At 38.0% G+C, this 112,826-nt stretch overlaps 2 protein-coding genes across 8 annotated transcripts; both read left to right on the top strand.

Annotated features, from left to right (window-relative positions):
* The first annotated feature begins 12,770 nt into the window (after positions 1–12,770).
* RC3H1 (ring finger and CCCH-type domains 1) lies at positions 12,771–87,794 on the top strand. Of its 7 annotated transcripts, none has more exons than XM_055582691.1 (21): positions 12,772–13,100; positions 26,587–26,680; positions 46,056–46,424; positions 48,592–48,712; positions 49,435–49,674; positions 50,155–50,330; positions 51,414–51,614; positions 55,767–55,899; positions 60,540–60,658; positions 61,994–62,106; positions 65,455–65,736; positions 66,074–66,288; positions 67,865–68,235; positions 68,790–68,957; positions 73,354–73,506; positions 75,515–75,728; positions 76,188–76,278; positions 76,406–76,538; positions 78,317–78,490; positions 79,760–79,875; positions 81,122–87,794. In XM_055582691.1, exons 3-21 carry the CDS (start codon positions 46,194–46,196, stop codon positions 81,270–81,272), a joined length of 3,402 nt encoding a protein of 1,133 aa, XP_055438666.1. In that variant the 5' UTR covers positions 12,772–13,100; positions 26,587–26,680; positions 46,056–46,193; the 3' UTR covers positions 81,273–87,794. The 7 variants fall into 7 exon arrangements, with proteins under 7 accessions (XP_055438672.1, XP_055438666.1, XP_055438670.1 ...); XM_055582694.1 differs by having other exon boundaries at positions 12,781–12,934; XM_055582695.1 differs by lacking the exon at positions 26,587–26,680 and having other exon boundaries at positions 55,773–55,899.
* Positions 87,795–87,948: 154 nt separating this feature from the next.
* Positions 87,949–111,815, top strand: SERPINC1 (serpin family C member 1). The gene is made up of 8 exons (XM_055582708.1): positions 87,949–90,387; positions 101,130–101,272; positions 103,248–103,617; positions 104,276–104,491; positions 105,315–105,452; positions 107,527–107,917; positions 108,850–108,914; positions 111,577–111,815. The coding sequence occupies exons 2-8, from the start codon at positions 101,232–101,234 to the stop codon at positions 111,751–111,753; spliced, it is 1,398 nt and encodes a 465-aa protein (XP_055438683.1). The 5' UTR covers positions 87,949–90,387; positions 101,130–101,231; the 3' UTR covers positions 111,754–111,815.
* Positions 111,816–112,826: the final 1,011 nt, after the last annotated feature.

Below are 112,826 nucleotides of genomic sequence, written 5' to 3'. Positions count from 1 at the left end.
AACTTGTACAACACAGCCAGTAAGTAATGGGACAAGGGTTTGCACTAGGTCTTTCTACCTCTCCAAGACTGACAACAGAAGAAAAATATACAGGTGGAAAGAGATACTGATTCTTATCCCCTGAGATGTGCATTTTCTCTGGGGGAGCTGTAGTATTTCCTGTTACTAATGCGACACGGACCTCCACAAGAATGCTATGCTATGCTATGCTAAGTCACTTCAGTCGTGTCCGACTCTGTGTGACCCCATAGACGGCAGCCCACCAGGCTCCCCTGTCCCTGGGATTCTCCAGGCAAGAACACTGGAGTGGGTTGCCATTTCCTTCTCCAATGCATGAAAGTGAAAAGAGAAAGTGAAGTCGTTCAGTCGTGTCCGACTCTTAGCGACCCCATGGGCTGCAGCCCACCAGGCTCCTCCATCCATGGGATTTTCCAGGCAAGAGTACTGGAGTGGGGTGCCATTGCCTTCTCCGCCCATGAGAATGGTTGGCCTAAGTATGACTTAGGCCTAGGTATAACTGCTGAACTCTCCCGTTAAAAGAAGGTACCACGTCTGAGAAAACACTGGAACATTCAAATAAGATGTTATTCAAATCTAGAGGAAAACAAAAGGGAAATAAATTTATGGAGTAACATAAGGGTGAAAACTCATCTTCAATGAGGAGTATGCCACAGGGACATCTGGTTCATGACCTGTCTCCCACTGGTAGAGCTCAACTTTAATCCCTAACCTCTTAGAACATCATAGAGAACTCTAAAGACTCACCTAAGCCCAGATCTTAGAAATTAAGGCATGGAGCAAAAGGAAGTTTCCTCTCCATCTTGCTTATAGCACAACTTTCAAATGCTGGTTTCCTGAATGATTTACATATCAATGTCAGACTTTTTTTTAACTGGTTACTTATAACAAGGTAAATCTAATAAGGCCTAAGAAATATTGAACATACATCTTTTGCTAGATGATATAATTTGGTTACAGAATGTATTTAACCTCAATATATCAGAGCAACTAAAGAGCCTCTTGACGAAGGTGAAAGAGGAGAATGAAAAAGCTGGCTTAAAACTCAGCATTCAAAAACTAAGATCACAGCATCTAGTCCCATCAACTCATGGCAAATAGATGTGGAAAAATGGAAAACAGTGACTGGCTTTATTTCCGTAGGTTTCAAAATCACTGTGGATGGTGACTGCAGCCATAAAATTAAAAGACACTTGCTCATTGGAAGAAAAGCTATGACAAACCCAGATGGCATATTAAAAAGCAAAGACATTGCTTTGCCAATAAAGGCCCATCTAGTCAAAGCTATGGTTTTTACAGTAGTTAAGTACAGATGTGAGAGTTGGACCATAAAGAAGGCTGAGTGCTGAAGAACTGATGTTTTTGAACTGTGGTGCTGGAGAAGACTCTTGAGAGTCCCTTGGACAGCAAGAAGATCAAACCAATCAATCCTAAAGGAAATCAACCCTGAATATTCATTGGAATGACTGATGGTGAAGCTCCAATACTTTGGACACCTGATGGGAACTGACTCACTGGAAAAGACCCTGATACTGGGAAAGATTGAGGGCAGGAGGAGAAGGGGTCAAGAGAGGATGAGATGGTTGGATGGCATTATTGACTCAATGGACATGAATTGGAGAAAACTCCAGGAGACAGTGAAGGAGAGGGAAGCCTGGCATCCTGCTCCAGGGGTCACAGAGTCAACTGAGCGACTGAACAACAGCAACAACATCTATAATTACTTATTTAGGCAGAGCTCTAAATGCTGTTCAAATCATTAGCTTGATAAAAATGTTTAATCCAGTCATACTAATCTTGGGTCTATTCAATTTCAAGTATCTGTCTTCTGCTAACTCTCATTGTGCTGTGACTTAGATAATTTTGATAATTTGGTTTTTATAATTCTAGTATCCTATTTACTGTTGCTAATTTATGCCTCCCAAAGCATTGATATTTTATAGTGCAAGGAGTAATTAGAAAAAGAAAAGTAGCTTCAGATTTCACTGGGTAGATTTAAAATTGTACTTTCACTAGGGTGCCTTTTACTTTGCCGGGAGAAATATCAATAACCTCAGATATGCAGGTGACACCACCCTTATGGCAGAAAGTGAAGAGGAACTAAAAAGCCTCTTGTTGAAGGTGAAAGTGGAGAGTGAAAAAGTTGGCTTAAAGCTCAACATTCAGAAAACGAAGATCATGGCATCCAGTCCCATCACTTCATGGGAAATAGATGGGGAAACAGTGGAAACAGTGTCAGATTTTATTTTGGGGGGCTCCAAAATCAGTGCAGATGGTGACTGCAGCCATGAAATTAAAAGACGCTTACTCCTTGGAAGCAAAGTTATGACCAACCTAGACAGCATATTCAAAAGCAGAGACATTACTTTGCCAACAAAGGTCCGTCTAGTCAAGCCTATGGTTTTTCCGGTGGTCATGTATGGATGTGAGAGTTGGACTGTGAAGAAGGCTGAGCACCGAAGAATTGATGCTTTTGAACTGTGGTGTTGGAGAAGACTCTTGAGAGTCCCTTGGACTGCAAGGAGATCCAACCAGTCCATTCTGAAGATCAGCCCTGAGATTTCTTTGGAAGAAATGATGCTAAAGCTGAAACTCCAGTACTTTGGCCACCTCATGCGAAGAGTTGACTCATTGGAAAAGACTCTGATGCTGGGAGGGATTGGGAGCAAGAGGAGAAGGGGACGAGAGAGGATGAGATGGCTGGATGGCATCACTGACTCGACGGACGTGAGTCTGAGTGAACTCCAGGAGTTGGTGATGGACAGGGAGGCCTGGCGTGCTGTGATTCATGGGGTCGCAAAGAGTCGGACACGACTGAGCGACTGATCTGATCTGATCTGATGATAATCTAAAAATGAGCATTTATTATTGTTATGGGCTGAACTGTGTCTATCCATCTCTCTTGCTCCCACCAAAGTCACATGTTATAGCCCTAACTTCGAGTACCTCAGAACATGACTGAATTTGGAGATAGGGCCTTTGGAAAGATAATTAAGGTAAAATAAGGTTATAGAGGTAGGCCTTAATCTAACATACCTACTGCCCCTATAAGAAGAGGAGATAGTACACAGATAGACATGATGGTGAAGACCATGTGAAGACAGAGGGAGAAGATGGCTGTCTACAAGCCAAAGAGCAAGGCCTTGGAAAAAACCAAGCCTGCCTACACCTTGATTTTGGACTCCTAGCCTCCAGAATTTTGAGAAAATATCTGTTGTTTAAGCTATCCGATCTGTGCTATTTGTTACCACAGCCCTAGCAAACTAACACAATAATGAAAACCAACAACATTCCAATGAGTTTTGCCCAATTTAAAAGTGGAGCTACTTTCTCCTATAACACTGTTTAAAGTATTATAGAACCTAGAATTCACCTCTCTGCCTCAAGTCGTCTGATGTTTCTTTCATAAAGGGGTGCGGTTTACTATCACCCTGGAATAGGTCTCAGGAGATCAGTTGATGTTCAGATATTCTTAATTCATAGGTGGTTCAGTTCAGTTCAGTGGCTCAGTCATGTCTGACTCTTTGCGACCCCATGAATCGCAGCACACCAGGCCTCCCTGTCCATCACCAACTCCCGGAGTTCACCCAAACTCACGTGCATTGAGTCGGTGATGCCATCCAGCCATCTCATCATCTGTCGTCCCCTTCTCCTCCTGCCCCCAATCCCTCCCAGCATCAGAGTCTTTTCCAATGAGTCAACTCTTCGCATGAGGTGGCCAAAGTACTGGAGTTTCAGCTTTAGCATCATTTCTTCCAAAGAAATCCCAGGGCTGATCTCCTTCAGAATGGACTGGTTGGATCTCCTTGCAGTCCAAGGGACTCTCAAGAGTCTTCTTCAACACCACAGTTCAAAAGCATCAAAAAGCATCATTCTTCAGCGCTCAGCTTTCTTCACAGTTCAACTCTCACATTCGTACATGACTACTGGAAAAACCATAGCCTTGACTAGATGGACCTTTGTTGGCAAAGTAATGTCTCTGCTTTTGAATATGCTATCTAGGTTGGTCATAACTTTGCTTCCAAGGAGTAAGCGTCTTAATTTCATGGCTGCAGTCACCATCTGCACTGATTTTGGAGCCCCCCAAAATAAAGTCTGACACTGTTTCCACTGTTTCCCCATCTATTTCCCATGAAGTGATGGGACCAGATGCCATGATCTTCATTTTCTGAATGTTGAGTTTTAAGCCAACTTTTTCACTCTCCACTTTCACCTTCAACAAGAGGCTTTTTAGTTCCTCTTCACTTTCTGCCATAAGGGTGGTGTCATCTGCATATCTGAGGTTATTGATATTACTCCAGCAATCTTGATTCCAGCTTGTGCTTCTTCCAGCCCAGCGTTTCTCATGATGTACTCGGCATATAAGTTAAATAAGCAGAGTGACAATATACCGCCTTGACATACTCCTTTTCCTATTTGGAACCAGTCTGCTGACCTGCATATAGGTTTCTCAAGAGGCAGGTCAGGTGGTCTGGTATTCCAATCTCTTGCAGAATTTTCCACAGTTTATTGTGATCCACACAGTCAAAGGCTTTGGCATAGTCAATAAAGCAGAAATAGATGTTTTTCTGGAACTCTTTTGCTTTTTCTATGATCCAGCGGATGTTGGCAATTTGGTCTCTGGTTCCTCTGCCTTTTCTAAAACCAGCTTGAACATCTGGAAGTTCACTGTTCACGTATTGCTGAAGCCTGGCTTGGAGAATTTTGAGCATTACTTTACTAGCATGTGAGATGAGTGCAATTGTGCAGTAGTTTGCATTCTTTGGCATTGCCTTTCTTTGGGATTGGAATGAAAACTGACCTTTTCCAGTCCTGTGGCCACTGCTGAGTTTTCCAAACTTGCTAGCATATTGAGTACAGCACTTTCACAGCATCATCTTTCAGGATTTGAAATAGCTCAACTGGAATTCCACCCCCTTCACTAGCTTTGTTTGTAGTGATGCTTTCTAAGGCCCACTTGACTTCACATTCCAGGATGTCTGGCTCTAGGTCAGTGATCACACCATCGTGATTATCTGGGTCGTGAAGATCTTTTTTGTACAATTCTTCTGTGTATTCTTTCCACCTCTTCTTAATATCTTCTGCTTCTGTTAGGTCCGTACCATTTCTGTCCTTTATCGAGCCCATCTTTGCATGAAATGTTCCCTTGGTATCTCTAATTTCCTTGAAGAGATCTCTAGTCTTTCCAATTCTGTTGTTTTCCTCTATTTCTTTGCATCGATCCCTGAGGAAGGCTTTCTTATCTCTTCTTGCTATTCTTTGGAACTCTGCATTCAGATGCTTATATCTTTCATTCCCTCCTTTGCTTTTCGCTTCTCTTCTTTTCACAGCTATTTGTAAGGCCTCCCCAGACAGCCATTTTGTTTTTTTGCATTTCTTTTCCATGGGGATGGTCTTGATCCCTGTCTCCTGTACAACCTCACGAACCTCAGTCCATAGTTCATCAGGCACTCTATCAGATCTAGTCCTTTAAATCTATTACTCACTTCCACTGTATAATCATAAGGGATTTGATTTAGGTCATACCTGAATGGTCTAGTGGTTTTCCCTACTTTCTTCAATTTCAGTCTGAATTTGGCAATAAGGTGGTAGGCCAGTTCAAAAGCAATTAAAGGCAGGACTCAGAAACATCATTTTATTTAGCTCTTTTGGAATCAAGTCTACAGGAATCTAGTTCCAGAAATCCCAGAACTAACTTGGCTACATCTTCCATGATCATTTTGGATTGTTAGCCTGGATCTAAGGCAACCTTTAGGTTTAGTTTGCAGTTACTACCTCAGGTCTCTCTTGAGATTGGACTGTAAAGATTAAGGGCAGGTCAGAAACTATTGATTTCCTATTTCCATGGGACACCTTCCTCTATTTCTTATCCAACACATTTATCTTAATGAACACTGGTAAAGAAGTGTAGATTGGGGGGAAATGTAGACTATGCGGAATCTATATACAAGGAAAGGAGGGTGATAAAGAGAGGCCTAACTTGGCCTCCCATAGTTAATTTACCGAAAGCAACTCAGAAAATCCAAATGACTCAGCTCCAGTACCCTGTATTTTGTGCATGTGTTCATTTTTGAGGCTGTCATTTCCTCTGCATACATAAATAATTTACACTGGAGAGGTCTCAGGACCTAGCTGTACTTTCAGTTCAGTTCAGTCACTTAGTCATGTCTGACTCTTTGAGACCCCATGGACTGCAGCATGCCAAGCTTCCCTGTCCATCACCAACTCCTGCAGCTTACTCAAACTCACGTCCATCATGTCGGTGATGCCATCCAACCACCTCACCCTCTGTTGTCCCCTTCTCCTCCTGCCTTCAATCTTTCCCCAAATCAGGGTCTTTTCCAACAAGTTGGTTCTTCCCATTAGGTGGCCAAAGTATTGAAGATTCAGCTTCAGCATCAGTCCTTCCAATGAATATTCAGGACTGATATCCTTTAGGATGGACTGGTTGGATCTCCTTGCAGTCCAAGGGACTCTCATCTTCAACACCACAGTTCAAAAGCATCAATTCTTCGGTGCTCGGCTTTCTTTATAGTCCAACTCTCACATCCATACATAACCACTGGAAAAGCCTTATCTTTGACTAGAAGGACCTTTGTTCGCAAAGTAATGCCTCTGCTTTTGAATATGCTGTCTAGGTTAGTCATAGCTTTTCTTCCAAGGAGTAAGCATCTTTTAATTTCATGGCTGCAGTCACCATCTGCACTTATTTTGGAGCCCCAAAAAATAAAGTCTGACACTGTTTTCATTGTTTCCCCATCGATTTGCCATGAAGTGATGGGACCAGATGCCATGATCTTCGTTTTCTGAATGTTGAGTTTTAAGCCAACTTTTTCACTCTCTTCTTTCACTTTCATCAAGAGGCTCTTTTGTTCTTCTTTGCTTTTTGCCATGAGGGTGGTGTCATCTGCATATCTGAGGTTATTGATATTTCTCCTGGCAATACTGATTCCTGCTTGTGCTTCATCCAGCCCAGCATTTTGCATGATGTACTCTGCATATAAGTTAAATAAACAGAGTGACAATATACAGCCTTGACATACTCCTTTCCCAATTTGGAACCAGTCTGTTGTTCCATGTCCAGTTCTAACTGTTGCTTCTTGACCAGCATACAAATGTCTCAGGAGATGTGTCAGGTCAGGTAGTCTGGTATTTGCATCTCTTTTAGAATTTTCCACAGTTTGTTGTGACCCACATAGTCAAAGGCTTTAGCATAGTCTATAAAGCAGAAGTAGATGTTTCTTTGGAACTCTCTTGCTTTTTCGATGCTCCAACAGATGCTGGCAATCTGATCTCTGGTTCCTCTGCCTTTTCTAAATCCAGCTTCAACATCTGGAAGTTCACGGTTCATGTACTGTTGAAGCCTGGCTTGGAGAATTTTGAGCATTACTTTGCTAGTGTGTGAGATGAGCTCAATTGTGCGGTAGTTTTAACATTCTTTGGCATTGTCTTTCTTTGGGATTGGAATGAAAACTGACTTTCCCAGTCCTGTGGCCACTGCTGAGTTTTCCAAATTTGCTGGCATATTGAGTGCAGCACTTTCAAAGCATCATCTTTTAGGCTTTGAAATAACTCAACTGAAATTCCATCACCTCCACTAGCTTTGCTTGTAGTGATGCTTCCTAAGACCCATTTGATGTCTCCTGTGGAGGTATGGGTCAGCAGTGGCCTGCTGCAGGGGCTCTGGGTGCAGCAGACCTGGGTATAGCATAAACCTTCTTGGAGGAGGTCACCATTAACCCCACCATTGAGCCACCAGAACTTACACAGGACCGAGGAAACAGACTCTTGGAGGGTACAAACAAAACCTTTTGTGCACCAGGACCCAGGAGAAAGGAGTAGTGACCCCACAAGAAACTGACCTAGGCATGCCCATGAGTGTCCAGGAGTCTCCAGCAGAGGTGTGGATTGGCAGTGGCCAGCTGGAGGGTCAGAGGCAATGTGCAGCAGTGCCTGTATGGGACCTTTCAAAGGAGGTTGCCATTGTCTTCATTACCTCCACCATAATTTGGCCTCAGGTGAAGTAACTGGGAGGGAACACAGCCCCACCCATCAACAAAATTGGATTAAAGGTTTACTAAACACAGCCCCACCCATCAGAATAAGACCCAGTTTCCCCCTCAGTTTGTCTCTCCCTCAGGAAGCTTCCATAAGCCTCTTATCCTTATCCATCAGAGGGCAGACACACTGAAAACCACAATCACAGAAAACTAACCAAACTGATCCCATGGACCACAGGCTTGAATAGCTCGGTGAAACTATGAGCCATACCATGTAGGGCCACCTAAGACGGATTGGTCATGGTGGAGAGTTCTGACAAAACGTGGTCCACTGGAGAAGAGAATTGCAAACCACTTCAATATTCTTGCCTTGAGAATCCCATGAACAATTCAGTTCAGTTCAGTTCAGTCGCTCAGTTGTGTCTGACTCTTTGTGACCCCATGAATCACAGCACACCAGGCCTCCCTGTCCATCATCAACTCCCAGAGTTCACCCAAACTCAAGTGCATCGAGTCGGTGATGTCATCCAGCCATCTTATCCTCTGTCATCCCCTTCTCCTCCTGCTTCCAATCCCTCCCAGTATCAGGGTCTTTTCCAATGAGTCAACTCTTCGCGTGAGGTGGCAAAAGTATTGGAGTTTCGGCCTCAGCATCACTTCTTCCAATGAACATCCAGGACTGATCTCCTTTAGGATGGACTGGTTGGATCTCCTTGCAGTCCAAGGGACTTGCAAGGGTGTTCTCCAGCACCACAGTTCAAAAGCATCAATTCCTCAGCACTCAGCTTTCTTCACAGTCCAACTCTCACATCCATACATGACCACTGGTAAAACCATAGCCTTGACTAGACGGACCTTTGTTGGCAAAGTAATATCTCTGCTTTTTAATATGCTAGGTTGGTCATAACTTTACTTCCAAGGAGTAAGCATCTTTTAATTTCATGGCTGCAGTCACCATCTGCAGTGATTTTAAAGGGATGACACTGAAAGATGAACTCCCCAGGTCGGTAGGTGCCCAGTTTGCTACTGGAGAAGAGTGGAGAAATAACTACAGAAAGAATGAAGAGACAGAGCCAAAGCAAAAACAACACCCAGTTGTGGATGTGACAGGTGATGGTCACATGCTGTAGTTAGTCTGATGCTGTAAAAAGTAGTATTGCATAGGAACCTGGAATGTTGGGTCCATGATTCAAGGTAAAGTGGTCAAACAGGAGATGGCAAGAGTGAGTGTTGACATTCTAGGAATCAGTGAACTAAAATGGACTGGAATGGGTGAATTTAACTCAGATGACCACTCTATTTACTACTGTGGGCCAGAATCCCTTCGAAGAAATGCAGTAGCCCTCATAGTCAACAAAAGGGTCTGAAATGCAGTACTTGGATGCAATCTCAAAAATGACAGAATGATCTTTGTTCATTTCCAAGGCAAATCATTCAATATCTCGGAAATCCAAGTCTATGCCCTGACCAGTAATACTGAAGAAGCTGAAGTTGAACAGTTCTATGAAGACCTACAAGACTTTCTAGAACTAACACCCAAAAGAGATGTCCTTTTCATTATAGGGGACTGGAATGCAAAAGTAGGAAGTATCAAATGATATCAGGTATATCAAATGATATACCTGATATCAAATGATACCTGGTATATCAAATGATATCAAATGATACCTGGAGTAACAGGCAGATTTGGCCTTGGAGTACAAAACGAAGCAGGTCATCAAAGGCTAACAGAGTTTTGCCAGGAGAATGCACTGGTCACAGCAAACACTCTCTTCCAACAACACAAGAGAAGACTCTACACGTGGACATCACCAGATGGTCAATACCGAAATCAGCTGTACTTTAATAGATCTAATTCAAACTTCATTTTCATATCCTCCAATCAGGCATCTATTGAAAGCTGATTGTATTTATATGCCTCTACATACAGATCTAATGCACAGTATTGACATCTGTCAAAAGGTAGGTTCTATGACATAAGAATGACAATTCCCACTAGTTTTTCCTTTTAACTTTCACAAAATTCTATATTTTTATGCAAGAATCATCTATTTTATACTCTAGCTGTTGACAAGTACTTCTCATTGTATTCTTCCCACTAGATTATTACATTTCTTTAAGGCAGGGACACATGATTCGTTTATCTTTGAATTTTTTCCTCCTCTTCCAGTCCGTCCCACTCTCTAGCCTCCCTACTCAATAACATGGCACTTATCTGTAACAAAGAGTTGAGTATATATGTCACCTACCTAACTTATAGTAGTCTCTGTTTCAGCTGTCGCAGTGAGTTGGTTTGCAGTAAGTAAGGTTTTTTCCTAGTCCTAATACAATAAGCAGTGCTTTAAGTTGACAATTACACATTCCAGATCAATTTTAAAGCATATGGTAACTTAGAAAATCACTTAGCATAAACTAAAAAGCATAGCCTATTCTAAATAAATAATCAAAAGAAAAACATTATGTAGGCATATCAGAAAACACATTTAAAAGATTTACAAGGCCTTATTCTAACTGATTTGTGTGTGACATTAAAAAACAGCACTAAAAATTTTTAGGGTTCATTCTAAGAGCAAAATTGTATTTGGTTACTGTCATCCTTATTTGACTGATCAAGAAACTAAAGACTATAATGATATATATCTAAAATGGAAAAGAACATTTGTATACCTTTTGTGTGCCATGTGCTGTTCTAAGCCCTTTACATGAAAATTTGCATATAAATTTCACTGGATTAAAACAAATAATATAATTTAAGCATTTAGAAGCTTAAATATAATTTAAATTTCAACATAATTATTTAATCTTATTCATATTAACTCTCAACACCCTAAAAATGGTTACTATTACTTAACAATAACATAGCAAAAATTTTAAACAGCAGCATCAGGGGAAAAAAGTGCTGAATTCACTAGCTAGAATTCTTACAGAGTTAATTTGGGAATAAAATCCAGGATATCTTTTTTCTTTCCACTGAATAACCATATTATCTGCTAAACAGACTTAGTCTAATGGGATAAATTATTCGCTGCACTTTATACGTCTACCCTATCTGGTGCGTTCAAAGCATATAAACTACTTTTTGTAGATTAGTTTTTATTGCAAACACTTCTTTTCTTCAAAGCTGGTCTTTTTTTTTTTTTTTTGCCAAATGTTTGCTTAATTATATCATTAAAATGAATTTTGGGAAGCCCCTGCATTTAAAACTTATTTTTAACCAAAATAAAAATAAATTTAACTTAAAAATCTTACTTTTTAAGGGAACCTTGAAGTGGGTCTACCTGTTGAGGTGTAACTATTAACAGTTCAAATAAATTACATTATCTAGGTTGACTGTAATGAAAGTTGGCTTACTTGCTTCACCTAAACAGGGAAGTTGGCATGTTTGCCTAGCAACAGCCGCTGAAACCTTCTGTTGTGGAAGGTTCCCTAGGAGTGAGAAGGGAGGAGGAGGAAAAACTGGAGGAACAGATTAATCTTTTTTTCCCAGCAGGAGACGGGAGGCCTGGCTGAGGAGGGAAATGGTATCCAAAAGATAGCCTTTAGATTAGCACACACCCACCTAATCCCTCCATGGTAGCTAGAAATTTGCCCTTGTCAGGACTGGGGTTACTATTTACTGGGTTGAAGAGATGGTTACTGATTCAGCCCACTTCAAAGAGACTTAATTCCAATCAGTATAAAGGCATCAATAGGTCTTCTAGAAAGAAGCTGAAATTTGACTAGCAGGACGGTGTTAGCAACTAAAAAGAACTGTTCTCTGCTCAGAATTTAGGAAGGTGTGTGATATATTATTTACAAATAATATAAAAACATTGGCTGTTACAGTAATTGAATTTATCAGCTTAAAAACAGAAGCTTCTCTAAATATAGTACTTCTCTTGGTGTTGGGGATGTATGCAGGGAAGAAAGGACAGGACAGCAAAATCTCTTCTCTTGGCCAGACCTGAGGAAAAAACAAAGGGATGATAATGCAGAAGAGTATTAATTGCGTGCTTATTTGAGGACCGTCTCTCTCTATTCTAGCTGATTTATTTTGAAATTAGGACTGTATGGTATAAGAAGAATCGCCATTTCTCTCCTTTCTTAAAAGCAAATGTTTGGTTAAACTGAATTGTCTTGAAGGGGTCTCCCATGACCCCAAATGAAAATGACTTCTTTTCCATAAGGGAGAAGAGACTTTCAATAACCACAAGGTTAGCTTTGAGATCCGAGTTTTTTTTTCTAAGAGCCAGTTCTTTTCCTGTCCTCCCTCAGACAGCTGTTAATTGGTCACATAGGCCTGGAGAGACGTTTTGAGGCAGTCGAGTGTCCAGGCCTTTGGACTGTTCAGCCCTGTTGGGAGGCTTAATTCTTCAGAGACTCTGTAAAAGGAGTGACTAGGGCAAAGCTGATGTGATCAAGAACCAGGATAAAACGAGATAAGAACAAATTCTTCTGAAGTGTAGGAGGAGAGACGTGAAAAAGAAACAAGAGTAGAGGGACGGGTTGAGATAGCCAAGGGACTAGAGGTGAGCGCCGGACCGGTTGGAAATGTCAGAAATTTTCCAATTCACCCTCGCCGTCTGGCCACTTGCCCGCGGGACGCCGAGGCGCTGGGGGGGCCAGTTCTTCGGCTCAGGGCGTGGGTGCGCGCCGGGTCCAGACGGGGAGCGACGCCGCCCTCCCTCCACGGCGTTGGTGGCGGGTGACTCAGAGCTTTGCTCCCGCGCCCGCCCCGCCCCCTCCGCATGACCCGCCCCCGGAAGGAGGAGCCTCGCCCTCGTCTCCGCCCCAGTCTCTGGGGCGGGCCGGAGCCCGAGGAAGAGGAAGGGGACGAGGACAACGAGCGACGGGGCGGAGGAAGAGGAGGAGGAGGAGGAGGAAGAGGAGGCAGACCAACAAGATGGCCCCTGCTGCAGGAGCAGCCTCAGCAGCAGGTGGGGGGCCGGAGGCGGCGCTGGTGGTGGCGGCGGCGGCCGTGGCCCGGCGGCCTGGGACAGAGTCAGAGTCGACGGTGGCAGCGGCGGCAGCGGTGGCTGCCCCGGCGGTGGCGACAGCCGCGGGGACTCGGAGCTGAGAGGAGCTACTGCTCGGACCAGCGCGGTGAGCGAGCGGCAGGCGGCGGCGGCGGCGGCGGCGGCGTGGGGAGCCGGGCGGCCGCGGCCTGGCCTCCGTCGGGAACAATAGGCGGCCGCGGCGGGGCAGGGTCTGTCCTCGGCCGCCCTCGGCTCCTCGGCCGTGGCGTCCGCCCGCCCGGTTTCGGACCTCGCCGGTGGTCCAGGGGCTTGTCAGTGGCCGGCGTCCTTTAGGCCTCAGGCCTCCGCATGCCGCCGGGAGGGCCTGCAGGGGTGGGTAGGCCGTGGGAAGGTACAGACGCCGCCCTGGACGAGGGGAGGGCGAGGGAGGCTTTGGCCATAGGGAGGGGGCCACCAGGCTGCCCAGCCCCTCTGTTAGTCCGAGGACCTCGGCGGGTGCAGAGAGCGCCCAGGGGATGTTTTTTGGACCCTCAGGCTGCGGGGGTGGAGGAGGTGAAGGCGTCTGTAAACAGGCGCCGCCTCTGCCTCCCTGCACCTCAAGGCTGCTCCTTCTCCCCTACCCCTTACGCGCTCCCCTTCCTTGGCCAAGTGGGTTTTACGAAGTCTGTTTGCCTGGAGCTACTGCAGAGCGAGCCCGTTAGTCTTTTTTTCTTCCCGGCGGCGCTAGGGCGGTTATGTTTGCAGGTGTTTAAAAAAAAAAATTAAGTGCACAACACCAAGAAATCTACCAGGTAAAATGTGATTATCGACAAAGGATGGAGAGAGAGAGAGAGCTAAAGGCTGTTCCTCTTTAAACATCTCTAGGCATCGGTTCTCTGTAAACATCAATTGTGTTCGCGTCCAGGGTGAGAGTGAAACAAGGGCTCTTTTGGAACGGTAAATAATATAACTCTTGACATCCCAGAATAGTCCCAGAAACTGGAAACAAAGCCGCTTACTGGCAACGCGGAGACAAATTGTAATGTTTGAATAGAACTTTTCTTCAAAGGAACCGTTTTAAATTATTAGTGTGCCTCATAAGAAGCAATATTAACTAGATAAAATAGACCGAATGAAGCATTTCTTCAGGAGACAGAAGAGGTTCATCGCCAGGCTAGAACTTGTCTTTTTTTTTTTTTTTTTTTTTAACAATTTTCAAAAAGTAGAAACAACTGTTCTCTGTTGAATGTTTAGGCTTATCAAGACGCATTATAGTTGCCCTGTGTAGTGATTTCTGAAACGTCAACAATTAACTACTATTTCTCCTAAACTTAATTTCTCAAGGAGGAAATTATCCAAGTTATTTCTATTTCCGTTTCTACGGCGGTATGGAGAAATTTATATTAAAAATGTTTGAATGCGTCCGAAAGACTGCTTTGCACTATTTAACATTCACTCTCATGGTCCAACTGGTTTGCGTTCTTCACAGGACCTGTGCTGTGCAGAGAATATGCCAGTTAATATCTTTTACACAGTTTTAGGGTGAACTTCTAGTTAGAATTGTCCATGTCTGTTGTAATTTAGAGCATTTTCAGGTTATATGAAGTTTATTGAGAGGCACTGGTCCTTGGTTCTTCCACAAAAACTCACGGTAAATAGACTAGCAATTGAATAAACGTAGAGGTTGGACTATTTTATTGTTGTTTAGAATTGAAGTATAATAGATGAATATGAATGACTTTCATTTTATGTCTAGTATAAATAACGTTGCGGATGTTTTGACTTTTTAGGTAGTAGGGAAAGAACAACTTTCACATGGCTCCTGCTGATGTGAATTTTCTGGGAATACATTTCAAAAGGGACATTTTTAAAGTGTTCAAAGTTATAATTTAATCAGTCAGTCTTTTTTTTTTTTTGCTGAATTTTGTTAGATTGATACAGAGTGCAAGTAATCTCTTATCATGATACTTAAATTTATCTGTGACTGATACTTGAATTTATCTGTGACTCTAAACCCATTAGAGCAATTGTTACTACAAAAACTCATGATTTTGTAAATTTTAAGTGGTCAGTGTGCTTTGTTGTGAAAACAGATCTTGTATTAAGGACTAATTTGCCTCATCATCTTCCTGAAAACAAAGATTTTTAAGTGTTGATGGTTTTGTGTTTGAAATTAGATGCTGACCCAACAAGCATTGAGGCTAGGTCCCAATTTCTATTCGATATTGAAAAAGCTCTTGGAGAATTGTGCTTTTGTTTGTGTCAAACTATTTTAAGATGTGATCCCTCAATTGTCATGTCCTCAATATTAATGTTTATTCCCATTATGTCAGTTCAGATTTTCTCAAGTGATAATTTAAGAATTTCCTCTAAGAAGTTTTGGGACCACAGCTTAAGAATTAGATTTGTATTTTTGAGGTAATATTAAAAGTTACTATATGTTTGATTCATTTGAAGAAATTTGAAAGGCTTTTTTTAATACATTAAAAATCTAAAATGACAGTTTTTCAAAGCATATTTATAAAATGAATAAAAATATTTGCATTTATTTCTCCTAATTCGTCTGTAGTATTGGTGGTATTCTCATTTTATATAGGAAGAGTCTCAGTCTAAGGAGAAGCTACTATAACTGGCAAAAAGACCACTTAATTAATAGATGAAAAAGCTTACTCAAATCCAAGTCTTGTGACATAACTTATTAATAGATCTTTTACTACTGCTACTCCTGCCATATGTCCCAAGGTTAAATTTGCATCTCCTTTATGACGGATTTCTTTTTTTTAAACTATGAACTATGTTTTGTAATATTGAGCTTGCCTTTTGTGCTAATATCCTTTCTATTTTCATTATTTGTACCCTGCCAGTATTCACTTACAAGTTTGAGAAAGTATTTACTCATGTAAATTACAGAAAAAACCCTCATTTTTGGTTTTATTACATCTGAATGCCATACATATAGAAACTCATACTGTTTACATAGAACAAATTTGTGGTAATGTTGTAATTGTTTCATGGCTTTAATTTGTTAACTAAATTGTACCTTTGAAATAAATACGAAGATTTTTAAATGATTTTAGTAACTTTCAATGATGTTAAGGTCAGGTCAGCTTACATTTGAAGCTCTTCATTTATAATTTTTTAAAGCCATAGACCATTTACAATTCTGCAGCATTTTTTAATCTCCAGATATTAGAGCTTGAAATGGAGTTTGGTGGGGCCTAATGAGTCTTTTCTTGCATATATCTTGGATGTGGTTGGTATCCAGTAAAGTAAAGAATAAACTGATAAATGATCCTTGTTTGGTGGACACTTCGGAGCAGGATGTTCCTTGGCAGGGTATGCTGACCTGGTTTAGCTTTGGCCCTGTATGTGCTCAGGAGCTCAGGTATTCTTTGGGGTTGGATTCAAGTGCATTTAAATTCTCAGGTTGACCTGTATCAAGATAGTCACAGATTTCAAAATCAGCCTGCTATTAGGATCTACTTTAAGATTACCGTCTCTTTTGTTTAATCCTCAAGTCTAGACTGTATTTGGACTAGCCTCTGAGGGTATAGCATAATGTTAATTTTGTCAATCATGTATATAAAAGAATTTTTCTTATTCCAAAGTTTCTTAATGTTGAGTTTATACATTTTCATGTGTGAAGTTTACTCAATCTGAAGTGATATTGCACTACATCCTCAAGACAGTTAGCTTTAGCATGTTTATTTATATCCAGTGTTGGTCAGATTTGTGCTTGTTTACTTCTTATATTCTTGTTTACTCTTTATGTAATATTAGACATTTCTCATCAGTTCACAGTATTTCTGATTGAGGTTTGAGAGAAAAATTTTAGTAATAATTTTGAGTTCACCTTAACATGCACAGTTGAGCTGACTAAAATTGTGTTCTGTCCTAGAGGATTAAATATTGCAAGGTTCATTTATATATTTTTTTGAGATTATTTACAAAGTATATCAGCAATATTTTGATGTTTCTCAGGCATTTTAGCACTGATATCAATACACACCTATTACTGTACATATATGGTGATAATTTAGCTGGTAATGCTTTTTTTCTAAATATCTCCAAGATCTAAACGCATTTGAATATGGTAACAATGTTTTTGAAGGACTCTAAAATGGTCTATATATTGTAACATAAATTTTTTTAAATGGAGGTTTAAATCGCATAATATAAAATTAATTGTATTTAACAGTTCAGTGACAATACATTCACAATGTTGTACAATCACCACCTCTGTCTAATTCCAAAACATTTTATCACCTCAAAAGGAAGCTTTTGTACCTATTGAGCAGTTACTCCCCATGCCCCCTCCCCCAGTCCCTGGCAACCCACCATGCTACTTTCTGTCTCTGTGAATTTAACATAAAATCATTTTGAGCCATGATTGAGCACGGGTGCTGTGTATAATTGAAATTGCAAGAAAAGACTTTGTGATGTGATTGTTAGGAATCAAAAACCACCTCATTCTTTGTGTTCTTCTCTAAGTACAGTAGGCATGCTGCCAGGGATTCTTTATGGGAGAAAAGTTGGAAGTCACAGTATTTTGACGTTTTTGTTTTGATTACTCCAGAGAAGTTGTACTTAAACTCTCTGATTCATTAGGGTTGTGAGAATGAACTAAATTTTAATGTTCTCTACAATTGTGAGCAATGAATACTTAGTCTGTTGTCTGCAACTTGTTTGCCTTTTGTTTTTTCTTAATATATAGAATAAACTTGGAATATTAATAAACAAGAACTTATTTGAAGTTACAGTAGAAAATGTTTGTTAGATTGAAGGTCTTTTATCTTTATGAGTGTAACTTTATGACTTTTATTCAGCTAACATTTGAGGCTGTTTGGATTTGCTTGTTGACTAAATCTTCAAAACCTTGGTCTTGACTCTATACCTGCTGCTGCTGCTGCTAAGTCGCTTCAGTCATGTCCGACTCTGTGCGACCCCATAGACGGCAGCCCACCAGTCTCCCCCGTCCCTGGGATTCTCCAGGCAAGAACACTGGAGTGGGGTGCCATTGCCTTCTCCAATGCATGAAAGTGAAAAGTGAAAGTGAAGTCACTCAGTTGTGCCCGGCTCTTGGTGACCTCATGGACTGCAGCCTACCAGGCTCCTCCGCCCATGGAATTTTCCAGGCAAGAGTACTGGAGTGGGGTGCCATTGCCTTCTCCGAACTCTATACCTGCTGCTACTGCTGCTAAATAGCTTCAGTCGTGTCCGACTCTGTGCGACCCCATAGACGGCAGCCCCCCAGGCTCCCCCGTCCCTGGGATTCTCCAGGCAAGAACACTGGAGTGGGTTGCCATTTCCTCCTCCAATGCATGAAAGTGAAAAGTCAAAGTGAAGTTGCTCAGTCGTGTCCAACTCCTAGCGACCCCGTGGACTGCAGCCTACCAGGCTCCTCCACCCATGGGATTTTCCAGGCAAGAGTACTGGAGTGGGGTGCCATTGCCTTCCCCAACTCTATACCTAATTCCCTCCAAAAGCATGGACACTGTTAAACAGAAGCAATTGGTTTGTAAATGTTTGTTGGTCGATTGAGGGAGAAAATAAACAGACTCTTTTTTCTTTCTGGAATAAAGTATGATAAAGTTGGACTTTTGTAAATTTAGAATTACTGCTGAATTTAAAGCTTCAATTTTGGGCTTTGAAAATACTCTTTTATTCTTTTCCAAAATTCAAAATTAGATACTTCCCCTAATTAAATTTAAATTTTAATGTTTATTGTGAGAAGTGAAATACAGATTTTATATTATCTGTTAAAGATTTATAATACTTTACAGATACAAAAGCTCTAAGCAGGGAAGAGAAATTTAAATTTTGATGCTAATTTCCTCTCTTTTAGGGAAAATTTATTAAGTGTTTTAAGAGCAATTTGAAAAGTGATTAAAAAATAATTATATAGATATATTTAGAATTCAATGCAGTAAAATTCCTGCTTTCTCTTCTTCTCTCTCTTTTTTTTTTTTTTTAATATTTATTTATTTGGCTGCACCTGGTCTAAGTTGCAGGTGTGGGATATGGTTCCCTGACCAGGGATCAAACTCAGGTCCCCTGCGTTGGGAGCATGGAGTCTTAGCCACTGGACCACCAGTGAAGTCCCCTTCTTTTTTTTTTAACTAGTGACTTTTTTCAGGAAAATGTCAACTCTCTTTGTAAATATTTATGTTTACATATACCTCATTTATGTTTGATAACATAATTATTAGAACATTTAATTATTAGAATTATTAGTAACATTTATTAGAAAGCTAGTGTGCTAAATTAATACATTTAATCATAAAAGAACATCTTTAAATGAGGTTATGTTTAGAGATTATGCTTGAAAATATGGTTTAGTGTAAGATTTGTGAATGAAACAGGATCATTATATTCTTAGCTTTATTATAAAACAGTGTATATCATCTGGCCAGATCCCAATTTAGAATAAGATATAGCCAAAAAGCCTTCATTAAATATTAATGAACTAAATCATGTATATGAAGGCAACTGGCTTAGAACCTCTCTTGCACTGTGTATAATTCTAAGAAGTTTGATATAATTTCACAGCAGATTAAAAATGCAAATTAGATGTGGGAGTAGAGGCACTCTAGGTAAGATGGACAGCAGGAAGAGTAGTAAGATAAAAAATCACCTTTGTTGTTGTTCAGTCTCTAAGTTGTGTCCGACTGTTTGCAATCCCATGGACTACAGCATGCCAGGCTTCCCTGTACTTCACTGTCTCCCAGAGTTTGCTCAAACTCATGTCCATTGCATCAGTGATGCTATCTAACCATCTCATCCTCTGCCACCCTCTTCTTCTTTTGCCATCAGTCTTTCCCAGCATCAAGGTCTTTTCCAATGAGTCAGCTGTTCCTATTGGAGCTTCAGCATCAGTCCTTCCAATGAATATTCAGGGTTGATTTCCTTTAGGATTGTCTGGTTTGGTCTCCTGCAGTCCAAAAGACACTCAAGAATCTTCTCCAGCACCATGATTTGAAGGCATCAGTTCTTCAGCGCTCAAGCTTCTTGATGATCCAACTCTCACATCCATACATGGCTACTGGAAGAACCATAGCTTTGACTGTACGGACCTTTATCAGCAAAGTGATGTCTCTGCTTTATAGTATGCTGTCTAGGTTGGTCATAACTTTCCTTCTAAGGAGCAAACGTTTCTTAATTTCATGGCTGCAGTCACCATCTGCAGTAATTTTGGAGCCCACTGTTTCCACTTTTCCGCCTTCTATTTGACATGAAGTGATGGGACTTTGTGCCATGATCTTTGTTTTTTTAATGTTGAGTTTTAAGCCAGCTTTTTCACTCTCCTTTTTCACCCTCATCAAGAGGCTCTTTAGTTCCTCTTCACTTTGCTGTTAGACTGGTATCATCTGCATATTTGTTGATATTTCTCCCAGCAGTATTGATTCCAGTTTGTATTCATCCAGTCCTGCATTATCACATTAGCTTGGGACAATGAAATACAAAGACACTTTAGACTTCTGAGTATATCATTAATTAATTAATTATTGTATTTTGTAGTATGACCTGTTGTTCTTCATGATAGATTCATTTTGGGAAAATTCACTTATGTGTGTGATTTGGGAATCATAAAACTATATACAGAGTATATTAAAACATAGACTTTGAAGTCCGTTGTATTTTAGTTCCCATCTTTTATCATATAACTGTATAATTTTTTGTCTCTAAAAACAAATGGTAATATATTAAAGGATTGTTTCGAAATTTAAGTGAGTTAACATATCTTTAGTATAGTATGCATTCAATAAATGTTACTTTCTTAAATTTTGTTTAATAAAAATCACTTTATAAAGATATTCATCTAGAATATTTGAACATTTTCTGCTGTCAAATGTTAATATTCATCATAAAAATAAACCTTGTGTACTGGTGGAGTTGGTGGCAAAGAATGAAATACCATTCTCATTCTCTTCCCACATCAGTCTTTCATTAATATGAACCTGTGCTATTACCAGCCACTAGCTACATGTGATTATTTAGAGTTTCTTATAGAGCAGTTTTAGGTTTATAGAAAAACTGCACTGTAAGTAATGTTTCCATGTATGCCTTTCCCCACAGTTACTTCTGTTAACATCTTACATTAGTTTGGTTCATTTGTTACAATTGATAAACCAGTATTGACCAATTATTAACTAAAGTCCATAGTTTACTTTACAGTTCACGATTTGTATTGTATGGTTCTATGGGTGAGATTGTCTTTTCACTTAGCAACGTACGTTTAAGATTCTTCCCTGTCTCTCCATGACTTGATAGCTCATTTCTTTTTATTGCTAAATAATGCTCTGTTGTATGGATAAATTTAAATCTTAATTAATTAAAATCAGAATTTAAAATTTAGTTCCTCAGTTGCACCAGCCACATTTCAAGGGTTCAGTAGCCACATGTGGCTCAGTTCAGTTCAGTTGCTCAGTCGTGTCTGACTCTTTGAGACCCCATGGACTGCAGTATGCCAGGCTTCCTTGTCCATCACTACATGTAGCTACATGTGGCTAGTGGCTACTATATTGGAAAATGCAGATATAGCACATTTCCATCATCTCAAGAAGTTCTATTGAAGAATGCTGATACCAATCAAAATCTGATTCTCCATTTACATTCACTCTCACAGAGAATTTACCTATTGGCACAGCCTCAATTTGTCATTAAGCCTACATTTTCAGTACTTTGGCTTATGCTGGCAGCAGTCCTAAACTTCACATAATTTAAAATTCTTTACTCCCCCAAAGAATCAGCCTTTCCAGATGCTGTCCAGTATAATGTGGTTTCCTATCAGGGCATCATCTTTTACTCCACTCTTGTTGTCCCTAAAATCTAGAGTCACCTTTTTCTTCGTTTTTTCTCTACACCTTTTGAATACTTATCAAAGGTAAACATGTCTCAGAGCTAATAACTGGCAGAAATTAGATCAGAATCTAGAACTCCTTTTTCTACTTCTCTCTGGGGATTTCCACTAGTTGGGGTTGCTTTTACAATAATTTTAAAGTTGCAGTCATGTTTGAAGAATTTATTGGGGACTGTGATTTATATCAAAACTGTAGAGGTTATAGCTATAGATTTAATAAATAATGATGTACTAATTCTTTTAAAAATGAGAACTTGAAATTTATTTCGCTGATTCTTCTCTGTAATTCAGTTATGATGGAAAAACTTTTTTGCTCTGTATGTGACCCACTTTGCCTAATAAAAATTAATTTCCTGTACTAATATGAATTAGCTGGTAAGAGTGAATAGAATTTTAACTGAACATTGTTGCCATCCAAAATTCTCTGTTGGTGCCCTGGTGTAGTTTATATTCTATTCAAATACTTGGTAACATCCAATTTGGTTACCACATGAACCTGTATCTTCTTAAACATTCTTCAGATTATCATGTTCAAGTTTCCAGAGCTTGAAAAATGGAGAGCATTGTGTCAGTCTCTTTTGCTTTTCTTTTGGGGTAAGCTGTACCTCTGCTTTTGCTGAAAATAGCCATACTGTGTATGGTCTTGATTTGACCTTCACTGTACACTGGTTCAGTTCAGTTCAGTTCAGTCGCTCAGTCGTGTCCGACTCTTTGCGACCCCTTGAATCGCAGCACGCCAGGCCTCCCTGTCCATCACCAACTACCAGAGTTCACTCAAACTCACGTCCGTCGAGTCAGTGATGCCATCCAGCCATCTCATCCTCTGTTGTCCCCTTCTCCTCCTGTCCCCAATCCCTTCCAGCATCAGGGTCTTTTCCAGTGAGTCAACTCTTCGCATGAGGTGGCCAAAGGATTAGAGTTTCAGCTTTAGCATCAGTCCTTCCAAAGAATACCCAGGACTGATCTCCTTTAGAATGGACTGGTTGGATCTCCTTGCAGTCCAAGGGACTCTCAAGAGTCTTCTCCAACACCACAGTTCAAAAGCATCAATTCTTCAGCACTCAGCTTTCTTCACAGTCCAACTCTCACATCCATACATGACCACTGGAAGAACCATAGCCTTGACTAGACAGACCTTTGTTGGCAAAGTAATGTCTCTGCTTTTGAATATGCTATCTAGGTTGGTCATAACTTTCCTTCCAAGGAGTAAGCGTCTTTTAATTTCATGGCTGCAATTACGATCTGCAGTGATTTTGGAGTCCAAAAAAATAAAATCTGACACTGTTTCCACTGTTTCCCCATCTGTTTGCCATGAAGTGATGGGACCGGATGCCATGATCTTAGTTTTCTGAATGTTGAACTTTAAGCCAACTTTTTCACTCTCCTCTTTCACTTTCATCAAGAGGCTTTTTAGTTCTTCACTTTCTGCCATAGGGTGGTGTCATCTGCATATCTGAGGTTATTGATAGTTATGCTTGCTCAAAAGTTCATTTTTGTGGAGACATTCTGTTAAAAGAGTAGTAGTCTTGCATGTTTAAGTACTGTATTAAAAAAAAGACTGAATTTTAACCTTCATTTTGAAATGCTTTCCCTCTAATTACTGCTCTTAAAACCCATGTTTTATATGTCAGTTTTTACATTAATTACTGTTTTGATTAAAACTGTCACTCTTTGCTTGAATTTAGCCTCTCTTTAAATTTATTAAAAACTTTAAAAAAATGTAAGGCTCTTCATTCATTTAGAAAAGTTGAGTTACGAGTTACCTGAGTCAAGTTTTTTGGAAATGTCATTTTATTATGTTAGTCTGCAGTTGATAAAATCTACTCATAAGGGCACAAAAGTTCCTTTCAATTTATTCTCTTTCTCCTGCTTTAGAAAAGGAGAGGAGGAGGGAGAGAGGGTTTTTAGAATAAGAAAATCCTTAGGATAGAAAATGTAATATTTAAATCTCTTTAAAAGCATTTAAGAGTAGCTTAGAACAGATAATCTCTTGAAAACACCTTTAAATATTGAAGCTGTAGCACTTATTCCCCTAGTGATTGACATGCATTATTAGTTAACTCACCGTATTCAGAGTATTAAAATAAAACTTTACGCATCTTTACAGCTGTATAATGACAAAATGATAAGTGGCAAAGGAGAAGGAAGGGGTGGGGGGCAAAGTTCTATCGATTGAATCTCCATTTTTGAGAGATTTCAAATTCAGTTATTAACTTTTTAAAATATTCTTTTTAGCTTTAAAAAGACTTTGTTTTTGTTTGTTTTTAGAGCAGTTTTAGGTTCACAGTAAAATTGAGAAGGTACCAAGTTTTCCCCAACACATGCATAGCCACCCTTATTATCAACATTCACCACCAGAGTGGTACATTGATTATAATTGATGAACTTAAAATTGATGTTTAAATCTATAGTTTATATTAGGGTTAGGGTTCACTCTTGGTGTTGTACATTCTATGGATTTGTACAATATGCGTTCTTCTTTCATTTAGTAATATGCATTTAAGTTTCTTCCATGTCTCTTCATGGCTTGGTAGTTCATTTATTTTTTATTTTTAGAATTGAATAATATTCCATTGTCTGATTGTACCACAGTTATTTATCCATGCACTGGTGGACGTCTTGGTTGGTTGCTTCCAAGTTTTGCTATTATGAATAAAGCTGCTGTAAATATCCACATGCAGGTTTTAGTGTGGATACAAATTTTCAGCTCCTTTGGGTAAATATCAAGGAGAGTCACTGCTGGATTGTATGGTAAGAATATGTTTAGTTTTGTAAGAAACTGGCAAATTGTCTTCCAAGTTAACTGGCCTATTTTGCCTTCCTATCCACAATGAATTAGAGTTCCTGTTGGCCCCACATCTTTGTCAACATTTGATGTTGTCTGTGTTCCAGATTTTGGCCATTCTAATAGTGTGCAGTGGTGTTTTATTGTTTTAATTTGCATTCCCTGATAACATATGATGTGAAGTATCTTCATATGTTTCTGTGGAATCTAATATTGTGTAGCTGGAGTCACACAATATATAGTCTTTTCAGATTAGCTTCTTTATCCTTAACTTTTTAATCTGTTACTTCAGTTTTAGCTTTGCCTCATTTATAGATATTTTTAAGAATGTGGTTAATTTTGGAGGTATACTTTCTTCTAAATATTAAGTACCAGCATTATAAAAATAGAACCAATGTGATATATTCTGCACTCTTACCTTTCATGTGACTTGTCCAGCACTATCTTTAGAAATATGAAACATGCCACAATCAGGTAGTGATATTTTTCAATCATTTAAAAATGATTGAGCAGATATGTGCCATACAGCAGCTTCTCCAGTGGCTCAGTGGTAAAGAATCTGCCTGTCATTCAGAAGACAGGGAGATGTGGGTTTAATCCCTGGGTTGGGAAGATCCCCTGGTGGAGGAAATGGCAACCCATTCCAGTATTCTTGCTTGGAAAATTCCATGGACAGAGAAGTCTGGTGGCCTACAGTTCATGGGGTCACAAAGAGACACAGCTGAACAACTAAACAACAATGAAATGGCATACTGCAGTATACAACAGTATGGATTTTCTCTTATAGATAAAGTTTAGAATGTATTGGAGCCATCAGAGGGGCAACCTAATATACACTGGGCTTTAAAGAGATTTCTGGAGTTTCCTGAATTGAATGAGACTTAAAGGGTGAATAGGGGTTTAACATCCCTAACTTATTTGAGCCAGACAAGACCTAGAGTGAAAAAGCATATGTTTTGTGTGGGGAAATCTTCATACTTTCGTTGCTAAAATATAAAACCTGAGGCAGATGGTGATGAAAAATAAAGCTAGAGAGGTAGGTAGGGGCCACAGCCCAGGGATCTTGTATGACGTGTTCAAGCAGTTGGGATCAATTCTGCTAAGGCACCATCAAAGAGTTGTGGGTTTTTTTGTTTTTGTTTTATGTTTGAGGTACAAAACACACCCACTAAAGGGCAAAAATCATAGGTATACATCTTGATGACTTTTTATGTATGTACACTTGTGTAACCACCATCCAGATCAAGATACTCAGTGTTTCTGGCACCTAAGAATTCTTTCTACTCTTTCCCCTCCCCAGTGTTTCCCAACTTTCCCAAGAGTAAATTCTCACTTCTAGCACCATAGTCGGTTTTTCTTCAAAATCGTACATCATGTATTCTTTTCGATCCTTCTATAAACTGAATCCTGCAGAAGGTGCTATTTTGTATCTGGCTTTGTTGATTGTAGTATTCTGAAATTTGGCCATGTTATATTTAACAATAGATCAGTTGTTCTATTTTTATTTTTGCTGTATAGTATTCCATTGTATGAAATTGTCACAGTTTATCCACTCTACTGTTTATGAACATTTGGATTGTTTACAGTCTGTTTTTGGCATTTTATGAGTAAAGCTGTTATGAACATTATTGCATATGTTTTTTGGTAACCATATGTAGTCATTCCTCTGGCAGTGAAATTTGGGAGTCATTAGTCGACTTTTGTTTAATCTAAGAGGATACTGCTCCTAAATGTACCAGTTCACACTGCTAGCAGCATTGTATGAGAATTTTGCATGCTCATATAGCCTTTAATATGTGGTATTGTCAGTTAATTTTTTTTTTTTAGCCATTCTGCTAGGTATAGTTTCTCATTGCCATTTTACTTTAAACTCCCCTTGTGATGATTCTTAGAAGTATCTGATACACTTATTGGCCATTTTGATATCCTCTTGTGAAAGAGGATCTTTCAAGTTATTGTCCTTTTTTATTGCTTTTTTTTTGGTCATAGAAGAAAACCATAAGTGAATGACCAGCTGCTGTGAGGAGGGTGAAGGAAAACAAAGCTGGAGACAGATCACTTAGAAGGTCACTGTGTGATCCAGGTGAGAGAGACTATATATATCCTATATGAGAGCAGGGACTTTGTTTCACTAGGAACTACATCTTCAGATCCTAAGACAGTGTGTGGCACATGGTCAGTGCTCAATAAGTAATTTTTGAATGAATGAATGAATACAGCCTTCAATCATGGAAGGAGAGAGAGAAAGGAAGATACAGATGTAAGAAATGATAAAATTTTTAATGAAGGTAGAAGAGGGTGGAATCTAGGATGCTTACCAGATTACTAGGTTGTGTACATTGAGTGTCAAGTTGTGTAGTGAGGTAACTAAAGAAACAAAGGCTACAGAAGGCATTACCAGTTTAAAAAAATAGAGACAAGTTAATTACCATGTGACCTTGTGCATATTACCTAACATTTGTGCTGAGTTTCTTCAACTGTAATATTAAGATATAATGATATCTGATATCTAATAGGATCATTGTGAGGACTAGGTGAGATAATGCATGTAAAATTTAGAATAGTGCCTGGCACATAAAATATACTCAAAAACGATGAGAGATAGAAACAAACAAAAATCCCTGTCTTCATGGAACTTAAATTTTACTAGTGGCAGTTCCACACTGTAGCAAAATAAGAGAAACAGCATATTGAATGGTGAGAAGTATTTTGGAGAAAAATTAATCAGGAATGAGATGGGAAGCACAGATTGTGGTGGTAGTATGATTAGGGTTGAGGGGTCCATTTTAAGTAAGGTAATCAACTAAGGCCCTCCCTAAGGGAATTCACATAGTGATATGTGTAGGGAAATAGGGAGAAAGTTCAGGATTGGGAGAGGGACAAATTGTTCGTAATTTAAGATAAGAAAAGTGAAAGTGAAGTCGCTCAGTCGTGCCCGACTCTTACCAACCCCATGCACTGCAGCCTACCAGGCTCCTCCATCCATGGGATTTTCCAGGCAAGAGTACTGGAGTGGGTTGCCATTGCCTTCTCCAAGATAAGAAAGGAGGCCCCCTATTTTATGAAAGAATAGCATGTAAAATTAGATTTGTTTGTTGTATAACCCACAGCGGTTTGGTGTATCCCATCCTTTTATCCTCTGTTGCCTGTTGCACACACTACACAGACCTAAGCACGTATTTATTCCCTCAGAGATCATTGTTACCTATTTTGGAGGAAATGTTTTGTGTTTAATTCTGGTACAGTAGTAACAAATCAGTAGGTTCTCTAACAGTAGCTGCTGCTGCTGCTGCTAAGTTGCTTCAGTCGTGTCCGATTCTGTGCGACTCCATAGACGGCAGCCCACCAGGCTCCCCAGTCCCTGGGATTCTCCAGGCGAGAACACTGGAGTGGGTTGCCATTTCCTTCTCCAATGCATGAAAGTGAAAAGTGAAAGTGACGTCCCTCAGTCGTGTCTGACTCTTAGCGACCCAATGGACTGCAGCCCACCAGGCTTCTCCGTCCATGGGATTTTCCAGGCAAGAGTACTGGAGTGGGGTGCCATTGCCTTCTCTGAGCTACTACTTGGGAACAGCAAAATACCTTTTTTACAATTTATATGGCTTTTTCAAACCACTTGATATATGTAAATAAGATACATTGTAGCTGTGGGCTTCTGGGTTTGGACTCCATGTAGCAATTGGTTCATTCTTTTAAACGCTTCAGAATAGAAGTTTGCCTGAGATTAACAGTCTAGAAATAGTTCTAAAAGTGGAAAATGAATCTATACTTTTTTTTTTTAAGCATTCTTTTTCAAGTATGTGCAGTTGAATATCCTTGCAACTTTGTGTTCTGGAAATAGTTTGAATTCTTTTAGGCATATTTCACTAAAATAAACAGTGATAAAAATGTCCTTAGGCCTTGGCCAGTAGATTATGGGGACATTTTAATAGTACTAATGTTATTGTTATTTTGCTATTATTAAATAGGTTATATCTTTAACACAAAGATTCCCTAGGTCAGAGTGTGCTCTAAGTATCACCCACCCATTGCAAAAGAAGCACATTGCCTTTGAAGTGTACCTATTCTGAATACATCTGCCTGTTTTTTCTTTGCTGCCCACTTCTAGACTCAGTCAGAGCCTTATGGTAGCTATGAAGTTCCACAAGGAAGTCTAGGATACAAGCTTCCTCAGGAAAAAAAAGGTAGAACAAGTAAAAGTAAAGGCCTAGGGCTGCGATTCATGGGGTCGCAAAGAGTCGGACACGACTGAGCGACTGAACTGAACTGAGGGCTATTAGTGTGACACATGTGCTGCTTTGTTTTCTTGAGTAAAGAGGGAATTCTTTGTTCTCCGGTTTTGTTGTTTGATACCTGGTGTTTTCCTTCTAGTTCAGCACTAGAAATTTGCTTCATTCAAAATCAGATATCATCAGTACTCCAAAAATGAGTTCATGAAGGTTTGCTTTCTAATTGTAGTTTAACTGGAATGTTTTGTAACAGTTTAGTAATGTAAGTGTAGGAAAAACAACCTTAACAAATATGTTGAATGAAAGAAGCCAAAATAGAAAACACATGCTGATGACTTCATTACATAGAATTTTAAAATAGTTAAAATTAATCTACAATATTAGAAGTTAGGATAGCAGTGGGCTCTGACAAGAATAAAGAGATAATGATTGAGAAGGATAGTGAGGGGCTTTCTGGGAAGGACGGGGTATACAGGTATGCTTACTTTGATAATTCATTGAGCTGAACACTCTGTATACCTTTTATGTATATGTTATATTTCAATATATTAAGTATCTTAAAATATTTATAAAATTAAAATTCACTTTGTGTTTTAGTCCCCTGATTATTTTTCAGTGAAATATTCTAATAAAATATGCTTTGTGGTTCTCTTCCAAAGAAATAATAGAAGTTGCTGTAACCTGATTAGAAGGTTGTTGGAGGATTAAATGAGATGGTTTGTAAGTGCTTAGCACCCAGATCCCACCCCCGCCACACACAGTTTTGGGATATGGGATAGAGGGGGAAAAGATTCAGGGAGTACGTAAAGGTAAGTTAGAGGTGGGTGAAAGCAAGTATAGCCTGTTGAAGATGACTAAGGTGATGCTGATAAGGAAGTTTAGGCCTTTAGATTGTACCAGTGAAGACTAATAACAGCTAACTTGGGAGTATTTGAATCACTTTCAATAAGAGTTAATAATGCTGCTCTGGCACATTAACATGGAGGACTGTTACATAGATGACAGTTTCAGTGTATGAGGTTGGAATAGAACACAAAGATTCAGATAGATTTAAGCCTGCTGCTGCTGCTAAGTTGCTTCAGTCGTGTCGGACTATGTGCGACCACACAGACAGCAGCCCACGAGGCTCCCCCATCCCTGGGATTCTCCAGGCAAGAACACTGGAGTGGGTTGGCATTTCTTTCTCCAATGCATGAAAGTGAAAAGTGAAAGTGAAGACGCTCAGTTGTATCCGACTCTTAGCGACCCCATGGACCGCAGCCTACCAGGCTCCTCTGTCTATGGGATTTTCCAGGCAAGAGTACTGGAGTGGGTTGCCATTGCCTTCTCCAAATTAAGCCTAAGTAGTACATGTTGTTAAGTCTAAGGATTTGTTGTTCATGCTGTGCTTTGAAAATATCACCATTTTGGTACACTTGAGTGCTCTTCTCCTCAGTTACTGATAATTTATGCTGCGAGAATAAAAAGCTAAATTTAGGCATGTGGTGTTTGTGAAGGTACTTAAATATATTGGTAATTTTTAGGCCTTATAAAAAGAAGAGATTCACTTTACTAAAAGTTTGTAATTCAGTTGAGGGAACCTTTTAGATTCTAGTATGAATATTCAGTATTATTCTTTTCTCAAATGGCTTTAGTGAAATGGAACTAGGTTAGCTGCAGGTGGTTCTGCTGCTGGTCTCAGAGGTTAGTCATCTGGCAGCTAAAACTGGGGCTGATTGTTCTAGGGGTCTGAGCTGGGACAATTTTTCTCTGTTCTGTTGGTCTCATCTCAGGTCTAGCACAGGTGCCCCTCACATAGTGGCACCATGTTCCAAGAGAGTAAGAGTGGAAAGTTGCAAGGTTACTTGAGGCTTTTATGTCCTGTCTGGAGCTCTACAAACATCACTAATGCTATATTCAACTACAGTTTTCAAAGTAAGCCAAGGTCACCCAGATTCAAAGTGGAGGAAAAGATTCTCTTTCTTGATAGAAAGAATAGCAAAGTCAAATTACAAAGGGGTATAGCTACAGGGATGGGAGGAACTGTGGCCATCTTTGCAGACTGTCACAGGAAATGATTCAAAAACCTAAGAGAAAACTTTTTTAAGAGTAAAGTTAGATAAACCAGGTTGGAATCTCAACCCTTGGTGGCTGTGAGATCTTAAGAACATTGCTTAACTTTTCTGAGCCCTGATTTTCTCAAAGTTGTAATAATATTTTGCAAGGTTATTATGAGGATTAAAAAATAAAGCACTCTAAGTTTTTAGAATATTTTGACCCATCCATACATTCTATTATTATTTTAGAACTTGTCATTCCTTTAAATTTCCATTTGCTTATGTTGTTGTTGTTCAGTTGCTAAATCATGTCCAACTCTTTGCAGCCCCATGGCCTGCAGCATGCCAGATTTCCCCATCCTTCACTATATCCTGGAGTTTGCTCTAATTCATGTCCATTGAGTCAGTGATGCTATCTTATCTGCCGCCCTCTTCTTTTGCCTCCAGTCTTTCCAAGCATCAGGGTCTTTACCAGTGAATAGGCTCACATGGCCAAAGTATTGGAGCATCAGCTTCAGCATCAGTCCTTCCAATGAATATTCAAGGTTGATTTCCTTTAGGATTGACTGGTTTGATCTCCAGTCTATGGGACTCTTAAGAGTCCAGCACCATAGTTCAAAAGCATCACTTCTTCGGCTGTCAGTCTTCTTTAGGGTCCAACTCTCACATCTGTACATGACTACTGGAAAAGCTGTAGCTTTGACTTTATAGATCTTGTCAGCAAAGAGATGTCTTTTCTTTTTAGTGTGCTATCTGGGTTGTCATATTGCTCACTTATTACTTGAACCTGTGATAATCTCCTTCAAAGATAGGAATACCAGCATAATTTGCTACTAATAAGTGGTGTCCCAGAGGCCCTCTGAAAGATACAGTTGAGAATTTTTTCCTCTATTATTTGCTAGCTTTGATGTTAAGACTTGATTGCTTAAAAGTTGTCTGCTTAAAATAATCAAACAAAACCCTAGATTTTATATTTGGGTACATCAGCCTTGAAGTATCTCTCTACCTCCCTCTTCCAAGTTGAAATATGTATATTCATTGTAAAAAGGAACTGTCAAGATTTTTTTTTAATTGCATTTACACCTCATTAACTAATATTAAACTGTTTGGGATATTAGAATACTTGGGTTTTTAAGTTTTTAATGTCTTTTGTTTATAAGTTTCTCTTTTGTAGTATTTAGGGAAGAAATCATCTAAAATTGGCATTACTTAGCAATATTAAATTCAGAACTTATATTTTGGCCACAGAGAATTTGTCATCATGTTGCTGGTGTTAGATATCTTTTTTCCCCAATGTCTTAAGGTGGGAAAGTAAGATTATTGGTTTGAGACTTTCTTCTTTTTAATATGGACACTTAAAGCTATTAATATCCATCTAAGCCTTACTTTAAATGCATCCCATGAATTTTGGTATGGTGTATCTTCATTTTCATTCATTTCAAAATATTTTCTAATTTCCCTTTTGATTTCTTCTTTGACTTAGGTTATTTAGCAGTACTGGAGAAGGCAGTGGCACCCCACTCCAGTACTCTTGCCTGGAAAATCCATGGACAGAGGAGCCTGGTAGGCTGCAGTCCATGGGGTTGCTAAGAATCGGACACGACTGAGCAACTTCACTTTCACTTTTTACTTTCATGCATTGGAGAAGGAAATAGCAACAATATGTTGTTTAATTTCCCTATATTTGTGAGTTTAAGGTTTTTTTTTGTTGGTAATTTCATTCCATTGTATGCAGAGATTACAGTGTTTATGATTTCAATCCTTTTAAGCTTACTCAGACTTGTCTTATCATCTAGCATATGGTCTATCTTGGAGAATGTTTCATAAGCATAAGCACTTAAAGAATTCTGTTATGTTGAACATTCTATGGATGTCTTAAGTCTAGTTGATTTATAGTGTTATTCAAGTCTTCTCTATCCTTGTTTATCGGTACTTGCAGCTTTCTATTAATTCAGTTGACTTTCTTTGGTGAAAGCATAAATATTCCAGCTTGATATGTTTGCTATTGTATATTAGCTGGCTTCTTCTATATTAAAACCATAGGGAAGATATCAAGAAAGGGGACGGGGGGAATCCCAAGACATTCTCTGATTTTAAAGAACCTGCTCTGTTGAGGATACTTTTAACATGGACTTAAGAAATTGTCACAGCAATCCAGGTTAGAGATGTTGGCAGGCTAAAGTAAGGATTTAAGAATGGATGGAAAGGTTTCAAAAAATACTGAGGAAATAAAATGAATGGGACATAATGATTGTTAGTTGAGGGGAGAGCAGGTTTGAGGAAAACTGAATAGTGAAGGATGATTTCTCATGCTTCTCTCAATAGGTAAGTCACTTCATCATTAACATAGGGAACAAAAGGTTTGGTATGGTTGAGATAGTTTGAGACCCCAGTTGGACATGAATGACTAGTAGTCAACTGGTTATATGATGCTGGCACTCAGAAGAGTGGCTTTAAATTTTGGAAGTCATAAGCATCCAGTTGGTAGTCAAAAGCTGAAAGTAGATGAAATCACTCAGGGAAATTTTGTAGAGAGGAGAATTGAGGAAGGAATGCTGAAGAACCGCATTTATGGGTGGAGGGCAAGGATGGGCAGAGAAGGAGAAGCCCTCAAAAGGGACATGTAAGGAGTGGCCTGCTAATTAGTGGAATACCTGGAAAGTATGCCATTATAGAAGCCCAGAAGGGCAGCATTTGCAGGAGAAACTGGTTAACATTACTAAACATTACTAAACACATAGAAAGAAGATAAGGATTGAGATGTGACTGTTAAATTTCATAAGAAGATGTTGATACACTAATAGTGGTTGGGATACAGTGATAGTTTGAAAACTCAGAGGTGAGGGAGAAGAAAATAGAGACCAGAGGGTAGGCACAGGGATTGAGTTACTTTTTTTTTTTTTTTTTTTTTACTTATAACATTGTGGAGATAGAAGTAAATTTTTTTTTAAGCTCCTTTTCACAAAGATTTAAGCTTAAATGCTTCCATATAAGCAAGGAAAGAACTAATAAATTAGGATACATTAAAGAAACAGAATTAGTGTTGTGCCTTAAAATGTCTCAATTTCATTGAATTCCTCAGGAGTTTTATAAATTAAGTATTTAACAATCTGGAATATAAATTTATGAGACACAAGTAAATTTTTTTTTTTATAGTGAACATTTTCCCTTACATTCAAGATTATTGAGGACTTGCCAATCAGATTTGTCATTGTGTCTCAAAATAACTTCTGGGGACAGGAGGAGTAAACTTCCTTTATGAAAAGGAGCCATTATTTTAATAGGACAGATTTCAAAAGATAAGTGAGTTATCTTTTTGGCTTAAAAAAGAGTCTTAATTAAGGAGACTTCAGTTTTTTTTTTTTTTCCTGTCTTTAAGCTTATTTTCTTATTTTTCTTTTTTTTAAAAGATACTTAATTTTTAAAGTAAAATGAATTAATATACAGAAAGGGCTCAAAACAGTTTCTGTGCATTGTTCTTGGTGTTGGTTTTGTTATTGTTTTTTAGGAAGTGTTATTATTCAGAAGACATCAATTTTCACAAAGAAAACAAGTTTCAGACATCTACGATTAATTTGAAAGCAGTTAACAACATATATCTGACTTTGGTTATTCTCATTATTCTTTGATGTTTGGGCCACCATTAAATGGTGAGGACATATGTACATACAGCATATGTAATCTTCAGCAGAATATTAATGCAAACTAAAAAAAAAACTCTTTGATGTTTTGCTATGACAGATAAATTTCCCTGCCTACTGCCTCACAGCTCCTTTAAGATGGTGCTTTTGACTTTGGCCTTTTTATTTCACCACCTCTGTAATAACTCTAATGACCTCTTGTGGAGCAGGTTTTACACACAGTGTAGAACTTTGCTATATAGAATAGGAATCTGAAGCTTCAGACTTTATACCCAAAGTTAGTAGCTGTCCTTCACTTGCAGTGTTTCAGCTTGATCAAGCAGCTTCTCTGTGAATGGCTTTATCCTTCCTTACTATTTCTCCGTCTAAATTTGGCTTTACATTGGAAATAGAAGTGTTTGCTTTTGTCCCTCTGAACACTGGGAAAATAAGCCACCTAAATTAGCCCTTTGCAGCTTTCTCAACCCTTTTAATCAAGTTCTGTTTTCCAGGCCTGTTCCTCCTCTTAAGTCAGAAGTCCTTCTCTTTATACCGGTCCTAAGAATTTGTGTATATTTGCACTAACATTAGCATATTAAGTTATTTATATCTAGGATGTTGTGTACAATATAAAGTTACAATTCAGTTAGTTTATTTTGGGAAGAAGTATTTTTACAGTCAAAATTGGGTCTTCACAGGGTGTTATTGCTGGAGAAACCTTGAGCCTTCAGAAATCTCACACTGTTTTATATGTGAATTAATTAATATTCTGAGAATTATAACACTGAGTGGTATTATACTAAACCTTCATTAATTTTTCTTCTTTTTGTTTTTATTTTCTGCTCTTAGCATCACTTTTCAAGACAGTTAAAAATTTTCTCTTCTCTGATGTTGCCCTGTTTATTGGTTGCTATGGAAATGTCCCAGGCAACTGGCAAATTAAGGCCAAAGATAATAATTAAACTCATCTCATGGGGTAGGGTGGGGTGGAAGGAGATCCAGGATTTTCTTCTTACAGACAATAAGATTTTGATGTAATATCTTGCTCTAGGTAAAGTATGCTGTGAATTCACATAAGAACTGAGTTTTAGTCTCAACTTGACAATTTATTAACTTTGGACAAGTTATTTAATGCTGCTGAAGATCAAGAGTTACCTATAAAATGGGTATAATAATGCTTCTGAAGAGTGACTAGGCCAGAATAGATACTTGAGAAATTTTAATTTTCTTATTTCTCTCTCTAAATCAGACACACATAAAATAAACCTTGATGGAGGAGATGGTAATAACTTTTTAACAATTTTTAAAATGTCAGTTTGAATATATTTAAATGAAATCTTCAAAGCAGTATAATTTAGCTATTTATTTAATTTAGCTATTCCCTTGTAGCTCAGTCAGTAAAGAATCTGCCTGCAATGCAGGAGACCTGGGTTCAATTCCTGCATCAGGAAGATCCCCTGGAGAAGGAAATGGCAACCCACTCCAGTATTCTTGCCTGGAGAATCCCATGGACAGAGGAATCTGGCAGGCTACAGTCCATGGCATTGCAAGAGTCGGACACGACTTAGTGACCAAACTACTACTACTACTAGAATTACTGCTGTGCTCATACAACTGTCTGAAATGTATCTTTATATTTTTAAATTACTACATTAAAATTAAAAACTATGACTTTATAAAAAGCCCTTAATGGCTATTTAAACAGCTTTATTGAAGTATAATTTACATGCTGTAAAATTTACTTAAGTGTACAGTTCAACAATTTTTAGTAAATTTGTAGACTTGTGCAACCATCAGCACAATTTTAGAACATTTCCATCATCCCTAAAAGCTCCCTTGCCATAATGACTTAATTGCTCCTGTTAAGTGGCAGAAATTAGAGAATTTTAAAGTACCAGCTTATGGGTTAAGCTGGCCTGAGTTTGAATCATAGTCCAGCCACTCACTAGTATTCTGGTTTCTTTATCTTTAAAATGGAAATAACTATATCACAGTGTTGCTGTGAACATTTAATTAATTAGATACAGTATATAGAGCACTGAAAGTACTGGCACCTAGTTGGTGCTTAAAAAACACTGGTTACTGGTGGTGGTTTAGATTGTGGTTTAGATTTGTGGTGGACATTTAAATGAGAGACGCACCTGAAAACACCTGGCATGAGACATGACACATGGTTTACTTTTGGAAAGCCAAGCTCTGTTACACATCATGTTATCATAATTTTGCCTATAGTAGCTCTTTAGGAATTGCTTTAATCACCCTTAAACCTTAAGGCTCACAACATGTAGTTGTTTGTTGTTTTGCAGAGGCATGGGTTTGAAATGAGTTACTACAAGGCATTTGCATGACTTGGAGTTTGATGTCTGCAAACTAGTCACTTAGCTGGTGGAATGAGTCAGTGGTTTTATTGTTTACTGTTCACTGAAATAATTTTCTTACTCTGATAAGATTTTATTTCTTATTAAAAGAAAAAAAAACTCTGGTGATAATATTGAAGATTAATTTTATTAATATAGGTGGATAGGGATGAGATGGTTAGATAGCATCATGGACTCAATGGACATGAATCTAAGCAAACTCCGGGAGATAGTGAAGGACAGGTGAGCCTGGCATGCTGCAGTTGGTGGGATCGCAGAGTCAGACACGACTGAGTGATTGAACAACAACAGCATAAGAGATATTTTGAATGATGGTTTTTAATCAGAATTTAGAAGTTGGGAAGAATTAGTAAAATGTCAATGTCACATTCTGTCTAGTAACTCTTATCAAGGGTATGGAAGAAGGCACAGAAGACGACCTTCTAAATGCTGTTTAAGCATATTCCTGTGGGCGTAAGAATGTGTATTTTATTGGGGAAGTTATATATGATTTTTTAAAATAAGTTTGGGCTCTCTTCAAGGTCAGACTGAGTGCTGTTTAATTTGTATTCTGAATGATCTATTATCAGTTATCAACAGTAAGATCACCAATTGTTGCCATCTACATAGGAGAGTAGGTCTTATTTAAACTGATGGGAAAGTTAACCATTGCTCTCATCATTGAGCAGCAGAGTGACTCTTGTATTTTTTTAGAAATAAGAGGATCCATCATTTATGTTCTGTTTCTGATTAGGAAGGTTCCAGTAGAATTACTCCTAATGAGCTAGATTTAGTCTGAGCTCTAACACATATTTTACCTGCCGACTTTGAGCACACGTGCATTAATTAATAGAAAATTTTTTTTCTTACATAGCCTTGCTCCGAGGAAGTTTAAAGAATCTAGATGTTGGTATTTAATAATTTTATCTTGTGTTTACTCTTTTTATTTGTTTTTTAATTGAAGGATAATTGCTTTACAGAATTTTGTTGTTTTCTGTCAAACCTCAACATGAATCAGCCATAGGTATTCATATATCCCCTCCCTTTTGAACCTCCCTTCCATCTCCCTCCCAATCCTACCCCTCTAGGTTGACACAGAGCCCCTGTTTGAGTTTCCTGAGACATACAGCAAATTTCCATTGGCTATCTGTTTTACATATGGTAATGTAAGTTTCCATGTTACTCTCTCCATACGTCTCACCCTCTCCTCCCCTCTCCTCATGTCCATAAATCTATTCTATATGTCTGTTTCTCCATTGCTGCCCTGCAAATAAATTCTTCAGTACCATTTTTCTAGATTCCGTATATATACATTAGTATACAATATTTATCTTTCTCTTTCTGACTTACTTCACTCTGTATAATAGGCTCTAGGTTCATCCACCTCATTAGAACTGACTCAAATGTGTTCCTTCTTATGGCTGAGTAATATTCCACTGTGTATATGTACCACAACTTCCTTATCCATCGTCTGTTGGTGGACATCTAGGTTGCTTCCATGTTCTAGCTGTTGTAAATAGTGCTACAATGAACAATGGGAAATGTGTCTTTTTCAATTTGGTTTCCTCGGGGTTTATGCCTAGGAGTGGGATTGCTGGGTCATATGGTGGTTTTATTCCTAGTTTTTTAAGGAATCTCCATACCATCTTCCATAGTGGCTGTATCAATTTACATTCCTACCTACAGTGCAAGAGTGTTCCATTTCTCCACACCCTCTCCAGCATTTGTTGTTGTACACTTTTTGAAATGATGGCCACTCTGACCCGTGTGAAATGATATCTCATTGTAGTTTTGATTTGTATTTCTCTAATAATGAGCAGTGTTGAGCATCTTTTCATGTGTTTGTTAGCCATCTGTATGTCTTCTTTGAAGAAATATCTGTTTAAGTCTCTTTCCCACTTTTGATTGGGTTGTTTGCTTTTCTGGCATTGAGTTGTATGAGCTACTTGTATATTTGGAAATTAATCCTTTGTCAGTTGTTTCATTTGCTGTTATTTTCTCCCATTTTGAGGGTTGTCTTTTCACCTTGCTTAGTTTCCTTTGCTGTGCAAAAGGCTTTTGAGTTTAATCAGGTCCCACTTGTTTACTTTTGTTATTATTTCCTTCACTCTAGGAGGAGGTGGGTCATAGAGGATCTTGCTTTGATTTCTGTCATCAAGTGTTCTGCCTATGTTTTCCTCTAACAGTTTTATAGTTTTTGGTCTTACATTTAGGTCTTTGATCCATTTTGAGTTTATCTTTGTGTGTGGTGTTAGGAAGTGTTCTAATTCCTTCTTTTACGTGTAGCTATCCAATTTTTCCAGCATCATTTATTGAAGAGGCTGTCTTTGCCCCCATTGTATATTCTTGCCTCCTTTGTCAAAACAAGATACCTGTAGGTGTGTGGGTTTATTTCTGGGCTTTCTATCTTGTTCCATTGGTCTATATTTCTGTTTTTGTGCCAGTACCATACTGTCTTGATGACTGTAGCATTGTAGTATCATCTGAAGTCAGGAAGGTTGATTCCTCCAGCTCCATCGTTCTTTCTCAAGACTGCTTTGGCTAATCAGGGTCTTTTGTGTTTCCATATGAATTGTGAAATTTTTTCTTATAGTTCTGTGAAAACTGCCATTGGTAATTTGATAGGGATCGCATTGAAACTGTAGATTGCATTTAGTAGTATAGTCATTTTCACAATATTGATTCTTCCTACCCAGGAACATGGAATATCTCTCCATCTGTTTATGTCATCTTTGATTTCTTTCATCAGTGTCTTATAATTTTCTGTGTAGAGTTCTTTTGTCTCCTTAGGTAAGTTTATTCCTAGAGATATTTTTATTTATTGTTGCAATGGTGAATGGGATTGCTTCCTTAATTTCTCTTTCTGGTATTTCATTGTTAGTATATAGAATTGCAAGTGATTGCTGTGTATTGATTTTGTATCCTGCAACTTTGCTAAATTAACTGATTAGCTATAGTAATTTTTTGATACTATCTTTAGGATTTTCTGTGTACAGTATCATGTCACCTGCAGACAGTGAGAGCTTTACTTCTTCTTTTCTATCTGGATTCCTTGTATTTCTTTTTCTTCTCTGATTGCTGTAGCTAGGACTTCCAGAACTATGTTGAATAATAGTGACAAAAGTGGACACCTTATCTTGTTCCTGATGTTAGGGGGAGTGCTTTCAGTTTTGCACCATTGAGAATAATGTTTGCTGTAGGCTTATCATATATGGCCTTTACTGTGTTGAGGTAGGTTTCTTCTATGCCCATTTTTTGAAGAGTTTTGATCATAAATGGCTGCTGAATTTTGTCAAACGCTTTTTCTGCATCTGTTGAGATTATCATATGGTTTTTATCTTTCAATTTGTTAATATGGTGTATTACATTGATTGATTTGCGTATGTTGAAGAATTCTTGCATCCCTGGAATAAACCCAACTTGATCATGGAGTATGAGGTTTTTGATGTGTTGGTGAATTCTGTTTGCTAAAATTTTATTGAGAATTTTTGCATCTATGTTCATCAGTGATAATTGGCCTGTAGTTTTCTTTTTTTGTGTTGTCTTTGTCTAGTTTTGTTATCAGGGTGATGGTGACCTTGTAGAATGAGTATGGAAGTGTTCTTTGAAAGAGTTTTAGAAGGATAGGCATTAGCTCTTCTCTAAATGTTTGATAGAATTCTCCTGTGAAGCCATCTGGTCCTGGGCTTTTGTTTTTTGGGAGATTTTTGATCACAGCTTCAATTTCAGTGCTTGTAATTGGATTGTTCAATAATTTCTGCTTCTTCCTGGTTCAGTCTTGGAAGATTAAGGTTTTCAAAGAATTTGTCCATTTCTTCCAGGTTATCCATTTTATTGCCATATAGTTGTTCATAATAGTCTCTTATAATCCTTTGTATTTCTGCGTTGTTTGTTGTAACCTCTCCTTTTTCATTTCTAATTTTGTTGATTTGATTCTTCTCTCTTTCTTGATGAGTCTGGCTAAAGGGTTGTCAATTTTGTTTATCTTCTCAAAGAACCAGCTTTTAGTTTTATTAATCTTTACTACTGTTTCTTTCATTTCTTTTTCATTTATTTCTGCTCTGATCTTTATGATTTATTTCCTTCTGCTAATTTGTTGTTGTCGTTCTTCTTCTTTTTCTTTTCCATTTGCTTTAGGTGTAAAGTTAGGTTGTCTATTCGATGTTTATCTTGTTTCTTGAGGTAGGACTGTATTGCTATAAACTTCCCTCTTAGAAGTGCTTTTGCTGCATCCCATAGGTTTTGAGTTGTGTTTTTATTGTCATTTATTTCTAGAAATTTTTTGATTTCCCTTCTGATTTCTTCAGTAACCTGTTGGTTATTTAGAAATGTATTGTTTAATCTCAATGTGTTTGTGTTTTTAACAGTTTTTTCCTTGTAATTGATATGTAGTCTAGTGTGTCAGAAAAGATGCTTGATAATGATTTCAGTTTTCTTAAATTGACTGTTCCATGTTCACTTGAGAAGAAGGTGTATTCTTCTGTATTTGGATGGAATGTCCTGAAGATATCAATGAGATCCATCTCATCTAATGTATTATTTAATACTTGTGTTTTCCTCATAAGGAATACTTATGGTTTCCTTTGTGGGAGTTCTCACTATTTGATACTCCCTAGGGTTAGTTCTCTGGTAGTCTAAGGTCTTGGAGTCAGTTCTCCCACTCCAAAAGCTCAGGGCTTGATCTTGGTGATGTTGAGAAGAGCCATTTATTTCACTGGAGTGGTGAGACCAAAACACCAGCACAGTCGCCATAGGTGGGGTGTGGCACTGTCTTCCTGTTACTTTTTTATTTTTTTCATTTTATTCCAGGTGGTCACCTGTTGCAATAATCTCTTTGGACACATCTAGAATTCCAACAAAGTCACTTAATTCCTGTTTCTTTGTTCAGTGACAGTTCCTTTGTCTTCTCAGCCTCCTCATGCTTGTTATGATTAAAGTGTCTCATGTTTACTCTTGATTGAAAGAATGTTTATTATATTCGCCAAGTCATATGTCCTTTGTGATTTAGATGTGTTTTGTAGTTGAAGGTGGTGTAAAAAACTGTCTTTGAGAAGCTTGAACAATGTTTTAAAAGATGACTTTGGAGAAAGATGCTCAAAGAATGAGGAAGTGGAAATTCTTCTTGTATCTACTACAACTTAATGACAGTTTGAGTCTTGAGAAAAGCTTTGGTTTTTGATTTTGCTGATTGAAATAGAATCATCAAGGAGTGACTTACCCTATTCTTATTCATTAAATTTTCTATCCAAAGTCAAACTTTTAAAATATGTTCTCTCCTTGTCTCTCAAACCCATCTTTTTGGTCAAAAGAATGCTTTTTAGTGAAGAACTAGGTGCTGATTCTATAAACTTTGTTATGCCTCTAAGAGCTACTTAACTGGAATGTGTGAGGGGTTAGCAATTATATACTTCATTTTACTAGGTTAATACAGATGGAAATGATACATTTTATTATAAAAGTAATAAATTATGCTAGTTCTTTGAAACAAATTATAGAGAAGTTCTTAAAGGGTTTTTAATGAATTTTATAAAGAACTAATAAGTAATTTTGATGACTTGACCATCCAAATATGTATAGTAAAAGAAGATCAGTTTATTAAATAAAATGTTTTTAATAGTTTTATAGTAACTCTTTGTGTTCTAAATGTGGTCTGTCTTCTCTTGTTTTCATTATTTCAGGTTTTTAGTACTTATATAAGTGAATTGTGATTGTATACATTTTGTAAGTTGCCCAACTGTGTAACTGCTGTTAAGTTTGTTAGATATTTCCTGTATCTTTTTCTTCTATCCATTTATATTCATTGATACCAAGACCGTAGGATTCCCCCCCCCCCCCCCCAACACAAATGACATCATACGTACTGGTCTGAAAATTTTGCTTTAACTTAACATTTCTACATGCTTAATTCTCTTTTTAATTATTCTGCATGTTTTGATAGTATAGGCATACCTTGTTTTAAAAAACAATGAAGTGGATCATTTCCTGGCTCTTCAGTGCCTTAACATTACGATCAGATACCATTGTTGTTGTTTAGTCACAAAGTCATGTTTGTCTCTTTTGTGACTCCATGGACTATAGCCTGCCAAGGCTCCTCTGTACATGGGATTTCCCAGGCAAGAATAGTGGAGTGGGTTCCCATTTCTTTCTCTAGGGGATCTTCCTGACCCGGGAAAATCTCTTGCTTTTTAGGTGGATTCTTTACCATGAGCTACTGGTTATGAGTTAAAAGATCCTATAGTTTTTGGTTCCTTCTAATTCTTTAGTCTCACCTCATATCTTTTTGTCTTGCTCTCTGTTTTATTTTTTGTTTTGTTTCTGGCTTCCCTGTAGCTTTGATTTTTTTTTTCAAGCTCCCCAATTGTACTATATTGAATTTAGTCTCAGAATCTGTGATTATGCTTTTCTTTTACCTGTTATAAAATCTATACACAACGCATATTGGGCTTTCCTGGTGGCTCAAACAGTAAATAATCTGCCTGCAGTGCAGGAGACCTGGGTTCAATCCCTGGGTTGGGAAGATCCCCTGAAGAAGGGAATGGCAACCCACTCCAGTATTCTTACCTGGGGAATCCCATGGACAGAAGAGTCTGGAGGCTACAATCCATGGGGTTGCAAAAGAGCAGGATGCAATTTAGCAACTAAACAATAACATCTGGGTTATTATTTCAGCTCTTTCTGTTTTTAGCTTATTCACCCTTACTAAACCTCCATTTCTCATGGAGTTGACAGTTGAACTCCCTTGACCCTCCAATCAGTTGAAAATCTATGTTTAATTTTCTCCATATGTATGGTTCCTCCTTATCTGTGGTTCTGCACCCAAGGATTCAGCCAATTGCAGGTTGTTGTGCTGTGCTGTGCTTAGTCACTCAGTTGTGTCCAACTCTTTGCAACCCCATGGACAGTAGCCCACCAGGCTCCTCTGTCCATGGGATTCTCCAGGCAAGAATACTGGAGTGGGTTGCCATGCCTTCCTCCAGGGGATTTTCCCAACTTGGGGATTGAACCCAGGTCTCCCACATTGCAGGCAGATTCTTTACCATCTGGGCCACCAGGGAAGCAGGTCGTTGTAATATGCAGTATTTACTATTGAAAAAAAAATTCCATGTACAAGTGGACCCTTGGTATTCAAACCTATGATGTTTAAGGGTCAACTGTATCTGTAAAATGGGATAACAGTAGTTACCTACTTTTTATCATTTTGTTCTATGTAAAGCATTTAGTACATTTATAGTATGTGGCACATGACATATAAATAGTAAAAATTATACTGATTGTGCAATAAAGCATTTATGTTTTGTGCTCTTTTGGGTTTCTATAGTTGTATAGTGTTAAGGGAATAAAGTGCCATGTTTTAACTTTGTTTTATGATTAATTAACAAATGTTAAGTTCTTTACACAGCCATACTAGTAAAAAGGAAGGAATCATTCACTGTGTGAGTTCACATTCTTTTTAAAGAATTCACATTCTTTTTAGGCATTAATTTAAGCTGCATGCTGATTTATAGAAAAGATTGGATGATACTTAATCAACTTCAGCAAACATTTCTGACTAATAACCAGTTCTTATTCTAAATATTATGTCTTTTAAGCACTTTTCTCCTTTATTTTGGAGCATTCTACAACCCCATGCAAATTGTAGCATTTGACTTTACAATTGAGTAATTAGATACTTCATTTTCTTTTTAGCACTTCGGATGATGGTCTCTTTTTATTAAGTATAAAGATTTAATTAATGTAAACATGCCTGTAGCTACTTATTCTATTTGCAGGTATATTTTATTTAAAATATTTATAATTAATTATAGAAATAAAAATGTGGGCATTTTCTTTACTCACTCTGTCCTGTTATTGCACAGGCCCTTTGAACATATACACAGATAACTTTAATTTTAGATCTACATATGAAATTAACTTGTTAACTATCTAGGTTCTTATATTTTTTCCCCCATTATCCATTTATTTGATAGCACAAAAATCCAGACAAAGCTCAGGTTACTCACAAGGCAGATACTATAGAGTTTCATTGTTTCCCTAATAATTCAGAGTCTGGATCACAGTACTAGTAGTGCTTAGTAAAAATTTGTTCAATGACTGGATAAAATTTTTTAGCATACTAATGGAAATTGTTCTCTCAATTTAAGGTTCTCTCTTGCATTTAAGGTTGAATTACTTCAGTAAATCCTAAATTAAATGTAATGCTTGGAAAATAAAATGTGTAGATAATTTACCTTTCTAATTAATTACAGCTTAGATGAGTTTTTCTTTTCTTCCATAAGCAGTCTCTAGGGAGCATAATCAAATCGTTAAGAACATGTAATACTGTGTTACTTTATTGTTCTGTTCATCAGTTCTCATTTTTAGAAACTACAGTTACAGTAAGTATAGCAGGTTGTTTAAGATATGTGCAAGAAATTTCAGATTAGATTTTATATGTAAAGAAAATTTATGTTAGACACAGGTGATAAGTTTTGTAATTTGATTTTTATCCCCTACCAAAAGGAAGTGGATAGACAGTAAAATTTAACTGTATGTATATGTGTTCTGGTTAACTGTATTGTTCTATCATTCTTAAACTTGAGAATTTAAAAAATCTTTTGAAGTAAATCATTTTAACTATAACACAATATACTATAGCAGCAAATATAAGCCATAACAGAGGCTTAAAGATCTTTACCAGTTTAAAAAAAAAAACCAAAACTCTTAAGATAAATGTTAAAAACCCCACAATCGCTTTTTAATCTCATTACCCACACTGAATTTGATGATAAAAATATTTTAGGGTAGTTTTTACTTTAGACCAGTTTTTAAAAAAACTCTTTATTAGGGTATAGCATACACTGAAATGTATACATTGTTAAGTGTAGAGCTTCATGAATTTTCACAGATGAACAGATTGTGTGCAGATCAGAGTAGTCTTAGCTATCTTAAGTCTAATTTTAAAATATAAAACAATCATAAACTTAGATAAATTGAGAGACTTAGATTTTGGATCCAGCTTTGTTATTGTCACCTACAGCAAATTACTTCCTTTTTCTGAGGTCTACTCTCCATCTCTAAAATGAAGGGATGAGACTAGCTGTTTTATTATGGCTCTGATTTTGTCCAAATGCAAAAAAGGTGGACTGTGTTGATATAAATGTGGTATAAAATGTTATGGGTAGTCGGGTGAGAATGTACAGTAAACGAAGACAGTCATTTTCTTTCTTTGTTTTTCAGGTTATATTTCACACTATGTGCTGACTGTATTTACAGAAGATATTTAAAAAAAAAAAAACTTTTTTCAAAGATTTTGATTCCAGTGGAATCTTTGCTTTAGATTTTGTGTGTGTGTGAGTAAATTGTAACTCCAGAACAATGCCTGTACAAGCTCCACAGTGGACGGATTTCCTCTCCTGCCCAATTTGCACTCAGACTTTTGACGAAACAATTAGAAAGCCCATCAGTTTGGGTTGTGGCCATACTGTCTGCAAGATGTGCCTGAACAAACTCCACCGCAAGGCTTGCCCATTTGACCAGACCACTATCAATACAGACATTGAACTCCTCCCAGTGAACTCAGCATTGTTGCAGCTAGTGGGTGCTCAGGTTAGTTGGGTAACTTGTTACATTTTTAAATGTCTGTATATGTGCATTTTCCTTCTGAGAGAAACTGATTAAGATTGAGTCCTATTGCCTTCTATTTAGATAGATGCAATTCTGTTAAGTATTGTTTAGGCCCTTTGTTTCAGCACCTTAGGTTCTGTTGTGCTGGTGCAGTGTTTCTCATTGCACAGTAACATTCAATCTGGTGGTCAGATTTTCTCAACAGCCTTAGCTCTCAGATCACTAGAGAAGCCTTAGTGGTAAGTCACAAGGACTTCTTAATATTGAGGAAGATATTATTTGCTAAACAATTGCATTTTACTTAATAAGAAAAATGAAGCTGCTTCAGACAATTTTACTTAGTAGATACTAACTGAAATGAAAGATACAGAAAGTAATGAAAACTGTAGAACACTGCCTTTGGAACCTTTTGTCTAGAGTAGGAGCAAATGCTCCTTCAATACATAAAATGTAAAAATTAGTGATTCTGAAGGTGATACTCTGACAGCTTTGTGTCAGTATTCTCAAGTTAGAGATCAGTAGTATCTTCAGAAGGTTTCACAAAGCCAAGGAAGGCAGGCTTTTCAGAGATAGATACAATCACTTAAACAATCCCTCACTGATTTGCATAGTGTGAGTCTGAAGTGTCCTATGTTTACTGTGAATTATTTTCTGTCCAAGTTCTAAATATACTAGAACTTGGACATTAATACTTATATTAATATTAGTACCACTAATATTTGCTAGATCAGTCTTCCTCTAAGTGGATAAAAAGTAAGGAAGGTCAATACTATGTATGTTGGAGATAAAGGGAGTAATTCTAGAACAGCTTATTCAAAAGGAAAACTTACTGGACTTACCTGGACATCCAGTGGTTGGGACTCTGCACTTCCATTGCTGAGGGCCCAGGTTCAATTCCTCATCAAGGAACTGAGATCTCAATAGCTGCAGCCAAAAAACAAAAATGAAACCAGAAGCGTAGTGTGTCAAACAACACTGTCAAGAGAGTAAGAAAACAGCTCACAGAATGGAAGAAAATAATTGTAAATAATGTATCTGAGAAGAAACATGTATCTAGAACATATAAAGAACTCTTTCAACTCCATTATAAAAAGAACATCATCTTTAAATGGATAGAGATCTGTACACCTCACCAAAGATATGCACATGGCAAATGAGCAAATAAAAACTTGCTGAGCATTGTTTGTCATTAAAAAATTGCAAATTAAAATGACAGTCAGAGGTATAACTACTATGTATAAAATAAATAAGCTGCAAAGATATATTTTACAATAAGGGAAAGATAGCCCACATTTTATAGCAAGTATAAACAAAATAAAACCTTTAGAAATTGTGCAAACAGCAATGAGATACCACTACACATGAATTAAAATAGCTAAAATTCAAAACACAATGCAAAATACTGGTGAGTATATAAAGCAGCAGAGACCCTTCATTTATTACTGATGGGAATGCAAAATCGTACAGCTGCTTTGGAAGTTATTATATGATTCTGTTTATATGAAATGTTGTAAATAGGCAAATCCAGAGAGACAGAAAATAGATTAGTTTCTTCATACAACTGGAGGAGGTTTGAGGGGAAATATGGCAGGCGTGACTGTGGGATTCTTTTAAGGGGCCATGAAAATGTTCTAAAATTTTGATGTTGCATAACTAAATATACTTAAAGTCATTGAATATATACCTTAAATGGGTCAGTTATATGTTATGCAAATTATGTCTTAATAAAGCTGTTACAGAAATGAAACAAAAATTTTAAAATGCTATAATTTTGTATGTATAGAAAAGATCTTTTGAAAGAATTCAGTTAATTTAATGGTAGTTTTGATAGTGACAGTGATAGAGTGCAAATGAGTGTGTTAGTTGCTCACTTGTGTCCAACTCTTTGCGACCCCATGGACCGTATCTCACCAGGCTCCTTTGTCCATTGGGTTCTCCAGGGAAGATATACTGAGGTGGGTTGCCGTTTCCTCCAGGGGATCTTCCTAACCTAGAGATTGAACCTGGGTCTACCACTCCTGGGTGAACCGCACTACAGGCCGCTTCTTTACCATGAGCCACCAGGGAGAGTAGGAGTACATAAAATATATTCAGCAAAGCATTTGATCATAATTAGTGAGCACTCAAACACCCTTTTTTTGACCTCTAGGTTTCTGAGCAGCAGCCCATTACTTTGTGTAGTGGGGTTGAAGATACAAAACATTATGAGGAAGCCAAAAAATGCGTAGAAGAATTAGCACTGTACCTGAAACCACTCAGCAGTGCTAGAGGTAAATTGGATGAAATTATCCATGCTAATTAAGCACATGTTCATCAAAGATGCTTTTGTGACCATAAAAATTGTGGGCTGTGTTAACAAAATTCATTTATTTATTATAAGCCAAACCCACTGATGTTAAATAATATCATTATAAACCACATCAAATAAAGTAGTGAATTTAAAGTTTAGGTACTGTTTATTGGAAACATTTTTTGAATGGGTTGCAAAAGTAGGTATAAGCATACTAGTAGTTTCAGAAGGGCTTTGTATCACTTGACAACCCTGAATTGTCTGCCTTCTATCCAGTTTTGTGTGGTGTGCTATTGGGGATATAATACAATTGAAAGTTACCATTACTGTCTTGCCAGTATGGCTTGTTTTCATTGAAAAGGTGAGCTTAACCACTGTGAAATGTACCAAATCTGTTAGGACCTAAGATTTGAATTTTTAATTATAAATATTGACTAGCCTTTTAAAATTATGCTTAAAATGAATAATGATATATTTAATGTCATCGTGAGTATTCCACTTGCATGTGGTTAACAGCTTTGTATACTTTTAAACTACAAACTAGGCTTCATTTGTGTGATTTGTATTGTTTATTTTAAATATCCTGATAGAACCCAGAACTATTCCATATACCTGTAAGTCAATCAGCCCATTAGAGGAAGTTTTTCTGGACTCCAAAACTTCATTGAAAACCTAGAAATAACTCTTTCTTCTATTTTAAAGGAGTGGGTCTGAATAGTACTACTCAGAGTGTTCTGAGTCGCCCAATGCAGAGGAAGCTAGTGACGCTGGTCCACTGCCAACTAGTGGAAGAAGAAGGCAGGATTCGTGCCATGAGGGCAGCTCGATCTTTAGGTGAACGGACAGTTACAGAGCTCATTCTCCAACACCAGAATCCTCAGCAACTCTCTTCCAATCTTTGGGCAGCAGTCAGAGCTAGAGGCTGCCAGTTCCTTGGACCAGGTATATAATTTTATATTTAAAGTATAGTGTAGGCACTATAGGTGATATAAAAAGGCCAGTTCTTTGCAATATTCTGTTGTTATCAAGTAATGTCTCACTTGGTTTCCCATAATCATGGCGTGGGTAATTCCAGGTCAGTTTTTCAGTACACTTAAAACTTTTCTCTTAATGCTAAAAGTTTATTCATTTTGATAGAGGTTTTCCTTATTAACCTGCTTTCTTAAATTATTATTATTAACCTGCTTTCCTTATTAACCTGCTTTCTTAAATTAAATATATGGAATGTAATACAAGATTGCCCCCATATGGTTCAAAAAGTGTAGCTGTGAATATTGGTTGTTGTTGTGTTGCCCATTAATTAAGTGGTACCTGTAGAAATTATTAAATATCGCCCTTCTAAGAAATAGATTTATCTAATATCTGTACATGATAAATTTTGTGTTTTGTTTGTTTTTTTTTTTTTTTTTCAACTTTTCCTAGCAATGCAGGAGGAAGCCCTAAAGCTGGTTCTCCTGGCCTTAGAAGATGGTTCTGCTTTGTCTAGAAAAGTATTGGTTCTCTTTGTGGTGCAAAGATTGGAGCCACGGTTTCCTCAAGCCTCTAAAACTAGCATTGGGCATGTTGTCCAGCTCCTTTATAGAGCCTCCTGCTTCAAGGTATGGTAAATTTCAAGTTAAAAGGAAACTTTCTTTCCCCAAACTTAAGTAGTAAAACTTGAGTTTAATAAAGTTGCCTGTATCTTTTCATAAATTTTAGCAGATTTTCTTTTAAAGAATGTAGATGATGGTCCAGTGGTTAAGACTTCTTCCAATACAGGGGGTACGGGTTGGATCCCTGGTCAGGAAGATAAGATCCCACAGGCCTCCTGGCCAAAAAACCAAAACATAAAACAGAAGCAATATTGTAACAAGTTAAACAAAGACTTTAAAAATAGTCCTCATCAAGAAAAGAAGAAAAAAAAATCTTAAAAAAAGAACAAGAATGTAGTCACTCAGCTGTGTCTGACTTTGCATCCCTGTGTACCATAGCCCACCAGGCTCCTCTGTCTATGGGATTCTCCAGGCAAGAATACTGGAGTGCGTTGCCATTCCCTTCTCCAGGGAGATGGTGTCTTATTAAAGTTAAATTTTGTTGCATTGAATTTTTTATATTAGATATTGAACAGCAAAGGTCAAATCAAGGCATATAGATGTTTTTATTTGAAGAGACTATAAAGCCATGTCAGTTTTCCATCAAGACTACAAACAATTGATCTAAAGAGAGAGTCATTAAAGCAGGAGTGCATTTTATGTGGCTATTTGCTCCTGACATAATTCCACATATACAGCACGGGAGCTCCATTTGCAATTTTGATTTTAGTATATGCAGTAACGCAGAACGTAGTCCTTTGTATGCCAGATTGAATCAGCACACTTCAAACATTGGTGTCCAGTATGTGTCTCATACTGTTCATTTTGTTTTCCTTCTTAAAGTCAAGGTTTCCTGCTTTTGACACAACATAAAACAAGTACTTCATGGGCCGGGGAGCCTGTCTAAAAAATTGTTAATTGATAACAAGCTATAAGGAGGCCATCGCATCCCCTCATCTGACACTCAAACTAAAAAAGGCAGTGTTTTTCAGAATAGTTGTATGAGAATTTTCTTCTTTTCGAAGTATTTTCATGTCTCTATGTGGTCTTATAATATATAAACACAGTTTGTTTCTTACTTGACTCATGAGATTACATATGTCTTATTAGGTCACCAAACGTGATGAAGACTCTTCTTTGATGCAGCTGAAAGAAGAATTTAGAACCTATGAAGCTCTGCGGCGAGAACATGACTCCCAGATAGTGCAGATTGCTATGGAAGCAGGCTTACGAATTGCACCAGACCAGTGGTCCTCTTTGCTGTATGGGGACCAGTCTCACAAATCTCATATGCAGTCCATTATTGACAAGGTAGACTCTTTTTTTGTTCTTTACTTCTTGGACTAATCATGGAGTTTGGTAATTCATTTATTTAATAAATATGTATTAAAATGAATACTATATATCAGGCTCTTGTAAATTATATTCTCTATAGCTGAGTGTCATGTCATAACTAGTTGCATCATAATACCAGTTTGTTCATATAAAGGTTTTTAAATTGAGGTGTAGCTGACATTGCTTATATAAGAATTGATTTAATTAATGTTTTACATTTTATCCAGTGTTGCTTTCCATCCCTTTGAGAGTCTCCCGTCTCTATTTTCTCATTGCCTCTCTCCCTTTTATTTTTCTCTTGAGTTTTGATCACTATATTTGTTAAACTCATTTTCTAAATGCTTTTATCTTCTTCCTGGAGCACCTATTTAATAGCCTGAAAGATGTGTACACTGAGGTTTCTTTTGACTCTCAGCCAGGAAAATCTCACATAATAAGTTATCAACCATTCTAAATTTGATCAGATTTTCAGTTTATCTCTACTTTTAATTGTTGTTTGTTATGATGAAAAGATCACTTAAGTACACATGAATTTTAGGTCAGACCCCTAAAATTTCTGACTCAAAGCTATATTTAATTATCTTGAAGCTATAGAGTAAGTATTTAAGCTGGTTTTGTTGTAATTCAACATGAAATTTGTGAAAGTGCTGTATAAAAGTCTTTAAGTGCCATTTGTATATATTATGTTCAATGATTTTTAAAAACTTTCTATTTTCCTTAATTTTTGCTACTTTATCTTAAATCCTTATAACCATAGAAATGAGACTATATGTGAGAGTCCACCCTATATTTAATTTAAAGAAATGTCAGTATGTAAGAGTAGCCTAAATAAAAAATATTTAACACTTACTGAGAGCTTACTGTGTGTCTGGTAGTTTTAATTATTTATTTTTTTATTTTAATGTGTTAATACTTTGCTTAGAATGTTTTACTTTTTGTCCATACCACATGGCTTGTGGGATCTTTGTTCCCTGACCAGGGATTAAACCCTGGCCATGGTAGTGAAAGTGCCAAGTCCCAACGACTAGACCACCAGGGAACTCCCTGTCTGGTAGTTTTAAATAATTCATTTAATCTTCTCAACAGCCCTGTAATATTCCTTTTATACAGAAACAGAGGCAGGTTAAGTACATTTCTCCAGGGTCATATTGGTAATAAGTGACAGAGCTGGATTTGAACTTTTAGTTCTGACTCAAGAATCCAGCTCTTAACCACTCAAACCTCTTTCCAGGCTATTCTCTCCACCCCACCCCACCCTTTTTTTGTTGTTGCTATTCCTAAAGATAAGATTCTTGAAATGAGTAGTAGGTTGATGTCAAAGGAGAATTAGGAAATGTGTTTTATAACTATGTGATGCATAATTTTCAGTATATATTATTTGTTCTGTCCTGTGGAGAAGGCACTGGCGCCCCACTCCAGTACTCTTGCCTGGAAAATCCCATGGATGGAGGAGCCTGGTGGGCTGCAGTCCATGGGGTCGCTAAGAGTCGGACACGACTGAGCGACTTCACTTTCACTTTTCACTGTCCTGCATTGGAGAAGGAAATGGCAACCCACTCCAGTGTTCTTCCCTGGAGAATCCCAGGGACAGGGGAGTCTGGTGGGCTGCTGTCTATGGGGTCGCACAGAGCTGGACACGACTGAAGTGACTTAGCAGCAGCAGTAGCAGTAGATACCTTTACCAAAACTTTACCTGCCACTCCTAGGTGTGAAATTATGTAATAGACTGATTATAACCTTAATCATGATCTTTTAGAGGAGTTCCTTTCTACTTCTGAAGAGAAACTTGACTGACTTTTGTGAAAACTCTAGTAGGAGATTATTAACCTTCTTATCTGAACTGGACTATATACCTAAGTGTATACTCTGTAATAATTTGCTCACACTGTGAATTTAATTTGAATTTAATGTCCTAAACTTTCATGCAACAAACTGGTAAATGAAGTTTGCAGTGTGATATCTTGTTACTATATAGAGCAATAGAACTTCCTGTGATAATGAAGATCTTCTATATACATGCATTGTCCAATATGGTGATCACTAGCCATATTTGGCTATTAAACACTTGACATGTATCTTATGTGACTAATAAACTAAAATTTTTATATTACTTAAAGTTTTTAATAGCCTTACGTAGCTAAGGGCTATTGTATTGGACCATGGAAATAGAGAACTTATTAAAAGTGACAAGAAAATCAATAACTGTACTAAATTAATAAATATGAATTTAGAGTTCACAAAGAGGAAGTGTATCTAATTGATGGGATAGAATGGGCCCCAATAATAAATACACATCTAAAACAGTAACATGACAAATATTGTCTGTTAAACTATAAAGAAACATATGCTCTCATTCATTGCTGATGGTTTGTAAAATGGATTACAGATTTTGAGGGTACTAACTTGTCAGTGAAGCCTCAAAATTTTTCCATTTTTAAATTGAAATATAGTTGATTTACAGTGTTCTATTACTTTCACATGCGGGATCTTAGTTCCCTGTGGCAGAAGAGGAGTCTTAACCACTGGACCACTGGGAAGTCCCCACACCTCAAAATATTCATGGCCTTTACCAAAGTTACTATTTCCAGGAATTTATTTTAAAGGAATAATCCAAACTTTCAAAAAAGTTAGAAACTCAAAAGTGTTATTTGCTAAATTATTTATAAAGGATTATTATAAGGGGATGGTTAAAGAAGTTAACGTACATCTACTCAGAACACTGAGTAGTTACATGGCCAATAAAATTGTAGTTATGTCAGGACAGATACCCTCTTCAGCTATTAAATAGCATTAAATTTCTTTTTAAAAATGTTAGTGAAATATTTTTGTGATAGATGCACAGGAATTATATTAGACAATTACTTTGAAGTATTTTATAATAAAGATGGTTAGATATTTTAAAAATATCTTTGTTATAATGTTAATGGTAAACAAATCCAGAAGTTTATAAACAGCCTATTAAAAGTATGTGAAAAACATGCAAAGATGAAAAAATTGAATAAAAGGCATGTCACCATTTTAATGATTAGTTAGTTGTGTTACTCCATGTTTTTTTAAAATGTATGCTATTTAAAATATACCTTTTAAAACGACCCGTAGGGGAGAGAAAGTTTCATACATGTATTTTTTTTTTTAAGTGAAAGTAGAAAGATGTGCATGTCATAGGCAGGATGCAGTCAGTTTCATAAGGTGAGAGCAGCCCTCTTCTATATTAATAAACCACAGAGCTAAATGTTTTCAAGTAAGAACCCTTAGTTGTGAAAAGTGGAAGTCACATAGTCATATCCGACTCTGCAATCCCATGGACTGTAGCCTGCCCAGTTCCTCTGTCCATGGAATTCTCCAGGCAAGAATACTGGAGTAGGTTGCCATTTCCTTCTCCAGGAGATCTTCCCAACCCAGAAATCAAACCCAGGTCTCCTGCATTGCAGGCAGGTTCTTTACCAACTGAGCCACTAGGGAAGCATCACCTAATCTTCTTTTCTTTAACGGTCAAATGTATTGGCCCCCTTAGGAGAGTTAGGGCAAGTATGTGTGTCCATTAAGCCTTAGGAAAACATGCAACCTGATAGCTTCCAAGAATCCCAAACCAAGTACAGAATTTTTCCGAACTGGAATTAACTCAAATTATGTAGTCCGTGCAACAGATGAGTTCAGATCGAGTCTATAAATATTGTATACGGTGCCATAACCTTTGGTCTATAACAGAACTTGAATTCAAACTCAGTTTGACTCCAGTTTCATTGCTTTTATTGTTGTATAACATTATCTCTAGACTGTATTTCCAAATTTCAATTATTTGAATGGATCCAGGAGGCACACCAACATGGTGCTGTAAGAACCTGAGCTCTAAAGAGTATTTCCAAATTGAGGAATTGAGAACGATCTCACATTTGAGGAGTGTAATGACAGAGAGAAGAGAGTATACAATATACCAACGTGTTGATGCAGAGAAGTGCAAGGCTTCTTCAGGAAGCAAGTGATCCAATTGGCCAACACATGGGATGTGGGGGAGGATAAAAATTAAATATAATTAATTGCAAAAACTGATTGTGATCTTGTAAATAATCTTTATTTTAAAAGGATTATCTGGTCTTTGGGGGAAGTTAATATTAATCTTTTTTTAAGTTGCAGACCCCAGCCTCTTTTGCACAAAGTGTTCAGGAACTAACAATTGCTCTCCAGCGGACTGGAGATCCAGCAAACTTGAATCGACTAAGACCCCATTTGGAGCTATTAGCAAACATTGACCCTAGTCCAGGTAAATCCAGGGGGGATTAGTGGACTATCCTATATGTGCCTTAGTACTATTCAGTGATTCTTTTGTCTTTTGTTAAATTTCTCTAGAATTTCCCAGAGTAGTAATTCTGAATCTCTTACGTAGTAGATAAGTTTCTGGTCCTGATCTTGTCTGTCTGTTTGTTACTTCAACTAATATTTATTTAATACTTTTTAATTTATTTTTACTTTTCACCAGGAAAATAGATTCTTTCTGGGATCCTTTATGTTTCTTCCCTGTCTCATCACAACATTGTGCTATATTTTTACCATTTTCATTTCTTTTGACAAAACTCCAGTTTTTTTTTGTTTTTTGTTTTTTGTTTTCATTTTTTGTGTATAGTATGTCTTTAGTTGCATTTTTTTGGTTCCAAGTTTCCCTTCTCCACAATAATCTTGTTCCATCACATATCCTCTTTTGCGTGTCTAATTTGTCAAGCCATTTCCTGTTCCTTCTCCTTAACCTGAAAATCAACCAAGCTTCATTTTTCACCTGATACTTAAATCTTGGGTGTTTTAGCTTATATGCTACTGTCTTTGTGTTTATTCCTACTACTGAACTAAAAAGCTCTTAATATTTACTGGTAATTTCCTAGTTTCTAATTCCAAAGGCTTCTTAAATTACTTGTCTTCAGCATTTGGTCATGTTGTTGACTACTTCCTTGATAAACTGTCTTGATACCTTATCTTTCTGTAGTCTTAGGATTCTCTTCTGGCCTGTCTGAATGCTAGTTCTGTCTTATTTTGTTCACTTTATCTGCTCTTTCCTCTCTTGCCCCCTAAAGAGTAGGCTGCTTGTGTTCTTGGAATTCTGCTTTCTCTACACACTCTCTGTTGAAGATGTTTGTCATTCATTATCAGCATCAGGTATTATTCCTTCATAGATAATAGACTCCCAAATACCTCTGTCACTATTATCTGTTCATCAATCCAGACCTACTTTCCCAAATGCTTTCCGAGATTCTACATCCTCTCTGCTCAGTGTTTCAAAGCAAACTCACCTTCATGTGATACTTGCTGTTCCTCCTGTGTTCCCTTTCTCAATAAATGACCTGATTCTCTGAGGTATGCAAGCTTAAAACCTGAGTCTTTTGTCTTACCGCATATCTTTTCCTTTCACTTGCTCTTCACCCCATTTCAGACAAGATTTGTCTGTTCTTTCACAGTATCTCTCTATCCCACAGATTAATACTGCCTCAATGAGTGCCTCATTCCTTTTCCTGAAACTAAATGCCTTTCATTCTCCTCTACTCTTTTGATTCTTCTAATCTTATCTGCTTACTGCTGCAAAATAAATCACATCTCTGATTTTAATACTCAAACTTTTAGTGACATGCATTGCCTGTAGAATAAGGCTTGGAACACTTGACCATGACATTTCAGAGTAGTAAATTTATTACCAAAGTTGCTTAATCAAATCAGTTTAGATCTATTTTTATTTTTTTATTTCTTGGCCATGCTGCACAGCATTCAGGATCTTAGTTCCCTGACTAGAGACTGAACCTGGGCCCCCTGCAGTAGAAGCCCAGAGTCCTAACCACTGGACTGCCAGGGATTCTAAGATCTATTTTTAGAACACAGTGATTTTATTTTTTCCCCACTGCTGTGCTTTGAACATTCTGAGCAATCAAAGGATCACTTCATAAGCTCACTACTTCATCAGTCACCAATATGTCTACATCAGTCTGAATCAATATATTCTACTCCTTCCTTGTGTGACAGTGGATAAACCATACTTCTAGCTAAGGCTACCCTCTTTCCTTATGTATCAATATCATCTTGCCAAGTATATCCTTCCAGTAGCCTCTGTTTCTTATGTCATCAGTTTTCCTTCTCTATAGAGTAGCTCTGTCAACATACAAACATTTTATCGTTCCTTTCATCAAAATCCACTTTTGACATCATTTGCCATCTACCTACAACTCCAATTGTATACTCTTCATAGCACTCTCTTGAACACACTCCAATCAGACATTTATCTCTACCACTCAATCAGAGTGGCTTTTCTCAAGGTCACAAGTGACTTCCATGCAGCTAATTCCAAATATCAATTCTTGATTCTCTTTGTGTTTGACCTGTTAGCATTTAACATAGTTGTTTCCTCTCTACCCCTTGTACCACTCTTTTCACTTCTAGGCCACTGTACTCTCCTAGTTTTCTTCTTACTACATTGAAATCTCCTTCTCAGCCTCTTTTGCTGATTTCTTCTTCTCTCCATAACCTCTAAACTTTTTTCTTTTTTTCCCCCATATTTTCTAACCTTTTATGTGCATTCGGAATTTAATCCTTGTGTCTCTTCTCTTTTCTACTTATACTCATTCCCTAGATAATCTCATCTAGTCTCACAGCTTTAGATTTTATTTGTATGACTCACAAACTTGCTATATTTCATCAGTTCTGAGGCTCACATTTTTTCAGATTTTAGCATTTCTGAAATTGGGCTGCATTTGTATAATCAGTGACATGTAATAATTAGCAATTTTTTTTATTTTGGTAGCACATAAAATGATGATACATATTACAGTTGATGGTGTTTTAAAATCTGTGTAACTTAGTATTTACAGCCTAGACTTTCTTCTTAAATTCTTTTGTATATCTGCCTGCCTGTTATCCAATAGTTCTACTTGAAAATCTAATAATTATAAGAGTAGTCTGTCTAAAAGTGAGTTCCAGCCCGTATCCTCCACCCACCCACCCATCATTCCTTTTAGTGGCAACTCCATTCTTCCATTTCCTCAGGCCAAATACCTTGGAGATATCATTAATTCATCTTTCTCTCATAAGGTACATCTGATCTATGAGCATACCGCATAGGGTCTACCTTTAAAATCTGTTCAGAATCCATCTACTTCTCACCTCTCTACTACCTCCCTCTTCTGTCTTCATGGATGATGGAATAGCCTCCTGTTGTCTGTCTGGTTTTAACATAGGAGCCAGAGTGATTCTATTACCCCTTTGCTCAAAAACTCCAGTGGTTTCCATCATTCAATACAAGCCAGTCTTTTCTATGATCTACCAGACCTCACATGATCTGGTCTTCCTTTACCTCTCTCCAACTTCTTTTACTCTTCCCACTGCATTCATTCCAGATTTCACCTCCATTAACATGTCATACTCCCATATTAGGGCCTTTGTACTTACTCTTCTCTCTTCTTGGAATGTTTTTCTCCCCATATATCGTAGTAGATCCACAAGGCACACTCAGACCCTACTTTTGAGTCTCTAATCAAATGTAACCTTCTCAAGGAGCCCTTTACAGGCAAGCTTGTCTAAAATTTTACACATACCTGTTCCACTCCCTTTCTTTGCTCTATTTATTCAACTCATCATTCTCTAGATAATTTGTGTTTTGATTATTTACGTTATGTATTGTCTGGCTTTTCTCCTTGAATAGAATAAGGATTTTTGTTTTGATATCAACTGCTTCTTGAGCAACTTGAATAATACCTGAAACTTTGTAGGTATTCAGTAAAATACTTTGTGTATGACTGTTCTCTTTACTTTCTCTGTGCCTTTATCCTTTTTTCCTGATGAAGTTCCATGTGTCTTTCAAAGCATAGTTCAAATGCCATCACCCAGAAGTTTTTCAGTGTTCCAACAGGAAGTCATTTATACATATGCATTCTTGCTTCATTTTATATTTCTTTTAGAGAACATTTCATATGTAGCTTTGTAGTTAATTTTTCCTTTAGGAAATCACAGCACTTACTAAATGAAGAGTGTGTATAGCGCAGCTGCTTTATATAATAGCTCTTCTATTAAACTTTTTAAGCATTCTGTTTACCAATACTTGACTTATACAAAATTTCAAAATAGACATTACAATTTGGCTTGACTATAGGCAGTTCACAATTACATTTGATCCAAAGTGTGTTGGTCTGTACTATACTCTCATTTTCTTAGGTGCAAACATTTAAAAACTAAAACTTTTTACATAAAAATCTCAAATTTCAGTTTTCCCTGGGAAACAGAAGTGTATCTGGAAGTGTCATCCTTGCATCTTCACATAACAACAGTCAGCTAAAGTCGAGGAGTCACCGTAACCTTAGATGGGAGACATACTCTTTAACACAGTCCCCGTCACCCTTTTTTTAAAAGTACTTTATCTCTTAGAAATTTATTTTTTACTCTATTTTTCAGTGATTCTAATGAGTTATTTTTTTTTTTAATTGGAGAATAATTGCTTTACAATGTTGTATGAGTTTCTGCCATACAACAATGTCAGCCATAAGTATACATATATCCTCTCTGTCTTGAACCTCCTTCCTATCTCCCACCCACCCCACCCCACCCCTCTAGGTCCTCACAGAGCACCAGGCCTGTTACTCTTTATTGTTATTTCCAACAATAGGGTCTGATGACAGTTGCTGTTTATTATCTGTCATATTTCATTCCTGTATGTTACCTTCACACTCTCTGTAGTTATTTTAGATTGCAGCCCCTACTTTAAAAGGATATATTTATTTCTTTAAAATGATGTTTAGGTGAATAAGCTATTTCATGAATAGCTATATAAAACTTAGCTTAATTCCACTGAAGTGCTGGCACTCCTTTGCTAATTTAGTATTGGGCAGAACTTTGAATAACATAGTTTGAAAAAAAATTTTTTTATTTGTTGTATAGATGCTCCTCCTCCTACTTGGGAACAGCTAGAAAATGGGTTGGTTGCTGTGCGTACAGTGGTACATGGGCTGGTTGATTATATCCAGAATCACAGCAAAAAAGGAACAGATCAACAGCAGGTAAGGGAGGTGTTTGAAATTTAGAAGTAAGCTACTGTGGTTATCCTTACAGATAAAAATTAACCCAATAAGACGACGAGAATATTTTTAGACTCTGTAAAGACTAGAAATTAAACTAAAAGTTAAAAATCTGTTTTTAACTCCCTGTTCCATTAGACATCAAGAAAAATGTAACAAAAATAATAAGATTTATAGTTTAGAATGGTTAGCAGCTAGTTTACTGGATTAGCCTAGTAATTTTGTCTGACGGCTTTGAAATTAAGTAATCCTTGCTGGCCTGATGTCCTGCTGGAGTCACTTTTAACATTGGATATAGCAGCATTTGATTCCGTGTTAAAGGTCATTCCAGTTATATAAATGTATTCTTTTCCTGGCTACTATTGTTTTTCTGTTTGATTATAAGTATTACTTTCTAGTGCTAATGCTGTATTTCTCTAGTACTGTTCACGTACTTTGTAAATGCTTTTTCTCTATTACTATTTAAATACTTTTCATTCGTAATGTCTCTTATGCCAGTGGGCCAAATTTTCCTCAGATATTTTTTAATGGAATATATGGCAGTAAAATATAATAGCCTATGTTATGGCTGGAATTTTAAATTTTACTCCCAATGATTTCATTTCACCCTCAGAATTTATGTTAGGTTCACTTTATCTTTTATTTTGCCATAGTAAGCTTGAGAAATTAAAACTTTGTTATTAATTTATCTGGCTCAGGTAAATATTAACAATTTCTTTAAAATTAAGAAACATTAGAAGTGTCCTGCTAAGTCGAATAGTACACATAGGCTTTCCCAATCTAAGATCAGAACTTTATTTTATGATTAAGACATTTAGAAAAATTAATGTTAAAATTTAGTTAAAATTACTTTTTAACTCCCTGTTACAAAAATAATATTAACTTTTAAGTTCTTCCCATGTTTTGTAGTATGTTATAAAGGAACATAACTGTAAGCATAGTTACATTGAACACTATCCAAATCAACTATTAAAAGACAGGTAAAGTATTTGAAGGTCCTAAACTCCAGGGGTTTGCTTGTCCACTATAAAATGTTGGAGGGAAGATCATAGAGCCCTCATAAGATTGAATCAAGAATTTATGTGATGTTACATGTTTGATAGTTAATATCAACATAGAAAAATTAGGGCTACATTTTTTAAGTAATTTATTTTTGGACTCTCTAAGACCTCAGACAGGATAATGTTCCAGCACTTTTGCTCTGAGTAGTCTAGGTAAGTGTGTAAGTTAGTCTGAGTTGTTCATCTGGATTATTCTTTAAATAGTGACACAAAATTTACATTATTTTAAATAGCTAATGTTTAATTTTGATCTTAGCCTCCACAGCATAGCAAATATAAAACATACATGTGTCGAGACATGAAGCAGAGAGGAGGATGCCCTCGGGGGGCCAGCTGTACATTTGCACACTCACAGGAGGAACTGGAAAAGTAAGTTTGAAAGTCATCAGACTCAGCCTTCCAATAATTTGTTAGAGAATAATTTGCTGCCATTGAGAAATGGGAAGAAATGTATTTGCATTCCCTTTGATGAATAAGAAATGTTTAGAAAGTAATACAAAACTTTAAAAAAAGAAAAGCAAATCACTTTCCTTACCTTTCATTACATTGTGCCTACAAATGGAAAACTACTTATGGTTAACTAAATCTAGAAGTGAGTCATTTTCATTACCCCCTCCCCCAAATTAAAAGTCTCAGAATTCTCGTCAGCTTTAACTGATTGAACTTAACTAATTGAAAATTGCATTTCCAGTGGAAAATTTTGCCCTTTGTCTATCAAGAAAATATTTACTGCCAGGCTCATTTTTACAGATTCTTTCAAATTTCAAGGACCAGATAATTTCAATGATTTTAAATCTCTAGCACAGAATAAAAAGAAAGGAAAAACCTCTTAATTGTTTTATAAAACCCGTGTAACACTGACACTAAATTTGACAAAGACAGCACAATTAAAGAAAGCTACAGATTCATCTCACATGATATTTTTTAAATCCCAACTATTACAACTTGGAATTTAGTACATTAAAATAGACACCATTACAAAGGTGTAAAGGTAGCACAGTATAATTACCGTAGGTTAGAGAAGAAGGGTTTTGTAACCATGTGATCATAGCCAGAGATACCAAAAAGCATTTGAATAATATTTGATGTCCATCAAGGTTCCTTGGTAGAACAAAAATATCATAGATATTTTCCCAACATGATAATTATATCTCAAGTCAAGAGCCAGATGCTTACTTGGTATTAGTTTATTATATACAGTCCTGTTTCAGACAAGACTCAGCGAAATTTTTCTGCTAGTAAAAAGCATTATTTAACATTCTGGAAGTCGTAGCTAATGTATGTAAGCAAGAGAATAAAATATCCAAAATCATTAAATGGGAAAATTCAAGAGAAATGCTAGAATCAAAAGAACCAAGAATTTAAGTAGCAAATCAAAAAAATGAATTGCTTTCATATAAACTAAAAAGGGAAACATAACCAGTTAAAAATTAAGATGACATTAAAATCCCTTTTGCATTAACAACAAAAAACGTTAAACACCAAATAATCTAATAAATACCCAGGATCTATATTGAATTGAATTAGTAAACTACCTAGGAACATAAGAGTTGACTAAATGAAGCATACTGTGTTCTTGGATGAGACTTGGCATTATTTTTTTAAATAAAGAGGTTTTATTTTCTCTTAAACAGTAAATTCAGTGAAATCTCAGAATCTTAACAGGGTGATTTTTAGGCCCTAACAAATTCGTTCATTTGGAAGAAAAAAGTTGCCAATAACCAGGAAATTCTGGGGGGAAAAGGTCTTCAGTGGGGACTAAACTAATAACTATTAATATTAACCTGTTTTATGAAGCTAAAGTATAAAAACTGTGATATTAGCATAGGAATAGATAGACCAATGAAATACAGTAGAAAATCTAGAAAGAATTCCAGATACATATAGGAACTCAGCAATGTGGAAAAAAGTGGCATTTCACATCAATATCAAAAAAATATGATGGTGAAACAACTCTATTTGAAAAATAATTAGGGCTGGATTCTTAACCTTTACACCAAAATGAATTATAAATTTCTCAGAGATTTAAATATTTAGGAGAAAAGTATAGAGTACTTAGAGATTTTTGTTGTTGTTGTTACATTATCTTATGTAGGATTTTTTTTAATATAATTTTATTTATTTATTTTTGATTGCACTGGGTCTTCATTGCTGCATGGGCTTTTCTCTAGTTGTGGTGAGTGGAGACTACTCTAGTTGCAGTGCACGGGCTTCTCATTGCTGTGGCTTCTCTTGTTTGCGGAGCATGGGCTCCAGAGCACTCAGGCTTCAGCAGTTGCAGCTCCGAGGCTCTAGAGCACAGGCTCAGTAGCTCTGGCACCCAGGTTTTGTTTCCCCATGGCATGTGGGATCTTCCTGGACTAGGGATCAAACCTGTGTCTCCTGCATTGGCAGGTGGATTCTTTACCACTACACTGGCAGGGAAGCCCAGGAAAGGATTTTTGAAGAATGACACCTGCATGCATAAAGAAGATTAATAAATTTGATTAAATGAAAGTTAAAAATTAAGATAATGGCTCAAATACCACAAATGTAAGAAGGAAAAATGGTGGTGAAATGACATGATACCTGTAACACAAAATGATCTACAAATCTATAAGAGAAGAACCAGTAGATACATGGATCGGACATGTAAACAATTCACCAAAGAAACACAAATGGCCAGCAAACATGTGAAACTATGTTCTGCTGCTAAGTCGCTTCAGTCGTGTCCGACTCTGTGCGACCCAATGGACGGCAGCCCACCAGGCTCCCCCATCCCTGGGATTCTCCAGGCAAGAACGCTGGAGTGGGTTGCCATTTCCTTCTCCAGTGCATGAAACTGAAAAGTGAAAGTGAAGTCGCTCAGTCGTGTCCGACTCTTAGCAACCCCATGGACTGCGGCCCACCAGGCTCCTCCATCCATGGGATTTTCCAGGCAAGAGTACTGGAGTAGGGTGCCATTGCCTTCTCCGATGTTCAGTTTCACTAATTGTTAAAGAAATGCAAATTAAAATAAAACCTGATTTTTTTTTTAACTGTCAGAGGCTGAGACTAGCCAATGTTTAATAAGATATTGAAAAAAAGCCTTTTTTTTTTTTTAATCAGTAGGAGTTATAATAGCTTTGGACATTATAAGAATTTCTAATATGCATACATTAGACTTAGTAATTCTGCTTTTGGTTATTTACACAGGTGTGAAGTGTATGTATATAATTTTCTGTTACCACATTGTTTTAATAGCAAAAATGAGGGGCAACCTAAAGTATACTGACATAAAGGAATAGTTAAGATTTTGAAGTAGAGGAAAAAATTTACTAAGCAGCCATCAGTTCAGTTCAGTTCAGTCGCTCAGTCGTGTCTGACTCTTTGCCATATATAACTCTATTTCTGTAAATTATAATCTTATAAATATAGAATATTAAACTAGTGCATAGAGTGGAAAAATCTGTGTTATATATCAAACTGTTAACAGTAGTTACTGTTGATGGGTGATCCCTCCCCAAACCCTACTCCAAAGTTTGTGTATGTGTGTCTATATATATACAGACACACACACACATATATATATATACACACACAAGTTTCCAAGATGATAGCTAGAGCCAGTGTTTCAAGAGAATTTCTAGTAAGTAATATGCTCAGAATCTTTTCCTTTTGTATCTTAAATACATTTTATTTCTTGATTTTTGCTTCCACAATTTTGGTTTTTGTTGTGCACCTTTGCTTTTTCTATAGATTTCGTAAAATGAACAAACGCCTGGTTCCTAGAAGACCCCTGAGTGCCTCTTTGGGTCAACTTAATGAGGTGGGCCTGCCTTCAACAGCTATCCTTCCGGAAGAAGGGGCAGTGGATCTGCCTAGCAGAAAAACCCCTGCTCTGCCGAATGGGATTGTATCAGCAGGGAATGCAGTAACACAACTGATTCCACGAGGGACAGACCCCAGCTACGAATCCAGTCTGAAACCAGGAAAGATCGATCACTTGAGCAGTAGTGCCCCTGGGTCCCCTCCTGACCTGTACGTTGTTTTTACTAACTTTTATTTAAAGTTTCTTTATTGACATAAAGTAGAAGGAAGAAAGAATAATCAGTGTTTTGTTTGGGGGAGGGGAAAACCCTTAACTGGAGGGCTCTATTCTGTTGTTTTTTATTTCTATTTCATGTGCCAGTGATTTTTTGAGAAACAGTATAGGTGACATAAAAATCAAAGTTTGCAAAATTTCTGGAAAACAGTGGTTATTGGAAAAAACCTGTTTCCCAAATTTTGGCAATTTTTTTAAACATGTAACAGTTTGTATACATTTAGAAATGTTTTCAAGACCTTAAACTTGACATGCAGACTCTTGCTCCCATAGGCTAGAATCAGTCCCTAAGAGTATTTCTACCTTGCCTGTTAATCCGCATCCTGTACCTCCAAGAGGACCAACAGAGCTGCCCCCTATGCCTGTCACTAAACCTCTTCAGATGGTGGCGCGAGGTTCTCAGCTCTATCCAGCACAGCAGGCTGATGTTTATTACCAGGATCCTCGAGGAGCCGCTCCGCCGTTCGAATCAGCACCTTATCAGCAGGGTAATGATCTTTCATTTATGTCAGTCACTTTTCTTAGGAGTTACAAGAATGATTTCAAGTAAGAGTGACCATATTTTCAGTAATCTCCTCAAAATAAATAAATGCTTTTTTTTTAATACTTGGGAAAAAACTGAAGTTATATGATCAGCTAAATAATATGAAATAAATGAAGTAGCAAAGCTAGGAAAACCAGTTTACCCTAACTGCTAGAAGCAGTTGTATATTAAAAGTGTTTACATACTTATGGAAATAAGTCATTCAAGTAGACAATGGAAATTTGCTGAGGCACAATATATATTTTCCTGACAAAAGTTTTCTTCAAGCATGAGAAAAGAATATAATATTATGGTGAATATAAATTAAACACACATGGTACATTTTTTCCTTTCAGTTGTCATGTAATATTTTTTTCTAGGTCCTGTAATATACATGAAAAAATGCAAATACGTACTTCTAGAGAGTTTATAGTATAGAATCAATATTAGAAAGAATAGAAAACTATATGTGTTAGAGTATATCTATATACATGTTTGAAATGAGGTATTCACTTGTGGTGGTTAATATTACTGTGGTAGAAATTAACTGCAAGACTCAAGGAAGATCATTGAGAACTTGAGGATTCAAAAGACTCAGGAAGAATGCCCTAAATAGAGGTTTTGGGAATAGAAAGGAAAATTTACAAATGGATTGTAAAGATGAGAGTCTAGAGTCAAGGAAGAGTAAGACTATTGTTAATCCAGGTGTGACTTGAGGTCTGGACTAATGTGGTGAGAAAATAGGAAGCAGCTATTTGAGAAAACAGACATAGCCAATTTTAATGGTAATACTAGGTATAGAGAATGAGTTTTCACATAATGTAATTCATGTTAAAAAAAAAAAAACAAAAACAATGAAGAAAATACATATAGGAGGTTTCTGTCCTGATTGCCAACAGAGGAGCTCATCAGTTGAGGCAAATGTCTTGAAATTGGGAAGCTACTGCCACAACTATTGGGTCGGGAACTCTAGGAGACTTTCCTGGCAGTCCAGTGGTTAAGATTCCATGTTTCCACTGCAGGGGGCCCGGGTTCAGTCCCTGATTGGGGAACTAGGAGCCTACGTGCCTTTCAGCATGGCCAAAAAAATAACTCTGGAGTTATGCAGTTAGCCACTCTATCTGTACCAGCAGAATGGATCTTTTGAGGGCCATATCTCTTTCCAGTTAACTCAGTCTCACATTCTAAACTTATGCAAATGAAAGATTTGTGGAACCTAAGCTTCAGGAAAATATAGTTTTTTTGCTTTCCAGTATTTGCAGTATATTAGGCACACCAGAAAGATGATCAGAGAATTGAGAGAGCCAGTTTACTGTTGTAGACTGTGAATAGGTTGGTGTTTTCAATAATTTGGAAGGAGGATTTTTGCTTGATATTTTTCATAAATCTAGCCTGACTACATACCTAAGCAGAGGGGAAAACATCTAAAAAATGAGTGGATTTTTGATTCTTTTCTGTTGAAATATTTTAAAACGAAAAGTCTTAGATAGAAAAATAGATTGGCTGATTGTTGCTTTCGGTTGCTCTTTTGTACTGTACAGGTATGTACTATGCTCCACCTCCACAATGTGTGTCTCGTTTTGTCCGACCTCCACCATCTGCTCCTGAACCTGGTGCTCCCTACTTGGATCATTATCCGCCATACCTCCAAGATCGTGTAGTAAACTCACAGTATGGCACACAGCCACAACAGTACCCTCCTATGTACCCACCACACTATGATGGCCGTCGAGTATACCCAGCTCAGTCTTACGCAAGAGAGGAGATTTTCCGAGAAAGTCCTATACCCATTGAGATTCCACCTGCAGCAGTGCCACCCTATGTACCAGAACCCAGAGAAAGATACCAACAAATGGAAGGTTACTATCCAGTGGCTCCACACCCAACTCAGATCAGACCTTCATACAACAGAGTATGCTGAGTTCTTTTTATTATTATTAATGTAGATTTAATTAGACTATTGCTTACAGTGATTTTCTGTTTAACCTTTTACCATGGTAATAAACCTTTGATCAGTTAATTATTTTAAAAGAAACCATCTTTTGTCACCTTTTCATAATCTTCATAGGTTTAGGTTTTATTTATTTTTTGACTATTAAAAGGGAAATAAATTACTGCCCCACTCCCACTAACCCATCTTAGTTTCTGAAAATGTTAGATGGTTTTATTAACGTTTCTAGATTCATTTAGAAAGTATGGTCTCTGACAAAGAAAAAGAAACTTATATTTAGGTCTTTGGGAAGTTCTGAGAACTTTTAGGGGTTTTGTTTTGTTGCATTAAGTCTTGCTATTTCCAGATGTTAAGATGAATATCAGTTCAGTTCAGTCGCTCAGTTGTGTCTGACTCTTTGCGGTCCCATGAATCACAGCAGATGAGTATACAGGCTAGTTATTCAAAATATGTGCTAAGTGAATTATTGTGTCCTGAAATTCTTTTTCAATTTATACTCATCTTTTCACTTCCAGGAGCCTCCATACAGTCGGCTTCCGCCTCCTCCCCAGCCCCATCCTAGTCTAGATGAGCTACATCGAAGACGAAAGGAAATAATGGCACAGCTAGAAGAAAGGAAGGTTATCTCTCCACCTCCTTTTGCACCTTCACCAACATTGCCTTCTGCCTTCCATCAAGAGGAAGTAAGCCTGTGACTTTTTAGTCTCATTTATCAAATTTTCCTTTATCAGCGGTTTAAGTAATCTTCACCCTTCCCAAGATCATGAAGATATTTTTATGTTTTCTTCTGAAAGGTTTATTATTTCACATTTTGATCTATAATCCATCTAGAATTGATTTTTGTATATAATATCATAATCTGGTCATAGTCAAGTGACTGTATGTTTCAGTTTCATTGATCTATTTCTCTGTCCTTCTACCAACATCACACTGTCTTCATGTGGTGATATATGTTTTCCAGTTTTGGTCTTCAGGTTTATCTTTGCTGTTCTTTGTCCTTGGAAATTCCAAACATACTTTAGAATCAGCATGTGGATGTCCACAGAAATATCTGCTGCAGTTTTTATTAGAATTACATTGAATCTCTGGATCTGCACAACCCACTATGCTAACTACTAGCCACATGTGGATAATGATACCTAAATTAAGCCTAATCTGAGTTTCCTGGTGCTATAAGCATACAACATATATTGGATTTGAAGATTTAGTACCCCCTCAAAAATATTTCAGTCAGTCAGTCAGTTCAGTCAGTTCAGTCTCTCAGTTGTGTACACTGACTCTTTGCGACCCCATGAATCGCAGCACGCCAGGCCTCCCTGTCCATCACCAACTCCCAGAGTTCACTCAGACTCACATCCATCGAGTCAGTGATGCCATCCAGCCATTTCATCCTCTGTTGTCCCCTTCTCCTCAGTAATACATTTATATTAATTTATATAGTCTATATAATAATTATGATTATATATAATATATATTAATTACATGTTAAAATTATACTACTTTGGATTATTAAGTTAAATAAAATGTATTGTTAAAATTATTTAACAATTTAACCTCTTCTCCAGGGGATCTTCCCCTCCCAGGGATTGAACCTGGGTCTCCTGTGTTGCAGGCAAATTCTTTACTGTCTGAGCTACCAGAAGAGTCCCCTTTTCACTTTGGATTATTAAATGTATTGTTAAAATGATTTTTATATTTTTATTTTTTAATGTGCCTATTAAAAAATTTTACATATGTGGGTCAGTTATATTTTTCACTGGACAGTGTTGCTTTAGATCCATTTGAGGAGAAGTAACATCTTTCTAGTAGTGAGTCTCCAAGAATATGGTATACTCTCCATTTTCTTGAATATTCTTTAATTTCTCTCAATAATGTCCTATCTTGTATGGTTTTCAGTGTCTTTCACATCTTTCATTAAACTTATTCCTAGAAAACTAATGTTTTTGAAGATGTTTTAAATAGAATCCTTTTTGAAGTTTCATATTCTCTTTGTTCTTATTACAGAGAAATTAAGTAGATTTTTATGAATTTTGATCCTTGTGTTCAGCAGCTGTGGTAGATTTCCCTATTAATTCTAGTATTTGTTAGTGGATTCTTTTGGATTTTTGTGTTCTCTATGAATGGTGACCATTTTGCTTTCTCCTTTTCTATTCTTAAGTATTTTCTTTTTCTTATTAGTTATGTAAGCTAGATCTCCAGTGTAATATTAGAAAGAGAGATGATGATAGATTTTGTTATTTCTGGTCTTTGAGCAAATAAAACTTCTAACAGTTTACCGTTATGATGTTTGCTGTCAGCTTTTTCATAGATAATCTTTATCAGATTAATAAAGTTTCCTTGTATTCCTAGTTTTAGACTATTTTTATAACTGAGACATGTCAAAGTTTTGTTAAACTCAATAGCGAGGAAAGCAGTAGGATGATAAGGTTAATTCAAATACAAGAGACAGGCTAATATAGGTAGTAAAAGGCAGAAAAACACTGAAATAGAGTTGCTAGAATAAACTGTTGAATAGTTGAATAAACTAGAGAGTAATAAACAATAATTTCAAGGTTATCAGTATTTCAACAAGACAATGCTAAAAGTTATTATGAGTGAGTATTATCTTACTATCTTTTTAATGTCGACAGGTTTTATTCCACTTCTAATGTCTTACTAGGAATTTATCATCAATTTTATCTTTTCAGAAAGCTATCTTTTTGCTTTGTTGATCTTATGTATTTATTTTGGCTTGTTGTTATACATACTGCCTCAGTTCGGTGTGTATAGCCATTTTAAGTCAAATAGATTTTTTTCGTATGGGTGCAGTTTATATTATGTAAGGAAAATGTCTTACATGCTTTACGTGTAGAATTATAATTCTAAACAGTATTTCTAAGCAATGAAAGTTGAAAAGTAAAGTATACCATATTGCATATAATAAACAGTAAACTTTGGGATGTATGAAAGTAAAATTACTAAAGATAGCTCACAGTATCTAGCTTTCCTGTCTAAACACTGTATGAATTTTCCACAATAATGTAGGTTAGGTTAATTAGTAAAGCTGTAACATCTTCTCTTAATATAATTTTACTTGTAAAGGATAAACATGACATGATTTTTTTTAAAACCTGACTATTAGAGACATCCCTGAGCTTTGTTATGCAATACCATTTTTTGAGAAATACTGAAAGCAATATGACACCATGAAAAGTGAGCCAGTTTTAGAATGAAATACACTTATCTGTCAGGTTCAGCTTTGTGGCTCAGATCTTGTGTGAGTTACTTAGCTTTCCTTAACCTTGAGGCTCAGGTTTCTCTATTTGTAAATCAAGCATAACAAAACCTACCTCATAGTGGTGTGGTGAAAATTAAATATGACATAAGGCATCTGGCACATAGTGGGCATTCAGTAAATAATAACTTTGTATTTTTTTTTTTATTTCTAAAAAGTAATAATGTGTGACTGTTAAGGAACTTTGGAATTTGTCTCATTACTAACATAACAAAGCTATATAATTAAACTTCAATTCTGATTATTACAACCCCGCATATAGTTATACTAAACTGATACATTATGAAAATAATGTAACATAGAAATTTCTCCAAAATCTCATTTTCTGTATCATTGTCAGTTTATTATATTTCAACTTTTTAATATGTATTTCAACTTTTCTGTACATGAACTAACCTATCATTATATTTTTTAATAGGATTATTTAGTAATTACATCTTCAGGTTTTGTGTTTTGCATATTTTTGGTTTTTGTTTTTACTTAACCAATTATCTTGCATGTCTTGCTGTTGGAGGCAGAAAATGGTCTTGTTAGTAGGCCATGTCTTTTAAAAAACTAGTTGTTTTTTACAAAATTTGTGTGTGGAGGAGACATGTAAAAAAGAGATGGGATTTTTAAAATAGAAGTGGGACAGAAAAAAACGGGAAGAAGTTATACACAATGGAAACAGGAGTTGTGCTTGAAAATGAGTGGTATTTATGAACAGCAGATCCTTCTGCCATTGCAGAAGACCAGAATGATGACTCAGAAAATAGAATTTTTTATTTTTATTTTTTTCAGTATAGGGGAAGCATAGAGCCATTTAAATGTACCAGTATCCCCCTGGAGTGTTAGTATGCCAGTATATACATCTGTGATAAAGTGAGGGCAATTTAGTAGTGTCCTGCTGCTGCTGCTGCTGCTAAGTCTCTTCAGTCATGTCCGACTCTGTGCGACCCCATAGACGGCAGCCCACCAGGCTCCCCCGTCTCTGGGATTCTCCAGGCAAGAACAGTGGAGTGGGTTGCCATTTCCTTCTCCAGTGCATGAAAGTGAAAAGTGAAAGTGAAGTCACTCAGTCTTGTCCGACTCTTAGCGAGCACTCCTTATACTGGTATAACCTTGGTCAGATCACCCATGTTGTCTCACCTGGACTTGAAGAACATATGAGATAGTGTAAGCACTTAGAAGGCTGTAAAAGGTTACACAAATGTGAATGTAAGTAAAAATACATCAGACTTAGAATACCTATTTGGTTATCATATAACTTCAGAGCTCATCTTAAGAAAATTTGGAATCTTCACTTCATTGAATCAACATAAGGACCAGATTTTATTCAAGATACAAGTTGTTGCTATTAAAGAGACTCAGGGAAAAAGTCATTATGTCATCATATACTTATATAGAACATTTAAGATTACATTTTAATGAGTGTTTAGTGCTCTTGTTTACCTGAAATATTATTGAAAGAAACATTAAAAAGAGTCTAGCAAAACCAGGGCTTAGTACTTATTTGCTTAAATGTTAACTTAATCTGTTGAGAAAGGGGATGAGCAAATTGCTTCAAAAAATCCTAATTTGATTCTTTGAAAGATTTTGAGATACTTCTTTTTGACTTTGTGTTAACAAAATGTAATGGTTCAACATCAGTTTTTGTTTGTTTTACATTTTTCATAGTCAACAAAAATCTTCTATTGTGACACAAATCAAATAACCATTATTTTGTTGCTTTAGCATGCTGTTCTAAAGAAATTCCTGCTTTCTCGGTGTTGTTACTCATAGACCTATTTCCTATTTTGTTTCCTTTTTCTTTTTTCTATCTCTAGTTTTTGGATGAAGACTTGAAGGTAGCTGGGAAATACAAAGGAAATGATTATAGCCAGTATTCACCCTGGTCATGTGACACTATTGGCTCCTACATTGGAACCAAAGATGCAAAACCTAAAGATGTTGTGGCAGCAGGGAGTGTGGAAATGATGGTATGTGTAACAACTGAGCCATAATTCTATACTGTGTGATTGAATTATATTTAGAACCTTTTTGATTTCTTTTATAATTCTTAACTCTTAAGTTTAAACAATAAAGTTGAATCTAGTGAACAACACTAGTTTTTGTGTCACAATTATAGTTACTTAGCTTCAAATAAGCTGTGGTATACCGAAATGTATTACACTAAAATCATTTTATTTTTTAACAAAAGTAGTGTAACACCAGTGTATCTAATACTCAAGCTTAAAATATATGACTATTTTATCTTAATTGCTTCTTTATCCTTTAAAGAAATAAAACTTTACCTAAGTAATTAAATCCGACTTTCTATACCTCCCTAATCTCATTTTCTGCTCCTCTCCTTCCCTGGAGTTAAGGTAAATCCTATCCTGAATTGAGAGTTTATCATTTCATGGATACTTTTATTCGACTTATAAACAATTTTGTTTTGAATATTTATAGACCTTATACATATTATAAATTTCAGCTTATGTTTTTTTTAGCATTGTTTTTTGAGATGTATCCAAATTTATATCTAAGTCCAAATTCATTCATTTTCACTTCTTTTATCAGATACCATTTATGATAACTGATATCATACAATAAATAAATAAATATAATTGTTTATTCATTTTCATGTTGATATTTTTAGGCTGTTTTTGATCTTTTATTATCTACAGTGCTACAGTAAACATTCTTGCCTATGTTTCCTTGTTTACATGCATGAAATTTATGTTTAGGAGTAGTGTTAATGAGTTAAAGGTATGCCTTGACTTTTTTTTTTTCTATTATTCTTAAGCCATTTGCCCTTATTAATTCTAAGAAAAGTTCCCTGGGTTGTTAGATATAGATTTTCAAAGAGAAAGACTTGTCCAGCAGGTTGAGAGAAGACCAGTTCTTGGTAATAGAAAAGCAAGACTTAGATGCCAGTATAGCTGTAAATGAGTGAAGTGGCATCTATAGCATGAATATGATTAGATGCCAGGCAATAAAAAAAGAAGAAAGAGAAAGAAAGGAATATAGAGGAGAAAAAAGCAGAAAGGAACCTTTTGCTTTTCTGTAGTGGGTTTAGGGCAACATTGTTTTAAGGCCATAAAAAACAGCCTCTTTAAGAACAGGAATGAGATAAGGAGGCCGAGTAGATAGAAACCCTTGTTTCAGAAAGAGTAATTAAAATAAGTTTTATAAATTACTGAAGAATAAAAGTGTTGTCCAACCTAACCTACATGTTATTGAACATTTCCCAAATGGATGAAAATCTCCCCCAGTGTTTTTCAAACATGAGTCTGGATGTGAATTCTGATCCTTAGAATTTAACCTAAGGATCTGTTAAAGTTCAAGTTCTAATTCAGTAAGACTGGGATGAGACCTGAAATTCTGCATTTCTAGTGAGTTCTATAGTGATGCTGTTGCTTCTGGACTTTGGGCTATACTTTGGGCTTCCCTCATGGCTCAGCTGGTAAAGAATCGCCTACAATATGGGAGACCTGGGTTCAATACCTGGGTTGGGAAGATCCCCTGGAGAAGGGAATGGCCACCTACTCCAGTATTCTGGCCTGGAGAATTCCATGGACTACGAAGTCTGGGGGGTCACAAAGAGTCAGACACGATTAAGTGACTTTCACTTCACTTTAAGTAGCAAGGGTCGGACAGTTCAGTTTCCATTTATCTTTCTGACTGAAATCCCTTTTAAAAGCCTATGTTGGCACATATTTTTAAAGAATGTTTATATATATATCTATTTGAATGTGTACATATATATATTTGTATATGTATATGTGTGTGTGTGTGTATGTATAATGATGTAAAAAATATTTCTGATGATATAGGAAAAAAGACCAGTATAGGGAGTGATCAGAGATTCAAAAGGTAGTGTTTTATATGACAACTAAAAGCAACCAATGATTTTAGTTTTTACCAGTAAATTATTACAGAGCTAAAGGAAATTATGTTAGAGATCTAAGTGAGGGGTGGATTTCTCATTGCATTTTTTCTCAGAATGTGGAGAGTAAAGGAATGAGAGACCAGCGATTGGACCTTCAGAGAAGAGCAGCAGAAACCAGTGATGATGATCTCATCCCATTTGGAGACCGACCAACAGTATCTCGGTTTGGTGCCATTTCTCGAACTTCCAAAACGATATATCAGGGTGCTGGCCCAATGCAGGCTATGGCACCTCAGGGAGCTCCCACAAAATCTATTAACATTTCAGGTAATCAGAGGTAATCAGATTTTAGAGGGTTCATATTCACAACTGCCAACACTGCCTTCTCCCTATTTACCATCAGTGCTGTTCATAATCTTCAGGGGCAGTAGTCTGCAAAGTTTTCTGTGGAGTTAGCCCTGTAGAAAAGTAATTATAACCTGGGGAATTGTAGGGGTACAAACTAAAATATCTGTATATGAGGGATAACCTGTGTGTTTTTTAATAGTTTTATTGTTTTTGTTAAAATAACACATCTTATTTTTAAAAATTCATACGAGAGGAAAAATTACAAAGACTGATATTTTAGTGAGGAAAAAACAAACATCAATACCCTATTACCATTTTGGTAGCCATCTTTGAAGACGACTGTACAGAATATAGCTTTGACTTTTAGATTGTGACTACCTGAAAAGGAGAATCAAATCCACGAATTGCATCATTTCATTGTAAATTACTCTCTTACAGATTATGGTCCATATGGAACCCATGGTGGCTGGGGAGGTTCTCCATATTCACCTCATCAAAACATACCTTCTCAGGGACACTTCAGTGAGAGGTATTACGTCATTCTTATTACTTTTATAAACCTTTAAAATTACTCAACTTGCTTTGTTTTTCTGATCAATAGTATTTTTTTTTTAATAAAATGTAAAATTTATTCCACATTTTCCTTCCCATCAAAGGGAGAGAATATCTATGTCAGAAGTGGCTAGTCATGGAAAACCCCTTCCATCTGCTGAGAGGGAACAGCTACGACTAGAATTACAGCAGCTAAACCATCAAATTAGCCAACAGACCCAGCTACGTGGACTAGAGGTACAAGCTTAGAAATATTCCAGTTTTTAAAGCGTTCTCAAAGAGATTTTAAAAGGAGGAACTTTCGAGGTTCAATGAACCTCAAACTTTAAAGTCTTTTTCTTAAGAGTTAGTACAGGTGTCATTTTTCAAAGAATTTTAATACTTTGAAGTTTTCAGACTTTAGGAAATTTAGAATTTCTATTATCTGAGAGTAGAAAACATATTTTATATGTTTTATATGTTATTATATATTATATATAAACTCCTTTTATATTTTTATACTCTATAATATTTTAGATAATCTAAATTTCCTAGATTATCTAAAATGTTAAATAAAATAAAATATATAAAAGGAGCTTATATTCCCTGATAACACATTTAAGTTGAGGGTATACTATATAGTTTTTTAATCAACAGATGATTTTAACTTAAATTTTGTTTTTAATTTCTCACATTTTCTTTAATTTTAAAAAATTTCTCTCACTTCTTTTATTCCTCAGTATCTTTAGTAGAAGCTCACAACTTTGACCTAAAAAAAAAAATCCTCTACATAATAACAATACCTTTCATTAATATAGTTTTTTCACTTTATAAATTATTATTACATATCTTATTTGACCCATATGGGTTCCTGACACATAGATTGGGCAGGTGGTATTTTCCTCCCTTTTTGGTTGAAGGATATGAATTTCACAGAGATTGAACATGAACCCAAGTCTTCATACTCTAAGTTCAGTGTTTTTTCCACCATGCTGTCTAGTACTTAAGAGAAACAGAATGTCAGAAGACAAAAAATTCTTGAAGTTCTTTAAGTGCCACATCAGGAAGACTAGGTTTTGTTTATATTATCCTTTGGATTGGAACATAGACTTTGAATATGAAAAGCTAAAGACATTCTAGTGATAAATGCATTGCTCTCTTCTGAAGAAAAAGATACTCTTAGAACGTTAGTCTTTATCTTTCTACCAGGATCTTTAATAATATGTAAGGCATTGCTTTGGAAATAAATTTCTAAGTGATTCTGTCTTAGACTTTCTTATTAGCAAGACCAATAGGTAGGATGTTTTGTGTGTTTGCTTGCTTACTTTTGAGCATGTGTCTGGCTTATACTCTTATGTAAGTGATAAAGTTTAGAAATATAAATCTATATAGTATTCATGTTTGTCTCCTTTTTCCATTGCTTTATTTACATTGGTCTAAAACGTCTTGCTAATTCAATTCCTATTGTAAGAAAAAAGAATGCTATGTTTATTATGTTCATCTTCAGGTAACTAGTTATTAAAGATTTGGACCTTTAACTTCATAAAATATAATTCTTTACCTTGCTATTTCATGGCTTTTTATCTTAGTTGAAATTTCCTAGACTGATTTTCTGTTCCAGAAAATTTCAGCATTGTTTAACTCACTGTGGTTAAAAGTCCTTGTCATTATTGAAGTTTCGTTGAAAGAAATTATAGAATTTATTTCAGAGAAAATTCAGTTAAAAAAGAAAAAAAAAAAAGCACATTTATAGTTTTTTCCCCCAACATTTATAGTTGACTTCTCTCTTAAATAAGAAAAGAAGAGCGACTTAAACCAAAGATTAAATTACTGTTCACCAAGTTTAAATCCCCCATCTTCTTCCTTTTTTATTCAAATGGTATTCAAAGAAACAGTGCCTTATAGTTGCATCGTTTTTATTGCAAATATATATGAGTAATAAGCTACTTAAGGCTGTGGTCTGGAATCGGGCCTGGTCATTCTATGCTTGGTGTGAAATGTGTTGAGCTGTGTATGTGCTTGGCTTTATGCACTAGGCTGTTAGTAACAGACTGGTGTTGCAGAGGGAGGCGAATACCTTGGCAGGCCAGTCACAGCCCCCACCACCACCACCTCCAAAATGGCCTGGAATGATTTCAAGTGAGCAGTTGAGTTTGGAACTGCACCAGGTGGAAAGGGAAATTGGGAAGAGAACCCGGGAACTGAGTATGGTAAGTGTTACTGTGGAAAGAGAGACGGAAGGTGAAAGGAAACCCTGTGTGTAGTTGTGTCACTGAACGTGTGGCTCTAGAGTTCTAGAATCATCTAGAGCTATAGAATCATCACCCCAAGGCTAAAATGAGTGATTAATACTTAGAAAGAGTGTCATGAAAATGGACTGCCTTCTTATTTTATCACTTTTCTCATTTATCTATTGGTTTGAGTGTGTTTTTTGTCTTAGATTTCTGTATTTATAATAAAGTTTCAAGGAAAACAGGGTGATTACCTGAAAGTTACTAAATTTCTGTTAAACATGTTGGTTAAGGAAGCAGAGGGGATGGCATTTTTTGCGGTGCTATGTTATCCAAGGGCTTCCTTGAAGCTCAATTGGTAGAGAATCTGCCTGCAATGCAGGAGACTCTAGTTAGATTCCTGGGTTGGGTCAGGAAGATCTGCTGGAGAAGGGGTAGGTTCCCATCCAGTATTCTTGGGCTTCCCTTGTGGCTCAGCTGGTAAAGAATCCGCCTGCAATGCGAGAGACCTGGGTTGGGAAGATCCGCTGGAGAAGGGAAAGGCTACCCACTCCAGTATTCTGGCCTGGAGAATTCCATGGACTGTGTAGGCCATGGGATCGCAAAGAGTCGGACACGACTGAGTGACTTTCGCATCACATGTTATACAAAGGTATATTACCAAGTAACATTTCTAGGTTTCACAGCCCTTAAGTTATTGATGACCTGTTTTTTGTCATGAATGAAATGCTATCAGCATATCCTTTCCTGTGGAATTGAATCCACAGATATGCTTAGGATTTATGTTATGGTACATGAACACTCATTTCAGTAAATTTTGAATCTTAGGTGATTGAAACATTCCTTCAGATTGCATGGTAATTGATATTTCTTTTTGTTGTTGTTGCATCGTTTTCACATTCTTTTAAAGGAAATACATGGGGCTTATTTGTTTTCCTGTTTTCAATAAATGTATTATAGATACTTACTATACTTTGACTTGATTTTTCTGAATCATCAGTTTTCCTATGAGATTTGCAATGTTAACATGAGACATTGCCCCCTTATTGCCCATCTTGGGTGATGAGCAAGTGGACTATACTCCACTATATTTTGTGTTGTTGTTCTTTTAATCTGCCTGTTTCTTTGGTCATTTTACAGAACTAAATATGATTTCTGTTCATCACTTTGTATTACTTGTAGCTGGTTTCTCCTCCATCAACACAATTAAATAGAAGATAATCAAATTTATTTCCTTTCCTTTCAAAGGAGAACCAGTGTTCTCTGGACATGAAAAGCAAATTGAATACAAGTAAGCAAGCAGAAAATGGACAACCAGAACCACAAAATAAGGTTCCAGCTGAGGACCTTACGTTAACATTCAGGTAAAGAAAAGGACACTTGTGTATAGTCTCATACAGTCATGATAGAAGCACTCTCATAAATATAACTTGATTTTTACAATATCATTATTTTGTATACTTTGAGAAAAGAATATTTTTGCATAAATTTGGGGGTTAATAAAGGGGCTTCCTTAGTGGCTCAGTGGTAAAGAACCTGCCTGTCAGTGCAGGAGAAACAGGTTCAATCCCTGGGTTAGAAGATCCTCTGGAGAAGGAAATGACACACCACTCCAGTATTCTTGCCTGGAAAATGCTATGAATAGAAGGAACCTGAAGTGCTACAGTCCATGTGGTCACAAAGAGTTGGACACGACCTAGCAACTAAACAACAAAAAGGAGTTAATAAAACTTATTTTAGAATAGAGTCAAGGTTGAATTATCAGTTAATATCTAGGAAATGAAATTTTCTGCTTCCATCTCCTTCTTTGCCTTGTTTTATAATTTATTTAAAACCATTGTTAACATTTTGATGTATATATAACCTTAAGTGTTCAGGCATTTAGCCTCTTTCACCCATGTATCCCCTGTTCTATTCCACCTGGTTTTTAATTTGGTCTATCCATATCACCCATTAGTCTTCTACAGGTACAGAAGAATACATATCAACTATTATGAACAACCCTGCAAAAAATGTATTGTAGTTAATTCTTTGTACATCTTGCACCTTAGGATATTTTGCAACTAGGGCACTTTGAGGCTTTTAATGCATTAGTCCTGAGTTGCCTTCCTGATGATATACAACAACAATTTCTAATGCTCTGTTGCTTCCAGGCTTAAGTTTTTGTCTGTTTAAATCCATATGTTATCTTGTCCTAGTAAACCTGCTAAAGCAGGGGTCAGCATTTTTCCTAAAGGTCAAATAGTGAATATTTAAAATTATTAGTCTTACTATCCATGTCAGAACTCTCAGTTCTGCTGTTGTAATGTGAAAGCAGTCATAGACAATATGTAAACAGATGGGCAGGCTGTGTTCCAATAAAACTTTATTTATAGAAACAGCTAAACAAAACAGAAACCAGTCACCTAGCTTGTCTTGGTTTGCCAACCCATATGCTAAAATAAAGCATGGATATAGAGCTATAAATTAAAGTTTGAAAGCCATTCATGTATTTTCTATAGTGCTATATAGAAAGGCCCTGTTGATTTTATTCTACTAATAATCAGTTTTCTCTCTCTCCTCTTTTAAAATTCCAACTCTTTTTTTTTTTTTTTTTTTTAATGTTAACAGTGACGTGCCTAATGGATCAGCATTGACACAAGAGAATATCAGCCTCCTGTCCAACAAGACCAGCTGTCTGAACCTGTCAGAGGACCCTGAGGGAGGAGGGGACAATAATGACTCCCAGAGATCAGGAGTTACATCCAGTTCTACTCCATAAAATATGAGGAGTCCTACCTTTATCTTCTGCTCCTAACCAATCTGTGGGGCATAGGGGTAGGAGAAGAGATAACTTCTTAACCTTTCTCTGAGGGTGGTCAGAGAAATCCAGGAAAAGCACCGGAGGCAATGTGCACAAACACCACTACTAAAAACAAACCCTGCACATAGTTCATATTAATGCATTTTTTAATTTAAAGAAAAAGAAAATTAGCAGTATCTGCAAGCAATTCAGATTAAATTTGTTTTTGTTCTGTGAATGAACTTTATTTTAATAACTTTGGACGCCTTGGATCCAGGGCTTTAAAAAAAAAAAGAAGATATTATATATACACTCTGTTTGATTAATTGTATGATCTTAATGAAGTAGGTTTTTCTTGTATTTTGGTATTATTACATACCCAGTGTATAATTCCATATCCCCAATCCTTTCCAGTTCTCACAACCCCGTAAATTACCACAGACTAAAAGCCCCAGCCATTCTGAGAATTCTGTGGTGCTTGAGAATTAGTAATAGACTAGTTATTAGAAAATGTGCAGCAAAGCAACTTTTCCAAGAGCCATTATTTGGAAGCCACACTTTGCTTTCTTTCTGGGTCACAAGCTTCATGTGTAGGGAGGTTTTTCATATGGCATTAGAACTTTTTGTTGTTGCTCAGGAGGGCTTTATGTCTTGTTTTTTTTTTTTTTTTTTTTTTTGTTTATGTCAGCTTTTCAGAGAAATAATTACCAATTAATTTTTGAAGACCTCACTTTCATATCATGAACCGCTTTCATTTTCTTAATGTAATCAGAAATCCAAGTCAATTTTAGAGTGCTTGATTAGATTTAAATGGAAATTATTTTAAGGATGAACTATAATTTATTAGCACTGAAAATACATATTTAGTTTATTACCTATATTGAGCTAATGACTGGAAATTCAGAGCAATCCTTTTCCAAGTTGAACTTCTGAAATCATAGAATATTCAAAAACCAGGACAATCCACCATGTTTTAAAACTGCTCAACGCTTGATTGAACTTAAAATGAGCAGAGCCACATTATTTCAATGAATGTTTTGTTTTACTCTCAAAAACCAAAAGTACAAAATTCCTATATACTGGAGCCCCTGGCTTTCAAGGAGATTTGGCAAATGAGAACTGCCTGAATCTTAAGGATAGTTTACAAATTGATCAGTAGTTGCCTTTTGGAATCATTAGCACAAGTAGGTAGGTAGTAAGTACCTAAAAGTCAATTTTTGTAGTCTTGGCTTCACTATACTGAAAAGGCTCTTCATGAAAATGTTGAAGAGAATAAAATAATTTTTCTCATTTAGTTCTGCTGCACATATTCTGATGCCACATGTCTATACTGAACTAAGACCATATAAAATGTGTTTAGTGGGGATTATTTGACATAGTCACCCACCGTATCCCTATGTTTGCCTGCTTTTCTAGAAATGTCCCTTTCTGGATTATACTAAAACAGAAAGCACTGGTTATGTAATAAGTTACTGCATTGCTTTGGTTGGGTAAAAGCAAGAGTTTGTATTTTTCTTGTTTCTTATTTTCTTAACCCGTAACTCCTGCTGAGGTCATAACCACCTCAGTCTAAGCTCTGTGTCTATCGTACTATTAAATGAAACAAATGGGGGGTAAGGGAGGGGGGAGGGTAATACAGTCCTGCCATTGCCTACCAGTAGGAGAGTCCAAACAGAACACTCTTTTGAGTAGCAATTATTTAATTTGCCCAGTCAAGGCACCGTGTTTATATACTATTTCACATTGAATTTGATTATGCCCTACAGACCTGGCTGGTCAAGGATTTGATATACACATATTGGCTTGGGATTCGAGCTTTCTTTTTTATTTAAATAAAAATTTATATATATATATATTATATATATACATATATACATAGCTATATCTGTATATATATTGGGTATGTTTTATGGATTTTTTCGCATGAGCGCAGCTGTTGCGATAAAATGACTGATTGGGAGGTAGAAGCACTGAAATGAAGATGAGGCATTTTATCAGTTGATATCCATATTTTCCTATTTTTTAAAAATACATTTGCTTTTTTGCCTTTTTTCTTTTGTTTTATTTTGCTTAAAACCCTCTTACATTTACTGTTTAAGTACTTATTGTTTTGGGGAGGAGAAGGAGAGAAATTTTATGTCTGACAGAGTCCTGAGATTTTTAATTTCTCTCTCTAACCATAAAAGGCAACATTCTTGGCCTCTAACCTTCTGTAGGCAGATTTGGGCAGATCTTATTTCTCCTTTGGACATGTTAGATAATTCCTGAATTTTAGGAGCAGTTGGTTCAGTTTGGAATTCAGAATGATTCTGGTATTAAAAAGAAATTTATGGGTGTTGATTTTGTTGAAATATGGAGTAAAAGTAAAATTCCATTTTGGGTATCTGTTGAAACTCCTAATAACTCAACTTCTGTTGTTCTTGTTTATTTCCTTCAAATACACTCATTCTTTCACCATTTTGATTTTGTAAGCTAGGTAGAAAGAGAGATTAATTTATGTTTTCCTATTCTGAGTAAAACCAGAAAAGCCACTGTTTGGAACTGACTTAAAATAGTCTCTCTTTTTAAGGTATTTTCATGGAGTGAGGATGCGGATCTCTTAAATTATAGCCTTAATTCTAGCTATACCTCTCTAATACCCCACCCTTTAGAGGAAATCTGGGTGGGTAGAACAGCAAGAGGAAGGTTTACTGTCCCACTGTGCCTGTAACTCACCTATTTAAGATTAGTTATTTTGCCTTACCTCGGAAATTCTTACAACTTTTCCAGTGCTCATAAGCAGTTTTAGGAATTCAATAAAACCTCCAAAAATTTTGTTTTTCTCTTACTTTGTTTTCCTTTTCCCTGTGATATTTTTTGTCATATGATGAGCCTATAGTGGTAAATGGCCTTTTTGGCAAAACTGTTTGACTTTTTAACTGCTTTTTTCTTAAAATCTGTGAAAGATACTGACTTTTCTGGCTTCTTAGATTTATTCCCAGAGACAGTTAAAACGATGAAGCCAGTCAGATAGGAAATTCCATCTTTAGGCTTTTTGCTTATTCAAATGTTAATTTCTTCTGAATTATAAGGCAATACTCAGACATCTGATGAAAATGAACACTTTTGAAGGGTTAAGGTAGGAGTAATAAGCATTGCTTTCAGTTCTGTTTGGATAACACCATAATTTTATTATAACCAGAGAATAAAAGTACTTTGACCTTTTCTTTATTCAGTGGGTCTTAGGAAAAGGGTAGAAGAACTGAGAATAAGATATCTAGACTCAATTTTCTGACCTATATGTAGTTTTTTCTCCTTGCTTATAGATACTGTCATAAGTTCAATAGCTGCCATGTCTTGGGTAATTTACAGAGGCTGATGTGACCAAAGATCCATTCCTTGTTACTTTTCTAATCAAAAGAAAAATTAGTTATAGGTTTCTAGTAATATTCAAATAGTAAGACACTATTTTTAATACCAGCTACAACATACTTAACTACTCAAAGTATAAAGATATATTTCATACAGCATTAATATGGCTAATTTCCTTTTCCCATTTTATTTCCCTTTCCTTCTCCTAGTCTTTCCCTTTTTTTTTTTTTTTTTTTTCGGTCTGAAAGACCTAAAATTGGTATGATTCTCATTTGCTATCTTGAATATGTAACTCCATCAGATTTTCCATAGGTCTTCAAAGTTGGAGCTCAAAGTTTGCTTTTGTTTTTCTTTTTTCTCTGGCCCTTCTCTATCTTGCAAATTCCCCTTGATTTACCCACTGCCCTCCCCAATCTGCAACAGTGACAGTTTGCTGCCTCAAAACAGAGCATTCAAATGAATTCGCTTAGCCAATAACTTCTGTGAAGTTGCCTTTTCTAATGGTGTTATTACTCAGTGATGCACAAATGTGGTATTTGCCCTACTGGTAGGCAAAACAAAGGTCTGGTTAGGAATGGTAACCTGCTGTTTTCTTTAAAGGAGAGCCAAAGACTTGTGCTTTACTCTGTTTTGGTTTGGGAGGAAATAGTAGCCATTTTGATTGTGAAACCTCTTAGTATTCATGAGTTGATTATACTGTGTAAGGAGATATGTCTAAAGTTGACTCTCAAAGTTAGCTGGCCTTATGAAATATAAAAGTAATGAAAATCCATCAGTTTTTCTAAAACCATGAATGTCATCTTTACAGTATTGTGTGTAAGCAGTTCCTCCCCCCATATACTGAGATTGTCTTGTCATGATAGCTTGTTATATTTTTGTTATTTTACTTGTGCCTATAAGACAATCTGCTGTCAGTATGATCAAGTCTTGGGACTGAGTAAAAGAATCCATGAACATGTGATTGGTGAAAAATAATTAACTGTAGTTCGTACCTGTTAGATTATATTCAGATTCAGAGAAAAAGAGATTCTTTTCACTAAAGATAAAGAGTACTCGGTTGCTATTGCTTATATATAAATGGTGATAGATGGAGATTTAACCATCTCTTTTCTGCTTTCTTATTGCTCATTTTAAAGAGTTGAGTAAAGGTTTCATGTATAAACTGTGTCTGTGAAAAGCACTTGTAATGTTTTATATGTCATTAAAAGGCCCAGTTACTTTTTAGGGGAAATTAAGAACCTGTCTGGAAATTAACTGCAGTGTTTACTTAGATTTTTACCCAGAAGTCCAATTGTGTTTTGTTGTTATTGATGATAGATGATTATTGTGTTTGCAAGGTGATATCTTCCATGAAAAATCTGCCTATCCTTTTAGGTAAAAATTAGGGCTTCTAAACTAAAGCATATTTTACGTTCTACATTAGGGATTGAAAAAGTAAGCAGTCTACTGCTGTCATTATTCTACCTGACTGTGCATTTTGCTGGCCTATATGCACACTTTTCTGCCTTGGACAACTATGGTTTTTATATTTATTTGTGGCTTCAACTCAGCTTTATGAAAATTTCCTGCTGAAATTACTTATTGGGAATTACAGGTGGATTGCAGTTAATATATTTTTTTAAATTCTTATTTCAATTTTCCTGAGCCACTTGGAAAAAGAAAGATGTTTTTGTCAAAAGACACTATTAATTATAGTAAATGCCAGCTTACAATTTGATTCTTAAGATTTTCTTTGCTAAAGATGTTTTCACATGTTTTAGATTCTAACTGATAGTAACACTAGCAGCAAGTTTACTTTATAAAAAAACTGCCACCACCAAGAAGTAACACCTTTTAATAATAAATATGTTCCCAATGGGTGAGTTTTCAATACTGCACTGAACAAAGTGGGTAAAGATCCCTTTGAAATCCTGTTGTGATAAAGGGACTAACCTCACCACTGGAATTACAGAGCTTGTGAGTTTTCAACCAAACACTGAACTTCCCCTCAACTTTATTCCTGAGCAGAACATCCCGAGATTAATAACTTTTATTTTCAAAAGAAAATAAGGCACAATAACCCAAGAGAGAGAGAATTTAAAATAAGCCTCACGACAAAATATTGTGTCCAAAATATGTATTTAGAAAAATAAAATCCTGTGGAGTTTGTTATCCTAATGTATGTTATATACTAGATAAGGTGATTTATTTTCTTGTATTGAGGTCTCATTGTTTCTAGTTGGGGTTTTTTGTGTGGTTTTTTCTTTTTTTTTTTTTTTTGGTTTTGTTTTGTTTTTAATTTAAACTCTTAAGTAGACAGAGCTCACAAGTCTTTGGCATCCATTCTAGGTTGTACACTCAAGAGTCATCTTATAACTGGAAACTGTCAGGTGGCCCCCTACTCCAACTCCAGCTGATGTATGAAAGGATCAAGAAAAGAATGGAAGCAAACTATTGGGTGGATAATCGGTAGCCTTTTTTTTTTTTTTTTTAAAGAAATCACCATTTATTAGCGTAATCTTTCTCCACTAATTGACTGCCATTCTCACAGAAATATCTGAGCCACCCTGTAAAATGTTCCTCTGATTTCAAGGCATTGTAAGTTTTTGCTTATCATGTTTACATCCTCTGTTCATACTAAGACACTGTTCTGAGAGCTACTTTTTCCAAGTGTATTGTTGCCTAAATTTCCTTTATTTCTTCTTTATCCTTTCTCTCCTTCCTACATTCTGGGAATGAAAGGAACTTAGAAGAAAAAAGTTGATTTCCCCCCACCCCCGCCCCACCATTGATCCATAGGCTTCATTATTTTACTTTATAATAAATCTATGACTTTTTAGAACAACAGAAATGGAAAAAATGAATTAAGATAATGAACAAAACCTTTCACCCACTTAAACATTTTCCAGTTGTGAGATTCCTCTTCTTGTGTGTGGTCTCTTCCCCTGGTTACCCCTCTTCCCCTTTTCCCTTGACTATAGTCAGTTTGGTCGTTAGGCTCATACCAGTCTCCCCGAGACATTCTGCAGTCATTATCACCTTTTTGGGTGGATTTTATTTTGTTTTATTTTGTTTTTTTTTTTTAATAACTTTTTAATATTGATGCATATTTGCTTGGGATAGAGCTTGTGTAATTTTCCAATCGTATTGATTGTATGTGATTGTGCCCTGCAGAGGTATATTTAACAAGACAAAAATAATGTAGGTTAATAAAGGAGCCCATGATATTTGAGTCAGGTTATAAATGACCATGAAATCATTTACAGTTTGAACAGTGAAAATGTATGTCTCCTTTAATTAAATTCTTAAATTAGTGCTAGACAGAATATCATTTTTAAAAGTTTTTGTGCATTTCTGTTATTTTCCTCTTACCTTAGCTCCCTGTTCTTCTTTCTCGCCTGCCTCACCCACCTGTTAAGAATTAAAAATATTGAGCCTTAAAGGGACAGCTCGTTTTTAAATTGCTAAAGTGTGAAATTTCACTTTTTCCAAGTGTTTCCAACTTTTCTTTAAAAAGTGAAGACAGATAATGAGTTGGAATTTCACAAGCTGTGAAATTAGCATCTGGCAAGCTGTGAAATCTTATTATTTGAAGATGTTATCTCCTAGAAGTTCTTTGGGAATAGGAAAGAAGAACCCTGTGTTTGAAGTAGACCATTTTTCTCTCTTTAAAAATCTGTTTATATGTTCAGTTTTTAAATGGCCTTTAAAAAAAAGTGAGGTGGGGAAAAGTAGTAATAGAAAGATGTTTAGGACAGCTAAATGCTGGGTCTGAGTAAGTATATAGTCGGGTTTTGAGAGGATGAGGCCATCTTGTTCAACCTGTGTGCATGCTGTTTATATCAAAGTTGCCACTTTTGTTAAAATGGTGTTATTTTCTTTATTATCTTGGAAACTGACTCAGCCTCATGTTGCTCCCAATTAGTGTTTAAGGCTCCCACAAGTTGCAGATAAAAGGATTATTTTAACAAGTAGAAGGAGGTGATTCGCCTTTTGGTTTGTAAATATATGAAAGTGTCTACAAGGTCTTTATCTGCTTTCTGTCAGCATTTATATTAAATGATAAATTAATGAGGAGAAATGCGTAGTCTTTTTTGTAAATGAGCCTGTGCCATCTTATTCTAACCCCTGGGATTATGTACTTATTTGTACCTTTTTTTATGGAGTTGTGTTTGTTTTTTAGGTGAAATATAGAGAAGTAGATAATATACACAAACACATACTCATAGTGCCAGTTTTATAGATTTCACAGGAATTAATCCAACACCACAGTCCAGAATCATTCATTTGTTATACAGTGACTGCACATTAGGAATAAAGGTAATGGTTCTCAGATCCTAGAGTCAGCGTTCAGTGAGACTCCATTGTTCACATGCAAAGTTCTGGTTTTTATGCCTTCTCTTAAAAGCAGGACCTTTTTATGCTTAAGCAACATGGCCTTACTCTGAATACCTTCGTGATGCAAATATTTTTTGTCTTTCTTACTCACTTTTCCTAATTGTCCTGCAATCCCCACCAATTAATGAGTCCTGACATTTAGAGAGTTTTTAGAGACTACTGGAAAATATACCCTCTTCAAGAACTCAGTGGCTTAAAGAAAAAAGCAGGGGAAGGGAGGGGACTACTTTAGATTAAAAGGAACTTAAGCGATACAAAAGTCACATGCACTGTGTGGACTTTGAATCCTAATTTCAACAAACCAAACATTCAAAGATTTAGTTAGGGGAATTTGACTTACACATTGAATATTAGAAAAAACAAGGGAATAACATTTTGTTCAGAGTGATAATAGCACATTGTTATAGAATAAAATGTCCATATTTTTAGAAGACACATAACTGACAGTGGGTAGAGTTTCCTTTAAAATAACTAACTATTTTTAAAAGAAAAATGATGTATATTACCAGTGAACAAACATCACGCCTTCTACTATCAGTTAGCATTAGGTATCCATTGGTACCATTTTGGACCTCAAGAGAAGTGGCCACAGTCAAAAAAAAAAAAAGCTCAGGGGGTATGAGGGATGGTAACTATTGCCTAAAATAAAATCGAGAATGGGAATTCCAAAACCAGACCTGCTGTCTTAACCACTTAACCAGGCCCACCCTGCTTACAAGCAACAGGTTACTTTCTGATCCTTTACACTGAGACTCATTGATTAATAAGAGTTTGTGTCTTTGTGTGTATTAGCATTTCAGTCCCAGTAACCAGCTAGTCTGCATGATCAATTTGTAAACTCTGCTTTCCAACATGGTAGCTCAGTTAGAATGACTTGCCACCCTTATTGGGACCACCTAGCACATCAGAACTTGCAACTACTCACTGAATACTTACTACAGTATTTACTAAAGTAATTTACTGAGTACTCCCCATATGGCACAATACTGTAGAGAACAAAGAATATTCTCTACCCTCAAGGAGCTCAAACTCCAGTTACGGAACTTGATGTGTACATTTATGGATAGGTAACAATCATCTACAAAACACCACAGACAGAATTACCAAAGGATCATTGTTGTGTTAGTGGCTCAGTCATGCCCTACTCTGCGACTCCATGGACTGTAGCCCACCAGGCTCCTCTGTCCATGGGATTCTCCAGGCAAGAATACTGGAGTGGGTTGCCATTTCCTTCTCAACCCAAAAGATTATTCATCCATGATTATCTTCAGAAGAAAAGAGCAAGGGGCTGTGAGACTATACTCAAGGAAGATTTAATCTTGCCTGGCTGGGCAGCAAATGCTTTCCTGAGACAGTGGCCTTGAAGGTAAGAAATGGCTTGGGGCAGGGTGGGGAGTTCTGGGGGCGGTGGTGGCGGGGGTAAGGAGACCCCTAGTCAGAGAAAAAAAGATGTGTGAACTCCGCAAAAAAAGAAAGACTGTTAGGAAACTGAAAGGTCATTGAAGTGAGAGAGTGAGATGGCTTCAGATGCAGAGCCAGATCACAAAGCTGGGTTTTATTCTGAAAGTAAAAGCTGTCCAAGGAAGGGTCATAAGTTGGGGAACTAAAGCGATCAGATGTGTGCCTCTTTAGTCATGTTTATTGAATAGGCTCTGTGTCAGCAAGCGTCTCAATCCTAAGGTGAATATAGTTCACCTGGGGCTCTGGTTAAAGTGCAGCTCCTGTTTCAGCAGGTCTGGAGTGGGTCCAAGATTGTCCAAGAGGCTCCTAGATGTTGCCGGTGCTGTCTGTCCAAAAACCAGCCCCAAAGACCACACTTTGGAGTAGTGGGGTTTTCTTGATAGGCAATTTTAGAAGCAGAGGGATCCAGTTTCTGCCTGTTTTAGTGAAGTGAATAAGATATGAGGCGTAACGAGGGTAACTCGGAGACCACTTAAAGACAAATGTAAGGCTGGAGAAGCACGGTGACTCAGCAAAGTTTTTACATTTCAGGAGTTGGTCCTGAAAGGCACAGAAGCGTTTGTATGGGGAACAGAGCAGAAGTAGAAGTTCTAAGCCTGGGAGCACATAGTATATGGCCTGGAACAGATCTTCAAGGAGTTGGGGATATAGAAAAGTTTGGTTGAGGGCAGGACTTGGAAAGCTTTATGTACCCCTTCTTAGCTGTTGTGATTTTTTTCCCTTAGCAATTAAACACTAGTAAAGATTTTCAACCTGACAGTGACGTGATGATTGTGATTTGAAGTGGAACAGGGCCTAAGGCATGGCTTCCTTGGTGGCTCAGTGGTAAAGAATCTTACCTGCGATGCAGGAGACTCAGGTTTGATCCCTGAATCAGGAATATCCCCTGAGTGGAATGACAGTTCACTCCAGTATTCTTGCCTGGGAAATCCCGTAGACAGAAGAGCCTAGTGGGCTACAGTCCCTGGAGTTGCAAAGAGTAGGACACAGCTGAGTGACTAAACAACAACAAAGGGCCTAAGGCAGAGAGCTCAGTTACAAATCTGTTGCAACAGACTTAGAAGAAATGATTAGGGCTCGCAGCAGGACAAAGAAAATGAAAAGGAGGGGAGGAATTTCTGAGACAGTGTTTAGGCCATACTTGAGAACAGCACGAGTATGATTGGCATTTCTAAATACCCAAATGGGTGCCACCAAAGTCAGCTTCCTGTAATTCCCTTGACCAAAGTGCACAGCCTGATCCAATATTATCAGGTTAAAGGGGAAAAAATTACAGTTTCAAAGCTCTTAAAAAATTCAGTTTTAAGGAAAGCATACAGTGACCTTAGTTTGTCATCATCTTGTTATCTTCTCAAGTACAAAAATGTTCAGGTTATTAGGATCTAAAGCATACCCTCTAATTTTCCTCAGTCTCTGCTTACCATTATCATCTAACTGGACATTTTGTTAACCTGACAGCAAGCTAGACAACCGGATGAACTCCTGGCCTTAGGGCATGATACAGGCTGTCTCTCCAGAGTGGGCTGGCCCATTTCTCGCTGAGCGGCTGGAGGGTTTTGTATCCAGCACCATTCCCTGGTAAGCTGAACCTGTGAAGCCACATGAGATGTGGTTCCTAGAACTTGTTTCTGTTCAAAGTTAGAAGCTTGCAGCCGTACGGATCTGTTGATTTTTAGCATTGGCTGTTTGGGAAGGACCTGAAACCAACTGTGTCTTGATGGGATAAAAGCTGCCAAGCTACATTCATTTCTACCCCCTCATTTCCTCCTCCACCCTCAAGTGGATTTAAATTTGCTAAAGCAACCCTTGGCAGAAGTAAGTAAAAGACACCAGTCACATAATTGACCTGTACTTGTCAAAACATACACTCTTGACTTCAGCTTTACTGCGAGTTTCTGCCTGTTGCTTCTTGGTCTGTCTAATCCACCCTCTCTCCATAGAACTTTCTCCCACTACCTCCAACCTCTGCCTCTGCTGTCTTCTCAGTTTCTCTTTTACCACCTACAAGTTGCTTAGAACTTTGACCCCGTGCAGCCCTCTCTTGCTCAACCTTGCAAGAGGTGTTTCTATTCATACAAGGTGTCAATTCCTCTGGATAAGTAATCTTTTTTACTTTACTTGATAGTCTTAACCTTCCATTTGGGAGAAATTTAAAATACTTCCTTCTTAATAAGTCAGCCAAACTACTCTGAACCTGGGTTTCTTCAAACACAAATATTTATTGAGTACCTGGTACATTCAAGACCCAGTGGCATGTGCACTGGACATGTTCAATAAGTATTTGTTTTATTTGATTTCCATGAAACTGAAACTGAACTTTCTCACATTTGTGAGAATTTGGACAAATACCAGTGAGATGCTTTGAGATTAGCTGCCAAATGATAATGCAGGATTTAGTTTGAAAAATTTTCTTTCACCTTAATTACTAGATGGCCGTAGCCATCTAGTAAACTAGAAACCCAAGAGAGTTGGAGACAACTCTGTTTTTGTGTGTGTGTGTGTTTGTGTGCTAGATGTTTTGCCGAATTTCTGTGGAAGAATTAAGCTTTGAGTTACTCAGTAACCACAGCAGGAGCTCAGTTCTACTGTTTGTTCTCTGCCAAGGTCTTTCTCTTGGATCCAAAGACAAGAATAGAAAGAAAAGCCTAGGATATGCGGTAATGGTGAGGACCAGCTCGATTTCCTGCTCACAGGAGTTACTACTGAGACCAGAGGCAGGGCTAGGGAAAGAGTTTTATATTTTATTACTGGCCTTGAAGGAAGCATTAAAGAGAGGACAATTGAATGCTACATTCTTTCCTCTCCATGGCTCCTCAAACCTACACACAGTGCAAAGCATAGAGAGGCCTTCTGAGCTCCTTCCAACCTTGTTTATGCTCAGCATAGAAGTAGTGCTACTTTTTATCTAATAAAAGTTCCGAAAGTCTGCCTCCACTTCCAGAAACGGTTAGACCTTTCCATGAAGAATTTGATTTTAAGGTACACAATTATTAAAACATCTCACAGGGCTTTCCTGGTAGCTCAGTGGTAAATAATTGGCCTGCCAATGCAGGAGACAAGGGATTGATCTATGATACGGGAAGATCTCACATGCCACAAAGCGACTAAGTCCATGTACCACAACTATTGAGCCTGTGCTCTAGAGCCCACATGCTGTACCTACTGAAGCCGGTGTACCTTAAAGCCCAAGCTCCACCGCAAGAAAAGCCACCACAGTGAGAAGCCCACGCATTGCAACTAGAGAGTAGCCCCTGCTCACCACAAGTAGAGAAAGCCTGCATGCAGCAATGAAGACCCAGCACAGCCAAAAATAAATACAGTTATTAAAAAACACTTTACAGAATACTAATGACTCTGTGTGTGTGTGTGTGTGTGTGTGTGTGTAGACAGAGACAGACCCAAAGTAGTCCACCCAACATACCAGATGCTTTTTCCTTTCCTCATCAAACCAGTCTAAGCTGTACCAAACCAGTCTAAGCTGTACCAAGAGGAAAGGGATTTGGGGTCATCAAAATCTTCACAATGAAAGCCAAGAGAAGTTGTGTGCAAGAGAATTAACGACTGGGCTGGTATTAAAGACTCCAAAGGACTGCCTGGAAAAATCACATTTGGAGTGTGCCTCAAAGACAAATGCTCTGTGATAAAATTTGGGTAGACAAAGGAAATGGTGACAGCCCCTGAGTTTGCTTCTGGGCCCTGGATTTTGAGGGACTCCTGGACAAAGTTGATGGAGACTACTCACAGGAGGGGCTTCCTTTGTGGTTCAGACAGTAAAGAATCTGCCTGCAATACAGGTTCCATCCCTGTATTGTATTGTTCATCCCAGGGGTCAGGAAGATCCCCTGAAAAAGGGAATGGCATCACTGCAGTACTCTTGCCTGGGAAATTCCACGGATAGAGGAGCCTGAAGGGCTACAGTCCATAGGGTCGCAGAGTCAGACTCGACTGAGCGACTAGATAGTGACTTAAACCCTGCCTCAAGAAAAACAACTGGACACTGTAAGTTTTAACCTGAGAAAACAGACATTTTCTTTGTGTGTGTGTGTGTGTGTGAATTTTTATTTGATTCTAGGTAACTTTGGTTTGTTTAGTGTTTTGTTTTTTTTTTTGACACAGACCTTTTTAAAAATTTTTTAAATTTATATATTTATTGGCTTTGCTGGGTCTTCACTGCTGCTCGGGCTTTTCTCTTGTTGTGGAGCATGGGAGCTGCTCTCTAGTTGTGGTACAGAAGCTTCTCATTGCTGGGGCTTCTTTTGTTGTGGAGCATGGGCTCTAGCAGTGGGGCTTCAGTAGTTGTGGTTCTCAGGCTCTAGGGCACAGTCTCAGGAGTTGTGGCACACGGGCTCCGTTGCTCCAAGGCATGTGGGATCCTGCAGGATCAGGGATCGAACCTGTGTCTCCTACATTGGCAGGTGGATTCCTATCCACTGTGCCACCAGGGAAGTCCCTGGACATTTTCTTGATAGCTGTCCTGTAGGAGCCCAAGACCTGTGAGACAGGCGGACAAGGGTTTGAATCTCTGCTTTGCCAGCTTTGTAATTTGGGGCAAGTCTAACCCTTGTAAATAGTAGTTGCTTTGTCTGTAAACTGGGCATAATATATTCCTGGTAGAGCTGACAAGAGAATTGTAGAAGCAAATGCCTATAAAACACTCAGCACAGATCCTGGTGTGTAGTAAATGCCACATATTATTATTATCTCATTCAAAGATTTAAAGATTTTGGCCTAAGCACAATAAACTGTGTAAAATTCTGAATGAGATGGGAATACCAGACCACCTGACCTGCCTCTTGAGAAATTTGTATGCAGGTCAGGAAGCAACAGTTAGAACTGGACATGGAAAAACAGACTGGTTCCAAATAGGAAAAGGAGTATGTCAAGGATGTATATTGTCACCCTGTTTATTTAACTTACATGCAGAGTACATCATGAGAAACCCTGGGCTGGAAGAAGCACAAGCTGGAATCAAGATTGCCAGGAGAAATATCAATAACCTCAGATATGCAGATGACACCACCCTTATGGCAGAAAGTGAAGAGGAACTAAAAAGCCTCTTGATGAAGGTGAAAGAGGAAAGTGAAAAAGTTGGCTTAAAACTCAACATTCAGAAAACGAAGATCATGGCATCTGGTCCCATCACTTCATGGGAAATAGATGGGGAAACAGTGGAAACAGTGTCAGACTTTATTTTGGGGGGCTCCAAAATCACTGCAGATGGTGATTGCAGCCATGAAATTAAAAGATGCTTACTCCTTGGAAGGAAAGTTATGACCAACCTAGATAGCATGTTGAAAAGCAGAGACATTACTTTGCCAACAAAGGTTCGTCTAGTCAAGGCTATGGTTTTTCCGGTGGTCATGTATGGATGTGAGAGTTGGACTGTGAAGAAAGCTGAGCGCTGAAGAATTGATGCTTTTGAACCGTGGTGTTGGAGAAGACTCTCGAGAGTCCCTTGGACTGCAAAGAGATCCAACCAGTCCATTCTGAAGGAGATCAGCCCTGGGACGATGCTGAAGCTGAAACTCCAGTACTTTGGCCACCTCATGCGAAGAGTTGACTCACTGGAAAAGACTCTGATGCTGGCAGGGATTGGAGGCAGGAGGAGAAGGGCACGACAGAGGATGACATGGCTGGATGGTATCACTGACTCGATGGACGTGAGTCTAAGTGAACTCTGGGAGTTTGTGATGGACAGGGAGGCCTGGCGTGCTGTGATTCATGGGGTCGCAAAGAGTCGGACGTGACTGAGTGACTGGACTGAACTGAACTGACTGTGAAGCAATGGTTAAAATTCTAGACAGTGAAATATGATACAGTCATTAGCAATTATCTTCCCAGGCAGAGCACACCTAAACACCACAGTTCTACCTGCAGACTCTGACCTTGGCTACTCTCATTCTTCTTTCCTCCTCTGTCACCAGCCAGGGGCTCAAGCTGCTTCTAGTTTCTCTTTGGTGCTGCCACCACTTTCACGTCGTGCCCTTATACTCCTGTCTCCCCAAGCCTCTGTGGAATACAACACTGACGCCCTTGTTGCTCACAAAGTCCATACCTTCTTGACTAAATGATGCATTGACATGTTCAAAAATAGAAAATTAATTAAGAAGATTCATATTGACAAAACTCAGTACCACCCTTGTCTGTCGACACCTACCCCTATCATCCCCAATATGTGATACGAAAGGTAGCACATTCTAAGCACTGCTTGGCAGTGCTTGCTTCTTTCTACTTAGTGGTCCTAGAAACCCTTCCATATCAGCACACAGAAAAGAGCCCCATTCTTTTTGACAGTGGCATAGTCTTCCATTGTGGGGATGTATGTTGGTTTAACTAGTTTGCTATAAGTGGAGATTGTTTCTAATCTTTTGCTATTGCAAATCAACTTATAACTGGTAACCTTACTTATACCCATGCAGATATATCTGTAGGATACACTTCCTGAAGTAGAATTTCCAGCTCAAAGGGTAAACTCATTTGTAATGTTAGTATTGCCAACTTTTCCTTCAAAGGATTATAGCAGTCTGCGTTCCCACCAGCAATGAGTGAAAGGGCATTTTCCTCACACCCTAGCAAGAGAGTGTGTTGTCTAACTTTAGTTGAAGTCTGAATTCTAATGGTTTCAATGATAATTCTTTTTAGGGAATCAAATGGGAACTAGGAAAAGTGCTTTAAAAGTCTTACAGAAGAACCACTGAGGAATGCTAAAATTAGCACGTGACAGTTTGATGAAAAATAATGTTATCATGTTCTCAAGGTATCTTCTTACAGGATACTTAATAAAAAGGGAAATGTTATAATTTTACAGTCCTGATCTTATTTAACTAAAGTGATCAAAACTGACATCAATTATCCCAATTAATGGGATAAATTGATACCTCGTGCCTCCTGAAATGATGCACTGAGAATGACACAGTATTATTTCTTTAGTATTCCTACCAAAAAAAAAAAAGTGTAAATTTCAAATCCTGAAGAAACCTCAGATATACTCAAATTGAAAGACATTCTTCAAAAATAGCTGGCCCATACTCTAAAAAATTCCATAGTCATGAAAGACAAAGAAAAGAGAGCAACTGTTTCAAACTGCTGCTGCGCTGCTTCAGTCGTGTCCGACTTTGTGCGACCCCATAGACAGCAGCCCACCAGACTTCCCATCCCTGGGATTCTCCAGGCAAGAACACTGGAGTGGGTTGCCATTTCCTTCTCCAATGCATGAAAGTGAAAAGTGAAAGTGAAGTCGCTCAGTCGTGTCCGACTGTAGCAACCCCATGGACTGCAGCCTACCAGGCTCCTCCGTCCATGGGATTTTCTAGGCAAAAGTACTGGAGTGGGGTGCCATTGCCTTCTCCTTGTTTCAAACTAGAGGAGACCAAAGAAGCATGACAGTTAAATGCAGTGTATGACCCTGGATCTGGAAGTGGTGGGGCAGGGACTTTCAGGGCCTGAAAATTAATGTTTCCCAAAGTGTGATCCTGGGAGTTCCCCCATGCAAACCTTTCAGTGTATGCATGAAGTTACAGTTATTTTATGTATGCATTATTTAAATAATTATGTTTAAATGTAATTTAGCAAGACTAAAAAGAGATCCTAAGACCCAAATTTTTGAGAACCACTTGCTATAAAGAATATAGAATATTAGTGGGACATTTGGTAAATTTAGAATAAGAGTTATGGATTTTAAAATGGTACTGTATTACTGTCAATCTTGTGTCTTTTATACTGTGATCATATAAAGAGATGTTCTTGTTTTTAGGAACCTCACTTTATATAAGGGTAAAAGGGCATTTATAACTGTAAATTATTCTAAAACAATACAGAAAATATAATATAGAGATGGGGAGGAAGAGAGGGGTATGAAACAACAGAAAGCAAATGTAAGATGAGAACAGTGTGAATATTTGGGGAACCTGGGTAAAGGATGTATAAGAATATTTTGTATTACTTTTGCAACTTTTTTGTTACTTTAGAATTATTTTAAAATAAAAAGACTTTGTATCTTAGTCTTGGAAATCTGTTACACTATTATCTCCTCCTGATCTTCCCCTCTCCTGCCCCAGCTTTAGTCAGATGACCAGTAGCATTGATGGGCATGTTTATCATCATGTCTGGGGTCTACTGTGAAGCATGGAGCTCCTGGAGAGCAAAGTCATCTTCATATACCCAGGCCCAGCACCAACCATGCCTGGTACCTATAGGCATTTATTAAACGCATGTTAATTAAATGAGCATATGACTCAATGAATGAATGAACATATTAAACCCAGTTGCTGATGTATATATAGTTCTTCACTACCTGGTCAGGTGGTATCTGCATCCTCATCTCTTTTCCCACAGATGTTCACCAGACCACCATCACCCCTTGTGCTCCATCTCTTCATCTGCCTTCCTCCAAGGCATAAGTCTCACAACTTCTACAAGTTGGAACAATAGGTCTGAACTGCATATTCCACCTCAGGATGTTTGTTATCTCCTGTTTCTTCTATGTGGAAAGCTCTTCCTGAAAGTACTATGTGGTTCCTTCTCCCCCCGCCCCCAACTTTATTCTGTGTCCTTAATATTAGTTCATTAGGGAGGACTTTCCTACCACCCGTTCTACAATAATGTCCCTATCTCCTCTCATCACTTTCTACTCCCTTGGCCTGTTGTATTTTCCTCTGTAACCCTTATTAACACCTAACATGGGCTTCCCTGGTAGCTCAGATGGTAAAGAATCTGCCAGCAATGTGGAAGACCTGCTAGCAATGTGGGAGACCTGGGTTTGATCCCTGGGTTGGGAAGATCCCCTGGAGGAGGGCATGGCAACCCAATCCAGTATTCTTTCCTGGAGAATCCCCATGGACAGAGTAGCCTGGCAGGCTACAGTCAATGGGGTTGCAGAGAGTGGGACATGACTGAGCAACTAAGCACACACAACATGTTACAGATTTTTTTTTTTTAAGTTTATTTTATTTTATTTGTCTGTGCGGGGTCTTTGATGCAGCATGCTAAATCTTTAGTTGCGGCATGTGAGATCTAGTTCCCTGACCAGGGATCGAACCCAGGCCCCCTGCATTGGGAGCACGGAGTCTTAGCCACTGGAAGGGAAGTCCCAGGTTTATTTTTTATATATTGGTTCTTTATGTGATCACTGCATGTCTTCCTGACTGGAGCTCCCAGCCTCTACAACAGTGCCTGCTGTCTAGGTAGTGCTCTATGTTTGCTGAGGACAAGTGGTTGAACAGGAGACTTTCCAATTGCCTTTAATCTGGAGTGACAAGAGACTCTGACCATTCTGGGGCTTTTTAGGACTGTTCCTTGTAACCATTCATACCATACACAGAGGCCGTCATAGTGTCCAAAGTTTAAATCAACCAAGACTTAGACATAGGGACTTCCCCAGTGGTCTAGGGAATAGACTCTGCCTTCCAATGCGAGGGGTGCAAGTTCAATCCCAAGTCCTGAACTAAGATCCCACATGCCACAGGGTGTGGCCAAAAAAGTTTCAAAATAAATTAGACACAACTGCAGTCTAGGTAGAGGTTTCTCCTGTCTAATGAATAGAGAACTCTTTAGAATGCCTATGACAATACCAACTTAATACCAGTCTTCAATCACACAGAAGGTGGCTTATATCCTGTGAATACAGTTGTAGCAATCCTTGTCATACTGTTTTTGGTGTATTTAGGAAGAGGGAAATAAATATAAACCCTGCCCTTTATCTCCACTAATTTGATTTCATCTCCCCAATTACTAAAATAAGTAAAATTAACAATATACATAAATATAATTCATTCTGTTTGCTTTTTAGAAGTATTTCAGTTGCAAGCTTGTTTTTCACCTGCCCCACACTGTCTCCCAATCCCCCAATAGAATTTTTCTAAGTATTCCTCACCCAGCTCCTCCACCTTAAGAAATGTCTGTGGTGGCACCCTGAGGCCCCTGCTATTGTATCCCTCTCAAATCACTTCAAGGCTGAATGGGGAATGAGGCCATTTTACACAAAGGTGTAACCTGTCTGGGTCACAGACACATGGTCTCTCAGAGGCCTGAAGGTAGCGCCTGTTTCAAAATATTTCTCTTCTCTCCCCTCTGATTAGATAACATCAGCTGTCTTTTATTCTGTCTCCTTAAAAAGCTATGAGAAAGAGGGCATTGCACTGAGAGGTAGAAAGCTAGAATTTTCTGGACATTCAACTTGGCTAGTTATATACTGGGCTTCCCTGGTGGCTCGATGGTAAAGAATCTGCCTCCAATGCCGGAGACCTGGGTTCAATCCCTGGGTCAGGAAGATCCCCTGGAGAAGGGAATGGCAACCAGTATTCTTGGGACTTCCCTGGTGGCTCATACAGTAATACTATTTTATTTATATAGAATATGTACTATTTTCTACTTCCCAGTTTGGTTAACCAGGAAAAAAAAAGTTCCTGCAGACAGAGTTCTCATCTGTCAGGTATTTTCTGATGAAGTTTTGTGAACATATCCTTTTCCTTTTCTGTAAAGATGAAAAGAGTAAGAAAGGTGGGCCTTTTTCTCTGGACCTGACTGAACTTTAAAACTTCTCTACTAATTAACCAACACTGGGCTCCACACTTTACTTAACCCTGGGAGCCGGTCATCAGCCTTTGACCTCGGGCCTCCCGTCCTCACCAGCTCCATCCCCCACCCTAGCCTCTGGAACCCCAGTCAGATGTAAAGGAAAGAACCAGTCCAGAGGGATTGCCTCAGACCACACTATCTCCACTTGCTCAGACCTGTGGAAGATTAGCGACCATGATTTCCAAAGGGATAGGAACCGTCATCGCTGGAAAAAGGTAAGAGGGGTGGGCTTCCCCTCCGCATGCCCTCACTGGGTTTCCTGACCTCTGAGGGGCTTGCCGGGGTGACCGCGACACCTTCAAGAAGACTGGGCCCTCTCTCCCTGGTAGTTATAATGAGACTCGTTTGGAAGACGTCATCCTGAGTACCCTCCCTCCCGCTTGGTTCCTGGGATAAGGCCTTTCCCTAAGCCACACCTTGGATTCACAACCCAAGAAACAAGGGGGATGTGTTCCCTCAGAAGAGACGCTGCTCTGCGGCAGCCCTCACAGCAGCCCAGGAGACACTCCAAGGGGAAGCGCTGGGCCTGCCATATATCTGGAAAGAGGGAGAATGTAATGCGTGAGGACCTCCTAACTCGCTTTTTGCTCCTTCCACCCAATTCCACCCTGCCCACCCCCCTTTCCCATCACAACCCCAGCTCCCTCCCAAGGTCTCAGTGACCTTTGACAAAGGATCGCATCTCTTAATATTATACACATTCCTTCCTTTTTTTTTTTTTTTTTTTTTTACAGGAAGCTAAAAGTGAGGCTCTGGCTTGATCACCTTGGTTTTTCTTTGTGCTTAACAGAGCTCCCAGGGCCCCCACAGCCTCCACTTGTATTTCTAAGGGTAGCTGAGGGACAATATGGGAAACAGAGGCAAGCCAGCTGGAGAGATGAATGGCAAGTTTCTCCCTGCTTCCTCATCCTGTCGTCCACAGCTCGCTTAGCACCTCCGCTCTCCCACTCAGTGCCTCTGTTCTTAAAAAGACTTCAGGGTTGACTTCAGATCATGCAAGATACCAAGTACCCCTCAGCTGCCCCCAGCTTCCAGCCAGCCCCACACTTGCCCAGAAGACCACTCTGGCGAGTCCTTTCTACACCACCTACATGTCTTGTCTTTTTCTGCTGCGGGAAGATTGTGATGAGTCAGTACCCATGTACAGACTCCTTTCTGTAGGCCTAGGGCCCCAAGTCAACCAGAGGAAGTGTCTGGCCCCTCATGTCTTATCTATAAAAACACTATAATAGAGTTTATCACTTTGTTTACTTAATTGGGTGTCCTGATTTTCCTAGTTTGTCAATTTCATGATATCCTTTTTTTTTTGAAAGTGAGACTGGTTTTATTTACTTTAGTGAACACACTTTGGAAGTTACTAAAATTTCCAGGCAACAGAAAATGATGAGGACCTGATCTAAGGCAGTGAGAGAACAAGAAAACAGAATGCATAGAATCTAGGGTCTGACTATTGAGAAGGGAGAGAGGGAGAAATCCTGGATGGCTCTCAGGTCTCTAGATTGGATGACAGGGTACCTGAAAGTCCCATTTGCTGAGCTGGGGGACGTAGAAGGAGAAGCAGGTGTTTGGGTGAGAGACAAATTCAGTTTATTTGTATTTCACTAAGGGATCAACAGGACATCCAGGTGGAATTGTCCAGCAAACAACTGGTCTGGAACTCAGTGGAAAGACTAGGACTGGAGCTAGAGATTTCAGAGTTTTCAGCACATAGATTATAGTTTTGCCCCAGACATTCCTTCTTAGCCCTTTGGTGTTGCTGTCAATAAAACTCTTCCCAGTCCTTTAACATCCAGGTTAAAATCCCTTCCCTAAATAGCTTCTGTTAATGGCTCCTCCAACTGACCTAAGTTTTCACTGGGCACTAAAATTCCATGCCATTTTTCATGTATGCATGGTCCAGTTCACCAGTTCGAAGCTTCGCATTCTTTATTTCTTCCAGCATGAGGCATTGAGCACACAAGACTTCTAATAACATCGTTACTCCCACAGTTGACTCTAATTTCAACAGGACTATGTCCAGGGTAAGGAGTCCAGGAATGAACTTGTCCTTGGCCCTTGTACTTTTCAAAGGTGTTGGCCCTCCTTCTGGCCACACAGTGTGGGCTGGTGATCTACTAGGGTAAATCTGTGGTGGACAGTGGGGAGGGGATTTCTCAGCCTAGCTTAACTCAGCTTTCTGTCCCCCTATAGGAGCATATGTCTTCTCTCTTTGCTGCTTATTGGCCTTTGGGGCTGTGTGACCTGTCATCGGAGCCCTGTGGAAGACGTCTGCGCAGCCAAACCTCGGGACATTCCTGTGAATCCCATGTGTATTTACCGTTCCTCAGAGAAGAAGGCAACTGAGGGCGAGGGCTCCGAGCAGAAGATCCCTGGGGCCACCAACCGGCGGGTCTGGGAACTGTCCAAGGCCAATTCCCACTTTGCCACTGCCTTCTATCAGCATTTGGCAGACTCCAAGAATAACAATGACAACATTTTCCTGTCACCCCTGAGTATCTCCACAGCTTTTGCTATGACCAAGCTGGGTGCCTGTGACAACACACTCAAGCAGTTGATGGAGGTACAACTCAAAGCCCTTCTGCCCAGCTCCTTGCTGGAACTCCCAAGAGAACATCCATGTGCTTAAGCACCCTTTCGAGACTTTGGGTAGTGTCCCTGGCTCTTTGTGTTTCTTTTTCTCTCTCTCCTTCCTAACCCCACCACCCCTCCTTTTTTTTTTTTTTTTTTAACACATCCTTTATTTACTTATCTATTTATTTATTTATGGCTGTGCTGGGTCTTTGTCGCTGCGGCTTTTTCTCTAGTTGCCCAGAGAGGGTGACACTCTTCCGTTGTGGTGCTCGGGCTTCTCATTGTTGCAACTTCTCTTGTTGCAGAGCATGGGCTCTAGCGCTCACAGGCTTCAGTGGTTGCAGCACACAGGCTCAGTAGTTGTGGCGCATGGGCTTAGCTAAGCCATGGCATGTGGAATCTTCCTAGACCAGGGATCAAACACATGTCCCCTGCATTGGTGGGCAGATTCTTAACCACTAGACCACCAGGGAAGCCCCCGCTTTCTTCTTCTTTTTTCCATGTATTCCTTTAGAAAGCATGATTTGAATGTTTATGCTGTGCCAGGCACTGTGCTTGATGACTATTAATCAGGGGCTGCCTGGCATGATGCTCACCGATCATGTGAACCAGGCTGTCCCACCATTATTTTCTTTTGGCTACTACAGGTTTTTAAGTTTGATACCATCTCTGAGAAAACTTCTGATCAGATCCACTTTTTCTTTGCCAAACTGAACTGCCGACTCTATCGAAAAGCCAATAAATCCTCTGAGTTGGTATCAGCCAACCGTCTTTTTGGAGACAAATCCATTACATTCAATGAGACCTACCAGGACATCAGTGAGGTGGTATATGGGGCCAAGCTCCAGCCCCTGGACTTCAAGGTGAGTTCCAAATGTCATCTCAGACCTCAGAGTTCTTCCTCTCTACTCAGAAGTTAAAGAGACAAGGAAGCAGGATCCTAATGAACACTGCTATGCTAATTGAAGTCAGGAAGAGGTGTTTTAAGTCAGAGCCCCTGGGATATGTGTTCTTATTTGAAACCTGAGAAATCAGTGCTATCTATGGATTGCAGAGGCTCCTCTGAAAAAGTTATAAAAATCCTGTAACAGTGGCATTCAGAACGTGGGCACTCGTTCACATAACAGAGTAATTGTAGACCTTAAATGTTGCAAGCGTTATTACTATTTTCAGATCCTTTCAATAAACAGACTTACTTAAAAAGTTAAAGAAAAAAAAAAAAAGTCCTGCAACAAAGAAGTCTACTGATTTTATTCAAAAGGTATTTCTCAAACTTTTTGGATCACATGGGCATCTCTCCTGTGCCCCCTGCACCTCCACCATCACTCCTTGGCTTCCTAGAGAACACAGCTCATGAATACTCATAAGAGTTCAGGTTTCCAAAGTCAAAGAGGATAATGTTTTGTTTTCTTTTTCCAGACTATTTTTCTCTTCTTCTGTTTCTTTATTTCTTCCTCTTTTTCTTTCCTTTCTTTCTCTTTCTTCTGTTAACATTTATTAACTCTATGGAAGATCCACGACAGTATGCTAGATATGTGTGGTTTCTCCAATCTGGGTTAGAGTGATGGTTTAACAAAATGGTGGGAAAGAGTGGAGGGATGATGGACAAAATAAAATTCTGCATGGGGAGATGGAGAAGCCGATTGAATAGCACAGTTGGGTAGGTTTGTTTCCTGTTCTCCTCAGGGAAATGCAGAGCAGTCCAGATTGACTATCAACCAATGGATATCCAATAAGACTGAAGGGCGTATCACTGATGTCATTCCCCCACAAGCCATCAATGAGTTCACTGTCCTGGTGCTAGTCAACACCATTTACTTCAAGGTACTCAAAAATGGCGCTGGAGGGAGGCTCAAGAGGGAGGGGACATATGTATACCTATGGCTGATGCATGTTGATGTATGGCAGAAACTAACACAATATGGTAAAGCAATTATCCTCCAATTAAAAATAAATATATTTTAAAAAAATAAATGCAAAAAAATAAAATGACCCTGGAGAGACCTCAGGGATGACATATTTCCCTCCAGCTCACTCTCCTTCATACCACTGGGCATGTGTAGGCAGATCATTTTGAGAAATAGTACATGCGTGGTCTGGGCATAATACAAATTTGCTGAGTCTAGAGTCACGTCTAGGGCTGTGGTTGCTGGACTGAGGTCCAAAGGGGGCCTGGTAATGTCTCTGGGCCCAAGGCAGAGTGTACACATTCACAGACCAGCATGCTCAGCAGCAAGGTGTGCATGATAATCAATTCTCATAAGTATGTGATGATTTCTTCTGTCCAATTAACTTCATTTTGAAATCTGGAACAAAATGACAGAGTCTATAGACAATCCTCAGTGATGAGGTTTTCTCCATCATCTAGAGCAGCTTCTGCAGCATCTCAAAATTCCTCTTGCCTGAAGCTTCTGAACCTCCTGGTACCAGACTAACCGCAAATTTTGCAGAGGCCTTGTGACATGATCATGCAGATGGCTTTTCTTTCTCAGAGAGTCAAGTTCTGAAGATTGTTCCAACTTGATTACATTTAGGAAAAAGGATGAGGGGAGAGGGTAGTGGGAATAAACAGACCACTGACACTCAGGAGGCCCACCAGCTTAACACAGGTTGAATTGTGCCCTCCTGGGTCATGCTCTAGATGTGTTCTTCTCCCCGACTGGGCCTGGGGGGTTAGCCCGTCACTGCTGTTGCCAATTGCTTTGTTGCTTGGGGGTTCCCTCATGCCAAGAATGCAGTAGGTTGCATTTCTACAATGTGTACTGACTGCCCTTTGCAGTTTATAAAACACTTTGCCTTCTGATTCTCATGACATCACAAATGAGAACTTGAGCTGCTCAGACAGATTACTTAATTTAAGTTCTGACTCTTCCACTTCTGACTGCAAACTTGAGAGAGTTACTTAAGACCTTTCCGTGTCCCAGTTTCTGCATCTATAAAGTGGTAACAATGATACATCTGCCTCACAGGGTTACTGAGGGGATTAAGTCAATGCATACAAAATGCCTGGAGCGGTGACTGGCACACAATAAGCATCCTACAAATATTAGGAATAACCAGCTCCTACTTTTACAAGCGAAGAACCACCACTGAAAGAGTTAAGTGACTTGTCCCCAAATCAAAGAGCCAGAAGATGACAAGGAATGCTAACTACATCTTGGAAATGTCAAAGCAGTATCTTGTATCCCTTCCCTCTTTGAACAGGAAGTTGGCCAGGCCTCACTCTCTGCCTGGCAGGACTCCCAGATGACCCCCTGGGGTTACTACCTTTGTCTGGCTTTATTCATCAGGGAGAAAGCCCAGCATTTTGGAGGATGGTCTTTGAGAAGGAGGCTGGTGGGAGGCAGAAGGCAAAAGGCAATTAGATTTAAACTCCAGAAGAGACTTGCCAAGAGGCCAGTAGGTTATTTTTGTTTTTATGTTTTTCTTGTTATAAAAGCAAATAGTCATTGATGAAAAATCTAGAAAATACAAAAAATTCATTGAAAAAAAAACCCCACTCATGATTCTGTCACTCTGACACAGTCAGTATTAAAAAGCCTTTTTATGCACATCCCTCTAGGTCTTTGTTCTTAAAAATTGCACTTCCATGGTCATCCCTGGTGGCTCAGATGGTAAAGTGTCTGCAATGAGGGAGACCTGGGTTCAATCCCTGAATCAGGAAGATACCCTGGAGAAGGAAATGGCAACCCACTCCAGTACTTTTGCCTGAAAAATTCCATGGACGGAGGAGTCTAGTAGGCTACAGTCCATGGGGTTGCAAAGAGTCAGACACGACTGAGCGACTTCACTTTTTTAATGTAATAAAATATTGTGACTGTTTTTTATGTCAGCATTCTCCTACGGATGTTTCTGGTCTTCTCGCTTTGTGATTCTCCCACCTGGTGTCTTCCTCCAGGGCCTGTGGAAGTCAAAGTTCAGTCCCGAGAACACAAGGAAGGAACTGTTCTACAAGGCTGATGGGGAGTCATGTTCAGTACCCATGATGTACCAGGAAAGCAAGTTCCGCTATCGGAGAGTGGCAGAAAGCACCCAGGTGCTCGAGTTGCCCTTCAAGGGTGATGACATCACCATGGTGCTCATCCTGCCCAAGCTGGAGAAGACCCTGGCCAAGGTGGAACAGGAACTCACCCCAGACATGCTGCAGGAGTGGCTGGATGAGCTGACAGAGACATTGCTGGTAGTCCACATGCCCCGCTTCCGCATCGAGGACAGCTTCAGCGTGAAGGAGCAGCTGCAAGACATGGGCCTCGAAGACCTGTTCAGTCCTGAGAAGTCCAGGCTCCCAGGTGAGGGCAGGAAGGGTTTCCTCCTTTCTCTACCCTCAGAGTTGTCTGACCAAAGGTGGAAGAGATGGGGAAGGAGTAGACGAGAGGGAGTCCAGACACCTGGATTCTAATCCCAGTCCTACTGCCAACTCAGGGGAATCCCTTCCCTCTCAAGGGATCAGCTGTCTCCTGTGTACGAGGGGAAGCTGGCTCTTGGATCTCCATGGGCCGAGCTGGCACTGGAACCTTTGCAGTCTGTAACTCATAGAAGAGGTGGGACCAGGTAGAGAGAAACTTCAAAACACCAGAGTTCAGAGCAAAGAGACAGCTAGGATTAAGAGCCAAGGACATCCAAGTCCCACCAAAGAGGTGTAGCTGACATTTAATAGCCCTTCCTGATATTCTAAAGGGCTTCTGTGTTTTCTAAGGTCACATGGACAGATGCAGTCAAGCCTTCCCAGCTGTGATTCTCTGATAATAGTGTTAAGTTGGTTTGGTTCTTCCAACACACCATCCTTGAAAAATATGCATTAAAATATCTCATTTTTAAAAAGAAGTTTACAACATTAGTTAAGTGGATTCATGTGTAATGGGCTGTCTTTAAACTAGGTCTCAGAACCACACCCTTTCTTCAAGGTGTTGTCACCCTGGAAGGAAAGACATTGCTACTAGATGGAGTGAGCATTTCTTTAAGAACAGGGTCCTCAGCCTCAACCCCCAATCCCCCATAAGCTAAAGCACCAGATTAACTTCACAGGAACCAGGCTGAATAAACCCAAAGTATTTTATTATTTTTAATGTGTATTGATTTTGAGGGTATCATTAGGTGAGGGTCCAGGATTTCTATTTTTCTAAAAGTCCCAAAGGACCTCTTAATTCAAACTGAATTCCTCTCTGTGGGTTGAAGCCAACTTTCTCCCATTTCACAGATCTTTTTCTGGTCTTCCTTCTAGGTATTGTTGCAGAAGGTCGGAACGACCTCTATGTCTCAGATGCATTCCACAAGGCATTTCTTGAGGTAAGTACACCTCTCTCTGCTCTCTCTTCTTATGCTTGCTTTTTTGTTACCATGCTGCTTTATTATTCAATACGTCGTTATCTCATACGATGAGTAACTTTGGAGTCATTCCTTCGTTGGCTCTTACGGTGTAGACAGCAGATGTCTGAACAGTGGGTGACAACTGTGATGAAAGGCGTTTCCAGGTCCCTCAAACCCCAAGTCTATGGTGTCCTCCTCTACACACAACTCCAACTTGACGCCCTCGTGGTCTAATTGTTCTACCCTCCATCCGCTACCTCTCCTGGGAACACAGACATTAAGGTGAAGGTGATACCGGAAAAGCAGCCAGCAAAGGCATTCAAAGGAGAACCAGGAGACGATGAGCTCATGGAAACCCAGGAAGGAGTTTTAAGAAAATGGAAAGCATCTAGTAAGAAGACTGAAAAGTGACCGCAGGTGACTTTCCCCCGAGGCATTTGGACAGTGTAGTGGGGGCACGTCCTAACTGTAATGATTGAAGAGCAAATGGAAAGTAAGAAAGGACAGCGAGAGCTGGTGAGTGTAGACCATCACTGTAGTGTCCTACAATGTGTTCCAGAAAACTAGAACTCTAGACTACACTGCAGGTAATAAAAAGTTAGGTGGTCAAATAAATGTATATCCTCTTCTAGGGAAGTTAACAGAAAATCAATGCACATTGGAGTGTTGATGTCTGAGCAGTTCCACAGTGAAGAAAATGATTCAATATTGCTTAACCCAGTGTTGCCCAAACTAAGATGCCCATGGAAACCTTTACTGGAGTAAGAGCTGTGTAAAGCCTATAGAACTTCTGGCTCTCAAACAAATACTGAACTATGATCAATAGCATTAGTTATCTAGAGAGCTTGACTCAAGGTCTGAGCATCTGTATATTTACAAAGCTCCTCGAAGAATTCTGATGAGCATCCAGGTTTGTGAACCACTTATGTAGACCATTCTTTGGGGGACCCAGGCTATGAGGGAAATGTGATAGGCCAATGTTAGAGGTCATAAAATTTAGGAATCTCAAAGAGGAGACTGTGGTCGAAGAGAAAGATTTCAGAGCATGGTGCTAGTAAATATAGTTACAAAGTCCAAGCTCAGTGGGAAATATGTCATTAGGAGGAAAGTGGAAGGATCAAGGCACAGGAAAAAGCCAGGGTAATTTTAATGGGAGTGAGGAAATGTGATAATTTGAAAAAAACAGAAGATTATAGACTGAGAGGATAATGTAATTATAATTTCAAAGTCGAGATGTTCTGAGAGATGGCAAGTTCAAAGTGCAGCCATGGACTGGTTTGCTGAAGTGAAGGCAATGCTCATTGGGTTCAATGAGATGAAAGAAATGGAAGTTTAGAGTATTGAATGGGTCTCCTACCAAGACATTTTAATTGTCTAGGTCACACGATAGCAGGAGTTAGGTTAGAAAGGCAATGGGCTAGGCAATAAAATCCTCAATGCGGGACTATATTCTGTAGAGCAATAGGACCAAAGCAAGAGTAGAAAGATATATATCTTAAAAGATACTGAGGTCAGAACAGGGGATTTTACATGAATACTGGATTAATGATTTTTGAAGTGAAAACAACACTGAAGCCGTATTGATTATGGAAGAAATAACATTTAGACTGCAAGAGAAGATGAGTCCTCAGGATTTTAACTATGACTGAGAATCTTCTTCCACGGACCCCAAATGGAAGTGGTTAACTCAGACTCCATGAGGCCCTTGAGTTATGATCAAGAAGAAGCAAAAGTTCAGTTTTCATTTTGTCTACCTGAGCCCACTAAACAATGATGCAAGGTTCCTCCATGGCTCTTGGGAACCCTATACACAAGGACCCTAATTGATTGTCTCCTGAGAAGCCACTGAAAACCAGAATCTGATTTGAGTAAAAGGGCCCTGGTCTTACAAAAGTTCGTCTGCTCTTAGTACTAAAACGATCGTGAATTAGATAGCATGTGTAGAAGGGAGAGGTGGTAAGGAATGAGGAAGGGGAAATCATCAACCAGGTTCTCTCAAAGCTCAGGGGTCTGAAATGCTTTCCTTGGAGGCAGGGACACAGTTTTAGTGACATTCTAGGTGCTCAAGCAAAATTTCTAAAGGTATCTCCCATCTCCCTCCAGATCTGTGGCAGTTCTACTTATCAGTAAGTTCAACACCATCCTTTCAATCTATTACTCTGAGAAATATTCATCTCATCCAGCCAGAGGACCCTCCTCTTTTCACAGGTCCTAGCTCCTGAGTGGCTGTTTACAGCAGTTCTGTCTAGGATCTTGATGATGCAGAGTGGAACTGTCTCAACTGTGGTGCTCTAATTTTGAGTCATAGGTCTTTTAGTATAGAGTTCAGTATCATGTACAACGTTGCCAGCCAGAAATGTGACAACTTTGTGTACATCCAGATTTCTGGTTCAGAGAGTATCTGAATGGACCCTGGCACTTACTTTCGGCACAAGGCTTGGATGAATACAAGTCTTACATCAGTATTCAGTGGATGAAAGAAAGACTAAAAGTAAGGTTCCAGAGGGGATCCGACCTAACTCGTAGCAACTGGAAAATAAATGGCATTTTTGAGGAATTGCTGTGTCCATGGATGATGTACCTGCTTGTAAAGAGCTGCAGAGTAGCTAACGTGGCTGTTTGTTTCCCATTTGACCTGCAGGTAAACGAGGAAGGCAGTGAAGCTGCAGCAAGTACCGTCATTAGCATCGCTGGTCGTTCGCTGAACTCGGACAGGGTGACCTTCAAGGCCAACAGGCCCTTCCTGGTTCTCATCAGGGAAGTTGCTCTGAACACTATTATATTCATGGGCAGAGTAGCCAACCCTTGTGTTGATTAAAATGTCATCCTTTGTACTTCTTCCTATTTTGGTTTGTGAATACAAGTAAAAATAAATACAACTGTTCCCATATCTGACAATTATGAATGGACTTTGCCATCTGAAATGAAGGCAAGGAAAGGAGAAATGGATAGAGATGCTGCTCGGCATTTGGTATAACGAGGCTTTCGACTTTTCTCTACCAGTGAACACATCTGGGTCAAGAAAGTGAAGGAGGGAGGTATGTTACTACTTCATCTTGAAAGACAGTAGGCATCTTGAGAGGGCAGGGCGAGCTTGAAATCTAGATAATCCCTTTATACTGGAAAAAAAAAATCCAAAAATGTAAAAAGAATTAATATCTATACAGAAGAGACAGAATGCAAATATGAATATTAAATCATTTAATTCTCAAACCACTCACATGCATAATGTTCTTTTACACAGTGTTAAAATAAAGAGGAAAATGTATTTTTATACAAACAGAATTTCAAGTATACATTAATAGACTTTTCAAATTACTAACCAAGTTGCTAAATTTCATTCACATTGTTCTTAAAGCTGTTCAACGAGAAAGCTTTTGCTAAACTGCTTTAAATATGTTTATATAAACCCATATATCTTCACTCTTTCTCTGACTCTCCCTCCCCCAGCCCGTCTCTGCCCACCCTCCTACCCTCCCCCCTTCCCCGACACAACAGGGCTCCTGGGGCTCTAGGAGACATGCAACCCCACCAAGAACTATTGGCTTGTCATCAGGGGAAGGACAGAATCTACAGGAGGAGAGACTTGAGAACACCTGTCAAATTAAGGGAGAGAATGAATCTGATACTTCACAAATCAGGATCGTATTCTATAGCCTGTGATTCACTTGGCCTTTTCATTTAAAAAAAAAGTCTCAGCCTCCCACAAAATCACCCTCAAGTTTCTGATAATTTGGTAGCTGAGAAAATATTGGGTATATCCCCTAGTGAAACATCTCAAATTAAGGTAGGCATTTTGAACTTCTCCATTTGGTTCTTTTGCCCTTTGGCTGGGGGTAGGGGCAGCTTAAAAATGGTTGACTTGTGTGTTTACATTAAGGAATTTGGTTA

Source organism: Bubalus kerabau, chromosome 5 (assembly GCF_029407905.1).
Source record: "Bubalus kerabau isolate K-KA32 ecotype Philippines breed swamp buffalo chromosome 5, PCC_UOA_SB_1v2, whole genome shotgun sequence".
NCBI lineage: Eukaryota > Metazoa > Chordata > Mammalia > Artiodactyla > Bovidae > Bubalus > Bubalus kerabau.
This window is presented reverse-complemented; position numbering and strand designations above follow the sequence as displayed.

Coding starts and splice junctions, on each gene's coding strand:
- RC3H1 (XM_055582690.1), top strand. CDS start 46,194: ATGCCTGTACAAGCTCCACAGTGGACGGATTTCCTCTCCTGCCCAATT. Junction 46,425..48,591: donor TGCAGCTAGTGGGTGCTCAG/GTTAGTTGGGTA, acceptor TTTGACCTCTAG/GTTTCTGAGCAGCAGCCCAT. Junction 55,900..60,539: donor AAACATTGACCCTAGTCCAG/GTAAATCCAGGG, acceptor TTTGTTGTATAG/ATGCTCCTCCTCCTACTTGG.
- SERPINC1 (XM_055582708.1), top strand. CDS start 101,232: ATGATTTCCAAAGGGATAGGAACCGTCATCGCTGGAAAAAG. Junction 101,273..103,247: donor ACCGTCATCGCTGGAAAAAG/GTAAGAGGGGTG, acceptor GTCCCCCTATAG/GAGCATATGTCTTCTCTCTT. Junction 103,618..104,275: donor CACTCAAGCAGTTGATGGAG/GTACAACTCAAA, acceptor TGGCTACTACAG/GTTTTTAAGTTTGATACCAT.